The following is a 144,179-nucleotide window of genomic DNA, read 5'->3' as shown; positions in this document are numbered from 1 at the left end:
TGTTGGGAAAGACTTCTGGAATTTGGGAGTTCAGTGCTATGTCTCTTTTTCACTGAAAAGAAATGCCTGGTATAGTAATAAATTTAATGGGAGGAAAAAGGGAGAATGAGCTGAAGTATATGTTAAAAGTACCCACATTTGCTGAAAAATTTAAATGTGAGCTTGGCAATATGCAGAAAAAAATCTGAATTAAAATAAATATAGGAATAATAAAAGTAACATTGGTTTTGGAGGCTAATATCAAATACCAACCAAGGATAGGAGGTGAAATATATCTTCAAAAATAAATTACAGATCTTTCAAAGAAGCATAAATCAGAAATTATCCTGATATCTGTGCCAAGCAGTCTTACCAGGAAATTCCTGACAACTTTCTCCTTCAGAGGGTAAAGGAAGTGCAACATGATTATGTATCCTTAATACTAATGAATAAGGAAGGTTTACAGATACACCTGTCCTCATTGGGACTGAATCGCAGTCATTAACTGGACCATTATACAAGTCATATTTTCCTCTCTTACTACAGTATTGTGTAAAATCTATTGTTCTTCACCACCTACTCCTTTGGAAACTGTCAGATAAGGAGTTCAGGGTGTGATCAGAGGAATGTTTTGGGAGTGCCTGGCAATGTGGTATGTTGAGTTTATTACTCATTATATATTGTGTATTTGATTTAATTTTTTATTCTTGGCAACTGCCTAGACTAGTCCCGGCAGTTTTCTTGGCAAGGTTTTTTTGGAAATAGTTTGCCATTGTCTCCCTCCCATGGCTGAAAGCGACTGGCACAAGGTCACCTAGCTGGCTTTGTGCCTAAGGCAGAACTAGCACTTACACTCTCCTGGTTTCTAGACTGGCGCCTTAAACATTATGTCCAGTTGGCTCTCCTTACTTCAATGGGCTGTCTCAATATAACTCGCCCACTTTGCTTTTGACACCACCTCATCTCCAGGCTTCCAAGGTAGAGAGAAGGGAAGTAGACCTCAACGTTTGGGGAAGAAGGGCCAAACATTAGTCTGCTCTTTGCCACTTTCCCTGTATTTATCAGTTTCAAGCGCTTCCTTGGAATTTCTATTAAGAGGACAGGTGGTTCCTCAGCAGCTAATCGTGATTCAATTTCTAGTTTCAGTTCCCCCACTCAACAAGATCTAGGGAGTTGCAGAATTATGGTAAGGATTGCCTTCTCTTTGGGAACAAATGTCCCCTGGTGTCTTCCCATGTCTTTCTTTATTTTGCATTGTCTTTTGGATAATTTTTATTGAAAATAAATAAATAAATGAAAGAAACATGAAAACATTTTAAGAAAAAAAAAAAGAAAAAGAAAAGTGCATAAAAGGGAAAAGAGAAAAAAACAGAAAATATACCGTAAGCAACTTCTAATTCTCTTTACAAAGACATTTTTTCTCTTTCCTGATCTTTTAAAATTTCATTCATATTTCCCCTCTTTCCATACTCACCACTATTTAATTAACAAAAACCAGAATCACCCAGTTCATTTTTAACCATTTTCAGCAAAAAAAGTCCATAAAGGGTTTTCAGTCTTTTATGAAAATATTTATTATTTTACCCCCAATCAAACAAGTTTACTTTGTGTTATTTCCTACGCAATCTTCAAGTAGATGTTTTCTTTGGGCAAATTAACCTGGTGTCGAAGTATTATTGTATAACTTGATCTCCTGTCGTCTTCCTAATAGAGTGCACAGATATATCTCTTGAAGATATATCTCTTGTTGTTGTTGTTGTTAGCTGCGAAGTCGTGTCCGACCAATCGCGACCCTATGGACAACATTCCTCCAGGCCTTCCTGTCTTCTACCATCTTCTGGAGTCCATTTAAGCTCACGCCTACTGCTTCAGTGACTCCATCCAGCCACCTCATTCTCTGTCGTCCCCTTCTTCTATTGCCCTCGATCTTTCCCAGCATTAGGCTCTTCTCCAGTGAGTCCTTCCTTCTCATTAGGTGGCCAAAGTATTTGAGTTTTAGCTTCAGGATCTGGCCTTCTAAAGAGCAGTCGGGATTGATCTCCTCTAGGACTGACCGGTTTGATCGCCTTGCGGTCCAAGGGACTCGCAGGAGTCTTCTCCAGCACCATAGTTCAAAGGCCTCAATTCTTTGGCGCTCAGCCTTTCTTATGGTCCAACTTTCACTGCCATACATTGCAACTGGGAAGACCATAGCCTTGACTATACGCACTTTTGTTGACAGGGTGATGTCTCTGCTTTTTAGTGTGCTGTCTAGATTTGCCATGGCTTTCCTCCCCAGGAGCAAGCGTCTTTTAATTTCTTGGCTACAGTCCCCATCTGCAGTGATCTTGGAGCCCAGGAAAACAAAATCTGTCACTACCTCCATTTCTTCCCCATCTATTTGCCAGGAATTGAGAGGGCCAGATGCCATGATCTTGGTTTTCTTAATGTTAAGTTTCAACCCAAGTTTTGCACTCTCCTTCTTCACCCGCAACAAGAGGCTCTTTAGTTCTTCTTCACTTTCTGCCATTAGAGTGGTATCATCTGCGTATCTTAGGTTGTTGATATTTCTTCCGGCAATCTTAATTCCAACTTTTGATTCATCTAGCCCTGCCTTTCTCATGATGTGCTCTGCATATAAGTTAAATAGGCAGGGCGACAGTATACAGCCTTGCCGGACTCCTTTCCCAATTTTGAACCAATCAGTGGTTCCGTGTCCAGTTCTCACTGTTGCTTCTTGACCCGCATATAGGTTTCTCAAGAGACAAATAAGATGGTCTGGTACTCCCATCTCTTTAAGAACTTGCCACAGTTTGTTATGATCCACACAATCAAAGGCTTTAGCATAGTCAATGAAGCAGAAGTAGATGTTTTTCTGGAACTCCCTAGCTTTCTCCATGATCCAGCGTATGTTGGCAATTTGATCTCTAGTTCCTCTGCCTCTTCGAAATCCTGCCTGTACTTCTGGTAGTTCTCGATCCACATACTGCTGAAGTCTAGCTTGTAGGATTTTAAGCATGACTTTACTAGCATGAGAAATGAGTGCAATGGTGCGATAGTTTGAACATTCTTTGGCACTGCCTTTCTTTGGAATTGGAATGTAAACTGATCTTTTCCAATCCTGTGGCCACTGTTGAGTTTTCCAAATTTGCTGGCAAATTGAGTGTAGCACTTTTACTGCACTGTCTTTTAAGATTTTGAATAGCTCAGCTGGAATACTGTCACCTCCACTAGCTTTGTTGTTGCTCAGCTTTTCTAAGGCCCACTTCACCTCACATTCTAGGATGTCTGGCTCGAGGTCAGTGACCACCTCATTGTGATTATCTGGGACGTTAAGCTCATTCTTGTATAGTTCTTCTGTGTAATTTTGCCACCTCTTCTTAATCTCTTCTGCCTCTGTTAGGTCCCTGCCATTTTGGTCCTTTATCATGCCCATTTTTGCATGAAACGTTCCCTTCATCTCTCCAATTTTCTTGAAAAGATCTCTGGTCCTCCCTATTCTATTGTTTTCTTCTATTTCTTTGCACTGTTCATTTAAGAAGGCATTCTTATCTCTTCTAGCTATTCTCTGGAATTCTGCATTCAATTGGGCATATCTATGTTTTTCTCCCTTGCCTTTCGCTTCCCTCCTTTCCTCAGCTATTTGCAAAGCTTCCTCAGACAGCCATTTTGCTTTCTTGCATTTCTTTTTCTTTGGGATGGTTTTGGTTGCTACCTGTTGTACAATGTCGCGAACCTCTGTCCATAGTTCTTCAGGCACTCTGTCTATCAGATCTAATTCCTTAAATCTATTTGTCACCTCTACTGTATATTCAACAGGGATATGATTTAATTCATACCTGAGTGGCCTAGTGCTTTTCCCTACTTTCTTCAGTTTAAGCCTAAACTTTGCAAGGAGAAGCTCATGGTCTGAGCCACAGTCAGCTCCTGGTCTTGTTTTTACCGACTGTATAGAGCTTCTCCATCTTTGGCTGCAGAGCATATAGTCAATCTGATTTCTGTGTTGACCGTCTGGTGATGTCCATGTGTAGAGCCGTCTCTTGGGTTGTTGGAAAAGAGTGTTTGCTATGACCATCGTATTCTCTTGACAAAATTCTATCAGCCTGTGCCCTGCTTCATTTTGTACTCCAAGGCCAAACTTGCCTGTTATTCCAGTTATCTTTTGGCTTCCTACTTTAGCATTCCAATCCCCCATGATGATAAGGACATCATTTTTTGGTGTTACTTCTATAAGGTGCTGTAGGGCTTCATAGAACCGGTCAATTTCATCCTCTTCAGCACTGGTGGTTGGGGCATAGACTTGGACTACTGTGATATTGAATGGTTTGCCTTGGATTCGAACTGAGATCATTCTGTCATTTTGAGGATTGTATCCCAGTATTGATTTTCCTACTCTTTTATTGACTATGAAGGCTACTCCATTTCTTCTGAGGGATTCTTGCCCGCAGTAGTATACCTGATGGTCATCTGAATTAAATTCACCCATTCCTGTCCATTTTAGTTCGCTGATACCTAAGATGTCGATGTTCAGTCTTGTCATCTCTTGTTTGACCACGTCCAGCTTTCCTTGATTCATGGATCTTACATTCCAGGTTCCTATGGAGAAAAAATCTTTACAGCATCGGACTTTCCTTTCACCACCAGACATATCCACAGCTGAGCGTCCTTTCGGCTTTGGCCCAGTCGCTTCATTCTTTCTGGCGCTACTAGTACTAGCCCTCTGCTCTTCCCCAGTAGCATATTGGACGCCTTCCGACCTGAGGGGCTCATCTTCCAGCGTCATATCGTTTTGCCTTTTGGTACTGTCCATAGGGTTTTCATGGCAAAGATACTGGAGTGGGTTGCCATTTCCTTCTCCAGTGGATCACGTTTTGTCAGAACTCTCAGCTATGACCTGTCCGTCTTGGGTGGCCCTGCACGGCATAGCTCATAGCTTCATTGAATTACGCAAGCCCCTTCGCCACGACAAGGCAGTAATCCATGAAGGGGATATATCTCTTATCTTTACATATTTTGGTTTGATAGCTAAGGCACCAGGCTAGAAACTGGGAGGCTGTGAGGTCTACTCTTTAGGCATGAAAGATGACTAGGTGACCTTGGGCCAGTGTCTCTCTCAGCCCAACTCACCTCACAGGGTTATGTAAAAAAAAATAGGAGGAGGAAGGAGTATTAGGTATGTTTGTCATTTGGAGTTATTTATAAAAATAATAAAGGACAAGATATAAAATTAAAAAATAAAATCAATAATAGATGAATGCATATTCCCCATATTCCAGAATTACTCTCAGTCTGAGACTCCTGTACGCTCCCACAGAGAGGGCCTCCTCAGGGTGCCACCGATCAGAGAATGTCGGTTGGTGGCCCCCAGGGGGAGGTCCTTCTCTGTGGGCGCCCTGGAACTATGGAATCGGTTGCCGGTTGAGCTCCGGATGGCGCCCGACCTTCGCTCCTTCCGTCGCGAGCTGAAGACACATTTATTTGAACAAGCCGGCTTGGCCTGATGGGGGATGGGTTGGGTTTTTTATTGTCATTTTTAATATATGTATTTACTGTTTTTAGCTTGGGCATATGTTTAATATTTTTTAACTTTTGTATTTTTGTATTTTTTATATCTCTGCCCTGTTCACCGCCCTGAGTCCTTCGGGAGAAGGGCGGTATATAAATAAAATTAATAATAATAATAATAATTAAAATAATGTGAAATAATATTTCACATTATTTTAAACTTGAGAAATGCTCAAGTTGGAGTATGGGAGGAGGCAGATAAACCAACCTAGAGAGGAATGGCAAAGTCCTGAAGTCAGACTGATGCAGTGCTCTGATTGGTGGATGTTTTTTCTCTGCTTCTGAAGCAGGAAAGTCAAGGGAGAAGAATTATTCCCTTGCCTAGACAGAGGTAAAGGTAAAGGTAAAGGTTCCCCCGCACATGCGTGCTAGTCATTTCCAACTCTAGGGGCCAGTGCTCATCTCCGTTTCAAAGCCGAAGAGCCAGCGCTTGTCCGAGGATGTCTCCGTGGTCATGTGGCCGGCATGACTAGACACCAAAGGCGCACGGAACGCTGTTACCTTCCCACCGTAGTGGTCCCTATTTTTCTACTTGCATTTTTTACATGCTTTCGAACTGCTAGGTTGGCAGAAGCTGGGACGAGTAACAGGCGCTCACTCTGTTACGCAGCACTCGGGATTCGACCCGCCAAACTGCCGACCTTCTGATTGACAAGCTCAGCGTCCTAACCCACTGAGCCACCACGTCCCTTAGAAAGAGGTGCCCACTCACAAATTAGGACAATACCAGCTTGCAGTGATTCAGAACAGAACAGAGTGTCAGAATCCATGGAATAATGTTTTAAACATACATTTATGAATATGATATAAAACATTATGGATTCCATGGTTTAGTTCGTGGAATAATATTAAGTCCTGTCTCATTTCCTACAACCAAGCATGTCATAGTAAAGATTCTTTTTGGAATAGATTTGACTCCAAGAATTTTGTCTTCCTAAGACGTGGTTTGGGGTGGGTCCTGACACAGAGGCAGGATAGGATGGGCAACGGGAACAGCTAATTCATAGTAGCATTTCTTGCCATCTCAAGGATGGACTGACAGTAATTTAACTCACTACTGAGAAAAGCCCCTGAACTGAAAGAGACTGGGCAATGCTGAGTTGTTGTTTTTAAAGAAAGCTATAACTGAGACCAGTCAAAAACATTTTTTTTGCTTTATCGAAAATGTTAAAATGATGACAGGCAAGATTTCATGGCAGGAAAAGAAATGGAAATAACAACTCAAGATGGGTAGATGTTGCTCAGAAAGGAGCATCTGAACAAACATTGCAATTCCAGAGGAAAATGGCAGATCAGGAAAAAAACAATATAGCTATACAAAAAGCTGAGTAAAGGCCTGAAACAAAAGAATTGGACAGAACTATAGGGATAATGTCAGGAAAGTTGAAGCTCAGACTAAATTGAGGTTGGTGAACAATGCCAAAGGCTTCTGAATAAAAGGAAGAGAACAGAATCACCTCAACAGCTGCTCAGGCAAGACTGCAAAATTCTAACAAGTAACAAATGGGGCGGAGGGGGGAGAGCTATTCAACTCTTATTTTGGCTCTGTGTCCTCCAAGAATAGAATGTGTTTCTTCAGACAACTGTGGATACTACAGTTATTGTATTCTAAAGGAACTTGCAGGTGACCTAACTGAACGTTTATGTGTTATTTTGTGAGACATCCTGGAAAATGGGTAATATTCCAGACAGAGGAAGAATGAGTATTGTTCCTGCCTTCCAAGGGGGAGAAATGGGGGAATCTAGGAAACCTCAGATCAATTGGTCTGACATCAATACTTGGCAAGATTCCACAACGGAACAAAATAAAATTAATCTAAAACAATCTCAGAATGATCACAGCTCCACATTAAGAGGTCCAAAACTAATCATGCAGACTGACATTCTCTCATCTTTGACTGAGTAACTTCCTTAATATACTGTGGAATTCTGTGGAATATATTTTGATTACAGTAAAGATATATTGACAAAAAAGTCTTGAGGAAAAAAAATCTCATTTTGTTATGAACAAAGTTTGGACTAGGTATATACAGTGCTTTTTTTGTAAAATAAAAAGGTGCCGGAACTCACACGTTATACAACCTGCCTTGTCTACCCTACAAGGTTCCATCCAAAAAAGGTGCCGGAACTCCATTCTGAGCGTTCTATGAGAAAAAAAGCCCTGGGTATATAGATTACTTAAAATTATATTCAAGAGTATTCATCTATGGTTTCTCAACTAGAATGTGCTACCAAAGTTCATTCTGAACTCTGGACTTTTCAATGTATTTATTTATTATATTATTATTTATTATATTCCTCTACGGTGGAAGAAGGCTTAATACATTTGCAGGCAATGCAAAATTAGATGTGAGAGCTAATGTCCTAGAACAGGGATCCCCAACCCCTGGGCCATGGCCCACTATGGGACCGTGGCCTATTTGGAATTGGATTGTGTGAGCAGCAGCCCAGGACACATGCGTGCGTGTGCAGCTCAATTTGTGCATGTCGAACTGTGTGTGTGTGCATACTGGCCCACCACATGCACAAGTTGAGTAGTGTGTTCCCCTCTCCCCCCCTCCCCAGCCAGGCCGCCAAGCCACAAAGGTCGGGCACCGCTGTTCTAGAGGTAAAACAGAAAATTCAAAATGCTGTCTATGTGCCTCCCACCCTACTGGCATTGTGGAAAGACTATGATCTCAGCCCTTGGGCTAGGGTACTGGGGATCCTGATGGATTGTATGTAGGTGTGGTTAACCTGGTGTAAAAGATGGGCAGGATAAGGAATGCAAAATAATGGATTTAAGTTACAGGAAGGCAGATCATGACTGAAACTTCCTAATAAGAGCAGTGACTGTGGAACCAGTTACTCCAGAGAAATAATGGAGTCCCCATCACTACTCAGATGGTAATCAGGGGGTGCCTTAAATGATTCCCTCTAATTTCAAATTCTCTATGGTTCCACCAGGTAAAGTATCTGAAATTTAATCCTGAAAAAAATAGAGTTGCTTCTGGTCATTCGAAAGACAGAGCTAGCTATATAGAGCCAATCTTTGTTGAATAGGGGTTGTTAGAACACCCTAAAGGCTCTAGTTTCAGGTTTAACCACAGATGGATTAGTAGATGGAAGAATATTTAATTTAGTTCAACAATTTAATTCAATGATTGAATTTGAGTTCATTTAGATAGGTGAATATTATTATGGTCATAGATCAAGAGGAAAAAGACAAAAAGGAAAAAAAAGGCGGAAAAGATAATTCTAGGTCGGTAAATGTTGCTACATTTTATTATGTTCTCCGAAACCTTCACCCTACTGTAAATTGCAATTGGTAATCAATAAAGAATATTTGTAGCTCAGGGTTGAAATGGAGTGGGGGGTGTCTTTGGAAGGGTCCTTGGGCTAGCACTGATGATGCTACCTAGTTTGAGTAAGGAAACATTTGCAAGAAAACCACCAGGCTCAGAGAGCACCAAGCACCCCTCAGCTGGTAATCATTACCAATTGCAGTTCCACAGTAGGGTGAAGTTTTCAGACAGCATAACAAAATGTAGCAACACTTAAGACCTAGAATTGTCTTTGTTTTCTAATAAATATGTAAAAGAGTAGTAACCAATTGCTTTCAGACTTGATGCCCAAAGTCTATATAGTCTCCAGAGATGGAGCTTAACGTCAAACACTCTTTGTGTACAAAGCTCACACACAGCATTTTCCCAAAGTAAAGTTTCTCTTGAAAGGATATTATAGTATCGTTAAACCAGTACCTATCCTAGAAAGTTTCTATTACAGAAATGCAGTCTTCCCGCCCCCCCCCCCCAGATTGTATGGTTACAGACTCTAGCAACTAGTTGTGTGACTGTGTCTGCAGGCCACAGTATACACCACTGGGGCATTTATGTTTTAGTTTGAAGGTTTTGGAGGCTGGATGCATTGAACAGCTGCTGCCTGAGAGTAGAGTGTGGTCAGCAAAGCTAAGCCAGCCTCCCACACATACACATATACAAACATGCTAGTTATCCACCCTTTTGTGGAAGGCTTTTACTTTCATTCTGTAGGGGCTATTGGATCTTTCCTCACCTCTTGAAGAAGAATGTGCATCTGCTCAGACTGTTTTAAATGAAATGAATAGCAGCCACATCTTCCACTGACAGTCAAATTTCTACACCTAACTTTAGTAAGTCATCACAATATTTTATTTTATAAAAATCAAGCAAAATCTGGGACATACTTTAGCCATCTGACTAGCAGTACAAATTAATTTATTTATTTTATTTATTTATTATATTTTTATACTGCCCTTTTCCCGAAGGACTCAGGGCGGTGTACAGGGCAATAAATATAAAAACAGAATACAAAAGTTAAAAAACAATTAAATATAATGCCCAAGTTTAAAACAGTAATTAAAAACATATTAAAACCCCAACCCTAACCCATCAAACCAGGTCAGATTGCTCAAATAAATACGTTTTTAGATCGCGCCGGAAGGAGCGAAGGTCGGGGGCCATCCGGAGCTCAACCGGCAAGCGGTTCCACAGGTCTGGCGCGCCCACAGAGAACGCCCTCCCCTTGGGGGCCACCAATCGACATTCTTTGATCGGAGGCACCCTGAGGAGGCCCTCTCTGTGGGAGCGCACTGGACGGTGGGAAGTTGACGCCGGCCGCAGGTGTTGCCGTAGGTAATCCGGCAATTATCTAGATTGAGCCAGGGCTTCAGACTTACAGCACTTTAAACTTTAAAACCTGGATTAAAATGTGGAAGGGGTGAAATTAATAATTATTGAGATGTGAATTGTGGATTGGAGTTTTTCTCCTCAGTCAGCCCCAAAGAAAATCCTTCCTTTATTTGTATTGGGAGAAAATCCCTGACTGATCTCCAGTGCAACCCCCAGCTGATTTCAGTGGCACTATGTATCAGCTGTGTGTTAGATGGAGCTGAAGGATTTTCAACAGGAGCAGGGTGAGTAAGGAAAGGATTAAACTCTTTGTTTCAGCTGCTGAATATGACCAGTCCTATACTGGTGATATGCACATTTTCAAAAATCTGTATGTTGGTTGCAAAAATATAGTTAATGCCACTCAGTTTTGCTAGCCAAAGTGCCATCTGAGATATCTGGTTTGGATGCTATAATTTAGAATCAAAGAATTTTAAGTTTAAGGGCTGGAAATAAGATGGAAGAACTTATTTAGCCCAGCCCCATGCCCTGAGCAGGAATTTACTAAAGTATTAATGGCCGGTGGCTATCCAGTCTCTGTTTCTGATCATATTTTAACAATAGTTGAATTGCATTGAATAAGAAGTATCTAACTCTTTGATCATTTCAAACTCTGATCTTACTTTGGATGGGACCTTTTCAGCCTCTCTTTCAAAAGCCTGGGATAATGCTTATATACTGGCCTTATCAGAGGCAAGAATGGGCCAGGGAAAGCAGTGTTTACATTCAAACAATGACATGGGAAATCACCTTTTCTAAATCTAAGATCTGTAGAGGTCTCTGCCACCTCCTCATTTGGATTTATCTGCTGGGATTTGGAAGCTTCCCAGTCTCTTTGTGTGGGATCAAGCTCCCTGCTCCTTCCCAGTCTAGCCAGCCCCTTTGAGAGTTCCATTGTGAGCAGCTGTGGCAATGCCTTTATCTCCAGAGATTTGCAGCCTTACTCAAGTGCATTCATTCCCTGCCATCCCTCCCACTGGGAGCTGATCCTTTGATTAAGTGGAAAGTCAGGCTTTTGAGGAGGCCTCTGGTAAGGCTTGCTCTTGGGGGGAAAAGAGGAGGGGAGAGCAGAGTCCTTTGTTCTCCCTTTTCTGCTATCTTGCTGATCAGGCCTCTTGCAACCATTTTGAGGGCATCTAAACAACCCATCTGCTCTAATATCCTCTGCAATTTTGCCAATGGGGAGCAGTAGTTCTTGGTTTAGAATTTTTCAACACCACTAGAAACTTTCCCAACCAAGCCATAACGGTTTCTAGCCTATTTTCCCAAAGTATAGCTTTGCTATTTGAAAAAGAATAAAGTTCTTGCTCAGAGTATAACTGAGATTACGTTTTCAAGATGGATGCCTTCATTATGGCTCCACTATCCATTTACCCTCTTCTCAACTCGATGGGCTATGCAGCTCCCACTCAATCATTTTGTGCCTTCGGACTACATGTTTTGATAATTTTTGTTTCAAATTTGGACAGATAGATATGAATACAGTCTATCCACTGAACGTACTTCCTTTAGGCAGAAATAGGCTAGCCATAAACAGCCATGCTACCCATAGAACTATTGGCACTGCAGAACAAGAGTTCTCAGCTAGCAAAACTAAAATAATTCCAAAAGGGTTGTAGACTCAACATTTTTGCAGCATACCAGAGATTGGAGAAGCCTGACACAGGAAATGTTTAGATTATGATGGCCAGATTTTTGGAGCTGGAATAAAATTCCTCAAATTGAGATTCTGACTTTGACTGTAGTCATCAAAGAATGTTTTTTCCAGAGAAATCCAAAATTTGACATACATCCCTCCACAAAAATCACTATTCATACTTTACTGATACAAATAATCTTTTTGGAATAAATAAAAAACCTCAACACAGCAAATTTCAACATTACTTAAATTAGGTCAATGATTCTATCAATTATCTTGTAAATTGTGATTGCTCCCGTTGCACTGGAGGTTAGGTATGGTCTGCAGGGGTAGGCAACCTTGGCTCTTTTATGACTCATGTAAGAAACGTGAAGCTGGCTAACTATGGCTCACCAAGAAGCAATCAGGAGTAGGCAGGGGACAAGAGCGATGGTTCATGGTGCAACAAGAATGCCCTTCCGGAAGTCCTCCTGGCAGCTGCTCTAACGGATTCCTGAACATGCTGTTCTTCTGGGCAGGTACATTTTCCTTTCTGGGAGAGATCTGGTGATTTTTATGTCATTCTCCTGTCCTGCACATTGTCAACAATACTGCTGAGGCAGATTTCCACTAAAGCTAGAACTTTTGACGTATAAATTGATTCATTCCGAGGTAAGTCTTGGGTGGATCCTTTAAAATATGATGCCTAGGCAGAATAATTTCCTCTACAGGAAGGAAAGGAAAGTCCTTTGCACTGCTAATTGCTCAAAGTAAGATGTTTAAACTCTTTGCAATTGTATGAAGCTTAGAAAATGCCAAAAGGGGGAGAGGAAAAAAAAACTTTGGTTTTCTGAAATGCTACGCTTCCTTACCCACCCACATTCTCATGCACACAAAAATAAACTTGACTGAATGCCAGTCATGTTCCTCCCATGGAATATGGCCCCGTGCCTCAGCCAATCAAATGCCAAAGAGAATCTCAAAAGTTAATTAATTAAAAAAAAAACCTTCACAATAGTATGGACAGCATTTCCCAACCTGTCTGTGGAGATTCTCAGTCATCTAGGTCATGGCTGTCCCAAATGTGCTTTTTTCAAGCACCTTTGAGACTTTTCAAAGACTTTCTTTATTTTTCCTTGAAGATGTTTCGCTTCTCCAAAAAGCTTCTTCAGTTCCACAGTCAAAACTGAAGAAGCTTTTTGGATGAGAAGTGAAACATCTTCAAGGAAAAACAAAGTCCAGTTGCCTCTTGGAAAAAGCACCTTTCGGGATTTCCCAACCTGGTGCCTCCAGTTGTGTTTGATCAATTACCACAATCTCTAGTCTGCTCATAATCATGTTCCCATGCTTCCCAGCTGGAAGACACCAACTTGGGAAAACTTGGGAGATAAGGAAACACTGACTGAGTTACTCTGGAAACGGTGTCAAAACTAGTTTGGTCCTCTCTATTCATGCCGAGAAGATAATGGCACACCTGAGATTAATGTACAGCTTCCACTTGTTTTTCTATGTCAGATTAAAAGACAGAAATTGCAAGTAGCATTTTGGATGCCTAGGATGCTCTACAATGCAGTTGACATTTATCAAAGCAGGGATATGTCAATTTCTCAAGTTCCCATCAACTCCCAGAAAAGCTATTTAGTGATGTATGTTTATACAGCAGGATCCATGTGTAAAAGAGAAGCAAACAACAGTACTGAACCCTATTCAAGCACTGGGCATCTTGGCTGTCAGAAGCTATTTTTCTTCCTGATTTCTAGTGGCACTTTGGAAAATCTCCAGCTTGCTGGTTGGGCAGAATGTGTCAATTGTTTCAAGAGTAGAATCCTCCCGTTGCCAGGACATGGGAGAGCTCAACCAAAACCCACCCAGTCAGGCGGCTGGTGCATTGCTGGGAAAAAGACTCTCCTTTGCCAGACAATGGCCATTCAGTCAAAACTGCACTGCTCCTGTGGCAGCCATTTATCTGCAGTCTATAATCAATGAATACTCTGAGGGACTCCAGACTCTGGACATAGCAACTGCTTTGTGCCTTAATAATAGAGCCAGTGCTCCCAAGGTCATCCTTATACCAATTGCTACTGAGAGAGGCAGTTGGAAAAGAGGGTGGCCAGCCAATGGTCCTTCTTCCAGGCTTGTCATAGCTCTTCTTGCTACGTGTGGCTCAGAAAAACTAGCCAAAGCAGAAAGAGCAAAATGGTTTCGTTAGCCTCTCTTCTTCCCCAAAACCAAGACCTACCCACTCCTGCACTTCAGTAGGCTTTTCAAAACAGACTCTTGTCTGTTTACTCTCCTGGGTGCAAGCACTTTCTCAGTGAGTTGGCCTACAACGTTTAGCTCTGACAAAGAGAAGGGGGGGAGAGGACGAGAGTAAAATATGTCTATGAAGATTTTCAGTCATCCAGGTCATTGGTTGTCTCAAAGGCGCTTTTTCAAAAGGCAACTGGGCTTGGTTTTTCCTTGAAGACGTTTCACTTCTCATCCGAGAACTGAAGAAACTTCCTGAATGAGAAGCGAAACATTTTCAAGGAAAAACAAAATCCAGCCGTCTTTTGAAAAAGCACCTTTGGGTTAGTGCAATATACCAAGCAGATGCCAGGTTAGGGACAAATGATGCAGGTAGTCCTTGATTTACAACCATTCATTTAGTGTCCATTCAAAGTTACAGTGGCACTGAAAAAAATGACTTACGACCATTTTTCACACTTAATACAGTTGCAACATCCTCACTGACACCTGATCAAAGTTCAGACGCTTGGCAACTGACACATATTTAAGACAGTTGCAGTGTCCCAGGATCATGGGGATCCCCTTTTGCGACCCTCTGACAAGCAAAGTCAATGCGGAAGCCAGATTCATTTAACAACCGCTTAGCTGCAGTGATTCACTTTAACAACTGTGGCAAGAAAGGTCATAAAATGGACAAAACTCACTTAACAACTGTCTCATTTAGCAACAGAAATGGTGGACTCAATTGTGGATGTAAGTTGAGGACTACCTGTAATTATGAATCAGCAAGTCTGAGAACTTTCCTTTACCATAAATCCACAACCTGACCAGCACCTCTCATTGTGTTTGCGTAAGTCTCTATACCAGAAGGTATTTTTAGAAATTGGGTCAGATGAGAAAAAGTATTGCGGACCAAACGGTTATCTTCCAGTTCTAGCTACTTTCTTAACTGTGAATGGGAAGGACAGCAGTTTCAACCCAAGAACTTTTGGGGAAAGTAATTTTATAGGATTGCTAAACGGACATCCTTCTAAATCTTAAATGCCAACAGGGATTCTTTAAGCCCTATATGACATCCTGTGATCTGGAAGCCACTTTTCTAGTTGCAAATATGACTAAAAACTGCTCTGCTCATTCTTTTTGGAAGTGTACTTTGTATATGGAAGAGGCATTGTCAGCTGCCTGTCGTAACAATGACTTCCCCGATTCTATAGGGGGAAAAAAATCAATAGTAAGACCTAAAGTGCTACGGTTGCTCTTCTCATGAGTTGCTTATGGCTATATGCGACTACAAAATAATCCAGCTACTTCTTGTGCGCCAAGTGTGGTTCGCCTCCCCAACGAGCCACCCGGTCTAGGAAAAAATATTCTTGTTTCTTTAAGAGGCGAGCCACACTCGGCGCACAAGAAGTAGCTGGATTATACCAAGTGACCGCCGTAGGTGGGGAAGCATTCAGATCCAGCAGTCCTAGATGCATGCGTATATATCGCATTTATTGCTAACAGCGACAAATCAAGATGCCGAAAGGTGTGGCGTCTCCTTTTTCTCTCTCGGTTCCAATAACGCTCCCAGAGCAGTTTGCTGGAATGAGCTTTTTTCGTCGATGGGGGGGGGAACGACTCCCCCCGATCTTTAACTCAGCATCGTTCCGTCCGCCACCCCCGATCTTTTAAAGGCAAAGTGGAGGCGCCGGGGAAGAGAGTGGGAGGTACCGGGCTCATGGTCCCTTTAAGAGCCGAGCGCTCGGTGCCCGCGAGGATCTTGTACTTAAGCTGGCAAGGGGGTTGATGAGTTAAGTATTCAGGTGAGTTCTTAGCAGGAAAAGCCGGGGGTGGGTGGGGTGAAATTAGGGAGGGAGGGGGGGTGAAATTAGGGAGGGAGGGGGGGGGAAACTTATGGAGGAGCTACTTGGAAGCAGAGTTCCTGAGCTGGCTGACAATGTGATGGGCAAAGAATGGCTGGAGCTGGGAAGAAAGAGGTGGGTGTGGGTGTTTGAATGCGGGTTGTCCGAAATCACTTTGAAGGTGTTTGTTTATGCCAGGGGTCTTCAAACTTGGCCCTTTTATGACTTGTGGACTTCAACTCCCAGAATTCCTCAGCCAGCTTTGCTGGCTGAGGAATTCTGGGAGTTGAAGTCCACAAGTCATAAAAGGGCCAAGTTTGAAGACCCCTGGTTTTATGCAGAGCCGATCCCGATTCGGGAACCCTTCAGCTCGTCTGCGGAAGGCTCGAGTTTCCTACCGGGCTGCGGATCCCTTTCTCCGCTTGGCTTGGCAAATCTCCTAGCCCAGTTGGTGAAATGCCTGCTCGTTCCGAGAAAGCCGAGCCAGTGAATGGAAAAATCACTTCTCCGTGAACCTTCCTCTACCACCACCCCCCACCCTCCTATGAGTCCGGATTGAATCTGTGGGGTGAGGAATCTGGTTTATATCTTGGCTAAACTACCGGTTTCAAACTCCTGAATTTAGGGGCGAGTTAGATCGCTTTCGTTCGCTCGGGATTTAGAGTGTAGCCCTTTTAGTGGTTGTTGTAGCACGTGGGGATGCGCTTCCTCTGGTCCTGTTCACGCCGCGGTCTTATTTCCTTTCAGGCTGCGATTTTCCACACTCTGCTGGGGCTTCTGCCTCTTGTCTGCTTGCTTCAGGAGGATTCCTGAAGGCCAGCATTCTTCTGTGGCTTTGTTAGTTCAACAGTTGCTGACATCCACATTTTCCCCCTGCGCCTTCCTCTCGCCTGTTATTTGATAGGGGTTTCTTTCTTTTTAACCAAAGGAAGCAAACTTTCAGAGCTCCTTTGCTTGAAAACTTTAAAGCTTCTACTCCCGTTAACTAAGTAGCAGGCTAGGAGCTGAACTTCTTACAACTAGGAAGAGTTGTGGAAGCAGCTTTAGAGGGGGTTCTGTCAAGCTCACCTTTTTTCAAATTGAAGTTAAAGCATCTTTAACATTACAGAAATTTGAGGGGGAATTGTGTATGTTTTTCCAACCTGTTTCACAGAATCCCAAAAGTTCTTTGAGAGATGGGGTGTTTGTTTTTGTTTTTTTTTGCAAAATTCAGCGAATTTTCTGTCACCAGAGTTTTTGCTTTTTGATTGAGGTTCTAGATTTTGAAACCTAAAAGGCTCCTGAAAAAGTTTGAAAACTGTTTCAGAGAAACTATGCCTATTTTGGGAGAGATTCCACAGAATTCTTTAAGCCCCTCTGTCCAGATTCTATTGAAATAGAATAGAAATAGAATTTTGGGAGACTTCTGATAGCCATAGCACGCTGAAGGGAGCATTTCCTATACCAGAGTCAAATCAATTAACTTTGGGACAGGCAAAATAAGAATATGCCCTGAGAAGTATAATTGCATTACTGGTGGACCTAAAATTATTCAGGAGATATATTACACGCATGTCATATACTTTTGAGTCTTAAGGCTTTGAGGAAGAAAAATGAATACGACTGTAGTATTTACTGTTGTTTATTTGCTTTTGTTCATTTCTGTAGGCTATGTGGGAATTGCTCCAGTCTCGGGTGAAGAGCAAATAGATTTTGACAGGTCATACAAGGATTATAGCAGCTGTTTGAATTGTTGGCATTGCTGAAAAAGTAAAACAACATTGGCTATTGGATAGATGCAGTCCTGCAACATTAGACTTTGTAGTAGGAATTCTAAGAATAAATAATCATTGTCCAGCTCTGCTATAAACTTTGTAAATCTGAGTAAATCAAGAGAATTAGGTAGGTGTGTCCCGATATAAGGGTATTTCAAGTCTCCATTTTACACCCCAAATTAAGAAGTACTGGTTGAATACAATAAAAGGTTATTGTTGGCAGAAGAGATTCAAGTTAAATTTGAGAAATTCTTCAAAAAAGAAATAATAAACATTGCCTGGTTAATAGCACAGACTAGACATTCCATAACTCGAAAGGGCTGGAGTTTTTACTTTATTCCAGAACTACAGTATCTTGCCTACTCTCGAGCTCTCCAGATGTTTTAAGAATGCTGTTCCCATACTGCATGTTCAGAAAAGCTTGTAATAACACATCTTCTCTTTCTCTCAATCCTTTTTTTCTTTGCAGGCTTTAATCTGCCATCATTCTGTTTTTAAGTGACTTGGAGAGAATGCAGGGAGGCAATGCACTGGCAGTGCCATGGCTCATGTTCCTAGCTGTGGCTGGTGCTCCTGAGCAGTATGACAAACCTGCTTTCACCCCCATCTTCACCCGCAGGCCCTTTATTGTAGCTTGGAATGCACCAACCCAGGACTGTGAGCCTCGCTTCAAGGTTCAACTGGACTACTCTGTTTTTGATGTTCAGGCCTCGCCTAATGAAGGCTTTGTGGACCAGAACCTGACCATTTTTTATAAAGAACGCTTGGGCCTTTATCCCTATTACGATGCAAACAAAGTGGCTATTAACGGAGGCGTCCCGCAAAACAGCAGTTTGGAGAGGCATCTAATCCGCTTAACAGAGAGCATTAAAAAATACATCCGCTCTGATTCAAAGGAGGGATTGGCAGTCATTGACTGGGAAGAGTGGAGACCCATCTGGATCCGAAACTGGCAGCCCAAAGACATTTACCGGAATGCCTCTCGTAAGCTTGTGCTGTCTCGGCGTCCTAAATTGCAAGAAGATCAGTTGAAGAAGGAGGCCCAGTATGAATTTGAATCATCGGCTTGTGATTTTATGAGGGAGACTCTGCGATATGCCAAGAACTTTCGTCCACGGCAGCTCTGGGGTTACTACCTCTTCCCAAACTGCTATAACCATGACTATCGCAACAATCAGGACAGTTACACTGGTCATTGTCCTGATGTAGAGAAGACCCGGAACGATCACCTGGCCTGGCTATGGAAAGAGAGCACTGCTCTTTTTCCTTCCATTTATCTGGAACACGAATTGGCCAACACCATGAACGGCCGCAAGTTTGTGAGGTCTCGAGTAAAAGAAGGCCTTCGTATTTCTCAGCGACATCATGATAACTATGCTCTGCCTGTCTTTGTCTACACCAGGCCCACTTATAGCAATGGGAAGGATGTTTTCTTAAAAGAGGTGAGAATGCTTTCTTCTTGGAACTGAGAAACATTATTCAAGAAATTGTGGTCTTGAGCAGCAATCTAGTTCAGGGCTAGTCAACTCCTGATGCAACTGGAAGGTTACCCACTTGGTATAGAATGCACCCACATGCACTGTACTGCCTCTTTTAGTGCCATTCTGCACAGAAATGGGGAGTGGGTCCAGCACCTGGCCTGGCACAAAATCTAGCTAGTGGGCTGCTTTTGATTTGAAAAATTACACTGTGATTAGGTTGCTGCATCACTCTCAGTTGATTAATTTGTTTAACTATTGCTTGTTGAATAAGTTGTAATTCATTCCTACATCATGCTAAATTATAGGAGCCTTGGTGGTGCAATGGTTAGAATGCATTATTGCAGGCTAACTCCGCCCACATCCTGGAGTTTGATCCTGATGCACTCAAAGTTGATAGCCTTCCATTTTCCCCAAGGTCCGGTAACATGACCCATTTGTTGGTGACAATATGCTGACATTGTAAATCACTCAGAGAGTGCTGTAAAAAACTATGGAGCAGTAAATATTACTATTGCTATATATCAACCACAAGATAAAGTAAGTATGCTGAGTTTAAAAAAAATCAGCAAATCACATTATGGTTTAATGTGATGTATAAACCCAGTCTTTGTGCAGAACCTAGTCTAATAATTGAAAACTAGTTTCATACACAACACTAGAAATGGTAATTTGCAAAGTGTGTTAGTATGAGAAAGGCATCAAAGCATTAAAAGAGCCACATTCTCCAGCAGACTCCAAGCATTTGCTTTGAAGATTGTCCCTGGTTTTCTCCTCTCTCTCTCTCTCTCTCTCTCTCTCTCCCTCCCTCCCTCCCTCCCTCTCTCTCTCTCTCTCTCTCTCTCTCTCTCTCTCTCTCTCTCTCTCTCTCTCTCTCTCATGGTCTGGGACAACCACCAAGATGCTGTGCATACATAAACATGCACACACATAATTGAAATACGGTAGTCTTTGAAATAATCTTTCAAAGCAAGTGGATTAAGCTTTCTAGAGGATGTAGATATTTTAATATGTTCATACCCATGTGCTTTGTACAACACCCATTTTTAGTATCTTGGGAAGCCTTAAGTTCTTTTTAAACCTTGCAATTCTTGAAAAGTTAACATTTCAGAAGTTACTTTATTGGGAGGTGTAATACCACAGCTCAGTAAGATCCAGGTCTTTTTCCGCCAGATATATGTGTAATATATCTCCTGATGTTTTACTGTCTTATGAAAAATAAAACATCAGCACTTAAAAGCACTATTTTGGAAATAAATTGGCTTAATAGAATACTAAAAAGTTTGTGGAGCAATGTGAAGAGAACAGCTGCTTTGGTCTATCAGTTGGACCTCATTGTAACTGCACTGCTCTTATTTAGAAGAATTGTGTAATCCATTCAGGATAAAATACCTAGGCAGGAAGCATTCATTCTAATTAGTGGCTCTAAATGGGGTAATAAATATTCATATGCAGTAGGTATAATTGAGGTTTAATTAAACATCTAAAAGAATAGCTTACATTTCTTCCCAAAATTAGGGGAGCCAACTGCAACGGCAATTTGTTCCATACTCTATATCACTTCAGTAGACAGCAGAATTGGATGTTGATATTAATAGTAGAGTATTGCACACCTGCAAAAGATCTCCAATAGAAGTTCTAAGATTGTGGGGTGGGATGTACAGGCCTAAGAAGTCCTGCAAATAATGTGGATCAATTCTGGAGCCAACACCAAACTACAAATCTGGTCCTTCAAGGGTATGATTACTCTGCCCAAAATACGCATATGTCAAATCCAAACCCTAACATTGGCAACAACCCTGTCTTGTCCAAATTTCCTCTTTTCTGTCTGTACCCAATCCTTTATGGCTTGGAGACATGGAGATTTTCTATTGTGAGTTTGCAAGGAAGAAATGTAGCTGGCTGTTACCACATTATCCTTCCCATAAACTTTGTGTATTTATTTATTTATCAAATTTAGGTATTATCCATCTCTCAGAGTGAGTCAAAATATAGTGAACTCTCAGGTTCATCAAAATAGGAGGGTTCTTAGAGCTCCCTTCCCCAACAACTGGCCAATTCCCAAGGAGCGGAGAAGAATTTTCCTATGCTGTCTTCTGCTAGTGCCTGCAGAGATGAGGTCTCATTTTTTACGTATTTATATATATATATATATATAGTTCTCTGTATGTAATACACACAAACACACACACACCTATTTCACTTATGCATATGTTAAGCAATAAAGCTATGCAGCGCTCCAGATTGAAAGATAAGGTGATTTCTAAAATCTGCAAACTGCCCTCCATGTAATTCCTGCGAAAGCCATACATTTATGCATCAGGAGTTACAGAGATGCTTGCTGCACATACTCTCAAGCACACTTTTGCCTTCAAAACCGAAGCACTGTAAAGTGTAAAGCACTTTCCTAAAAGAGAAGGAAACCATTGAGTTGGATTCATATCCAACTAATTCAAACAGCACTGCAAAAAGAAGCTATTGTGGTCCAAATGGGTCTTTTAATTTGGATTCTTTTGGTTTTTGTTCCATACTGAACATTTGCAACTGAAGTAAACAGCCTCTTAATGGCCAGAAACTGGAGAGGATTTTCTTTTCTTTCTCTCCCTCTTAGGGTCTTTGGGACAGTTTTGAGAATTACTTTGTTTCTTCTCTTAAACCCCATTAAGTTTGTTTTAGGATTTCCAAATCTGAAGGAGGAAGTGGTTATTTCTGGAGATAAGCAGAGGTTGGGGGAAAATCTAGAAGTGCAATAATCGACCCCTGCACCTTGTGATTATGAGTAATGGAATCTGGGGTACTATAGAGAGCAGGGGGTGCTTTCCTTCCAGCCTTTCAAAAAGTATGAATGTATGAAGTTGTATGAATACATGTTTGCATATATGAAGTTTGTGGTAGAAGGTGCTGAAACAAAAGTGCAGCTTGGTAGATTTAAAAGAGCTGTGATTTCCTCTGTAAGTGGCTTGCATGATGGTTATTTTAAAATAAGAGGTATATGTAATGGTAACCTCAATGCACTTCTTTATTACTATAATTCATATTTCTCTCATGCTTAGCAACAGTACAATTTTGCACTGAAGTGTGCGGTGGGGGTCTCAAAACGCCATTCTGAGTTTTTATGGGGCTGATGCTTCTGGGATGTAAAAGCTTGTAAGAGGATGTTTTAATCCCTGTAACTAGAAAGTCATTGAGATGTACTAAGGAGTGCTCAGAAGATAAGCTGTGAAGCATCAAAATGAATAGACATGCCCAGACAAAGGCATAACTAGCAGCTCAGTCAGTTTTTCCCAATTTGCTTCCTTTTCAGTTAGGATAACAACCAACATTAGAAATATGAATCCATTGAATTCTGAGAAGTGCAGTTTCAGTATGTTGAGGGCGATCAGGCTGAACTAGTCTGATCTAAGGTCTAATTAGATGGGATGTTAGTGATAAAACTGGGGATTTAAGCATTTTGGGACTAAAGTGTTAGTACAGAAAGGACTTTATATCCACTATCCTATCCATAACCTAGAATCTTTTCTTTTATACTTCTACCAAAATACTGGACATTCAAGTTGTATACCTACAGTTTGAAACCTGCATCAGCAGTTAACCAGTGCTGAAATTCAAATGCATGGTTAAATTATTGATTTTGCTTCTACTTTTAAGCAGTGGCTTCTTCTCAGTTCCCAAGTTACGTCTCAAACTGCATTCATTCATTCATTCATTCATTCAAGAATGTTGTGTGGCCATTGTAACAGCAAAAGAATTTTTTTTGCTATAAGCTATTAGATCCATCCATGCTCTCTGCTCCACCTCATTTTCTGTGGATTGATCTGCATGGGTAATAAACTGTCATGGCAAAGCAGCACATATTACTTTCTAGTTTTCAGCCACTGGATAATTACTAACTGTTCACATTTAGATCAACATCTGTGCAAATATGGAGGTGGACAGATCTATCTATCTATCTATCATCTATCTATCTATCTATCTATCTATCTATCTATCTATCTATCTATCTATCTATCTATCTATCTATCTATCTATCCTCTAATTTCCAATTGTAGCTGGCCCTTCCATCAAAAAATTGATGAGTTCTGTTGTTAATGAGTAAAATGTTGAGCCTGAATCATACCATAGAATTATCCTTTGGCTTCTGAATCAATATGAGCACACCTAATATTAAAAAGTTGAATTTGACAAATCTAGTATGACCACTTCCTTCTTGGGAATAAAACTGGTTTCCTGTACCAATGAAAGTATCAGGGTACTTAGCTCAGCCCCTTGAAAAGTGACTTGATTATCTGGCTTAATAGAAGGATAAGTTATGACCTGGAAATAAGGAGGAAAGCAAAAGGTTGAAAGGGTGTCTGGTTAATGTATTCATTGGCATAAGACTGGAAAAAACGTTACTTTCATGTGGGTGAAGAAGTTCTCTTTGTTTGGCTTTGCTTCTGACCCCATCCTGCCATTAAGCTGCTGCTGGGCTTCTTTGATCTACTCTAAGTTGTCAGGCTAAAACTGTGAGCCTTTGCAGAGTGCTCACAGGATCTAAGTAGAGCCTGTTTTGCAGCCACTCGAGATCCTGTCACCCTATCTTGGCAAACCCAATGGGCCCAGAGTGCTGCTATTAGATCAAATGCCCTGGCAGTGAATTCCTGCTTGGGTGGAGGGTACCATGATGTTCACCAAGGATTTACCAGCCATGGGAGAGGTAGATGTGCTTCACGAAGTGAAGACATGGGAGACATGGAGGTGGGATAGTAAACAGTATTTCTCAGTAGTGCCCCCTATTTTAAAGAAGCCAATCAAAGCTCATCTTTTCTGGATGCCGAAGCAAACTGAACATTTCCAGTGTGCTTGAGGGATGCTGGGTTGATGCTATTCAGGGTTATAAAATATTACTTATGAGTTTAATATTGATATTTGTAATGTTCTGTTGAAGTTAATGATTGAGGGCCCCTGGCAGTTGTGTCAGAATACAAAATAAAACAAATTGCTTACCACAGCTAATGTAGAAAGCTACTTGCTAGATTATTATTTATTAGATTTTCCCCCCTCACTTTTATTTTTTTATAAGTAGCTCATAGTGACAAACATTGACAATACCCCTTCCTCCTATTTTCCTCACAACAGCCCTGTGTGATGGGTTGGGCTGAGAGAATGTGACTGGCCTAAAGTTACCAAGCTGGCTTTCATACCTAAGACATGACTACCACTCATAGTCTCTTGGTTTCTAGGCCAGCACCTTAACCACTACACCAAAATGTATTACTAAAAAATACAGGATGACTGACAAAGATATGGAGTAGCACTACAGTCTAGTAAAGCCATTTGGCCAGTGTCTTTATGAAGGGAAAAGGCACATTTTTTTCTATTTCCTGTTCAGGAGATGGGTTCATCTGTTATGATTTTGCCAGAAACATATTATTTCAATACCCAAAGGTTTTGAACGATAAATGGACCTGCTTAATTTGCTAAAAATTTAGATCTATGTTTACAGTATTTGTTTTTATATAATTAATAGTAATTGTTAGTAACTTACCTGCATCCATTCTAAGAGAAAACATTTTACTAATCATCTAATGTCCAATTTTAGTACTCATATACTGTACAGCTTGTCATCAATTTATAACCATTCATTTAGCGACTGTTCAAAGTTACAACGGCACTGAAAAAAATGACTTATGACCATTTTTCACACACTGATTGCCGTAGCATCCCACGGTCACATGATCAAAACTCAAGACACTTGGCAACTGACATGTATTTATGACAGTTACAGTGCCCTGGGTGTGCGTGTGTGTGTGTGTCATGTGATCAGCTTTACTTGTCTTAAGCAAAATCAATGGGAAAGCCAGATTCACTTAACAACTGCGGTGATTCACTTAGGAACTGTGACAAGAAAGGCCATAAAATGGGGCAAAACTCACTTAACAACTCTCTTGATTAGCAGTGGAAATTTTGGGCTCAATGGTGGTCATAAGCTGAGGACTACCTATAAAACTCTTTTCGGCCATTTCATTCCAGACAGATCTGATCTCTACCATAGGCGAGAGTGCTGCTTTGGGGGCAGCTGGTGCTATTTTCTGGGGAGATGCTGAGAACACTAGAAGTAAGGTATGTATTATTTTCCCTCCCTCTCCCTCATTCCTGCTTTATATGAGCTCACGCTAAGCCTAACACACACAGTAGTTTTCCCATGGATCTCTTGAACAAACCTTTTGATCTCTTTTCTGTTAGGAGCATGTCAGATCCTGTTCACTTCATCAAACGGCTGCCCCAGCAAGGCCGCCCAAACTGTTCTCAGTCTAATTGCTCTTAGGTAGAGCTGTTTGGACAGGTTGTAAGTGAGCTTACTAAGAGGTGGGCTTTGCACATTTCTGGAAGAATGTAAATATGTAAGAAAGGAATTATAATAGGTATTTTGAGTTACAGCAAAACAATATTTTACAATGAGCCTAGAGCTAATTTGCATTCTTCAAGCTGTTAATAAAGAATAAAGATACATGGCATGGGTCTGGATTATCTTAGGGAGCACCTGCTGCCGGCATCAACTTCCCATCATCCTGTGCGCTCCCATAGAGAGGCCCTCCTTAGGGTGCCGCCGGTTAGGGAGTGCCGGCGGGTGATCCCCAGAGGGAGGGCATTCTCTGTGGGCGCGCCTGCCCTTTGGAATGATTTACCTGTGGAACTCCAGACTGCCCCCGATCTGCGTTCATTTCGCCGGGACCTGAAAACCTGGCTTTTCGATTTATCAGGCCTGGACTGAAGGGGTTTTAGCTTTTTAAATATTGTTTTAATTGTTGGGCTTAATTAATTTAATTTATTTTAATTTTATATTATCTTTTATATTGTATTTTATGCTGCCCTGTAAACCGCCCTGAGTCCTTCGGGAATAGGGCGGTATAGAAATCAAAAACATCACATCACATCACAAAAAAGAGATGCTGAAACTAAGTTTAAAAAGTAATACAAAAAACATCATGAGGATGAACTTTCAATTACTGATTTTTTTTTCTTTCCCTTTCATACCCCTAACCACTAATCTCTACTTAAGTATTGATACTTTGCTTGGAATATTGGAGATTGTTGCTTATTATTTATTTGTTTAATTTCATCTGATATTTTAATGGATCTCTCCTTGAAAACCGTATTTCAAATGCCCAAGCCTGCCTTGCTTATATGATGTATCATATGGAAGAGGAGCTATTCCTGCTTGAACTGAGTTCAACTTCTGTTCAGAATTTCTACAGTTTTGTCATCATTGTGTATTTTCCAGTACTGGTCTCAATTCTTATATTGTTGGCAGAGTTTTATTTTGTCAGTGTTATGGATTTTCTTTGATGGCATTTGTGAAACAAATCCTTTTATCAATTGAACCTGTTTCCTGCCTTCTCATATCTCATTATTTGGGATTTTCTTTTTCTGCAGGAAAATTGCCAACTGATGAAAACGTACATAGAAGAGCCCCTTGGCCGTTACATCATCAACGTGACAACCGCAGCTGAGCTCTGTAGCCAGACTCTTTGCAAGGGCCATGGCCGGTGCCGGCGTCAAGAAAGTGATGCCAGCATCTTTCTGCATCTCAATCCAAACAGCTTCCAGATCTACCGGAATGAATCCAAGCATCCAAACCCACTCCTGGCAGCCAAAGGGAAGCTCTCTCAGGCAGACATTTCCTTCCTACAAACCCACTTCCAATGCCATTGTTACCAGGGGTGGCATGGAAAAGGGTGCGAGAAGCAGCTGAATCCACCTGGGGGTGGCCCCTCTACTTCCTACACACTTGGACTCCAGTTGCTGATGACTGTCTTCCTTCTGGTCTGTTTGCACTAGGCCACCTCTCCAGTGAAATCTGTGGGGTGCAAGGGAGTCCATGGTGCTTGGAACGATGGGAGAGGCAGTGCACTAGGCAAGGAAGGTAGGCAGCCAAGGAGAAGTAGGGGCCTCTCCCCTTATATCTTTATTTAGCAGTAATGTAGCAGACCTCCTCTTTAAGAGACGGCTCTACCTCTCCCCTCAGCTCTCCCAGCCCTTCACGAGGCAAAAGAGACAGGACCCTTCTAACCACTGAGCGTGCCTCTGTTCAGAGAGCTGGACAACTGGAAGAAAGGGTGCTTTAGAGACTGGCAAAGGAAGGATGCTTCACGAGGCATGGCCTCCACTGTGGCCCTTGCCTTGGTCTGTCTGGTAGCTTCTTTATCATGGGAACCCATTACAATGCTGTAGGTCAGCTACCCAAAAGAGAGGCTCACACAAGGGGCCTGGGGCCAGAGCACAGGGTCTGAATGCCTACATCCAGTCCTTTGTCCTTGCTCTGGATAAGGACTGGGAAGCGGGTGCTTGGCTCTTCTGTTTTAGGGAAGGGTGCCACAAGCAGCAGGGCCTTGAAGCACAGGTGTGGGAGGTTTCATGGAACTGCTGTGTAATGAAGAAAATTGCTGCTGTTACCCATCTCTTTAGGTAGGGAGCAGAGAAAGAGGTGAGTCCAGGGGGATTACCTGGGAGAGTAACATGGAAACATTCTTTGCTGACTGTGGGGTGGGCAACGCAGTTTTTAATGGCCCGGATAATGCCACTGACAGGGAAAAACATGCCTGGTTTGTCTGTGGCCACTGTCAGCCTGGAAGCCTGCACCTCTTACAGGAAAACCAAAAAGTTTTACCTCAGAATTAAAGAGAGACAGAGAAAATCATGTGCGTTTTGTATTGTGTGAAGAAATCTTGCTGCTTGCCCTGGCAGTCTTTCTTCCCTTTGCTCTTTGCCAAGAAGGAAATTCCAGCTGGAAGCAACCTCTAGTATGCAATAATGGATTTGGCCTGTTCTTTGCATGACTTCCCCAGGGCAAAATTTGGCTTTGACACAGAACATGGTCCTCAATGGTGCTGATTTCAAGTTAGGGAGAATACCATGCAGAGAAGGTCCTGGTCTCTGCTGTGACCAAAGGGATGAAGATCAGTTGCAACAATTGTCTCTTTCATACAGAGAGTGAGAAGGAGGCCCTCACCTGCCCTCTTCTGGAGCTAGCAAACCCTTTGCTCAGTTCTTCCTGTTCCCTGCCATGAAATCCGTGCATTCTCTTTAACAAGGCTAGGCTGCTCTCGTGGGTCTGTGGGTCTCATGCAGGAAAAGCGAGAGGGGACTCTCTAGATTTCCTTTTTTTCCCTTTCAACCTCAAGCCCAACTCATTTCTGCCTGGTGAAGAATAGCTGGCATTTTGTCACTGTTGTCTTTAAAATCAGCTCCAAAGCTGGGTCTACCATTGGACAATATAGAAACTCCCTCAACCAGTCCATAAGGAGGAACAAACCAAGACCTCCCGAGAGATTTTTTTCAGACTAAAGGATATGTGCAGACTCAACATAACCTGCCTTCTGCTTGAAGGTAGCCTGCTATTCCCCAGTGCAGCCCTGAAATAAGTTCCTAAATTATCCCAAAATGCATTTTTGTGCAGTTCTCCTTCCATTCTGTGTTACTCTTTAAATAATTTTATTATGCAAATTAAACTGCAAATTCTTACAACATTAAGAACTAAACTCCCAAAATAATAATCCTAGTAACAAAAGTAGTCAATTTTTTAACATGTTTTAATCTAATTGGGTCAGGATCACCTCATGCAAAATAGGATAAAGCAGCCTCCCTTCACTTTATTTAGGAGAGGTATCTCTCCCTTGAGGAGACAGAGACAGAAATCTTAATATTTAAAAATTCTCATTGGTTATATGGGTTTTTCTAGATAAAAGTGGGTTGAGGGTTTCTTATCCTGATATAAGTCAGGCTGATCTTTTAAATACCTAATCTACCAAAAATTAAAGTAGGGCAACTGAATATTTGACACAGAATGTGGTTGGGCCATGAGATACATGCCAGTCCATTGGCTTCTATTCATGGAACAAAGAAGATGAAGATGCTTTCAAATTGGGGTTGGCTCCTCTTGATGCCAACTTAGTGAGGCAACAATGCAGAATTACTTTGCCATTGGCTTCTTCCAGGGTATATTTTCCACTTGCCAGCTTAGTTTACAGCAGTGGTCTTCAAACTTGGCCCTTTTACGATTTGTGGACTTCAGCTCCCAGAATTCCTCAGCCAGGCATGCTGGCTGAGGAATTCTGGGAGTTGAAATCCACAAGTCGTAAAAGGGCCAAGTTTGAAGACCCCTGGTTTATAGCCTTGGGATTTCCCTGTGGGTTTTTTTAGTCATATATTAACAAGGTCCAATCCTACTTACTGTGTCTGAGATCAGCCACAGCAAGGTGCTGCTACCTCAGCTGGACAACAGATGGGATGAGATGAGGTATGTGGCTATGAGGACATTTCCTTCTGGAAGAAAACATCTTAACCTAATAATGTTCTCACATCTCTTGATCTTTGGCTGTAAGGTTTTTGTTGTTGTTAATGATTCTGCATTATTTATCTCTCACAATGATAAATAGGGCTATAGTAAATGTTCCAAGCTTGAAACATTTAAAGCAACATGGCCATTTTATTCCATAATATTTCTATTTTTCACTATAGATAATAGGGAGAATTCAAAATAAAAAACTTGCATAACACTTTGCAAAGAGACTTTTACAGATTATAATAATCACCCTGGCCAACCTTTCTGCAGGTTGGGTGTCATATAACAACAGGGACTATTTCCACATCATTTGGTAACTCAGATAAACAACTAGCGAATAAGGATATATTTCAAGTTCTTTATGGTGAAGACTTCAAATACTTTAAATTCTTTTTGTCTGGGGGAACAAACCCATTGAAAAATGTTTCCAATGAAACATTATGAGTTGGGTTTCGAAAAAAAACCTTTTTTTTAATTTTGTGCATACTTTACTGGTAAAACACATCCCAGTATTATAAAAAGGCTTCTTGGATCATGCTTGAGGAAATTCTGATACTTCATGAATTTTACCAGAGTGGAAAGTAGATATACTAGAAATTTAAAATGCTTAACTTGAACAACAAAAAGGCAGAGATATAAAAAGTTAACTTTTTCCCCCGTTCCACTGATTTTGCACAACAAAATAAAACCGCACTCAACTCCTTTGTCAAATTCTTGGCACCGGTAACCTTTTTTTTATCAGAACCATTTTTAACCTTCCAACTGGAGATGATCATCACACTGAGAATTTGAAGCCTTGTATACATGTGGCCATTTGTTTCATGAGGTTAGACTGCAAGGTGGGGAGCTGCCATTCTGCTGCTTTTATACTGAAATGGGATGTTGCTTATACCAATTCTTGCTACTCCCCCAGAATGATTCTGTCTAGTATATAACCTTGAAAGTATATTCTCTAGGCATGGCCCTAGTGTGACAGTGATCAAGGTGGTTAATGCCAAGTTCTTGTTTTAAATCATTGCTCAGGGACTTACTACTGTGATACTAATCCATTGCACATTTCTAAATTGTTCTCCTAAGAGCACTAGGAAAAGTGCTAACAAGTGAAAATCTCACTTAAGACCATTGATTTATAAATGATGTCACCTGTTCTCAAAAGCAAAATCTCTCAACCTCCTTATTAGAGAACATGGCTAAAATTCAGTGATGGGGGTCTGTTTATATCCCTTTGTTCTAATTCAAAAAGGTAGGTTCCCCCCCCCACTACTTATGCTCCCTTTTGCGAGGTCTTCTGCACAAAACATTTTACGCCCCTAATTTAAAGAAACACAGCTGCCGCTAGAGAGAATATAGTTGCTACTGCGCATTGTAGTTGGATGTAGTTGCATGGATAATTAAGAAAAACAGTGGGAAGAACATAAGGAGACTTAAGCCAGAACAAAAGGACTGTTCATGTAGCTGTTCTGTTGGAATTCTTCTGTCAGTGAAATTCAAAGATGACCGTAATGGCTGATCCTGAATCAAGGGATCTACACTAGTGGGAGGTGAAAAATACTTTTTTTTTTTGCTTCTCTACTTTTGCCCTTTGAGATGCAAATCCTATTGACATCTGGAGTCTGCTTAAACATGCCATGATTTTACTATTTGTCCTCACAATTCCAGCCTTTATTAAAAGCTCAAATAAAGTTTGAATACATGGATTAACTAGCAAGAAACTGTTTGATTAGGAAGGGTGAAAAAGACTGCTAAAAGTAGCTGTGTGCAAGGACACTTTCAATTAAACCAATGGATGAAATTCAGCTACTGTAATGATTTGCTCCCATACACTTGTCCCTGCTTTCTAATTCTGGTAGCAGATCCATTCTCCTTAATGCTCCATAAGGATACTCATTGGCTATTGACTTCTTTAAACAACATTATTATCCTCTCCTCCCTTAAAAAAAAATCTATTGCAGTTGGTAATTGTTGACCTTGGGAAGGGGAACAGCCTACTGTATTTCTCCATCTAGTAGAAGGGTACCCCCTGGTGCCACAAAAGAGCTAACAAATCCGTTGTTTCCTAGGCCAACAGAGTTTGTAGTTTATATTTACATGGGTAGTTAAGTCTCCTTTCCTTTAAAACAAAAATATCCGTGAGCCTCATCCAGTGATTTCTCTACGAATGTGCTTTGCAACACTGCCAATCAGATGGCAGGCAGGCTACAGTAAGGCCCACCAACATCAGTTTTCTCCTTAATAGGTATTATCCGCAAAACTAGGCCTGGGTGATTTCCCTGACAAAAGTTCATAGACTCATATGTATTTAAGACCCTAAATCAGAAAATGTTTTCCATATTTTATGATTTCACCGTATTTCATCATACAGATTGCATGGTTCCCTTGAGATCTGGAATACGCTTGAGGACCCTCAGATTTCTTATCTATTTTGTCACTGGTTCAATCATTGTCCTTGGTTTAAGGTAATTCCAAATTCAATAAGAAAATCACTTCAAAAATAGTACAATTTAAGAAAATCTTTTACCAGCTACGTGTAATGCTTGGATTTGTAGTAGAAGTTGCTTAAACATCTTATCAGAAACTGCCACCATTTATTAGTCTCTGGATTCTTGAAATTAAGTGTACATTCTCATTTAGTATTTAATCACTATACATGAGTTAGAATAAGGACATGAAGTGAGTAAAGAATATTAACTATAGCCTAAAACTTTATTTCACAAATTTGACAAATCTGTATTCTAGAACTAGAACATAGATGCTCAGTTTTACAGAACACAAACATATCTCATGCAAACCCATGATAATTTAAACTTAAAATATGAATTTGGTTTCTGAGAATGTTATTACTGATATCACAATTATAATTATGTCTTCTGCAGCTGTGTTGCTGATGGGATCATTCAGACATATTAACAAATAATGATTTCTGAATATCTCACAATTGGTGGGATCCATACAACACACAAAGCCAAAACCAAGTAAACCACTTGGCGCAGGTTGTGTAAACCAGTTCCATGTACTGCAGCATTCTCCAAAACTGATCTCTCCAGCATGGACTTAGGATATTGAAATTCATTGTGTCTGGACTACATTATAGCCGATTGCCTGAGGCAGATGTACTGCAACCTCAGACCAATTTTGCACAGGGAATGTTGAGAAATCGTTGCTCAGTAGGAGAACATAGAAAAAAGGTTTTGTTTGTTTTTTTAAAAAATATCCTGTTACCGCCTGTAATAGGGGCCTCCAATTAGGCTCAGAAAGTCAGAAAGAAAGAGAGACCAAGAGCCTAGCCATCCATTAGAATAGAGGGCACAAAATGAGATAGGACTATTAACCAAACCCAAAACATAAGGTGGTGAGGTGTAATGGTTAGCATGGTTTAACTAAAGCTTTGAGGGACCCAGGTTTTAATTCTTACTCAGCCATAAAGTTTGATAGGCTACTTTGGGTAATATGATAAAGTTGGGGAGATGTCAACTTGTACTAAGTGAAACATGCCAGCTCACATAGACAGATAAGAGTAAAGCCTTAATCATAACAACAATGTCAAGAGGAACTATATTCAGTAGATTTTTAAACATTAGCTTTATATTATTTTGTTCTTTTTGGTGCAGCAATATGTTTAAGCTACACACCTAGTCCAGTTCTAATTTGATAGAGAAGGAAGAAAGGAACATCTCATTCAGCAGCACTTATAATATCTATCAACGGAAAGGGATAAATTGATGTCATCATTATACTGTTTTAATGACAATCAACCCTCGCCAATGAGACGTATCGTAGGTGTCAATTTTTGCATTGTTGTTGGATAAAACAGTTATGGCACTAGCACTGCAAGATATTATTTATTTACGGCCCACCCACCTCCCTCGGAGAGGGACCCTGGGCAGTGTACAATGAAATATTAAAATATAAAAACAGCATATAAAAATTGAACATTTAGAAGGAGGCGAGGGTGATTAAACTGTTAAAAATTAGTTTTAAAAAGCTGAACGGAGGGGGTCTCAGGGCACCAACCAGCCCACAGCTGCGCACTCCTCTGGGCTCCCCACAGAAGGCTGCAGAGCTATGTTTTAACCCCTCTTGGGAAGGCCAGGAGAGTGGGGGCCTGTCTCAACTTGGGGGAACATTCCACGGAATACTGGCAGAGAAAGCTCTCTTCCTGGACCCCACCATAGGAGTTCTTTAAAGGACTGGGTCTCCAGCATAGCTATCCTGCCTGATCAGGTGGGATGGGCCAACGTAATGAGATGAAGAGATATTTTAAAAACCTTAAATGTTGCTTCTGGGCAATACAGCTTTCAAATATCAAAGAAATATCATTTCTTTGTGACATTTATTTATTTATTTTATTTATTTATTTATTGCATTTATATACCGCCCTTTCCCTGAGGACGGTATACAAAGAGAGATAAAGACTTCCACTACTTACGAAGACAGGCAACCTTGTGCTGTACACTTTTGGAGGCAGAGCGCACGGGTTCCTGTTCTTCACTGGAACACAAGGCCAAGCGGGGCGGGGTGGGGTCTTCTCTTTGTTCAGGAATTCTGCTCCAGATCCCAATTTTCCAGCTGCAGGGAACAGGGGAAAACAGTTGTTGCCTGTTGCTGAGCCAGGCTGCAGAAGAAAATGGACGGGGGCTTTGTGTGCCACCAGTAGAGGGGCAGAAGGTGGTATGTTGTCTTGATACAGTTCTGCAAACAATCAGGAATTCACTAATCTTACCTCCTCTGATGGATCTGACAGAAAGGAAACCCCGAAGATTTCTTCTAGTTCAGCCTAAGTCTCTCCAGACATGAGTCATATAAATCATTCCGAGTCCCTCCGTTTGAAAGGGGCCAGAAACCTTATTTTCAGCCCAACTCTGGCTATTCCTTGCTGATAATCAAGCTAAGTACTCCAGCCTGTAGGCAGATAGACAGACGGCTTTCCCAACTAAGATGCCAAAGATGGCTGGGCGAGCTACAAGACTGTTTACTTTAGAGAGATCAAATTTTCTGTAGCTACAAGAAAGAGCTCCAAAGAGGTAATTGTGAAGAAGAGAGACCCAAGAAAGTACACTTGCTGGCTTAAGCCATGAGGAAGAAGACGAGTTGCTAAAGCTTCTCCCACAAGTAAACATTACCCTGAAATCAGGCCTTGGGGGTAGAAATTGGGGCAAGTCAGCTTCTGGGAGCCTTGACTATTTCCCTGCTACATGAAGAATGAAGGCCAAGTATGCAGAAGGTGCTGGACACAGTAAGGAAGGAGAGTGTTGGAAACTGAGAAAGGAAAGGGATGAAATTAGTGGTTTCTATGACAGAAAATGTAGGAGAATCCCCTTCAGGTGACAGGAACCATATATTCACTTCCCAGTGGAGGGAGGAAGGGAGGGGGGGAGAGAGATGCATGAGAGATGCAATTGATCTGAGCTGACCCTGCCACTGTCTTCGTCTTCCTGCTGTAAAATGTATACCGCAACCCTGAGGAGAGGGTGTTTTTTTAAAGTGGGCAATAAATTGAGACTTGTCAGCCCAATGAGATACAGCAGACAAACAAACTAATACCATATAGTCAGGACTACTGTTCTTGTAACAGCTGTGGTAACAGAAGCTTGCAAGTGTGAATGTGCTGCTTCATGTGAACTAGGAAGGTGTTTACCTGGGATCTTTTCTTGGTCCAGGGTCAAATCCCTCACATTTGACCATTGCCTTGGTAGCAGCTGTTCCTCCTGTACTCCAAGGCTAATCCCCTTGCCTTCTACAAGGCACATCTGAAGGACAAGCAGGCAATCAGAAGATATGCTCTGTAGAAGGTGGAAGGTCTAGGGCAGACATGTCAAACACAAGGCCCGGGGGCCGGATCCGGCCCGCGAACCGCGAAGCCATCCTGGAAACAGTGAGGGAACGGCCCCCACTGCCTTGGCCCTGGCCCAGAGACCCTCCTTCCACCAGAGACCCTCAGATCTGTCCCACTCCTGCCCAGGCCCCCATAGGTACCCTTGATGTGAACGATGTAGAGCTGGCCATGCCCACCCAGTAGGCCATAGGCACTCTAGCCACGCCCACCCAGTAGGCCACGCCCACCCTGGCCATACCCACCCGGCCCCCTGAGGGCAACCGCAATGCTGATGCGGCCCTCAATGAAATTGAGTTTGACACCCCTGGTCTAGGGTTTTATTCCCTTTCAGAGTTTCGTTTCCCAAGGCCTGCTTTGTCCTTGTTCCTGTCCTCCCTTGATGGCCTCACCCTGCTACCTTTTCATTCCATGCTACTGGAGCTATCAGAGTTGCATTTCCTCTCTTGTCCTGCATTCTGCAACCTAGCGCAAAGGCATCTGACGGTTTGTTAACTCGCCTGAATACAGATTGGGTTAGATTTGATAATAATGTTAGGCTGATAACTGGGAGTCCAAGGCGTAGTATATAATATCTTTGCCTTATTCATTCTCCTTGTCCTAACCAAGGGAAACAAAAATAACTCATACTGAGCACAATCAGAAAAAGAAATGGATATGCTTGCATCTCTCTCTCTCTCTCTCTCTCTCTCTCTCCCCACCCTCTCCACCACCCCAATCTCATCTCTTCTCATCTGTCATCTCTTCAGCTACAGACTTCATAATCAGGAGAAGGTTTTAGAGATTGGCAAGCTTTTTGCAGCCAAGAGCCTCACTTCACTTCTTTTTAAAGAGATGAGAGTGGCAAAGGGGATGGAGAAACATCACATATGTGGTTGGGATGGATTTAAAAGAGCCTTTATTGCTTTGGGGTGGGGGGTGGGGATGTCATATGCCTCTTTCAGGACTTTACATTTCATTTTGTAAGTTTCCCACCTCAAGATGGTGAGAAACGGCATTGTCTGCTTTTAAGCCCCTGCTTCCAGAGGCCCCAGAAAGAAGAATGGGGCTTTAATAGGTTTTTTTTTTGGTGGGGGGAAAGGATTGAAATTCCTCCTCTTCTTCCATTTCCTTTTATTATGTTAATACAGTCACATATCTGCCAGCTTACCATTGATTGTCAACGTCTGCCAGGGCTGTGATTCTAACACGGAAAAAGGGGCCATGGGGGACTAATCCTAATAACTACAGAAATTAGGGCCAGCATTCATGGCCTAATGGATACCCTGTCTCTTATTTCAACATCAGGAGCTTTTGCCACAGATGAGAACAATGCTATCAATTTGTCTAGAGCCTCAAATAACATTTGTGTTGTCTCTCTGACTTGGCAGAAATCCAAGTTTCTGAAGTTTCCTTTCTTTTATATCACTGTGTATATAAGCCATGTCATCTCAGGAGACAGACTAAAAAATCTGTGTGACCCTGACTTTTCTGAAATATCCACTGCTTCAGTCATTCCTAGGAATCATCCAGCCGCACAACAGCACCAAGCTGCCAGCAAACCTCCAACACTTTATGTCTAAAGCCAATTCAATTTTCCAGGACCAGGAACTGGCCTTCTGCCCCAAACCTATGAAACCACCTAGGGAAAGAAAATGGCACAAGACGTTAAGAAATAACACGATCATTTCTTCCACGCTGTTTTGCAGTTTTACATTTCACCATGGATCTATGTTTTATCCTATTCTGGCCCATGCTTAGATAGAACATAATACAGGTAGTCCTCGACTTATGACCACAATTGAACCCAACATTTTTGTTGCTACCGTGTTTCCCCGAAAATAAAACCAGGTCTTATAGGACTTGGCTGCGGGGCTTCGGTTTGGCTAGTCTAAAGAAAAGAAGAAACAGGGGAGAGATGATAGCAGTATTCCAGTATTTGAGGGGCTGCCACAAAGAAGAGGGGGTCACGTCATTCTCCAAAGCACCAGAGGGCAGGACAAGAAACAACGGTTGGAAACTAACCAAAGAGAGAAGCAACCTGGAATTAAGGAGAAACTTCCTGACAGTTAGAACAATTAACCAGTGGAACAGCCTGCCTCCAGAAATCGTGGGCACTCCATCACTGGAGGTTTTTAAGAACAGACTAGACAGTCACTTGTCTGAGATAGTATAGATTTTCCTGCTTGAGAGGGGGGCTGGACTAGAAGACCTCCAAGGTCCCTTCCAACTCTAGTCTATTCTAAATTATTTTCCTCCAAAAGAGGCACTGTGTTTTATTTTTGGGTGGTCTTCTTACCTTAGGACCACCACAGCCAGGTCTCCCACACTCCGACTCCTGTTGTGCTGCTGCTTGATTTCTTCAGTGGCTGCTTGCCGCCACTTCTGTGAAGAGCCACTCAGCTGAGCGGTGGAAATGGCCCAAAGCACCATGCGGCGTCCTGCCGCAAGTGACAGCAATGGCCCAAAGATTTGCTCAGCTGAGCAGCGGAAACACCCTGAAGCGCCAAGTGTCAGGGTGTGGGAGGCCTGGTTGAAGCAGTCCTACCACTAAGGTAAGCGGGTGTAGGGTGCGTAGGGCAGCTTCACCTCACCCTACCCCCGCCCTCAAACTAGGGCTTACTTTCAGGGCGGGGCTTATATTAGGCCCACCCCCAAAAATCAAGCTGGGGCTTACTTTTGGGGGGGGCTTACTTTCGGGGAAACACGCTATGTGAAACATTTGATTAGTGAGTTTTGTCCCATTTTACAACCTTTCTTACTATAGCTGTTAAGTGAATCACTGCAGCTGTTAAGTTAGTAACACAGTTGTTAAGCGAAGATGACTTGCCCATTGGCTTTGCTTATCAAAAGGTCACAAAAGATGATTACATGGATGCAGGACACTGCAATCGTCACAAATATGAGTCAGTTGCCAAGCATCTGAATTTGGTCATGGGGATGCTGCAACTTTCACTAAGTGTTATAACTGCAAAGTCACTAAACAAACTGTTTTAAGTCAAGGACTACCTGAATGATATATGCACTACTGAAAAAATATTAACAGAATCCGTATTTTTTCTTTTCTCCTGCTATTACCATTGAGAGTCACTATATGTGGGTAGTAGATACATCCATATATATATATATAATCCTTGTACACATTATTGAATTCTAGAACTACCAAATCTGGACTGCAAAATTTCCAGAACTCAAAGAAGCCATTACTGGCATACAATCTTAGGAAACTGATGTCCCTTGGATCACAAGGAGTCAGAAGCAACTGAACAATTAAACTAGATGGCAGCAGTTAATATTTTCTTTACCTGTTTTCTGCCACCTAGTGGTCATCTATGTCTTTACAGCTCAGTTCCAGTAGCATTATGGAATGCAGCTACACATGATGGTTTGTAAAGAGAATTAATCAAACCATGGTAGTGGTTAAATAGAGAATTCAGACAAGAGCTATTTTGTTTGATAGTAGCAGTTGCTTAATAGAAAACTGTGCAGATGTATTATTTGCAATCCTACGTGAGATTGTCCTAAAGGCTTCTTCTACAATTTGAATAAATTGGCTGCAAATAGATCAGTACCCTCTTAAAAAAATGGTGTGAGCTGCTTTGAAAGAAAACAATTATCTCAAGTGTAGAATGTATGCCCCAAAGTTGGGTTCAAACTTCATGGTTATCAGGGAGCCTCTGTGACTTGAAAAACCATAGATTCCAGGATAGGAATTTTAGGATGATGCATGGATTGTGGTTTATCCAATGAACCACAGATACAGTATAATTTATATCAGTGCTTCAAACATAGCAACTTAAGATGCGTAAACTTCAATTTTCAGAATCTGAAGTCTCCACATACTAGATTTGCCAAGTTTGAAAAACACTGATTTAGATTATTTAAGTCCCAGCCAATCAACAAAAGAGTAAATCTAATGGGCCCCTTTTTATCTTCGATCTCACAGGCATCCTAAGATCGAGGGATTTTAAATATTGACCTAGTAAAAGAGTATACCGGTACTTCTGATACTCACAGTCCCCTGCTGGGAAGGACTGGAGCCTTTTGGTTTCTAAAGCATAACTCTCCTTGGATCCTCTTTGGTAGACTGGGAAGGGAGAGGTCATTTAAGAGCAATAAGAAATATCCTGTAGCTAGTTCTTAAATAGCAAGCAAAAAAAGAAACAATGGGTGAGGCAAGAGCAAACAATAAGATATTCAGCTAAAGCATTTGCCCAAATTCGTCCAAGTTCCAGGAATGGGTTACACCCACCTGCCTACATTTATAGGGAGAATTCCGATAGAAAACTCAGAAAAATGGCAAGATGCCATTTTTGGGGGAGAGCACTTTCAAGCCTTTTCCTCCCATCCACATGTATGGAAAGGTTATTATAAAATGGCCAGAAGGAGAGCAGATTGATGAGCTCAAGTTATATTGGGGGTGCTTTAATTATGACATTAAAGGTGCACAATGCTGCCTTGGATTTCTTTTGTCCTCCCCCACTGTCCCAAAACAATCTTGACTCTTTCCAAACTGCCATCCAATTACAATTTTTAATATGCAAAAAAAGGGAAAAAACTGCACCGGAAGCAACCACAATGAATTATCTAATGTAATCTGTTTAACTGGAATACTACTTTCCTTATTCAAAGATCTTAACTTGGGCCAATTCATCGTCCTCTTGTTGCCTATTTTTTGGAATAGGTCAGCTGTTGCTCTGTTGCCTTGAAAAAAACCAAACACCCATTTTAAAAAAATAATATATGAGATGTATGTGTTGCTTTCCTTGATGCACTGTATACAGTTTTCCCCCTTCCCATTTATCCCAACAACCCTGCAAAGTAGGTTGGAGGGGGAGAAAAGAAAGGGGCCTAAAGTCACCCAGGGAGACTCTCCAGTACTAATTCAACCCTCAACCCTCTTTCTGTTCCTATTATCACAACAATATTTTGAATGCTTGCCAGATACGCTTGGTCACTGAATCCCTATTCCCCCAATCCCTTGCCATCTGGATCCTATGCAGAGTCCTCTGCTGGAAGTGCAGAAAAGCGTCCACTGTGGGGGTTTTTTTTTAAAAAAATAGGGCAGCTTTAAGGGAATAGCATGCAAATTGGGGCTGAAAAAACAGTAGGGTTTACCATCTCCTCAGACGCGTCTGGTTAAAGTGAAATCTTCCCCCAAATCTAGAGGATGCCTGGGTAAATTAACCAGGAGAACTTTTGCTTTGAAAATAGCTACTTTGATACAAATAGTTTACCAGTCAAGCCAGGAATTAGATCCAGATTTTTTATGTGGTGCTGCCTAAATTGTCTTTTCTCTGAGTAAAGTAGTTTTATTTATAATCTTTTTATGGTCTCCAATATTAAATTACAACATCTTCCAACTATTGGAAAACATGACATATGTAAGCAGACCAGTAATCTTCCAGGAATTCTGTATATCCCTTTTTGATTTCCTTTTCATTTGCCAACTGCATCACTGAGAATTGAACAGTTATCTTTCCCAATTTGAGCTTAATTTTTAAAGTTAATGACATTTCTATTTTATCTGTTTAAATGAAGTTTGATTTTGTTTATCTCTGATGAGACTGGTCTGTCTGCCAAAGAGGGAGGAGCTGAATAATCTACTCCAGGGGTAGCAAACTCACAACATCAGGTGACGTGTTGCAACATATTGCGACTTTTTTTCCATTGCCAGCAATGAGGTGGGTGCGGTTTTACCATGACACATCCAGCCCACGGGACGGCAGTTTGACACCCCCGATCTACTCACTTGTCTCTATGCCATGTGGCCAAGAGCATGTAGAATATAGAATAGAGCTGGAAGGGACCTTGGAGGTCTTCTAGTCCAGGGCTTCTCAACCAGTGGTACGGGTACCACCTGTGGTACATTGGGACCCGGCAGGTGGTACGCAACCATCCTAGAAAAGTGGCAGCAGGGGAGGGGAATGAGCTGAACCGGTGGCAGCACCGCAGAAGCCTGAGCGAGAGATGGCTGGAGCTGCAGGGCTGTCAGGGCTCAGCAAAAGCACCAGGATCGGTGCTTCTTTGGGGCTGTCAGGGCTCAGTAGAAGTGCCAGGATCAGCGCCAGGCTCCAGCTGGAGCTCAGCACTGATCCTGGCACTTCTGCTGAGCCCAGAAGAAGCGCCAATCAGCTGGAATGTTGCAGCAACTCCAGGGTCTTGTGATTTACATTCATACACTTGGCAACCAATTCATATTTATGACGGTCAGTGTCCCAGGGTCATGTGAAGTGACCAAAACCTGCTGCAACCACCCAGCAGATGGGGAAAATAAAAAACAAACACCCCCAACCCCACCCCCGCTACCAATCCTCAACAGAAATGCTCACAATGAAAACCTTGGACAGAAGGAAGAGTGCCGCCGGGCAGGCAGGCAGGCAGGTGTCTTGCTCAGCTGTGACTTGGGGGGACACTTTTTTCAGTGCCATTGTAACTTTAAATAGTCACTAAGCGAACTGTTGTAAGTCAAGGACTACCTGTACCATCAAGTTTTTGACACCTTGCTAGGCGATTGGTGGTACTCGGATGTTGCCATATTCTAAAAGTGGTACAATGGGTGAAAAGGTTGAAAAGCCCTGTTCTAGTCCAGCCCCCTGCTCAAGCAGGAGAACCTATACCATCTCAGACAAGTGACTGTCTAGTCTCTTTTTAAAAATCTCCAGTGATGGAGCGCCCACAATTTCTGGAAGCAAGCTGCTCCAGTGGTTAATTGTCCTCACTGTCAGGCAGTTTCTCCTTAATTCCAGGTTGCTTCTCTCTTTGATGAGTTTCCAACCATTGTTTCTTGTCCTGCCCTCTGGTGCTTTGAATAACGTGACCCCCTCTTCTTTGTGGCAGCCCCTCAAATACTGGAATACTGCTATCATCTCTCCCCTACTGCTCTCATGTCTCTCCTATTCTCAATATGCGATTGAGAATATTTTTCTTTTTGTATTTTTACCCTTTAATCTTCAGAAAAGGCAACGCTGGGAGAGAACCCACACAGAAGCCAGGGGGGCAGGGTATGAAGACCAAAGGCTCCTGGAAATTGAGACCTTCAGTCTTAGAATAGCAATAGCAGTATAGGACTTAGGCCTATATACGGTTCCATAGAGCTTTACAGCACTCTCTGAGCAGTTACAACAATCTGGGTCTTCATTTTGGAATGATGGAAGGCTGAGTCAACCTTGAACCAGTGAGGATTGAACTCCTGGCTGTGGGCAGAGTTAGCCTGCAGTACTGCATTCTAATCACTGTGCCACCACCAGAGTAGCAGTGTTTTCCAAACTTGGCAGCTTTACGTTGTGCAGGCAGCATGCTCGTTGGAGAATTCTGGGAATTGAAATCTTAACATTGCCATTTCTGAAAAAACACATATAGTCTCAGGCATTCTACTACAAACAGTTTTTATCTAATTTTCAGTCATATTTCTTCCCAAGGAAAATAATCTAATAATGGGTTTGTAAATTCTCTTGTCTCTCATTAAAGTGTAGAACAGGGGTAGGCAACCTTGGTTCTTTTATGACTCGTGGACTTCAACTCCCAGAATTCCTAAGCCAGAATGGCTGGCTCAGGAATTCTGGGACTTGAAGTCCACGAGTCATAAAAGAGCCAAGGTTGCCTACCCCTGGTGTAGAATATAGATCAAAATATTATTCCTGGGTGTTTAAAAAGAATGATAGGGCAGTTGGATTTAGAGATGGTAGGATTTTTTTTCTGCAGGCAAATACCAGCTGGGAAACACTTCATCAACTGATTTCTTCTTATTTGGCAGCTCACAGAGGCAGAGAAGAAGCCATTCAGGAGAATTAAGGGACAAGATTCACAGGCATCTCTTTGGGGGGGGGGGAGATGCTAGAACAGTGATGCGAAACTTTTAGAGACTGAGTGCCCAAACTGCAACCCAAAATCCATTTATTTATCGCCGGGTGCCGGGTGGGCGTGGCCGCACTGGTCAAGGCAGATTGGGTGGGTGTGGCTATGGTGGGTGTGGTCACCTCGATGATGCTCGTGGGAAGGGACGCCTGTGGGGGCTGGGCAGGGTTGGGGGAGAACCAGGGGGTCTCTGGCGGGTGGGGTGGTGGGCCGGAGGCTCGTCCTGCGGGGTGAGGCGAGGCAGGGTGGGTGTGCCAATTGCCACAGAACAAGACAAGTCGAGGCAGGGGCTGGACCAGCTGCTGCCTGACACCATTGCCCCCCCCACACACACACACACAGAGGCCAGCAAGTGCATAGGGGCTGACAGTCTCTATCAGCAGTCACAGCCTGCTGGCTGTCCCGAATCATGGCAGTCCCATCGGCCTGGGCAGAGACGGCCCCGGGATGGCTGGAAAGAAGCTCTCACGAGCCTTGTCTACACGGTGGCTCTGATGGGGGCGGCGGCTGCTGCTCCTCCTGCTGCTCCTCGCCCCTTGACCAGCCAACCACACAGGGAAGCAGTAGGTTGGCGGCAGTGATCCCTGCATCGCTGAGCCTGGCTGGCAGCAATCTGGAAGCAAAGCTGTGCCACCCATCCTCGCACTGGTGGAGGCTGTGGTGCACGCTCACCCCTCCCTGCTGCCACCTCACATTGTCCCGCACGCATGTCCCGGAGGCGCATGCGAGACAATGTGGGGCAGCAGCGGCAAAGGGTGGGCACATGCCAGATCCCACCTTCCCCCGCCGCCCCCACCAGCGCGAGGATGGGTGGCACAGCTTCGGTTCTGGATCTGCTGCCTGACACCATTGGCCCCTGCACTAAGGCCAGCAAGCGATATGGGGGCCGACGGTGTCCGTCAGCAGCCACAGCATGCTGGTTGTCCTGCATAATGGCAAACTGGCCAGAGACCCATTGGCGCGGGCAGAGACAGCATGGTTCACCGGTCGAAGCAGCAGCAAAGCCACCCCGCCAGAGCTGTTGAGTGGATGGGCCCAGGTCGGGCAAGGCCTTTCTTCCGACCCCCTGAGCAGCCCAGCCGGACCAAGACGGAGGGAAGGCGAGGCAGAGAACCGGTTGTTAAATGATTTGAAACCCGCCACTGGTCGCTTCCAAAGGTCGCTCACTCACTCTCCGCCAAAACTGCTCCTTTTATAGGTTCCCTCACCCCACCCAGCTCTCGTAGCTGTTCCCAGACTCCGCATGTGTGGAGAGGGGGAGGGGAGGAGCCCAGCCCTGCGTCCCTCCGTCTGTGGCAATGGCACGCATGCCCACAGGGACGGCTCTGCGTGCCGCCTCTGGCACACGTGCCATAGGTTCTCCACCATGGTGCTAGAATCTTTAAAACTGGAATCTTTAGAACTAGAATACCAAAATGGGCAGCTTGTACTTGACTACCTAACAGCCATCCAGCTAGGGTGGCATATTCTAAATTTAATCTGGTGTGCTTTTGGAGAGCTGGACAGAAAAGAATCCCATTTGTAACAGCAGTAATTGTGGTAATTGAGGGCAGCTGTGCACAGTATAGTTGATCCAATTGAATGCTAGCTAGCTGGCTTGAATCAGCTATTCCCCTTTGCCTGCTTCTCAGCTTGTTTCTCATTAGCAAGACTTAAGAGCCTTCCCCAACCTGGTGCCCTCTAGATGTGTTGGATTACAACCTCCACATTCCTAGCCTGGATGACTTTTGTAACTCATAGATGATGATTGTTATGGAGATCTAACCTGCTCGGCAGAGTGTTTTTCCTTTGGAAGGCCCGAGAAGTATCCCTGCAGGAGTAGAGTTGATTTTACTCTGAAGGCAACCAGTTTCTTTTTCTAAAAGAAGTTGATGGGACTGTGCTTAAATCATCTCTCCTGAAAAGTCCATCTTTAGAATGGAGATTCAGGTCCTGAATTTCCTCTGTGTTATTGAAATTTAACTGTTGCTGAAAATATGGCCGACAAAAACCATATCCTGAATCTTGGACTCATGTCACTTCAGCTATTTGCACAAGAAATGGAAGAGCTAATGGATTTCTTTTTCAATGCAGATTCACAAAGTGGTACGCAAGTTGTTGTTTCTCTTGAACTATGGCTGTAATGTGTGTTCTTAAAAGCAACACAGGAACCCTTCCCACAAACAAACCATGAAGCCAAATATAAGTGGAACTTATATTCTGCAAAATTATTTTTAAACTGTTGTAACCCTCAATCAATGAGGCCAACCACGTTTAGTATTTGATGCTAAGTTAAACCCAAATAAAGCACTTTATAGGGGTTAGCATGTATCAACTTGTAATTTCAAGTGCAGCATAATCACTATCACAGGAATTCTGTCCATTGCTATGTTTTCGAAGAAGTAAAATATTGAAATGTTTATGCCTCTGAATGTTCACCAAATCTTCTTTCGGTGCTACAAAATCCAACCACCAAGGATAGTTTCTCCAGAAGACCACTGGAATCTTTTATTATTTTGACAAATTGCACAAGTTAGAATAATCTTTTAATAAGGACTGGATTCGAGAGATCTGCATCCCTTTCAGCAAGGCAATTTTATCTATTATTCAAAAATGATCCACATATTTGTGATATAGATTTTATGCTATTTTGTAAAGCTAGGCATTATTATACCCTCAAATAGGTGTAGGCATCTGACATTTGTTTAAAAGGGACATTTAATGATGGGTTTCCGCTTTTTATATATATATGATGAAAACTGATGAAAACTAATGACTGATGAAAACTAATAAGTTTGAAATGCATTTCAGTCTCCCTTAATTCGTTAGTAATTTACATATATCTATATCTATATCTATCTATCTATCTATCTATCTATCTATCATCTATCTATCTATCTATCTATCTATATCTATCTCTATCTATCTATCTATCTATCTATCTATCTATCTATCTATCTATCTATCTATCTATCTATCTATCTATCTATCTATCATCTATCTATCTATCTATCTATTCCTATTTCTTTCTGAAAAACCTGTTCATAAATTATGATCCAAGTTTAAAAAGGAACAGGCCCATTAGACCCGGGGGCGGGAGAATGGGGAACATCCCCCCCCCCAGTCCGCGGGATCCGAGGTCCCCCCAAGGCTGCCTCCGTTCCAGGGAAGGGTTAAACTCAGCCTCCCCATCTGTAGTTGACCCCCCACCCCCGTCTGTCTCCAGAAGCCGGGGGAACGTAATTGTTTCCTTGCGCAGAATCTCTCCTGCCCCCTCCTCTCCGCCAAAGCGGGCGGGGGGATTGTCGGTGCCTAATAGAAACCAGACTCCTAAGGAGAGCGAGATTTCTTCCCCGCCAGCGCCCAACTTTCCCCCTCCCCCTCGAAGTGCTTGGCCAGCTGTTTTTCCTCAGCCTGCGGGGAGCGGAGAGCTTTGTGCTGCCCTCTACCGATCAACGCCCTGGAAAGGCGAGCTCGTTTTCCCTTGCCCAGCCCGAAGAAGCGGGCGGGGCAAATTTCCCCGTAAGTGAAACCGGTCCCTCCTCTCTCCCCCCCCCCCCCACACACACACTCCTCGCTGCCGGCTTTTCCCTGCCGTAACTTTCTGAAAAGTTTCCTTGATGCAGAATGCGGATCCTTCCCGTTGGGGGGTCGAGATCTCGATTCCGCCCTGGGGGAAAGCGAACCGAAGGCTGACCGCCAGCAGCAGGGACTGCGGACCCGCGTCCTCGCTCTCGCGCCCTGCCCTGCCCTGCCCTAAGCCGGCATGGGATTTGAAGCGCCTCGAACGACCTCGCGGGCCTGCTCTCCGACGAACCACGATAGAGCCGATTGGAGTAACCTGGAACCTTTTTCAGGAGCCTCCAAAAAAAAGGGGCGCCTTTTTACGCACACCCCTTTTCTTTGAGACGCCAGACGACCTGCGTTCACGTGCCTCGTCCAACTCGCGTTGGAAGTGACGTCCCCTCTTAGCCCTTATAAATTTGGCAAGCTAGGAGGGTTGCGAGTTATTCCTCGGCTGCACGGCGCGCGAGCGGCTCGCGTGCACTCGAGGCATTTGCTAGCTGGAGGTGAGCTTTGCTTCCCTCCTTCCCCCGCCCGGGAGCCCCCCCTTCCTGCCCCCCCCGACGGCTGAGAAAACCAAGACCAGGTTATTCTGGATGGGGCCGAGCGATTACTAAGAATTTCGAAACTCTACGAGGCAGTTCGAGAGGGGGGTGGTTTATTGCGCGTACCCACACCCTATTCCACTTTTAAACTGTTGTATAAATGTTTGGGTTCCCAAACCACGGCTGCAGGAGCCGAACCTGAGAACCTTAGGAAGTAATTACCGCTTGTCTGTTACTAACTTACTAGAGGTTTAGATGTGTGTGTGTGTGTGTGTATAATGTATAGGTATATGTGTGTGTGTATATGTATACGTATATATGTATATGTATGTATGTATGATATATATATATATATATATATATATATATATATATATATATATATATATATATATATATATATATATATATATATACACACACACACACACATATGTATATGTGTGTGTATATATATATGTATGTATGTATGTAGGTCTTGGCGTATTCGAGCAAAGCACAAAGCCGAAGACACCAGCCTGAAGATGACAAGTGGGACCTCATCGAAATGTCACCAAGACACTCTCAATCTTACACGGGAAAAGACCCGAATACGCCAAGACCTACATACCTGTACCCATGAAAATCTACGAAAACATACACACACACACACACAATGTGTGTGTGTGTGTGTATATGTATATGTATATATATGATACACTATATAAAAACGAGACTTGGCATATAATTTAGGGTCTTTCAGAATGTGGGTGTTAATATACCTGATAACCATGGCCACAGCAATGATGGTTACATCAGTCTGTGGAGATCCAGGTCAAAATGTTTCCATAGGTGTCTTTATGAAAAGGGCTCTGATTAAAGGTGCATGAGGTTCTAGTTGATTTTGCTACTGTGCTCCAAAATATTTAAGGTTTAGCAAGACTGAAAATTAAAACCAACCTAAACCTCCTTGAAGGCTCATGCTTTCAGGGTTATCCTGATGAGCATTTCCTTCCATTCTAATAAGATGCAAGTGACTCATTATGTGACTCTCAGGAAAATAATCCAATGGTTTCCTGTAAATTGGGAAATCCTGCAAGATTGTTAATATGGGCAAATGAGTTTAAATATTATTTACGGTAAATATGTGAACGGTTTGCAAGGAAGAAAAAGTGGATTAAATTAGGAGGAAAGTTTGTTGCCCACAGAAGCTGTTGAACTCCCAACACTGATCAGCCCATTTTGAAATATGGACATTGTAGTCCTACAATAGCTATAGGTTAGACTTTAATGTAAATTAAACATATGAAAAACAAAATGGTCAGTTAATTCATATTTTTTATGGATGATTGGATCTCTTAGTACTAAAAGATCAGATGCTGAGAACACTTAGGCAACTCATTTTTGCTATGATTTGTTTTTGACATTTTATTTCTCAAGTGGCTCTAGTTTTCCTGTGTTAGATTCTCCCTTGGCACTATACTTTCCGAATAGGGGGTGGGGGGAGGGAAATGTCCACAATTGGTGGAAAATGTTATACAATAGATTTATTTATCCCTTATTTATTTATATCCCACTTTTATTATTTTTTATAAATATCTCAAGATGGCAAACATATCCAAGACACTGTCCTCTTCCTATTTTCTGTGCAACAATAACTCTGAGAGGTGAGTTGGGCTGAAAGAGTAAATGGCCCAAGGTCACCCAGCTGGCTTTCAAGGCTAAGGTGGGACTAGAACTCAGTCTTCTGTTTTCTAGCCTGTTGACTTAACCTCTAGACCACAGGTCTGCAACCCGCGGCTCCGGAGCCGCATGCGGCTCTTTCAGCCGTCTCCTGTGGCTCCCAGTCCTCTGCCATGTGCAGTCCCCCCCAAAAAAGTGGGACTAAAAAAGTTCAACCAATCAATTCAAATATGCAGGGTAGGTGCATATCTCGCCTTGGCTCCACTCTTCAGTCAAACCCTGTTCTGCGCATGCGCGCATGTACGCACATGCGCACACATTTTTTGCGGCTCCCAGTTTTTCCTTTTGTGAGGGAACTGGTTCCGAGTGGCTCTTTCACTGTTTCAGGTTGCTGACCCCTGCTCTAGACCAAACTGGTTCTCTATATTTGTACCAAAGTTTAAAGAAAAGTCATAGTATTGGGTTGTTGTTTTTTAAATTGCCTAGTCTGCAAGAATAATTTTGACTCTTTCCATCTCTTAGCCATTTATTTTAATAGAACAAATGTCTTTCAGAAAAGCCTTGCTCTGATTTGTTCTCCTGAATCTTAATATGAAATGCCTGGTCTTTCATAGCTCCTTAATAAATTCAGACAGAAGTGGTGTTGTGTTATAGGGATAATATCTGAAACCAAGGTGTGTTTGTTGCCTCTGGCCACTTGCAAATCCAGCCAGCTTTACTATTTGCCTACAGTACCTATGTTTCTCTAGTATTAATTAATTACAATATCTCCTAATGCCAGCCACTGCTTAGTGTCTTGTGTTTATTCACAGCAGTGTTATCTTTGTGTAAATATGTATTTTTAGGGCGAATCTCTTCCCTCTTGAACCTTACACATGCTGGCAAAATCAGATTTGTAATACTTTCAAAGTAACTACTGTAACTAAATTGTGACTACTAAGCCTAAGGAACAATAGGAAATTGAGAAATTGTAGGTCTGATTAATTGATCACTTAGGAACATCAGGCTTAGTTAGCTAAGGGTTATGTAAAGATTTTGGTTTGGCAAAACTTTAGTGGTATAGGTTTGTAAGGAGATGTGGAAACTTGGGGTAATTAAAAATCAGCAGCTGGGATCTATTTTATGCAATTCTTGTAACTGGATTCAGCTAGATATTCCATCCCATCTTATATTTTGGGCATTGGTTCTGCTGATTTAGCAAAATGGCTTTAAGAGATTGAATTAGGAAAGAGGGTGTAATTTATTCAAATTTGAGTTAGGTCACAAATGGGAGATAATTTGAACCAAGTCTCCTTTCCCCCCATGAAAATAGAAATATCCTTAAGGAGATATTGTAAGATTTGCCAAGGTGTGCCAGGTACATTCTTGGAACATTTGCTGCATCTTCTCCAATTTGATGCCGTCCAATTATTTTACACCACAACTCTGATAGTTCCTAGCCAGTTATAAAGCATGCTGTGACAAAATAGTAATTGAAATAATCTAATTCTTCTCCTGTTCTATGTTTTTAATTTAGCTCTTTCCTATTTTTCCCATAGGAGATAGATTTTGATAGAGATTCAGCTGATTTTAACCACTTCTTTGAACTGACCCCTTGCTATTATGACCTCTTCCTACTGGTGAACTCTCATAAGATGAGAAGAAGTGACTGCCTCCAGAAAGTCATTAATGACGCTTCATTTAGGAGAGAACATAAAAGCAAAGAGGGATATTATTTATTATTTTAGGAATAGTAAGCAGTACAGGTAGTTTTTGACTTACAGCAGTTTGTTTAGTGATGGTTCAAAGTTACAACAGCACTGAAAAATATAACTTGTGACCGTTTTTCACAGTTACGACCTTTCAGCATCCCCATGGTCATGTGATCAAAATTCAGATGCTTGGCAACTGACTCACATTTATGACCGTTGCTGTCTCCCGGGGTCATGTGAGTCCCTTTTACGACCTTCTCAGAAGCAAAGTCAATGGGGAAACCAAATTCACTTAATAACCGGGTTACTATCAACAGCAGTGATTCACTTAACAACTGTGGCAAGAAAGGCTGTAAAATGGGGCAAAATTCACTTAAGTGTCTCACTTAACAACAGAAAAATTGTGGTCGTAAGTCAAGGACTACCTGTAGCTGAACTGTTAACCATGGTTACTGGAAAACCAAAGATTAAAGAGTAACGTCGAATCCCAGTGACATTCAAGGTCCCAGAAGGACTTACTTTCTTTGCCACTTGATTTTGCTCTGCACGAACCTTGAAGGGTAGATAGAAAATAAAAGGACAGGTAGGAATTTATGGTTTCTTCTACTATTGTTTCCTCTGAGAGCTACCTACTCCTCTTGTTGCTAACATTAATTTCTCCGTTTACCAGAAAGAACTACAGTACAGTCATTCTTTTGCACAATTCTACCAGAAGCCTCTAGCACTGAAAAGCAGAAAAGACTTGAGCATTTTGCTCGAAAATAGGTTGCAAAATGGAGATGCGCATGAAACACTTGAATTCGTGGTTCGGCTTACTAAATATTTTCCTAATGGTCTGGAACCATAACGTGACTGAAGGATCCCAAGCAATATTGGGCCATCCATTCATCTCAGTCTGGAATGCACCAACTCAAATATGCCAAAAAACATACGGAATATCCCTTGACTTGAGAATTTTTGATGTAATTGTCAACCCGAATGACTCATTTATAGGGCAAGACATTACTCTCTTTTATAGTAATACATTCGGATACTATCCATATTACACCAAGGATGGAGTTGCCATCTATGGCGGTCTCCCTCAAAATGCTAGTCTAAAAGCTCATCTCCAGAAGACTGAACAAGACATTAAAAATACCATTTTGGATGTCGGCTTCAGAGGTCTGGCAGTTGTGGACTGGGAACACTGGCGTCCCTTATGGATTCGGAACTGGAGTTCTATGAAAATCTATCAGTATAAATCTATACAGTTAGTTAAAGAGCAGCATCCTGATTGGCCTGCTGACAAAGTGATCAAAGCGGCCCAGTTAGAATTTCAACAATCTGCTCAGGCATTCATGGAGCAGACATTGGCCCTTAGTGAAACCCTGAGACCAAAAGGCTTCTGGGGCTTTTATGGTTTCCCCAATTGCTATAACAATGAGTACCAATCTGTCAATTATACTGGAGAATGCCCAGAAATTGAGAAACAGAGGAACAACAAATTGTACTGGCTCTGGAAGCAAAGCCGGGCGCTCTATCCCAGCATTTACCTCCCCGAAATTCTCAGACTGACTCACAAAACTCTTGAATTTGCTCGTCATCGAATCCAGGAGGCCTTCAGGGTTTTGAAGTTGACACAGAATGACATCCCTGTCTTACCTTATACTGCCACTGTATATGACTCTACTCATAACTTCATCACACAGGTAAGCAATTGTTGTGTCTGCCCCAGTGCAGAATTTGATAAGCCTTGTGCAGTAGAAATTAGCTGGAAAACATGGCATGGAAATAATCGTAGACTTTAATAGAATATCCTTATCACTATCTTTAAAGTTTTTGGACTCAATATGGCATCACAATTAAATATCTGTTGTTGTAATTTTTACTGAAAATTAGACACAGCAAGCCTTTTCCCTTCCCACTTGCCCTGGTAAATACTTCCAACGTATCAATGTGAAAAATCAACATCTTTGTCACTATTTACCACGTCTGTCCATTGGAAAATAGACACTCCCGTTTAACAAGGCAATCTGGGAAAATGTCAATCAAATTATTTAATCAATTACTTATACATAATCCTGACACATATTACTATGCAAAATTCTCAAACAGCTGCTATTTGGAAGTAGGACTTAAAGTGTCTATTGTGTTCAGAGAAAGGGTGCTAGGTTCAGATCCTAAACATGAAACTCCCTTAATTTTGTTTTGCAGGAAGACCTGGTCCACACCATTGGTGAGAGTGCTTCTCAAGGTGCTGCTGGGGTTATCTTGTGGGGCAGTACAAATTTCAGTAAATCTCGGGTGAGTGTGGCAAAGAAGTCAGGACTGATCAGAGGGCCATGTGAGGCTAGATAGGGGAATTTCAAAGGTTTGAATTCTAGTAAGATATATTATTTGGGTGAAGGCCTTTCCAATATTTTTTCAACCCACACATTATGGACTTATAATATATTCAGTTTTGGGATAAAAAAGTGTGGTTGCTCTACTAGATAATCTTTGTCAGGACTTTGTACAAATATTTACCTCCAGTTCTGCTGGACTTCACAGCAGCATTTGATATGATCAGCTAAGGTATCCTTATGAATTGTGGTTACCTTGGCAGGATAATTGGGGGAACAAAAGAATGATTGGGCCCTTGTCTACTCCAGGGAGAGATGCTTCTGGGATCAGTCTCTCTAACTCCCCTGCCCCCACACACACCCATTATTCAACATATATATGAAACCACTGAAAAAATTTATATGTTGGTTTGGATGAGATGCCATCAAAATTATAATAACACCCAGCTGTGCATTGTCACGTCAGGCTGTATTGGAGATGCTATAAATTGTATTTGAGCTGCTGTCTGCAGGCTGTTAGGATCTGGATAGGCAGATCCAGCAAAATGGAGTTATTCTATGCCTGTAAACATCAGGGCTGTCTGATAATACTATCCCTCCTGTCTCTGAACGGTCACAATTTGGATCCATACGGCTTCTACTTGAGTGACAAGTGGAATTGTGGCCAGGAAGTGTATCTACTGGCTTCAGTTGATGCACCATTTGCAGATCTATCTGAATCAGTGGCATAATTTAGTTCCATAATAACCATGTTTGCTATTCATGTAAACCAGTTACATTAAGACAAGGCATAATAGCATTTGTGGTGGAATGCATTCTGGAGGAGCAAAAGACAGCAAAGCTGAAGTAGTTGGTGTGGAGAAGGAGAGTTAAGACAGCTCCTCCCCAGAAGTTCTCAGAATATGTTTAATGGTGCAAATCGTCTTCTTCAGTTTGGTAAGATTTCTGCCTATAGGTGAAGGCCAACAAAGGAAATTGCTTAGAAGAATCTCAGTGTGTATTTCTTGGGTTTTTGGAACTAATAGCATTTGAAATTGAATCTAGAGCCTTACTGATAGCTAATACAACTGGCTCAACATCATTATAATTATATAGTAAAAAAATTCCTTGAGAAAAGTCCAGTTGCCCCATTGCTCTTCTAAACCATCTTCAAAGGTGTCTCCCACCTGGTATCCAAGGAGTCCTGTTGTTTTAGCCTCTCAGAGGCTGTAAAGACCTGATCCTTTCTTTAAGCATTAAGCTAAAATGGGAATTGAACTGGGACTATGTTTAGTCTGGGGCCTGGGAGGAAGGCTACTTGTATTTTTAGCCTAGATTTAAGGGATTGTTGTGAGCATCTAGGATTATCCTATGTGATAATGGCCATATAAGTCCTGTAAATAAACAAAGCCTGCATAATGTTTGTCTTTATATCATCATGTCTACCACACTGATGATGACTAGAATGTAAGATGCAAAGGATCAGGACTATACGTTAAGTTGCAGCACAGAAGGTTTATTCAAGCAAAAATCTAGTTAACAAGTTCAATACTAAATTGGCGCCAGATAAGGGTCAACGGAATTTAAGAGGGGCTGGACTTAAATCATTTGTGGCAATGTAAGGACTCTGAGTGAATGACACATTTAACCGTTCTCCCCCCCCCACACACACACACTCTGTTAATATGTTTCCTTGGTGACCATGACATAAAGTTAAGGTAAAATATGTTTAGAACTCTTGTGAGAAGTGTGTTCTAAACTAATATGATCATTGCAGACAACTCTTTTAAACTCATTTTTTTTCTGGGCCTGCTTTTTTGTACCTCACAGGAAGCCTGCCTTGAAGTGAAGGAGTATGTGGACAAGCTCCTTGGCCCATACATTATGAATGTGACCAGCAGTACTAGGCTTTGTAGTGAAATACTTTGCTCGAACAATGGCCGCTGTGTGCGGCAGAAGAATCACCCAGAAGCCTTCCTGCATCTCAATTCTGCCAGCTTCACTATTAAGAAGCATAATGTTGCCCCAGGCTTTATTCTGATTGGCCAGGTGTCAATGGAAGATCAAATCAAGATGGCCCAAAAATTCACATGTCAATGCTACGATGGCTGGAAAGGATTGCATTGTGAGAAGAAGTCAATCCACAATGAGGTTTTCCGTCCTCAGTTTTATGATATATAATATGCGTCAACATGAAAAGTTCAACCTGCAGAATTAGTCTGTATAAAATTAATATCTGATCAATATCTGATTAATATTAAACTGGTGCTCTGAGAGATTATAGGCTACATTACCATCAGCCAAGCTGTTTCAGAATTCTGGTAGCTGCTGTCGCATTGCATATGAAGGGCAGAGGTGGCTGAAAATTGGGCTTCACCTTTTTGCAATGATAGTCAAAGGCAGTTTTTCCCCCCCTCTTCTGTCGAGTGCAAGCAGAAATCCTTCTAGAAATGGTTACCTGCCGTGTCTTTGCTTGTGTACTTAATACAGTTTTGCCTTGCAGCATAAAAAAGCTGGCATGCTTTTTCTTTTGATCATGGTATGAATACAGACAACAAACATGCTTTTCTTATGAATATATTTGCTTTCATTTCCATCTGAAGAAGTAACATCAGTTCAGTGACATCTTTGTGATGATGTGATGACGCACGCAGAGGGATGCATGCTCAGGAGAGAAGACATACTTCATTTCTTTGGGAGACCCATAATTTATTCTTATAGTTGTGTGATGAGCGTTTTGAAGGAAGGTGGCACTGTCACCCATCAATTGCCTTTAAAATAAGTGCTAATACTTCTGCATACTATTGTTGTGCTGGTGCTTTTCTAAGTTGTTGAATGACTGCTTATATGCAGAGACTTTGTGATTCAAGGAAAAGGCCTAATGGGTTACCAGATTTCTGTAATTGAACTGCATGCATGTATATGTACTGAGACTACTTCCAGTTAAAGTAGATAACCTATTTCAATTTTTTAATGCATTACATTGTTCTGCTACAGCTTAGACACTGACTTTGGGAAGAGGGAGCCAGGGCAATATCTGGCATGTTATTGTGGGACTGAGCTGATGCAGCAAAGGAAGTTATTTATTGAATAAATCACGATTGCTATTGTGCTAAATTATTAAATAAAGGAGAATTAAATTATTGAAGCATTATACATACATTGCGCTAAACCAAAAGCTAACATCACTATGCCAAGCAGGAGCTAATTAACATATTTTACATAATGAACTGCAAGATATCCAGTATCCCCAAATGTATAAATCCACACTTGCCAAATATGCCAGCTTAACAGGAAGAGATGGTTTCTTTATTTAGGAGAGGGGTAGGAAGAATCATTCTTTCAAGAAAAATTAACCCTAGGAAATTCCTTCGTTTTCTTCCACCTCAATGGGATAAGAATCAGACAGGAGGTTTGCCAATTGAGCAGCACAGAAGCAGACTGGAACCTGGGCTGGATGATCTCGACTGCCTTGTTTGGAGTGAGAGAATACACGTGGGTCAACCCCAGCTGGTTTGGCGTGCTGGGTTTCTTGGCACGCATGTGACAACTGAAGGAGTTCTCTTGTCATGGGATTCCTTGAGACAGAGTTGCAGAAAGAGTGATATATAGCAATAGCACCTAGATTTATATACCACTCCATAGTGCTTTATGGCATTCTGAGTGATTTACAGTGTTAGCAATTGGCCCCCAACAATCTGGGTCCTCATTTTATCAAGCTCAGAAGGATGGAAGGCTGAGTCAAACTTGAGCTCCGTCAGGATCGAACTCCAGGCTGTGGGCAGCGTTAGCTTGCAGTACTGCATTTTAACCACTGTGCCACCAGGGCAGCCGGCTTGATATAACAGAAAATGCTGGGCATAAGATATTTGGGGAGGTGAGTCTGCAGGATATGATCAAAAAAGTCAAGATGGCCACAGCTGTGTTTGAAGCTCTGCACTGTGCACACATGATGATACATATGTGCAAAAAACAAAACACACAGGAAAAGCTATTGCACCATGGTTGCCATTTTGACTTTTTAAAATCATACCTTGAGAAGTCGTCTCATGCTGGGATTTATAAGTTCTTGGTAGTATTAAGCATTGGGTAAATACACAAAAGTGGCAAGTATATAAAACACTCTTGAGCTCTGAAGAAACATGAATTCCATGGAAGGAGACTAGTGACCAACTGAATCCCTGTTAATTTTCATTCATGAATAGGATTCATTTTTTGATTTTGACACAATGCAAGATTATGCTTTCTGCTCTAAATGCTGCTTCAGCCCCCCCAAAAGGATGAAACTGGCAGCTGTGTGCCTCTGCATTTCAACTTGCCTTTAGATTAAAGGGGGGAGGTATACTTCCAAGGGGGTTAGATGGAGAAATGAAACTTCTACAATTCAGACGGTGAGAGCCTGAAACCTTGTCAAGGTACCAGAACCGGTGTGGATGTGAAGCAGCTGGTTCCCATAGCAAAGTGAACTTGTTTATATGGACTACATAAGACTTTGAAGGTTTGGTTGGGGAAATTATTAAGTTTATCAATTGGGGTTGGAACCTCAGAGTTAGTTTTACTTCGACATTACCATTCAGTGGATTCAATAAACTGAAGAATTTCACAGAAGAAATGAACCTGGAGTTTTATTTGGATTCTCAAATTGGATATTGACAGTTTGGTTTTCAATGATCTGGCTTTTAGAGATAAAATGAGAGCTGGGGAGAAGGGCATAAAGTCCACAGACAACACTATTGCGCTCTGCAACAACCATTCCCTTTTTCTGATACTGATAGGTTGACAAACTTTTTTAAAAATATATATGTATGTTTCATATTCCTAGGCTACCTTGTATGCTATGCTAGGAAAGAAAACAGAAATGCCTTAATTTGGGAAAGAAAATGATGTGCTCCAGCAGTGTATGCTTTGAAATGAGTGTTTTTGATGTCAAGCAGTCCCAGGGAATTAAGGGAATTCTTAATCTTGGCAACTTCAAAATTGACAGACTTCAACTCCCAGAATTCCCCAGCTATGTGCTGGAGAGAGGAGTTCTGGGAATTACAGTCCACACAAAGTTGTGAAAGTTGAGAAACCGAGCCTTAAAGCATTCCTTCCCAGTCGTATTTGAATCTTCACCATTAATAGCTCCAAGCAGCAAAGCTATTGGCAACGAATTGAGGATTACAGTATAATTCAAAACATCCGGAAAACAACGTGTTGTCAATGTGGTAGGTTTACTGAAGCTTAATTCCTGGTAAATGTGCAAAGGAAGGTCCCTTGGATATTTTATTATATTGTAAAAGAAAAAGGTGCTGGAACTCACACGTCATACAACCCGCCTTGCCTACCCTACAAGGTTCCATCCAGAAAAGCTGCCGGAACTCCGTTCTGAGCGTTCTATGACAAAAAAGCTCTGAGTATAATACAGCCCAGCTGTACTAATCTGAATTTAACCAGTCTTTCCAAGCAAAAATAGGTGCTCGCCTCCTTTCTCACGAAGTGTTTTTAAATTTTTAAAACAGTAGCTTTTTTTTTTGTTTGCCAATTTTTCAGCCCAGGAAAAGGACCCACACTTTCTTCTTCATCTGATCCTTTTTCCTCCTTCAATTCCCCTCCCCCCGCCCGCCACTTTCCAACACTTCGCGCGCGGGGAGCGCACAATCGTCTCTCATTCATTACACCGATCTGTCGCCTTCTAGCCCCACGTTCTCCATTCTGCACCCAGTAATGCACATCTTTTTTTTTTAATCCCATTTATATCCCGCCCTTCTCCGAAGACTCAGGGCGGCTTACAATCTAAAGATCAAATCAATGTGCTTAGCAATAGCCTTCATTCTATGTATATGCCTGCTTGTTAGGGCTTTCACACACACCCCAAGCGGCATTATTACAAAGTCAGCTTATTGCCCCCAACAATCTGGGTCCTCATTTTACCTACCTCGGAAGGATGGAAGGCTGAGTCAACCTTGAGCCTGGTGGGATGCGAACCTGCACTAATTGCAGGCAGCTGGTGTTACTTAAGGAGGCATTAGCTCACTGCTCCACCAAGGCTCTTACCTTCCTTTGTCGACCCCTATGTTTCTGCCCAGACGTTTACCTCCCCTCCCCCTCCCCTCCCTCCAAGATGAATTAACGGCTCCGTTTTCTTTCGTATGATGCAACGGAACTTCGAAAGGAGAACCGTAACGGAAACCAGGTCGCAGAAGTTTGCGAGAGAGGGACTAACGCAATTTTTAGAGAAGGAAACCTCCAAGCCGCTAGAGGGCAGCGTGGCTTCGGGACGAAAAGAGCGGAACTTTTCTTCCCTCGCCGCTTTTCGGCCGGTGGGGGGGGGACGGTGGGCAAGCTCGGGCGGCCGAGAAGGCGGAGCGCCCGAGCGGCAGTTCCTGCGGTTGCTAGCACGATGTTAGTATTTATTAAACCAGCTTTCGGGGATAAATGTTGGTTGGGGTCAGCAGGATGAGGGTTTGCAAGGGGCGTTCTTAGCTGAAACTCTGGCCAGGGAGAGGCAGGAATAGTTAAAAACGGAACCATCTCTCATTTGCGGGACGGGGGATGGGAAAAGCTTTGAGTATTAGAATTTCCCTTTTGGAGGAAAAAAAACGGGGATCGAGAGGGATGGCGGGGGTGGAGGGAAGGACGAATAGCTTTGGCTGGCTGCTTTTCGATACAGAAGAAGAGAGGGTGGTTGTGCCCATAAAAGGATACGAATCTCTGAAGCGGGGAGGGGGGGGAGAGGGGAGAAGCGCTAATGGTGAATGGTGCCATTGATCAAGTTTAAGGAGCGGTTCTCAAAAGTTATTAAACCCGTCGGAAGGAGGCAGAACGAACGGGGTTGGGAGATGAAACGTCCTAGGAATAAAATAGCTCCTTCCAAACGAAGCCTCTAGTGCAGGGGTCTTCAAACTTGGCCCTTTTATGACTTGTGGACTTCAACTCCCAGAATTCCTCAGCCAGCTTTGCTGGCTGAGGAATTCTGGGAGTTGAAGTCCACAAGTCATAAAAGGGCCAAGTTTGAAGACCCCTGCTCTAGTGAGGCAGCCGGGGGGGGGGGCTAAAGGGAACTTCAACCGCATTTCCTTCTAGCGCCTTGTGTGGTTTGGAGGAGACTTGGCTTGGTGGCTGGTTCTTGGCTGACACCTCGCGTCGTTTATTGGGAAACATTCGCAGCTGCCTTTTTCTAGGGTTTCTGGGAAAAGGGCAAAGAGTCCCGGGTGACTCTGCTGGCAGAAGTGAGTGGCGATTCATTGGAAGAAAGCCCCGAATTTGGATACGTGGCGCCGGGCACTTTCTCCGTTTATCCTTAGATAGCAGAGTCAGCGCCCCTGGACTAGAAGAATAACATGCTTAAGGGGTGGTTTTCCTCGTGGAATAGATAAAAAAGTAATGTTCTAGGCCAGGGGTAGGCAACCTCGGCTCTTTTATGACTCATGGACTTCAACTCCCAGAATTCCTGAGCCAGTCTGAGCTTGACTGGCTCAGGAATTCTGGGAGTTGAAGTCCATGAGTCATAAAAGAGCCGAGGTTGCCTACCCCTGTTCTAGGCTATAACGTATAAGGAGAGTAGAGCTCACTGTGTTATTGTACTGTTGGCCCTTTCAGGTAGTCCAGATTAGGCAATCAAACTCATGAATATTAGTTTTATTATAGTTTACCGTAACAGGTTTAGAAGTGCTTCCCCAATTCTCCTGCCTTTATTAGGGTGGGTCAATTCTGAAACACTTTCTAAAATTAAATTTCTGGTTTGGGCTCAGATTTTATTTATCAGACTATTGTCTAGGGCTGTGACTATCTCAGTGCTATTCTCAGAGCATATTACAGTAACAGAACACTTTGCTTTGGGGGAAGGGCGATAATGTATGGACAATGTAAGAGGACACTAGTGTTAGTCTACAGCAGTAATGAATTCAGGTAGCATCTTCTCTAATAATGTAAGTAAAAACATAAGTGTTTGGCTTTTAATAACATTTGCTAGTCACAAAAAGATCCTACCACTCCTAACATTAGTTTGTTTCATATTTTATTTTTCTGCGGTGAAACTGCCTTCAGGGTAAACTGGTATTTTAATTCAAAGTTCCTATGCATTTCTTAGGAAAAAGATTGAGGCTTTTCTGCAGTTTAGTTCTCTGTTGGCAAATGCAAAGTTGAGCTAGGAATCCTGGATATTTTTGCCTGGGTTGACTCCTAAATCAGCTAACTCCTGACTAGGCAATATGTGTGGAGTCCAGTTGTACATACTGCATACTTAATAAGATGGTTTTGTCTTCTTCGTAGAGATTGTTGACCTTAGAGAATATGAGAGATGCTTTTTTAAAAAATGAGCCCAGGTACAATATGCCATTGTCTTTAAAAAGACCAAGCACGTTTTTATGATGGTCAGGAGGAGAAGACCACTAATACACTTGTCATTCCTTAGCATTATGCTGTTTATAGAGGTGACGTTTGACCTTAGCCTAGCATACTTTTCCAGGGTTTCTGTGGACAGCAATAAATTAGCGAGATGGGTTATTGGCCATACCCCCTCTGGAGTCTAGACAAGGGTTTGTGCAGCATGATTCATGGGCAGAATCCCTTGGGGGGGATGGAAAACTTGCTTCCAGAAACAGCAGATCCCCCCAAGGATAGGATATGTTGATTAGCTGCCCTGGATTTTGTTGAGGAGCCAGTGCATCCTTGCAAGCAGTCCAGCTATATATTTTTAAATTTATAAATTTATAATATAAAGTTGGAAGGGACCTTGGAGGTCATCTAGTCCAACCCCCTGCTCGGGCAGGAAACCCTATACCATTTCAGGCAAATGGCTGTCCAGTCTCTTCTTAAAAACCTCCAGTGTTGGAGCATTCACCACCTCTGGAGGCAGGTTGTTCCACTGGTTAATTGTTCTAACTGTCAGGAAGTTTCTCCTTAGTTCTAGGTTGCTTCTCTCCTTGACTAGTTTCCATCCGTTGCTTCTTGTCCTGCTTTCAGGTGCTTTGGAGAATAGCTTGGCCAGATCCTGAAGCTAAAACTCAAATACTTTGGCCACCTAATGAGAAGGAAGGACTCACTGGAGAAGAGCCTAATGCTGGGAAAGATTGAGGGCAATAGAAGAAGGGGACGACAGAGAATGAGGTGGCTGGATGGAGTCACTGAAGCAGTAGGCGTGAGCTTAAATGGACTCCAGAAGATGGTAGAGGACAGGAAGGCCTGGAGGAATGTTGTCCATAGGGTCGCGATGGGTCGGACACGACTTTGCAGCTAACAACAACAACAATAAAATGCCAAAAGGGAAAAGTGTCTTAGTAAGATCCATTAAAACATGCAGTAGCTTTGTACACATCAAAGGATGTCAGCATTTGATACAAATAACTGTCATCACTCTGCTTTTCAAGCAAATGCAGCTACTGTTCTGTATTCTTTCAGCCAAACGGAAGGATGTGAGCAGGTGCAAGTTCAGAAAATAAAGTGTTTTTACAAATGTTAATTGACCTCCTGGTTTAACAGTCCATAATCTGCTTGAATTTCAACAATTCAACAATTCAACATCTGTATCCATTTTTCAATTTTCCAATTTTCAAGATTAAATCCAGTGATATATATGTGATATTTTAATCAAATCTGTGTAGTTTCAATATGTACATTTTATTTAAAGTACATATTAGGAAGTCCCTCTGGGTGGGGCTTATCAGTAGAGATATATAGGAATTTGCTGTAACCACCTTTGTTTTCAGTGGGCCGGAGTTTGGGTTACAGTCTTTGTATTTTCCTTCTAACAATAAGATGACATGGTTTTAGATCAGGCATGTCAAACTTGTGACATCACCTGACGTCGCACGACATATCATGCCAGCAATGGGGTGGGCGCGGTTTCGGTGTGACGCATCTGGCCCATGGAACGGCAATTTGACATACCTGTTCTAGATGGTTAGAATTTTGTAATCTGTATATGTTCTATATTTAACATGAATATGATGGTACATTCAGGGAGTCAGAGACTGGAAAGGAACCAAGCCTAAGTAATATTTTTAATTTCAGAGCTGTGGATAATGGACATTCCTGAAGATTTGTTATGTGGGCCAAGATGGCTAATGGTCCCCTCAAGGAATCTTCTCTTCCTTACTTTTTCAGTAGTTATTATAAAGAGAAAAAGAGTGCCAGTAGGTTTCAGCCTGAAGTCCAGGACCCAGCTCAGAGCACAATGGCTAAAGCAACCAGGTGGATAGATATTTAGTGACTACCTGCCATTCCTCCTTCGCTATGTGTTCTCCTGCTAATACCAGTGGATAGAATTCTTATGGGGGAAAGATGATAGAGGGAGAGGGAGGGGAAGAGAGAGAGAGAGAGAAGGTCTTAAATTGATGTGTGAGTTTAATTTGAGGTAATCACAACCCAGTGTTCTTTCACTCTCAAAATTGTTAGAAACGGCTAAGAGATACCGAATGGGACTGATGACTTTGAAAGGTAGCCATTAAAACAGTGTCTTCTGAGAGAAAAGTTGTTCTTTATGCCTCTCCTGCGTGTTCATTCAATTGGTCAATAAATATCTGAAACGTGGGTTAGCGATTGGCTTAATTTAACTAACAAGAGAATACTTTATCTTGAGGGATGGGATTTGGTATATGGATGGCATGCATATTTGCTTTACGATAAGAAGGTGGACAGGGCTTTTAAATCCCATATTCTTAGAAGTGCTTTATTGCGTGTCTGGAAAAAGTATTATTATAAGTTAAATTATACCGATTTGGGTAATTCCTGGACACGCGATAGAGGGCGTATCTATGGGAGTGAGTATGGATATGGTTTCTTATAAGGAACTACTTAGATTGCAAGGGACTGATTGGCAACTTAAATCATTAGAGGAGTTAAGACAAGAAAACATAAGTTACTCTTGGTTTCAATATACCCAATTGAAAGTTAGGTGGAAGTCAGATCAAAAGGTTGGCATCACAATTACAGATCAAAATTTAGTAAAACAAATTAGAGATTTGAATTGTGCACATATAAAGAGGATATATAATGCTTTAATTGAATTGGATTCGGAAACGGAACTGGTTAAAGACTGTATGATAAAGTGGTCACAAAATATTCAGGAACCAATTTCGTTGGACACCTGGGAGATAATTTGGGTTAGAAATGTTAAATTTACTCAGGCTCAAAATTTAAGAGAAAATTTTTATAATGTTTTATAGATGGCATCTGGATCCCAAGAAGTTGTCCAACATGTATCCTAATTTACAGTCTAAATGTTGGAGATGTGGTAGTTTAGAAGCTACCTATTTTCACATGTGGTGGACTTGTAGAATTATAAAAGCTTTTTGGATCAAAATTTGGTGGAACATTCAAAAGATTTTTAAGAGAAAGATAAAGTTTTCTCCGCAATTGTTTTTATTGGGTATTGTTGTAGATTGTGATGTTAAAGAAACTAACTTGATGTTGAACATGATAACAGCAGCACGGTTACTGGTGGGACAATATTGGAAGAAGGATAGTTTGCCCACTATAGAAGAATGGGTGTTTAAAGTTTCGAATCTTGCAGAAATGTCTAAGATTTCTGCTTATTTGAAAGATCATTCACAGGAAAGATATATTTCAGTTTGGAGGAGATGGATAAATTATATTCAGAACAAATATGGGACTAAAAAGTTCCATTTAGCTTATGAGTAGATTTTAGTGGGATATTGTTATTGGTACTTTGTTTGTAGTTATGTTAAAGGGGAGTTAAAGCACATTATGAATTTGGTTAATTGTATATTATGCATAATTTTTATTTAGAATATGATCATTGTAACTATAATCCTGTATTTAGCTCTGGGAAGTGGGGGGGGAAGTGGGTGGGTTTGGGGTGGGAGGCATTTGGGGATATATTGTAAAATTTTGTTTTTGTAAAACTCTTTAATAAAATAAATAAATAAATAAATAAATAAATATCTGAAACTGAGAGCATGCCTCTAATGCAACACTGGGTTAAAAACACTAACGAAGAGATGGCGGTGACAAGGCACTGTAAATCAAGCTAAGGACTCATTATAGAGTCAGCATTGTTTGTGTCCACGCTTTAATGCTATAGTCTGACTGAATGCAGAAATGTTGGGGAGGAATTAGGGCATGGTAAGCTGTCAGTCTAGTTTGCCTGTTCAACCTGCCCTACTTTGTCAGATGTTCCACGCTGGGTAACACTGATTGTTGTCCTTATAATAGGACCGGATGTTGCTAATGTATACTGGATGGTCATTTATTAGAGAACAGATTGTCAGAATGCTTTTGCCTGTATTTGGACTTGCCAACCAGGATAGTTTTAAAGGATTCAACTGAAAACCTCATAGACTATCCTGGCTGCTTTTGCTTGTTCAGCTGGGGAAAGGTGTCAGCCTTTGACTGTAAGGGCTGGGCAGTTCAACACTTAATTTACATTTCAGATACTTCCCCCTTTACCAGTATTCAAATTAGCAGCTTCTTCTTTCTTTAAAAGAAGTAATGGACAAGAAGAGAATGTTTAGTTCCTGCTGTGCTCTTGTGAAAGCAACTAAACAGTTTCTACTAGGCGTTAATTGGCAAGCAGAAATTTCTAAGGAGAAAGGTGCTACTTGAGGCAACTCCCATTCATTGAAGGTATGTGGTGGTGGGGTTTTCCATTTGCCCTTTTCTTATGCAATAATTCTTGGACAAGGATATTCTTGGCTTCCTTGATCAGACACTGTAGTAGAGGAATAGGCAGTCCTAAGTCTTGGAAAGGAGGGCTATGAACTAAATGCTCTTGATGTCTACAATATAAAGGAATAGGATTTATAGGGGCCACCTTGTCATATAGGTCTGGTTGCTTTTGAGAGTTATAACTGAGGAAGAAGTACCTTTTTCTAAGTAATGTTAAATCAGGGAACCCAAGAACAGAAATACGACTAGAACTTTCAAACTTGTTTTCCACAATTGAATGCTTTATTGTCATTTTAAAGCAAAGCAATTTGAGATTGGCACCAGGCTGAAATTAGGAAGAAGAGACCAAGCCACAGATGTTGATCACTGGAAGGAGTGAAAAGAAAGCCATTGCTATGCCTGATATTTTCTTCTATCTCAATATTGCTCTTTCTCTCTTCTCTCAATACCATTATCATAGTGTTACCTGTATTTTTTTAATCTAACTCCAGAATTCTGATAAAAATCAGTCCCATGCAATACGCCAAATGTTCTGGGTTTAAGCAAGGGACACCTGATTTACTATAGATTAGAATTGATGTGGTAGTTAGAAAAGGACAATTAATAAATTTACCTGGCATTATGCTTTCTTCTCAGTATTCTAATCTATATTAGGATAATTTTCCAAAACATTTGGGGTTCTGCCGTTATCATTAGGATTATGATATATTTTATTTCTCATTTTTTTGCCAAAGGGGATTTTTTTAACATGTATATAAGGCAAGTTACATATTCCTAAACATAACACATTGCTCAGTTATGATAACATTGCACAATTTCCATAGAATAATGGGCTTGGTATTTTTGTGCATGTTTTTGGGTAAGTGATAATATTCTTCAAACTTGTTTGCAACATACTTTACTGTCAATCAGTTGGTGAGGGGATTGGGAAATTCTCAATTTCTTCCCATAATAACAACATATATTTTTAATACAATATATTGTTGAAGACACTTAAAAATAAGTTTTTGATATATCTGGGTGGTATTTTAATACAAAGGGGCTTATCTGTTTGGTCTGCCAAAGAGACACCATCAATTACCAGTTTTATTAAAATGCTGTCTGTTATTTGCTTCCTACCAGATCTACTTACTTTTGCCCTTTCAGATCAGTTGAACATACTTTTGGATAAAAACTTGAACTGTACCCCCAGCAGGCACACGGGCCATTTGGGGCCAGAATGTGGACATTAAAGTGATATTGGTGTTTTGCTTTGGAGCATGACCACTTCAATTTATATAGTAATGTGAAAAGTCATGCCTGTGGACACACTGGCATCTCTTGTTCTAAGAGTACTAAGATATTGTGCAGCTAAGAAAATGAACTACAGTTAACTAACTTACAGTAGAGTAGACAATTGTCTCAAAATTCTGTGGCAAAAGTGGCTTATAAATTGCACTGTATTCTTGCAAGAACACAAATCAGGCATATAAACAACAGCATGTGAAGTAATTCAGTATTTTATATCAACCTTTGTTTCTGTTGGAGACTCAAATAGCACATTGTTGTCTCAGCCTTAAGATTTTACCCATCTTTAAGAAGAGATTATAAAGCTTTGGAGTTCTTTGTATTTTCTGACCTTGGTTGTTTGCTTCCAGACATTTCATTATTGAGCTAGGTTACATCATCAGTGCTATGGAGTGTAGAGCTTGCTCCCTGTTTTTATTCAGTAGCTTGCACGTCAGTGTTGGTGAGGATGTGGTTTTCTCCTTGGTAGCTCCTTAATTAGGGTTCTACTTGATTGGTGTTAATCCCTGCTTAGGACATGGGCATCTAGGAAAGAGAGGAGAAGTATCCTATCTAGAAGTTGTGAACGGTAGATGTCCTTTCTCTTTTTGATTTCCTTCAGACCATGCCTGATTAGGCAAGATGGAGAGAGAATCCCATGGAGTAACTCAGATGAGTTAGATGGCATCTGAGATGCAGTGACAGTGCTGGCTGAGTGTCTGGAGGCTGTAAGGGTGTGGATGGGGAAGAACCAACTTTGAATCAATCCTGGCAAGATGGCGTGCCTATGGGTTTTTGGTCCCCTAGGACCAGATACTTATTCATCTTTTGATTTTGGATGGGGTGATACTTCCCTGGACTGAACTGGTGCACAGTTCTGGGGTTCTGGGCTTACAACTCCTGCTGAAGGAGCAAGTGGCAGTTGTGGTTAGGAGGGCCTTTGCAGAGAGTTGTCTCTTGGCCCAACTGTGTCCTTTCCTGGACTGGGAGGCCTTGCTCATGGTCACTTATGCTTTGGTCTGTTTGGATTACTGGATTACATTCCACATGGTGTTGCCCTTGAATACCACCCAGAAACTTCAGCTGGTCCAGAATATAGCACCACACACAGTAATGAGACCCCTAGATTTGCCTGTGTAACACCTCTGTTGCACGAGCTGCGCTGGCTTCCAGTTTCTTTCTGGTGCAATTCAAGGTGCTGGTCCTCACCTTTAGAACTTGACAGCACAGGGACAGATATGCAGGACCACCTTTCCATAATGACATCTCTACCTGTCCTACCAGGCCAGATAGAATGGGCATATTCCTAGTCCCTTCCCCTAAAATTGTCATGGGATGAGAGCTAGGAAACGTTCTTTTTCCATGGCAGCCCCTGCCCTGTGGAACACACTTCCCCCCTGAAGTTTGGCAGGGCTTGTACCCATTTTAACCTTCTGTAAGACTTTAAAGACCTGGTATTCCTCCCAGACATTGGGAGATTAGATGATGGCACATTAGCACAGAGTGGTGCTGTATTATTAACAACTGCACGGTTATTTTAACATTTTATGTTTTAATTGATTGAATGTTATAGTTTTGAAAACAATTTTTTGTGCCTTTTGATTTTTAATTGGGAGCTGCCCAGAGTTGCTTGAGAGATGGGACAGTTACATAAATGTTTTCAATAAAATAAATGGGTTAGAGGGATTGAGTTCTTTTAAATAAGCTCCCTTTTTCTTTGTTACTGATGTATAATGGGGAGGTCCCCCATACCTCCCCAAGTGAGTGGACCAAGTGTACACAGTGATGCTGTCTTTCAAATCCTCAGGCTAAAATGCCTCCCTTCATCAAAACTGTGTTTTGCTCGATATTCACATTTGATTCACATATGTACAACTCTGTGGTCAAACCGGAAACATCAGTACTTCATTTCTGACTGGTTATGGGAATGTTTCAACATACTGCCTTCTTGCAATTTGCCACATCCATGGCTTCTGGGAGACATTGGAGGAAGTATTGCGTTGTGCTCTGGAGAAACATTCAAACAGTCCCACAACTTGCTTGAGCTGTTCCTTCCAGAGCTCAAATCATCACATAAGATTGTTCTATTATACTAATACTACGTGTTCTTGCCAAACAATGGTAGGAGACTGTCACTATTTCCAAACTATTGTGACTACACAAGAGCTGCTTGCAGCTCTGCCTGCCCTGGTTGCCTAGACTGTGATCTAGGCTATTGTGATGGAATGTACTCCCACAGCAGCAGAGGGGGATTTTTTTTGTTAATTTAGAGCCTTCCCAAAGAGGCCTGGATTAAGAGACTGCTTAGTCCTGAGCTGGACTAAATTCACTCTAGAATCTCTCAGGTTATATCTAGTAGGAGAGAAGGTTATAGTTTTAGCCTGGTAAGTTTCTGTCCATTAGGTGCAAGCAAATAAAGGATTGAATTCAATTGGATTTCATTGTCTCATCTCTGGGCTTGGGCCTGACAGTCATGGCAAGCAGAAATGAGAGGCATAGAGCTGTGTTCAGCTGGTATCTCCTGGTGAGAAGCAGAGATTTATTTATTTATTTATTTATTTATTTATTTATTTATTTATTTTAATCCCATTTATATCCCGCCCTTCTCCGAAGACTCAGGGCGGCTTACAATCTAAGCACAAATCAAATGTGCTTAGCAATAGCCTTCATTCTATGTATATGCCTGCTTATTAGGGCTTTGCCCCCCCCAGCGGCATTATTACAAAGTCAGCTTATTGCCCCCAACAATCTGGGTCCTCACTTTACCTACCTCGGAAGGATGGAAGGCTGAGTCAACCTTGAGCCTGGTGGGATGCGAACCTGCAATAATTGCAGGCAGCTGGTGTTACTTAAGGAGGCATTAGCCCACTGCTCCACCAAGGCTCTTGTGGAGATGTGAGGTCATTATGACATTACCCATCAGTGATGTCATATTACAGCATCTTAAATGCAAGGCTGCTTCCTACATAAAACTTAATTAGAGTCACCTAGACTGTTGAGTGAAAATAAAAGAGCAAACTGGATTTGGATATTCCTTTAGAGAAGATTGCTTTTTACATGTAGATTGCCTTTTGTGGCTTATACGGTAAGCAGATGATCCAGGTATCTAGATTTCAGTCTTATAGAGGGTAGAATATATTTATGAAAAATAATGATCTTGTATGAGTGAAGAAGAAACCTGAAAATCAGTTCCTCTTTTTGTTAAAGGTTTAAGACCAATAGAATTTATATATAATTTCCCAATGGAGAGAGGATGAGTTACCAACTGTTTTCACTTAATTTCATGCAACTATACGTAATAAGCATTTGCATAGCTTATTCAGGGTGTTATTCCATACAGACATTCTGCTTATTGGTTAACACATGGTAATTTAAATTTGGTCAGTAAAGAAAATGAAAAGAAAATTTCAAAGGAGCAGCTTGTAGGAATTCGTCTGTTTTCTACTTGAATGCCTATCATTTTCAGCTATCAGGCCCATGAATGGAAGCTGTACTCCAATCCCTCTTGAAACTACTGCAGCAGGTTTGGGAAATTGGTGGGATAATAGAATGGTGCTGGGGAATATAATGTTTGTTTTCATGTACAGTACTGTGGATTCAGTGGATTTCTTTATTAGGTCCTTTTGTTACTGTTTGGGCATATTTCAGAGAACGCTAATTTTTGCTTAACTTAAGCAAAGCTAGGAACTGCTGAAGTTTCCCTGTAGTGTCACTGAGAAGGTTAACCCTCTGGGAAGTAAGTATGCATTGCAAGCACATTTCGTTGTGTTTGTGCTTTCAGGAGTGCACCAAACTCTCTCTCTCTCTCTCTCTTGTAAAGTTTCACCACGGTGAGAAGAATGGGTTCGGTTTCAGAGATGCTCACAGCAGTCCCCCTTCACAAGAGGCCAGATCTCCTGGAGGCCTGTGCTGACCTCATCAATGAAGAATGGAGACGGAGCCGGACCTCCCGTATCCACTCCCTCCAAAAGTCTAGTGACAACTTTCCCATGTGCCTGGTACTGATCAGAACTTTGAGGCTAATGGAGGAAACTGCAGAAGGGAAGACGTCCAATACCCAGTGCCAACTTCTGGGACATGCCAGGTTGTCCCGTGTAGTTGGCCAATCTGACAGTTTATTTTTGGAGACTGTGGTGGTGGCCAAGGCCCTCCGTGGAAAGGGCTATGGCAGGAAGCTGATGGAAGCTGTTGAGAATTTTGCCAAGGCCCATGGCTATCACCATCTGTACCTCACCACACATGACAAGCAGCATTTTTATGCCCACCTGGGCTATAGCTTGTCCAAGCCTGTCCAGTGGGCTGGATTCATCAGTCCTCTGGTACCTATGGAATTTTTGGAGAACTTCTCTACCCCTCAATGGAAGGCAGAACTTCCTGCACAATCCGGGAAGCATAATACAAATACATCGTACCAAAGCAGATCCGGGGCAAAGCTCACTCCTTCACCATGTGCGGTACCTCTTTCCTCATCTCCTTTTTGCTCAGTAGCCCCCCACTCATTGCCTTCCCCTTGTTCTTATCATTCAGGGACAGCTACCGTTTCTCCCCGTCCTCCGTTGCCAGGTCCCCATCCATCCTCTGTCCAGTCCGCTAATGGTCTGGCTCCTTCTTCACCATCAGCCTCCCCATTTGCCTCTGCTGCCCCAGCTCTTCCACCCTCTCCTCCTCCTCCTCCTCCCCTTCCACTTCCAGTGCCTCCACCAAGAGCTTTTTTACTAGCCCAGTCAAGCTCTGGTAAACCTGCCTCTTCCAGGGTTTTGGAGAATACGGCTGAAGAACAGACGCTTTTAGAAACACCTTATCGGGATCTGAAAGGGCAGCCCATATTCTGGATGAAGAAGGATATCTAGCATTTCCAACTTGTGACTGTGCAATAAAGTTGAAATAAGTGAATAAGAGGGGAAAAAGGAAAGCTTTCCTGTTTTAAAAGGAAAGCCTGGCTTTGTGAGACAGAAGATCGCCATTTAAAGTGAATAAAACAATGTATTTGGTTTTCTGTTGTTCTTCCTTATCAGGTTCATTTTCGTTGAAAGTCCAAGATGCTAAGACTATATATGTTAGGTACACTTTGAAGGCCAGCACTTGATTCTGGTTGAATTTCAGTAATTATTGCCAAAGTTGTGCTGTTGAGGCTGTTCTGAGCTGCCCTATAGGTTCCCTTGCTTCTCCTGTAATGCATGTCCCCAATAAACAAAGCACCTTCAAAACTCTGGGTCGTCCCTTCTGACTCTGCAGGGAGCATTCAAACAAACACATGCATTGATTTGCAAGTCTGTGGTGCTGATGCATAAAGAGAATACCCCTCTGCTAGAAATTATGTATTATACTCATACATGGTTTAACTGTGGTTTATTGACTAAATTTGAGTTGGTTTGGTTTGTCAAACTTGCTAAGTGATAAACCTAGCTTTACAGCCATAGCAGTCAGCTACTCATAACTCAGCAGTTCAAACTCAAGCTATATTTATTTACATGTATGATAATGAACTCTGAGCACTATACAAGACCAGAACAAAAAACCCATAAAACAAAACCTAAATACATAGATATTTATCTAATATTTGACTTGGATGAGTCATTGCCTTCATGTGAATTGAACAGAACTGAGATGGTGCTGCTTTGGTGGGATAATAGTGGAGCAAGCTGCTTCACCATACGTTTGTCCCATTCTTACTTGGATATCAAGAACGGTATCTGTAATAAAAGCTCTTTCCTGTCAGCCATTGTACACTTATAAAATGATTGTGTTTAAGGTTTGGTTTGAGGAAAAGACAGCTCTTTAATTACATTGACTGTCATTATTTCTAATCCCCACAATCTAGAATTTTGGGTTTTGGAAGCTTTAACCTGGTGCCTTCCAAAGAGGTTAATGTATAGATTACTTAACACAAATAAGGTTTATGTCAAGCTAGCAAAGTTATTGGAATGCCCTTTCATGGACCTTTAAAAATATATATACAGTTCTATGAAAGCTGATTTGAACTCTTTTTAAATGAATGACCAGCTGTTGAAGATGTAACTTTTCATTCTTGGATTCATAGCATTAATATTCCATCTAAACTGTTGCCTCCATTGCTTGATAGTTTAATATTGGCTCCCTGATGAACCCATTTGCAAGATCATTGCATATTTTGAAACCAAGTGTTGAATATATTCAGACAGTTTATGACAGGGGTCTTCAAACTTGGCCCTTTTATGACTTGTGGACTTCAAATCCCAGAATTCTGGGAGTTGAAGTCCACAAGTCATAAAAGGGCCAAGTTTGAAGACCCCTGGTTTATGGATTCAAGTAATTTAAATACGCAATGCGATATTACTTTCACAGTATTTAGAATTAACACTAGGTTTGCGATTCCAAATTCTTTAAATTGCTTTTGTGAAAAGGAAGAGGCCAAGCCCCATCAGAATTTGTTCATGAAGCAGTAATGTTATTGACACAGCTGTAAAGGAACTATTGAAGAAAACAGCATGCACAGGCAATTTTTTGAGGGACGTATAGGAAATGTAAGGGACGCGGTGGCTCAGTGGGTTAGGACGCTGAGCTTGTCGTTCAGATGGTCGGCAGTTTGGTGGGTCGAATCCCGAGTGCCGCGTAACAGTGAGCGCCTGTTACTAGCCCCAGCTTCTGCCAACCTAGCAGTTCGAAAGCACGTAAAAATGGAAGGTAACAGCGTTCCGTGCGCCTTTGGTGTCTAGTGATGCCAGCCACATGACCACGGAGACGTCCTCGGACAAGCACTGGCTCTTCGGCTTTGAAACGGAGATGAGCACCGGCCCCTAGAGTTGGAAACGACTAGCACGCATGTGCGGGGGAACCTTTACCTTTATAGGAAATGTATTATTTCTTCATTGAATGTTGTACATTAATATTTCTTAATACTTGAAAGTCCTTGAAATGAAAATTTTCCTTTTCATATTAAAAGCTGCACAGGTGACATTGCAAATACAGAATACCATCTCTACTACTTAATTGGCAGACACCTACTGTATGCAGCACTTTGATCTAAAGCGGTATTTCTTGCCAACTTTAAAATGCCAACTTCAATTCCCAGAATTCCTCAGTCAGCATGCTGGCTAGGAAAATCTTGATGGCTCAAATCGATGCGTCTTAAAATTGCCAAGGCTGAGAAACAGCGGTCTAAAAAAATATTGTTTTCATTTTAAACAAGAGGAAAGTCATAGTTCTCAACCTATGGCCACAACTGAGTCCAAAATTCTGAGCCCAAAATTAAAACAGTGGCCGCCTTTCTGAGTTTTGATCATGTGACCACGGGAATGCTGCAACGGTTGCGTGACTTCAGTGCTGTAGTAACTTTGAACGGTCAATAAAAGAACTGTTGTAAGTTGAGGAGCACCTGTACTAGTAATTTTTCCAATATAAAGCTTGGGATGGCAAAAGTTGCTTGCTCCCTATTCTCTGGAAGAGACTAGAAGTTTCTTCCTCAACAGCTCAAATGGCTTTCCCCCCTGCCTGAGCTAGAAGGCCAGCTGGCCATCCGTTTGCTCTGCCCTTCTTGACAGCCCTAATTGTGATCTCTTCCGGCTTTTAGCTGGAGAATGCACTTCCCATTTTCAGCGCAGGGAAGCCTGTCTGTCTTCTCAACACCGCCAGCTGATGGAGAAACCAGTTTTCAGTCTAGGCACTGCTGTACTTGATTTTTACTCCTTAGCAGAGTGATGCCTGACAACATCCACAAGCTCAGCCATTGATCAGAAATTACACACCCTTTCAGAGGGGAACCTCTCCCAGTTTTTTTGGGGGGGGAGACCTAAATCAGCTGCCTGACTGAGTGATGGTAATAACAGGTGACTAATAGCCGATAGGGATAACAGGAAGAGGGGGCTTTTGATCTGTGATGTCGTCAAGCCAGCCCTGACATAGAGATCTGATTTAGCTCATAGCTATTAGCTTGAACAATGGTTGACAGATAACAAGAGGCTTCATAAACTGGCTCTTTTCTGCATCATTAGGCGCCCACCTTTTGGAAGAACACTAGCAATTATGTGCCTGACATAATCATAGAGTCTTCTAGTGCAATCCCCTGCTCAAGGCAGGGGACTTTATTATACCATCCCGGTGAGATCTTATACCCTCCTGGCCAAATGCTTGTCCAGTTTATATTTGAAAAGCTCCAGTGATGGGCCACCCATAACTCCAGGAGGCAAGTTGTTCCATTGATTAATTGTTCTCACTTGTCAGAAAACTTCTCTTTACTTCTAGATTTTTTAACAAGCTTCCACCTGTTACAAGTAGTCCTTCAGTTACAACCACAATTGAGCCACAACTTTCTGTTGCTAAGGGGGACATCTGTTAAATTTGCCCAATTTTATGACCTCTCTTGCCACAGTTTTTAAGTGAACCATTGTAGTTGTTAAGTCATTCAAATGGTTGTTAAGTGAATCTGGCTTCTCCATTGATTTTGCTCATGAGAAGATTACAAAAAAATGATCACATGACTCTGCGATACTGCCACCGTCATACATATGAGTCAGTTGCCAATAATCTGAATTTTGATCAAGGAGTACCTGTACTTCTTGCCCTGCTCTCTAGTGCCTTGGAGAATAAGTCCCCTCTTCTCCATGACAGCCTCTCAAGTAATGGAAAACAGTTAACATGTCGCCCCTAATCCTTTTCTTCGATAGGCTAGACCAGGGGTAGGCAACCTTGGCTCTTTTATGACTTGTGGACTTCAATACCCAGAATTCCTGAACTGGCCATACTGACTCAGGAATTCTGGGAGTTGAAGTCCACAAGTCGCAAAAGAGCCAAGGTTGCCTACCCCTGGCTAGACATACCTAGCTCGCTCAACTGTTCATCATATGATTTAGTGCCCAGGTCCTTTATCATCTTTGTTGCTCTTATCTGCATGTGCAGTACCTATTGCACTATGAAGTGGCAGAGAGAATGGTATCTTTAATACTTCACCACGTATCTCCAGTTATCCCCATCATGGTTAGGCAGCTGGAAGAATCAGACTTGCTGATCTAAGCCTAATGAAGTCTTGCAGAAGAGGGCCAAGAGTCAGAAGAGGAGGGGCATGGCATGGCTGCATTATTAACTTGGATAACATGATCAGGCCAGCAAGTGCCAGGATGATACCATCCCTTAGAGATCACCTGGCAGTGCCATTGACAAAATGTTGCAGAAGCACATCAGAAAAACTGCTGTCGCTTGGTGGCTACTGAAGGGAGAGAACACGGACACTGGAACATCTAAAGACTTCAAGATGCCTCAGCTATGGGTTGGAGACAAGAGGAAGCAAGATTATGGGAACATGGCCGTGGTTAACTGCAAGTGAGAAAAGACACAAGAAGTGTGGCTTGGAGAATTATCTGAATCTCGTGTTGTTTCCTTTTTGAGCAAATGGAAAATTCTCATCAAGAAAAGTTATTGTTTGAAGTTCCTTAAGTCCAAGCCTCAGATCACAGATAATCCCCCTTTATACATAGCATAAATATTTTTTTCCCATATGAGCATAGAGTTGAACCAGGAGTCCTCCACTCAGCTACCCTGGAACATAGATAGTACTTGAAAGAGAAACTCAGAACAGCATAGACTGTTGCTCCAGGAAGTAAAAAAAAAAACCTGGGTTAGTCCTGAAATAGTAGCATGGGGGAAAAATAGTTTCCCATTGATTGTTGCACTATTTTATTAAGGAATTAAAGAATAGTCTATTAAGACTATTAAGGAATAGTCAGGCAGTGATGCTTCATGATTATTCCTGGCGCTTTCTTTCAGATTAATATAGAACTGATGTTTTACTTGCTTTCAAGGTAAGCTTATCTAAGTTTTTGTAGGCAATTGAAAAGAAACAGAAGTCCTTATTAATAATAAAAGCTTAGTACTGCATTACAAAAGCTGGCATTGCCCTCGACATATAGTACCTCACGTTTGGTATAGTATATTCTCAATCTGGTGCCTTTCCCATCCAAGATTGCAACACTTATTATGCGTTTCCTCCTTTATGCATAAGTAGTTTGGTAAAAAAAGGGACGCGGTGGCTCAGTGGGTTAGGACGCTGAGCTTGTCGATCGGAAGGTCGGCAGTTTGGCGGGTCGAATCCCGAGTGCCGCGTAACAGAGTGAGCGCCTGTTACTCGTCCCAGCTTCTGCCAACCTAGCAGTTCGAAAGCACGTAAAAATGCAAGTAGAAAAATAGGGACCACTACGGTGGGAAGGTAACAGCGTTCCGTGCGCCTTTGGCGTCTAGTCATGCCGGCCACATGACCACGGAGATGTCCTCGGACAAGCGCTGGCTCTTCGGCTTTGAAACGGAGATGAGCACCGGCCCCTAGAGTCGGAAACGACTAGCACGCATGTGCGGGGGAAACTTTACCTTTACCTTTTTAGTTTGGTAAAAAGAAAATAAATAGAAGCTGTGAAAAGTGTGCCACGATTTGAAACTGTTTTGTATTACCCCATAAAATTTGTGAGCTGAGTTATTCCACATGAAAATATAAAAAGGATTCTTCTTCCCATTCCATTAAACTCTTTTCCCATCTCACTAAACATGGTAGATTTGCTTCTAAGAAACATTTGCTATACTGTCCAGCTGGTAGTGCTGTTTTTTTTCTCCAGAGGCAACTTGTCTGTTTCGTGTGATTAGTGTTTTTTCAGATTTAGGAACAGAACTACTTAAGTACTACAGTTTGCTGAACAGTGCAAATAATAATCTCTTCTGAAAAGTTGATTTATGTAAATGAATGCCTAAAGCATAGATTTTCATCGTTAGCTAAAACATTAGAAAATAATGTTTGTGTTTCAAAGTTCCTCAGGCCTTTCCATCAGACAGATGAGGCAACCACAAATGAAAGGAACTTATTTGGCTTAAGTAATATTTATTATGTGACTTACTGGATTTTGTACTTGGTCCTTGCTGAAACACCAGAGAAGCAAGTTGCAAATGGCCAGGTGAAATGGCCTTAAGGAAGGAGTCTTGAGCTAAAGGGTGTTGGGCCATAAATTAATGGTTATGTAGGCAGGATCTTTGCCCTCTGCCTTTTTTGTGCCAAACTTTTCTAAGAAGATGGTAAAGCCAAAGGGCAAGGGGAAGATGAGAAGTGGGGTTGCTGAAACTGGCATTTGCATTTAAAACAGTCCTAAGCTGAAATGTGAAAGCAGGCATTTGCATTAGGGACTGCTGGATGTGCTGTGATGGTATCTAGATGTCCAGCACATCCAGCACATTGAAAAGAACGATGGCTTAATATATAAAAACCAAATGTTCCTCTGAATTGTCCCCTCAGTGGAACACAAAGTTTTTTTGGCATGCAAAAGAAAGGAATGGAAAAAGTTATTTATGTGATAGGCACGTGAGCTTAAAAGAAGTCACATGGGTATGCATGTCGGGGAGAAGAATGAAAATTTAGCTTATGATAATTTTTTTAGATAATTTTTTTTCAGAAGATCATAGAACAGTGTAATTCTTTATAGTAAGAAACTCTTTAAAGCAGAGGTCCCCAGTCTTTGGGGTACCAGAGACTGGTTCCGTGAGGAGAGGTTTTTTCGTGGATTGGAGGGGGTGTGGTTTTGCGTGCTGCCTGCATCCTGCAAATGGGGGTTTGCTTGTTTGCACAGACTGGTTTCTGGCATGCTGCAGACCGGTGCCGGTCCACAGACCGGGGGCTGGGGACCCTGCTTTAAAGAGTGACTTCATACACTTCAGAACTTGGTTAAATAAAGCCAAACTTTTTGCTATGTAACCTCACTCTATGGCTGCTTCCTTTGAGTTTAAAAGACAGAATACAATTTGAGTGCTCAAAACTTATTTCCTAAGATTAGATCAAATTGTTTATTTAAGGGAATTATATGGTCACTCATCTTAACCATATAACTCTGGCCATCTAACAAAACTGATACTTAAATAACACAGTGTAGAAACCATAATTAAAAATGCCCAAATCTAACATCCTGGCCCCAATACCAAGGAAAAAGCAGGTCTTCAGATTTTGTGCAAAGCCAATAGAGTCCCCCCAAACTCAAGGGGGAGACTGTTCCAAAAGGCAGCTGTCACTGATCATAAGATGCAGCTACTCAGTACCACTAAACAATGTTGTTCATGAAAAGGAACCAGAACATGCCCACCCTGCTGGATCATGTCGCAGCAAGGTTACATGCGCACATACCATGGACCAACTGTAGCTTTTGCATGATTTTATTTATTACTTTATTCATTTGTATCCTGTTTTTATTACTTTTATAAATAACTCAAGGTGGTGAACATACCTAATACCACTTCTTCCTATTTTCCCCACAACAAGCTTGTGAGGTGGATTGGGCTGAGAGGCAGTGACTGTCCAAAAGCCAACCAGCTGGTTTTCATGCCTAAGGCAGGACTAGAATTCATGATCTGCTGTTTTTTAGCCTGGTGCTTTAACCACTAGACCTTTTCAAGGGCAGCCTGTAGTAGCAGTGCAGAAGGCCATTGTTATTTTGAGGAATTCAGTGACGTATTTTGATTTCTCCTTCATATTAAGAAAAGTTTAGAGGTTTAGAACTCTTCCAGAGATGACCTGCTTGGTTTGCACTCTTGTTTAATGAATAAAGGAGAAGGGGGTGGTGGTGGTGGCAAAGCTTCACATAGGTTCAAACTTTTACTCACTGTGAAAGTTCCAGACTTTCAACTCCCTTGCCAAAGTCATTTGCCAGCCAGTCAAGGCCAGGACTTGCAGTCTTATCATAGCGTGGCCATGACATCATGGTGCCAAATTTTAATAAAAACCTTGGGATTGCTGTGGCTTGTTGGGAGATTCTGCATGGAACCTAGCACTGAGTATTGCGGAAACGGGCTATCCTTGGGATATCTCTGCTGCTGTTATTAAGAAGCTCCTTACAGCTTGTAAGAAATTTGGGTATTATCTTGCTTGGTATGCATGCTTTTTATGTTATGCTTTTAACTCTGCTCAAGCTAATAATAAGGCTTAAAATCCCTTTACTTATTGGGATTTCTTTTACTGCTCATTGCCTCTGGATCCAAAAGAACCAATTGCCTGGGCACCTCATCATTACCCCGATACTTGGCAAAACATAATTGGCGACAAAGGTATGGTCCAATGACACTGCCCTTCTGAAAAAGAGAATCTGCTAAGCAAGGTGATAGTGGCCAGAATTGTATTCCTGGTTGCCCCAGCACAAAAGTCTGGGCCAGTGGCTCAATTATTAAACTGTCCCACCTGTGCCATGGCAGCATGAGTTGGCTCAGTTTGGAGATTCAATGCCAAATGTGGTGTTTTCGTTCATTTATTGGAAGTGGAGGACAAGAAGGGACAGAAGTAATTGGGTGGATTGGGATGGCTCTTTCACGTTGCCACTACATAGGGATTGAAAGGACCATTCTTGTAAGCTTGTAAAAGTATTGTTCTCATTACTGAATACTGAATCCAATCTATTTCCAACTTAGTGCTTTTCAAAATGTAAAGTTTTGTATTTGGTGGCTTTGAATTTATCCTGATTCTTGGACAAGTCTCTTCAGATTTATTGACTAGATTTTTGGAAGGGGCTTGTCCTTGCCTTCTTAGGGCTGAGAAAATGGCTGGCCCAAGATCACTCAGTTAGCCCTGTGCTAGAATTCTCAGTCTCCCTGTTTCTTGCCTGGTGCTTTAAACCACTTCATCAAGCTGGTTCTCAAAGATAATTTATCCTAAGCAAAATTACATTCAGTGCCTCTCATTTCAGATATTAACATGGTGCATCAAAGAGGACTTTTCAATTGCCCTATTATTCAGGGCACAATACTATTCTGTTTCTGCTCTTCAAGTACATTCCTTGAGCTATTTTTACCTTCCCCAGGATACAAGCTACACTCTTTCTTGTCTATTCACTTTCACACATAGTATTATGGATAGATGTTAAATGAGAGTATACTGTATTTTTCTAAAATAATCGCCATTAGCATATTTTTCATACAAAAACACAGAGCAAGCAAAACAGAAGCAAGATCATTATCTACAAGTGTTATACTATTACAGGCTTGGAGGTTGTATTGCACAACTTGTGAAAAAGCAGCTAGGAGAAAAGACTTATTGCCTTACCACTAACAGGAAATATTGTAAAAGGGTGAAGTGACTGTTGGCGTATTCCCAATGCTGATCAGGTTGCTAATTTTGACGTCCAAAATGTCAGCAAAACATTAGAGAATTAATTTTCTGATCTGCAATGAAGTTTGGATTTCAAGCCTGTCGCTTTTGCCACGATACAAGTGTGGAAAAGAGTTTGATACTGACTTATCAGCTACCTGTAGTTCTTATTTGAAGCTAGTTAAGATTAATCAGAAACTTTAAACTGGAAGAAATGCTCTGTTCTAGCCTGCCCCAATAGGGTACCTTCAAAGTGAAGGAGGGGATCAGTTTCCAAAATTTTCCTGACTGAGCTTTATGAGAGTTGGAATCTATTTGACAGCAGAATGGGAAGATTGCATTTTACCTTATCTTGGTTTCTTTCAGTGTAGGAGAAATCAAAAGCCTAGTGGTCAATGCAAACTAGCTATTAAAACTGTAGAAAGAGGTTGGTCTGCAGTTTCTTCAGGTAGATTGTATTAACAAAGCAAACAATCCAAACCACCAAGTGGAAGCTGCCCAGACAGGAGCTTGCACATCTTGGTCGGGAAGATGCATAACTGCCATAGAGTAATTCCTTCCAGCATTTTCTGTGTTGATCCAAACAACTCTTACTCACCAGGATTTAATTTGAGGTCACCTAGTTAACAGTTTTTGCTGGGCAGTTCACACTTAAACATTCTCACTACTTCCACCTTAAAAATTTCGTCCTCAGGATTGATCTTCTGAGGAGTTTCTTCATCTACTAGGATGTTCTCAGTCAGCTGTGGAGAATTTTGTTTTGTCTCCCTCTGTGTTTGCTTAGGAACCGCATATCAATAGTGGGCATTGCCAAAGCCAATCTATTTTATTCTTTTTATGATTTGAAGGCCACTTCTCATAATCAATCTCCTTAAGTTATTTATAGCAGCTACAAAACATGAAAAGCATCACGTAAAAAGACAAATATGAGGGACAGGTGCACCACAATGCATTTCTAACATGGTCTTCCACAGTGAAGCTGGCCTACTTAAAATGTAAACTATTGCCTAGATTTTCATCTTCTATTACCTTAAGCTCTGCTTTTTTTCCAGCTAGCTTGGGTCCTTTAATTATGATTGACAGCTTTCAGTCTTCTAGGTACCAGGGTGATACACGCTCATCAGGAATTGTTATATCCATTATTTATCCTGGTCTTTGTGACTTGTTTTATCTTAACTTGTTATTAGATCAATCTGATTTTATTTCCCTGACCACAGGTAAGTCCTGTTCAATAGTTTGTACAGCAATCCTCTTCAGATATTTTAGAACAATTATGTTTCCCTCTTTGTTCTAATTGTGATTTTTGTGTTTTATTTGCTGAATAAATATTGATTGATTGATTGATTGATTGATTGATTGGGACAGACAGTGGGTTGGGGAAGCTCAATGCAAAAGGTATATTTTTTGAAGATACTTAACACATACCTACTGTAAGACCTGGGTTGTTGCAAAGGGAAGATGGTTGGTCCACACAGGACATGCCGACTACAAGGAAAACAAAGCATTTCTATTATGAAGCTGGATTCTCAGATTAAAATATGGCTTGTACAATGAATGTGTCAGATAACTTGATTTGTTTGTCTGTTTTCCTTGATTGATTGATTATATTTCTATTCTGGTTTTCCACAAAGAATAGTTATGAGTGTCTCCATCCATCCCTTCACCATTGTGAGAGGGTGACAATTTGAGGAAATAATGACGATCTTGAAGCAAAGACAATGATTCATGAATAGTATGACTTCAAATCTGCCCTGCTGTCCATAGCACAACTCATTAGTTTTTCTGAGGGAAAAGGCAAACCCGGGTGTCCCCCAGTTCTATTCTGACATTTTAACTGCTACAGTTACAAGGTTCTCTATAGATAGTTGAAGGGACGCGGTGGCTCAGTGGGTTAGGACGCTGAACTTGTCGATCAGAAGGTCGGCAGTTTGGTGGGTTGAATCCCGAGTGCCGCGTAGCAGTGAGCGCCTGTTACTCATCCCAGCTTCTGCCAACCTAGCAGTTCGAAAGCATGTAAAAAATGCAAGTAGAAAAATAGGGACCACTATGGTGGGAAAGTAACAACGTTCCGTGGTCCTTTGGCATCTAGTCATGCCGGCCACATGACCACGGAGACCTCCTCGGACAAGTGCTGGCTCTTCGGCTTTGAAACAGAGATGAGCACCAGCCCCTAGAGTTGGAAGCGACTAGCACGCATGTGCGGGGGAACCTTTACGTTTACCTTTTACCTATAGATAGTGGTTTAATTAATTTTTTTAATTTTCTTTTTATTATATGCTATTGAGTTAGAAGTGATTCGTAAATGAGGAGCAGACAGATTTTATTTAAACCATCATCCCCTTTCTCTTTGTCAGGGGATGCATTTATGAACAAAGCTTGAGGAATTCCAGAACAGATACCAGCTTATTCCATCCGCCATGATTCTGGAGAGAACTATCTGGATCTGCATCACCTTCTGTACTGCATCTGTTATACCCCTGGCAGGGAATAGCTGGAAGCAGGCAGCTGCCAGTCCCATCATCCAGCATAAGCCATTTGTTGTGGTGTGGAATTTACCCACAACCAGATGTCAAGAGCATTTTGGGATCAGATTACCTCTGGACATCTATGGCATTGTGGAGAACAAAGGCAATGTGTTCCAAGGACAGAATATGACTATTTTTTACAAAAACAAATTTGGACTGTATCCTTACATATCTCTACAAGGTGACAGGTATAATGGGGGTATCCCTCAGAAGGTTAATCTGAAGAGACATCTAGAGAAGGCCACTAAGGAAATCACAGAACTCTTCAATAATGACTTCCAAGGTCTGGCAGTAGTAGACTGGGAGGAGTGGCGACCTCTCTGGAGACGAAACTGGGGGCCCAAAATGGTTTATAAGGAGGCCTCTAAACAATGGGTGAGGGAAAGATTTCCTAGATACTCTCCTGAGGAGCAAACCTACTTGGCTAAGGGAGAGTTTGAAAAGGCTGCACGGTTGCTGATGGAGACTACTCTAGCTCTGGGAAAGAAGCTGAGGCCACATGGTTTCTGGGGCTTCTACGGGTTTCCCAATTGCTTTAATGACAAATGGGGGAAAGAGGTAAACTATACAGGCCATTGTAATCCCAAGGAAGTCCAATGGAATGATCAGCTCATGTGGTTGTGGAAGATCTCCTCAGCCCTCTATCCCTGTATCTACCTTCCACCGAAAGTACCAGCTTGGTACCACCAGCATTATGTACATCACCATCTCAGAGAGGCATTCCGTCTGGCACAGTTTGGCACAGAGCATCCCCTTCCTGTGTTACCATATTCCAGGATTTCCTACAAGCATTCTTCAAGGTATCTAACTGAGGTAAGCACTTTGGGGCACTCAAAAAGGGGGTAATATTAGACCCAGGGATTGTAAATAATAGTTACATCTACTATTTGGCTGGAAAACATTTTTTGAGTTGTAGTCACTTCTGTTATACATCATTCCTTTGTTATATTTATCTCACTTTTTCTCCAAAGTAATTCTGAATGGCATACATGGTTCTCCCATCCACACACTCCACGGTCAGCACTGTACCTTTCCTGGAGTAGATTAAATGTGGGAGAAACGTCTTGCTTCATGGCCATGTAGGTATCTGACTTACTAGCATTTTCAGCTTGTTATAAGGGGGAAAGAAAGAGAGGATCCTATGGAAGAATTAGAAAAGCAAAAGCTTCATTTGCAGGAGAAATGAAATGAACCTTTATTGTCAAAGTACAACCATGTATACATTGAGATTGGCTGAGCCTCCCTTCGTGCCCCCACCCCCAACTCACAGTAACAACAAACCCTCCATCTTATCATACCATGTGAGCTAATTGCACAACACACCGGCCTCGCAAGTCAATCATACATAAAGTTTATAAAATTATTTCCCGTTCAAGAGCCTAACAGTCCATGGATGAAAGCTGTTCTTCAGCCTGTTGGTACGGCTGGCTATATTCCTATATCTCCTACCCGATGGTGGGAGAGTAAAGAGATACCGACCAGGGTGTGAGTCATCCCTGAGAATTTTCCTCACTCTTCCAAGGCAGCGAGCCCTGACGATGTCATCCAGTGGTGTCAGGGGACAGCCCACAATGTCTTGTGCTGTGCTCACCACCCTCTGTAATACTTTCCTATCCGCAGCTGTCAGACCAGCATACCAAACCACAATACAGTATGAAAGGACACTCTCTATAGTAGACCAGTAAAAGAGGGTCATTAGCCATTGTTCTACCCTGTTCTTCCACAAGACCCTGAGGAAGTGGAGTCTCTGTTGGGCCTTTCTGGCCACCTGGGTTGTATTAACTTTCCAGGTAAGATCTTCACAGAGGTAGACTCCCAGAAATTTAAAGGAGGAAACTCTCTCCACACAGCCCCCTCCCCCGATGTAAAGTGGGGCAAGTTCCTCTTTTTTCCTCTGGAAGTCTAGCACCATCTCTTTCATCTTGCCGATGTTCAGGTGCAAGTTGTTGTTGAAACACCATATGGATAGTTTTTGTACCTCCCCCCTGTATGCTGTTTCATTTCCACCTGTAATAAGACCCACTAGGGTGGTACTGAAAGGGACGCAGTGGCTCAATGGGTTAGGATGCTGAGCTTGTCAATCAGAAGGTCAGCAGTTTGGCGGGTCGAATCCCGAGTGCCGCGTAACAGAGTGAGCACCTGTTACTTGTCCCAGCTTCTGCCAAACTAGCAGTTCGAAAGCACGTAAAAATGCAAGTAGAAAAATAGGGACCACTACGGTGGGAAGGTAACAGCGTTCCATGCGCCTTTGGCGTCTAGTCATGCCGGCCACATGACCACGGAGACGTCCTCGGACAAGCGCTGGCTCTTCGGCTTTGAAACGGAGATGAGCACCGGCCCCTAGAGTCGGAAACGACTAGCACGCATGTGTGGGGGAACCTTTACCTTTTACCTTAGGGTGGTACCATCTGCGAACTTAATTATCGCAGTAGATGGGTCGGACGATACACAATCATATGTGTACAATGAGTACAGGTAGGGGCTACTTCGTGATTAGTGCTGGCTCTTCGGCTTTGAAACGGAGATGAGCACTGGCCCCTAGAGTCGGAAACGACTAGCACGCATGTGCGGGGGAACCGTTACCTTTTACCTTAGGGTGGTACCATCTGCGAACTTAATTATCGCAGTAGATGGGTCGGACGATACACAATCATATGTGTACAATGAGTACAGGTAGGGGCTAATCACAAAGCCCTGTGGCGAGCCGGTGCAAAGCTTCAGGGGGGTAGATAAAAGAGACCCAACCCTCACTGTTTGTAACCGGTCCCTGAGAAAGTCTTGAATCCAATCACAGATGGAGGGGGAAAATTTCAAGTTAGTCAGCTTTTCAATGAGAGTGCTTGGCAAAATGATGTTGAAAACCGAGCTGTAATCAACAAAAAGCATCTTGACATAGCTTCCAGGTTTCTCAAGATGGCTTGCTACAGAGTGTAGAGCAGTAGCTATGGCATCGTCTGTCGACCTGTTCCCCCTGTAGGCAAGTTGATGTTTGTCGAAATCCAGTGGGAGGCATGTCCTAAGATGTTGGAGAACCAGTCTTTCGAAGCATTTCATGACTACAGACGTTAATGCAACAGGTCTGTAGTCATTCAGGCACTCAACTGCAGTTTTCTTTGGGACTGGGACAATGGTAGCTGCTTTCAGGTATGATGGTACACATGCCGTTTGCAAGGAGATGTTAAAGATCCTTGTCAGGACCCCTGCTAATTGGTCAGCACGGTTCTTAACCACTATCCCCAGCACCCCATCTGGGCCTGCGGCTTTGCTGGAATTCACAGCCTTCAATACAGTTCTCACTTGGTCTTCAAACAGGGTGAGTGGCTGAGAATCAGAAGGCCAGCCAGCAGAGGCTACAGGGTCTGGTCTTTTCACCTCGTAGTGAGCGAAGAAGATATTCAGCTCCTCTGCCAACGAGGCATCGGTATTAACCGTGTTCCTTGTACTGCCCTTGTGGTTGGTTAGGTGCTGCAGTCCTTGCCACACTTGCTTCAGATTGTTGTCTGCTAGGTGGTTCTCCACCTTGTGTTTATATTGTTGTTTTGCCATCCTAATGCCTCTTCTGAGATTTGCCGTGGCCTCTCTGTGTGTGTCCCTGTCCCCTTAAAGGCAGAATCCCGGGCTCTCGGGAGTGTTCGTACCTCTGCACTCATCCAGGGTTTGCAATTCCCGTAAACTCTAATGCACTTTTCTGTTGTCACAGTATCAGTGCATGTTTTAATATAAGAGAGCACGGCATCCGTGTATACATTCAGGTCTTGATCTTCAAATCCACTCCAATCAGTGGTTTCAAAGCAGTCCTGCAATATTTGAGTCTGAGTAATCAATTGGATTAAAAATATTATGTTTAAAAATAGAACTGCAGTAAGTAAGGTCCATTCATGAATTTTTCAGATAAGAAGTTATTGTTTTAATAGAAAGAAAAAGCTACTAATTAACGGAACTTCTGTAGAGATAAATTACATCTTTTTGTGAGCAGGCTAAACTGCTAGGCTCTTGTAGTTAGATTTTTATTATGACTATAGTGCTATTCAGTGTTGTCGATTTTTCCTGAAAAATTTTAATTGGAATTGTTTCTTTAAAAAGAATTCTAAAAATTTCCATAGTTTGCACCAGAAAATGTTCAGTTTGCATTGAAAAAAATCTCATTTAACACTGATATAACTCGTATAACATAATGGGGAATTTTATATTCATAATAGGAGTTGGGAAAATTTTGCAGAACATATTTTTCCATACTGTTACTGTTATGTAAAGTATTAGTTTAATTTATTCTGGTGTTCCAAAAATATGTACACAGAATCAAAGAAATTATTATTTCTTGAATTATAGCTATTAAATCAGAGGTCCCCAACTTTTTGGGCACCAGGGACCGGTTCCGTGGAGAAAGGTTTTTCCACAGACTGGAGAGTGTGTGTTTTTGTGTGCTACCTGATCGTATGGATGGGGGCTTTGCTTGTTTATGTGGATCGGTTGCTGGCATGCCACGGCCCGGTACCAGTCCATGGACTGTGGGTTGGGGACCCCTGTATTAAATGGTCAAACAAATCTGTCAGGCTCTTCAGGCATGAGAAAACATGCAAGGTTTGTTTGACCATTGAATTCAATGGAACATCAGTGTCTGCCATGAATAATTAGTTTTTTGGTTAGGTATATCTAGGTATATCTCTTTTCTCAAGCTGGTGATCCTCCAGCTATTTTAGACTCCAATACCCAATTATGGTAGTTGAAGCCCAATTCATCTCATTAGTACTCTTCTTATTCATAAGTACCGATTTGGGGAATCTGTATGGGAAAAGATCAGGCCATACTGTACCTCTAGGTCTCTGGAAATAGTTCTTTGCACTCCATTGAAACCAGCTTAATAGAGAGTTTATATCATTAAAATTATAACGCGAACATATACTGAGCTACTCACTAGTAGAACTTCTCTTTTTTTCTTTTTTCTTTTATTCAGGCTGACCTGATAAATACTATTGGAGAAAGTGCAGCACTTGGCTCTGCTGGGGTTGTGCTCTGGGGTGACCTCTCCTACTCCAAGTCATTTGTGAGTATATGTGAAACACTTCTATGCTCCTTACTGTGAAAATGAACCTTGGGCAAGAAACAGGCTCATATCACCACCTCTGCCCCAGTGGCGTTCCTACAGCTATTGGGGAGATTCTATCCAGCTTAAAGCTCTGGCTTAGGCAAGATACTGTAGGTTCATGAAGTAATTTGTTTTCCCAACAGTGAAGTTTCACTAATTCTCTATCTACAGTTCTTTTATGGTTGAGTCTTCTTAGAGGACATTGTTACTATCAATGTGCAAATAGCCCAACGCTTGTAACATTTTCAGTCTGAAAAATGTTTGAGCAGACCTAATAAAGTATATAAAATTGATTTCTGTTTAGAGGGGAAAAAGGAAAACGTTGCCTTCTTCTATTATGGTATTATTAGAACCCACGAAGAGCAAACAAAAGGCAGTATTTTATGTATCACATAAATCAAATTATGGAATTTTCTATATTTTTCAACTGCATTATATGATGTTGATTGCCGAACTGGATGTTTTTAAATCAAATTCATGGAAGAAAAGACTGTCAAACTGTATTCACCTGTGTACTGCCTTCCAGTAATGGTGGCAGTGTACTTTTTCATGCTAATTGCTGAGAACGAGGCATGGAAAATGCTATTGTGGTCCATGTTCTGCTTATGAGTAGAATGGATGGTTTTCTTGGCTTGATCCGGCCTGGTGCTTCTTGAGTTCTTCAAAATCCAAATTCTAATTCTGATCTTATGTTCTCCAGGCGAGATGCAAGAGCCTTCACCATTATATCACCACCACACTGGGACCTTACGTTGCTAATGTGACTACAGCAGCACACAGATGTAGTCGCCAGCTATGTCATGGGAATGGACGTTGTGTGAGACACTACCTGAGTGAATTAGGAGCCTTCCTTCATCTGGATCATCATCTATGGGAAGGGGACCTTGGGATGACAGATTTTCAAGACCAAAATGTGTCAGCGCAGGATCATTTTCAGTGTCAATGCTATCCAAAGTGGACTGGCACCCACTGTGAGAGACCACAGAGGATCGAGCCTTTTAAGAAACCAAAACACAACCAAGCTTCACGGTATAACGGTGTATATGATGCAGTGCATAATGGTGACTTTGACTTGGGATCCAATATCTGTCCTACTTCTATTTATGGTAAAGAAACAGAAAGATAACCAGCACTTTAGGAATCTTGATAGGTTTTGTTCTAGGGAGTGCATGTTTCCTGATAACTTGAAGAAAATGACACAATTCCAGAATTATATTTAAATAATTACTTTCTTCTACCTCATATTTTCTCTCCATTCTCCCTACTACTTGCATCTAATCTTCGTGTGAGCATGTTCTGGCAATAGCTGTATCCCCATGAAAATGTCTTAATCTTGACCTCTTCTTAAGGGAGACAGGCTTAAGTTGTTTGCTGTACTTGTATTAGAATAAATTTAGCAGGGAATGTAGCTTAATTCTACTTTTCTGACATTACTTGACATGACAGAGAGAGGATGGGGAAATGAATTGCCCCGTAAGACTGGCATTCAGCCAGTCCATATTCTGTCTGTTCCCTTAATACATGACAGAGTTGATGGCTGGGTGGATCTCTGTGTCACATCTGCTCTCTCGTAATTATTTTTCTCTCTCTTTCACAAAAGCACACCTTGCAGTTGTATGCAAACAAAGTATAATATAATATAATAATATATATAAAGTTGGAAGGGACCTTGGAGGTCATCTAGTCCAACCCCCTGCTCAGGCAGGAAACCCTATACCATTTCAGGCAAGTGGCTGTCCAGTCTCTTCTTAAAAACCTCCAGTGTTGGAGCATTCACCACCTCTGGAGGCAGGTTGTTCCACCGGTTATTTGTTCTAACTGTCAGGAAGTTTCTCCTTAGTTCTAGGTTGCTTCTCTCCTTGACTAGTTTCCATCCATTGCTTCTTGTCCTGCTTTCAGGTGCTTTGGAGAATAGCTTGACTCCCTCTTCTTTGTGGTAGCCCCTGAGATATTGGAACACTGCTATCATGTCACCCCTCACCCTTCTCTTCATTAAACTACACATACCCAATTCCAGCAACCGTTCCCTATATGTTTTAGCCTCCAGCCCCCTAATCATCTTGGTTGCTCTTCTCTGTACCCTTTCTAGAGTCTCGACATCTTTTTTACATCGTGGTGACCAAAACTGGATGCAGTATTCCAGGTGTGGCCTTACCAAAGCATTGTAAAGTGGTATTAGTACTTCACTTGATCTTGATTCTATCCCTCTGTTAATGCAGCCTAGCACTGTGTTGGCTTTTTTGGCAGCTGCAGCACACTGCTGGCTCATATTGAAGTGATTGTCTACTAAGACTCCGAGATCCCTCTCACAGTTACTACTATTGAGCAAGGTACCACCTATACTATACCTATGCATTTGATTTTTCCTGCCTAAATGTAGAACCTTACTTTTTTCACCATTGAATTTCATTTTGTTAGATAGTGCCCAGTGTTCGAGTCTGTCCAGATCCTTCTGTATCTTAAGCCTATCTTCTGGAGTATTGGCTATTCCTGCCAGCTTGGTGTCGTCTGCAAATTTGATGAGTTCCCCATCTATCCCCTCATCCAAATCATTAATGAAGATATTGAAGAGCACTGGGCCCAGAACAGAGCCCTGGGGCACCCCACTACACACTTCCTTCCATGTAGATGCGGTTCCATTGAGGACCACACGCTGAGTACGGCCTGTCAGCCAGCTACGAATCCATCTGGTGGTAATGCTATCTAACCCACATTTTTCTATCTTATCAAGTAGTAGGTTGTGATCTACTTTATCAAATGCCTTACTGAAGTCCAAGTAAATTATATCTACAGCGTTCCTCTGGTCCACTAATTTTGTCACTTGGTCAAAGAATGTAATAAGATTTGTCTGGCATGATCTGTTTTTGACAAACCCATGTTGACTTTTAGTGATGACTTTGTTTGCATCAAGGTGTTCGCTGATTTGTTGTTTGATTATCTTTTCCAGAATCTTCCCAGGTATTGAGGTCAGGCTGATAGGTCTGTAGTTTCCTGGGTCTATTTTTTTTTCCTTTTTTGAAGATGGGAACTACATCAGCTCTCTTCCAGTCCTCTGGTAGTTCCCCAGTGCTCCAGGATCTTTGAAAAATATAGTTCAGTGGTTCTGAGATCACGTCTGCCAGTTCCTTAAGAACCTTGGGGTGTAATCCATCTGGTCCTGGTGATTTGAACTCGTCTAGGCTGGACAGGTGCTCACGTACCATTTTCTTCCCTATCTTAACTTGCGTTTCTATTCTGTTTTTTATGGCACTGGTTTGGGTAGGTTGGACTGTTTTTTCCCTTTGTGTAAAGAGAGATGCAAAAAACGAATTAAATAGTTCTGCTTTCTCCCTATTGCTTGTCACCTTCTTGCCACTTTCCCCCACTAATGGACCAATCAATTCCTTAACTTTTTTCTTGTTTTTTATATGTTGAAAGCACATCATCTCAGCCCATTGTCAGGTTGGATCTTTTCTTTTTCTCCCAAACTTTATTGCATTCACTTAACAGAGCACCTCATGCAAAACTCAAGTCCTTTCAGCTCCTCTGTAGTCGGTTAAAAGGACATTCTATTTTGTCAGCAAAAACGATAATAATGTGTGGCTAGAAACTGATCCTTCGCACCTAATGTCATGATGGGTGATTGAATATAGGATTGCATGAATTTGATCAGCAGTTACTGATGGTATCACCTTAGGATTCTCTCTTGCACTTTGTGTTTGTGAGGAAAGGAAGAATTAAGTCTAAATTAAATACAATTATTTCAAAGCTGAAACCAGCTATGTCAACCCTATTGATATGAAAACCTTATTGGTTTTTAAAGAAGAAACTAAGAACTGCAAGCACCAGTAAGGCTGCCGTACACCAACAAAGTAGTGTAACAGTTGGAAAAAAAGGCTCCCCAAAGTGAAAGGACACAGTCACCTCTATTTTCATCTGACCTGAAATAACTGCACGTGTTCTGTTTCCACACATGGTTTTACAACAAGAAATGAATCCCATGAATCTAAAATCTCCAGGCCTCTAAAGTAGATGCAGAAATCAATTTGATTCATCTGTACATTAATGGACATTCTAATGGTTGGAAGGACACCATTGAATATGACCCACTGTGATCTTGGATCATAATCTACTGTACTCTTGTAGTCATTGGTACTGATTTTGTATGACTCTGGCCCCTATTGAAAGATTTAAATACTTTCTCTAAAACAATACATTCCTTTCTAAATGACTGCAAGCTGCAGCCCCAAATAAGAATGCATTTCTTTGTAAGATGCAATGTGAGACCTAATATCCTGAATTCACATTTTTTTTATTTTAATTCCATTTATATCCCGCCCTTCTCCGAAGACTCAGGGCGGCTTACAAGCTTAGCAGTAGCCTTCATTCTATGTATATGCCTGCTTATGTATATGCCTCAGCTGTTCGTGGCCGCCTCCGGCGTTCCCTATTGTTCCCTGCTGTTCCGGACCGGTTTGGGCTGCTCGGTGTTCTCAGGCTGTTCCCGGTCGGCGAGGAGGACGCCTGCGGGTTCGTTCGGGCGGCGGCGATGGCGGCGGCGGCGTGGGCGGCGGCAGTTTCTCGGGCCGCGCTCGGTGGCGGCGTTTCTTGCTTCCCCGGGCCGTTTCAGGCCGCCTTTGACACCCTTGGGCTGCCTTTGGTCGCCAAGAGAGACGCCTGTGGGTCCGGCTTGGCGGCGGCGATGGCGATGGCGGCGATGGTGGCGACGGCGTGGGCGTCGGCGCTGGTGGCGTCGGCCCTTTGGGCCGCATCCGACGGCGGAGACGGCCTGCATCCGGCGACGACGACGACGGCAGCAGTGGGCTTTGGCCGTTCTCAGCGACCAGCACTAAGCGGTGGCATTCCTGGGGCCTTCTGGCCCGAGTGGCAACATTTGACCTGTTTTCGGGCCACTTCTGCGGCATCAACGTTTTCTGGCCTATTCGGGCCGTTTGTGGTGGCTGGTGATTGGCTGCGGCGTTTCTCGGGCTTTTGGCCCCTCTCGCCGGTGGTGGTGTTTCCATCTTACCCCAGACCGCATCAGGCTGCTTTTGGTGACGCTGTCGTCCTCGGGCCGTTTTGGTGGCGGAGAGGGCGACTGAGAGCTATCCCAGCGGCGATGATGTTTTCTGTGCTGCCTCGGACCGCTTGTGTTGGCAACGGCGTCTTCGGACCGCTTCAATGGAGCAACGGCGACAGGTGGTCCTTATACCGCTTTTGGACCGTTTTAGCGGCGGTGATGACGCTTTCAGACCATCTCTTCTATCTTGGCCCGTCTACCCTTCTGCCTGAATATATACATCTATTAACTTTGCCTACCTCCCCCTCTCCCCTTTGGATTCGGTCGGTCCTGGGTACCAGCCACGGTGGGAGAGTGGCTGACTTTTACATCTGCAGCCCCATAGAGGTGGGAGCTCTATGGGGCATGCCTACCCAGAGTATATCTTTGACCACCCCCAGGAACAGAGTTGCAACCTGCCGTGAGAGGGCGGGGGTGGCCTGTTTACTGGGGCACCCAACTGAGTGGCAGTGCAGTTGGGTGTGGATCCAGATATTTTCTTTTCCGGCCTTTGACCCTCCTATGGACATGATCACCTCCGGGACTGCCTATTCTGGTCTTGCTGGACTAACATGCAACAATATACTAGCACGGACTTGCTCGCCCTCAGGGGTGCCCCCCTCGCCTGGGTGCGACCCGCCTCTTTAAATCCTAACCTCGATGAAGGGCCCGAGTTTTGGGTCTCTGAGAGATGGCTGGGCAGGGGCAGGGGCCGTCAACATAAATTTAATAAGCGGCCCCTGATTACGTTTTTATCAAAAAATTTTACGGGGTTGGGGAGAGGGGTGGGAGATGGGGGTTGTCTGGCTATGGGGGGCGGCCAATCAACCATAGTTCAGGCCAGACTTGGGTCTGACCGCGCGGGGGGAGAACGGGGGGTCGTTGTCTCCGGGGCTCATGAGCGGGTCGTGGGATTACCAATTCCCACGACGGGGAATGGCAGCAGGCGGATAGACAGGGGGCCATATCGTTACCGGGAGGGCCGTCTCCGCTATTTACAAGCGGTGAGGCGCTCTGACCCTCTGCTTCTTTCCCGAGGTTCCGGGAGCGAGGATGTGCAGCCTCCTGAGCTCCGGCTGGTGTACCTGAATGCCAGGTCCGTGGTTAACAAAGCTCCCCTTGTTAGGGATTTAGTTGAGGGTGAGCATGCGGACCTGGCCTGCATCACGGAGACTTGGTTGGGCCCAGAGGGTGGGGTCCCTTTGGTTGACCTTTGCCCACCAGGCTTCCGGGTGCTACACCGGCCTCGAGCTCAAGGTAGGGGTGGGGGTGTGGCGGTGATCATTAGGGAGACCTTATGTCCGCGGGAGACCACCGTTCCTCAGATAGTCGGGTGTGAGTCTCTCTTTGTGAGATTTGGTTCTGGGGCGCAGTTGGGCTTGCTGCTCGTGTACATTTCACCTAGTCGCGCAGCGGCAGCCCTGCCCGAGCTGCTCGATATCCTCTCGGGGTTGGTGGTTGAGTTCCCCAAACTTATAGTTTTGGGAGACTTCAATCTACCATCCCTGGGAGGCTCATCTGAGCTCGCTCGGGAGTTCATGGCTTCCATGACGGCCATGGACCTGACGCAGGTAATTTCTGAACCAACTCATGAGGGAGGCCACACCCTTGACCTGATTTTTTTATCTGGACGGTGGTTGGATGATCTTGGTGGGGGCTTTCCATTTATTATGCCCCTGTCATGGACCGATCATCACCTCCTGCGGCTGGTCTTCCATTTTGCCACCCCCCGCCGTGGGGGTACGGAGCCAATTAGATGGTACCGCCCCAGACGCCTAATGGATCCTGATAGATTCCAAGCGGCGCTGGGGTCCCCACCTGCCTCCATTACTCACAACTCGGCGGATGCCTTAGTGGAAGCCTGGGAAAGGGCAGCCACTGAGGCACTTGACCGGGTTGTACCCTTGCGGCCCCTGACCCGGTGCAGATCCCAGCGAGCTCCATGGTTCTCCGCGGAGCTCCGGGAGATGAAGCGTCGGAAACGGGGCCTAGAGAGCTGCTGGAGGTCCAGCCGATCTGAACCCGACCGATTGCGGTTAAGAACCTACATTAGGTCTTATCTCGCTGCGATGAGGGAGGCGAGGTGTAATTACTTCTCCACCCTCATCGCGTCCGCAGATAATCGCCCGGCCGCCTTGTTTAGGGTGACTCGCTCCCTTCTTAATCAGGAGGTGAGGGAGGATCCCTTGCAGGGTCGTGCCGAGGAGTTTAGTCAACATCTGTCGGATAAAATCGCTCGGATTCGGACCGGTTTGGACTCCAGCTGGGCAGAGTCTGGTGATCAGGACACGGGCGGTCCTGTCAATGTTATCTGGGAGGAGTTTGATTCTGTGACCCCTGATGAAGTGGACAGGATTATGGGGAAGCTGAGTTCCACCACATGTTTATTGGATCCGTGCCCTTCTTGGCTGGTTTATGCAGCTAGGGAGAGGACACGAGGCTGGCTCCAGGCGGTTATATCTGCTTCTTTGAGCGAGGGTTATTTCCCCACCGTCTTGAAGGAGGCGGTGGTGAGACCTCTCCTCAAGAAGCCTGCCTTGGACCCAGCTGTATTGAACAACTTTCGTCCAGTCTCCAACCTTCGCTTTCTTGCGAAGGTTGTTGAGAGTGTGGTGGCGCATCAGCTCCCTCTGGTCCTGGATGAAGCGGATTATCTGGACCCTTACCAATCGGGTTTCAGGCCCGGGCACAGCACGGAGACGGCATTGGTCGCTCTGGTGAATGATCTCTGGAGGGCTCGGGATAGGGGATATTCCTCTGTCCTAGTCCTATTAGACCTCTCGGCGGCTTTCGATACCATCGACCATGGTATCCTGCTGCGGCGTCTCAGGGTACTGGGAGTGGGAGGCACGGTTTTTCAGTGGTTCTCCTCCTATCTCCTGGGACGCTCGCAGTCGGTGTTGGCAGGGGGGCAGAGGTCGACCCCTAGGACTCTCGCTTGTGGAGTTCCTCAGGGGTCGGTCCTCTCGCCTCTCCTGTTCAACATCTATATGAAACCGCTGGGTGAGATCATTCGTGGTTTTGGAGTTGGGTATCATCAATATGCCGATGATACCCAACTTTTTATTTCGACCCCAAACCACCCCAGTGATGCCCTCGCTGTGATGTCCCATTGCCTGGAGGCGGTTCGGGTCTGGATGGGGAGGAACAGACTTCAACTCAACCCTGACAAGACTGAGTGGCTGTACATTCTGGCTTCCCGGGACACCTGGGATGTTCCATCTCTTTCTATGGGGGGTGAGCTTTTACCCCCTGTGGATAGGGCTCGCAACTTGGGAGTCCTCCTAGATTCACGACTCACTTTGGAGGATCATATAGTGGCCGTGACTAGGGGGGCTTTTGCCCAGGTTCGCCTGGTGCGCCAGTTGCGGCCCTATCTAGACCGGGAGGCCTTATGTACGGTCACTCACGCGCTCGTGACCTCTCGCCTAGACTACTGTAATGCTCTCTACATGGGGCTTCCCTTGAAGACTACTCGGAGGCTCCAACTGGTACAGAATGCGGCCGCGAGAGTTGTCTTGGGAGTTTCCCGGTACTCCCATGTTACACCTTTGCTCCGTGAGCTGCATTGGTTACCAGTTGTCTTCCGGGTAAGGTTCAAGGTTTTGGTTATGATCTTTAAGTCCCTACATGGCATGGGTCCGCGATACCTCGAGGACCACCTGCTGCCGGCGTCGACTCCCCTCCGCCCTGTGCGTGCCCACAGAGAGGGCCTCCTCAGGGTGCCTCCGGTCAAGGAATGTCGACTGGTGGCCCCCAGGGGGAGGGCCTTCTCTGTGGGTGCTCCGGCATTATGGAACCAACTGCCGGTTGAGCTCCGGACGGCATCAGACCTCCGATCCTTCCGTCGCGGGTTGAAGACCCATTTATTTGAACTAGCGGGTCTGGCCTGATGGGGGTATATGGGTTTTTATAGGCTTGTTATTTTTTATCATTCTTGTTTTAACTTGGGCATTGATTTAATTGTTTTTTTAATTTTTGTATTGTTATTTATACAGGCCCTGTGAACCGCCCTGAGTCCCTTTGGGAGAAGGGCGGTATAGAAATCTCAATAAATTAAATTAAATTAAATTATTAGGGCTTTCACACACACCCCAAGCGGCATTATTACAAAGTCAGCTTATTGCCCCTAACAATCTGGGTCCTCATTTTACCTACCTCGGAAGGATGGAAGGCTGAGTCAACCTTGAACCTGGTGGGATGCGAACCTGCACTAATTGCAGGCAGCTGGTGTTACCTAAGGAGGCATTAGCCCACTGCTCCACCAAGGCTCTTATGTTAGGTTAAGCCATAATTTACCATAATCAATTAAATAAGCCACAATTGGCTGAGTTCACACATCACCTTAAACTAAGTTCCAATAAATTAAAGCAGTACATGAACTTGACCAAGTTGCCTTTGTCTCCAGCCCCAAGATAGTTAATATGATGTTAAAATTAATATTCAAAAGTGGAATAACTGGTATGCTTAAAATGGATCTAACATAAATAAACTGATATTCAAATAATTATTTCTATGAGAAACATTTTATTTATTTAAAACATTATTTAGCTGCACATTTTATACAGAACTCTGAATGACTCCTAAGCAAGAATTGTAACAACATGAAAACCATATGAAAACGATTAAAACCATAAGCACTAAAAACACAAGCCTGGTTCCAAGTCAGATGTCCAACATGCAGTCATCTTATCCTATCTCAGTGCTTTGTAGAAGCCAGGAGGTCCACAATCTGCTGAACTTTTAGGGTAAGAATATTTTGTATAGGCCAGGGGTTGCCATGGAAAAGCCAGGTTTTCTACCTTCTTCCCATAAGGCGGCTATGTTTAAAGGAAGGCACTAGGAGTGGGCCCACCTATCTAATGTGATTGGACGAGGAGATGTCTTTAGAGAAAGGGGGTTCCACAGATAACTTGGTGCTGTGCCATGTGGGGCCTTAAAGGTAATAACCATCACCTTAAATTGCCCCCAGAAGAAACTGGAAGCCAGTGCAGCTCATGCAACAGAAGCATTAAATGGGTAAGCTAGAGATACCCATAAGTACACATGCTGCTGCATTCTTTATCAATTGTAGCTTCCGAGTGGTCTTGAAGGACAGTCCCAATTACAGAACACTGCAATAATCTAAATGGGAAGTGACCAAGACATGAGTGACTGTGAGCAAGACTTCCTAGTCCAGGAAAGGGTGCAATTGGTGCACCAGATGAATATGTGCCCCTCCCCCTTGGCACAGCTACACCTGCTCCTCAAGTAGAAGCCATGAATGTAGGAGGACCCTGAAATTGTGCACCAACTAGGTCAGGGGTAGGCAACCTCAGCTCTTTTATGACTCATGGACTTCAGCTATGCTGACTCAGGAATTCTGGGAGTTGAAGTCCATGAGTCAGAGCCGAGGTTGCCTACCCCTGAACTAGGTCTAGGGGTGGGGTGCCTTCCCAACTACAGTCAAAAGATAAAATATCATTTGGGCCTGGGGAATGGGGCAAAACCTAGAGCCGTTCCATCTTGCCAGGGTTGAGTCAAAGCCAGCTTCTTGCCATCCAGATTATACATCATCACCTGTCTTGACAGGTGCAACAGATATGTAATTAGGTACTACTACAGTCATGTCAAGAGCATTGAAGCACTTCTGGGTTTAAGTAAGGAACTAAATTTCATTTTTAATGTGTGCCATTGTGCCCACAGTAAAAAATGACAATAAAGGTTTGTCTGTCTGTCTGTCTGTCTGTCTGTCTGTCTGTCTGTCTGTCTGTCTATCTATCTCCTTTCATGTCCCTGTTAAAGTATAGGTAGGTGCTATTCACATACTTATGATACTGGACCCCATACTGAGGGATGACCTCCCCCAGGGGTTTCACATATATTTTAAAAAGAAGAGGCACAAGGTTAAAGCCCTGGAGCACCCCACATTGTAGTGTCCTAGGGGTCAACCTTTCTTTTTGTATCAGCCCAGCTGGAACCAGTCACAGAGTGGGAAGAGAACCACCATATTCCAGTGCCTCCCACTCCCAATCCCTGAAGCTGGTCTCGAAGGATACCAAGGTCAATTGTATCAAAACCCTCTGAGATGACCAGGAAGGCCAGAGTGGTTTCATCACCCTATCCTAAGCCTTCCAAATGTCATCAATAAGTACAATCAATGCTGTTTCAGTGCTGTGTCTTGGCCTGAACCCAGACTGAAAAGGGTCCAGGTAATCAGCTTCATGCAGGGTTCTTTGTAGTTATGCACCAACCACTTTCTTAACAATCTTCCCTAAAAAGGGAAGACTGGAGACTGGATGAAATTTGTCTAATACTACAGTGGGTTAGGACGCTGAGCTTGTCGATCAGAAGGTCGGCAGTTTAGTGGGTTGAATCCCAAGTGCCGCGTAGCAGAGTGAGCGCCTGTTACTCGTCCCAGCTTCTGCCAACCTAGCAGTTCGAAAGCACATAAAAATGCAAGTAGAAAAATAGGGACCACTACGGTGGGAAGGTAACAGTGTTCCATGTGCCTTTGGCGTCTAGTCATGCCGGCCACATGACCACGGAGACGTCCTTGGATAAGCGCTGGCTCTTCGGTTTTGAAACAGAGATGAGCACCGGCCCCTAGAGTCGGAAATGACTAGCATGCATGTGCGGGGGAACCTTTACCTTTACCTTTTACTGAATACTAGGATAGCCTCTTGAGACGAGGGATGCACCACTGCCTCCTTCAGGACAGGTGGTGCTTCCCTCTCTTGCAAAGAGCATTAATCATTGCTTGGATGAAACCACATGCCACCCCCTTGGAGGCCTGGGTCAAAACGTAGGTGGCCGAGCGCACACTTCCTCAAGAAGTCCCCCAGAACCATACATCTGGGGAACTCCATTGCTAGCCCAGACATAGAATCAAAGAATGTGGGCAGGGATGCTGCAACTTTGCAGAGAATAAGGTAAATGAATAGTAATCCCCACTGATCCCTATGGACCAACCTCACCAAAAAAATAAAAAATAAAAATCTCATACTCGATGTCTGGGGCAGGGCCACTAATGTCCACCCACCAGAGACTCAGGGAAGACAATAGCTACACAACCACCCTTGGAATTCCAGTTGGCACCACACTCAAAATTCCAGTGGCATATTTCAAAGAGGGTAGCCCCCTCCCCCCACTCCACACCCAACTTAGTATGAATGATACAGGCTAGGCCATAAAATGAAGGTGTAATAGTATGTGGGAGACAGGAGAAGAACCACAGCCAGGGGAAATGGCCAGATAAGCAGTTTAGCCTTCAGAAGGAATGTGAGTGTGGCAAATATCTCAGAAGGGACCCTCCTTAGTTGCTTAGGCTGTAAAGGCAATGGGGGAGAAATGTACTTTCAGACTTGAAAGATCCTATTAATACTTTGCAATAAAGTAGAATCAGGTCATCTGGGTATGCTTCCTGTTTTGCAAGGCTGACACCATTGGGACTGAAAAAAGATAACACCACAGAACTACCTAGATCCCAGTATACGGCAACAGAGAAACTGGTGGAAATTCTTTTAAAAAAAGAAATAAGACTATGGAAGACCACAAGTTGAGACTAGTCTCCTACAAATGGTGTTCTCTCAGAGTCTAGAGGTGTGTGTGTGTGTGTGTGTGTGTGTGAAAAAGAGAAAATGTAAGAGAGAGAGATTTGGCTGGGGTAACTCAATACAACACAGTCGCCAAACTGATTCACTGGAACATCTGTAAAAATGATTATGGGTGAGTATTGAAAAATTGTTAGGGAACACAAATTTGGAAACAGTCAAAAATGAGAAGGCTAAAATATTGTGGGAATTACCAGATACAAAATGATAAAAGTTTTGGCTCATAACACAGCAGATTTAACTGTTGAAAAGAATAAAGCATGAATAATTGATGTAGCAATATCAGAGGATAGTAGAAGACAAAAAAATTGGAGAAGATCACAAAGTATCAAAGATCTGAAAATCAAAATTGAAAGATTGTGGCATAAACCGTTAGCGGTGGTCCGAGTGGCTATTGGCATGCCGAGTTCCATAGCAAAAAATCTTGAATGGCATTTTAAAAATATGCATTGAAAAAATTTCCATCTGTCAGTTGTAAAAGTGCACAATTCTTGGATCTGCACATATACTATGCCAATAGTATATGTGCCTTGGTGGAGCAGTGGGCTAATGCCTCGTTAAGTAACACCAGCTGCCTGCAATTAGTGCAGGTTCGCATCCCACCAGGCTCAAGGTTGACTCAGCCTTCCATCCTTCCGAGGTAGGTAAAATGAGGACCCAGATTGTTGGGGGCAATTAAGCTGACTTTGTAATAATGCCGCTTGGGGGTGTGTGTGAAAGCCCTAATAAGCAGGCATATACATAGAATGAAGGCTACTGCTAAGCTTGTAAGCTGCCCTGAGTCTTCGGAGAAGGGTGGGATATAAATGGAATTAATAAATAAATAAATAAATATATTAAGGCATTCCTGGAAATAACGATGTGTATTAAGGCTGACACAGGCTAAATACTGGCAGTTGTGATTTCTAAATCATCATCATCATCATCATCCCCTTGAAAGTGGACATGTTGCTATCACAAGTGAAAAATCTAACAAAGAAAATATCCTGAAATTTTGGAAAAACAAAAGCTGAATTGAGCTCACTGCTGAAAAGCACTCAGGAGTTTAGCAGAGACATTTAAATGCAATTTGGCATTGACAAATGTGCAACAATTGCTCTTAAGGTAGGAAAAAAATTGTTGAAGATGGTGGATTCGAAGTTGATAATGAAGAGTTGATAAAAGCAGTAACCCCAGAAGAAGCCACAATTAACACATCCACAATTCTATTTTTCTTCCTCTTCTTTTCTCCTTCTCCTTTCTATCTAATTTCCAATATTTGCTGTAGCCTTATATAGTTCATGGTCTCTCCACCCAGCGTCTCTTTTGTGGCTCTATCAATAGCTCCTCCTTGGGCTATCTTATTCCTATTTTAAGCCCAAGCAGCTGACCTGACAGGCAGAAGCCTATGTTTACTTCCCTATCTATTCCCAGAGGACCTGATAGGCCTCGCACTGCGGTTTCTGAAAACTTGCCCCCACTTTGAGCTACTTTCAGGACAGCCATAGAAAAAGAAGTTGGTCTATAGGATGTCCAGTGAAATTGGAGAAGGTATGGTCTGCGTGAGGTCTCCTTTGTAGAGCATATATATTTATCATGCCAAAGGGATGGCCTTTTTAGGTGGTGTGTGAAGCTATATAGCTTGAAGAGAAAGGCTCACTCACCTGTTGTCCTAGGAAGGGTGAAAAAAATGTTCTGGGGAGTAGCTTTTAATATTTTTCCTCAGTCAAAGTATAATGGTCAAACATCTTGTGTTGATTGTTAGTAGCCCAGAAACCTATGTATGCAGATAAATATGGGAAGGAAAGAGATCTTGGGCTAATTTATAGAATTTTGTTCAGATGAATGTGTAACGGTTTACTGTGCTAATAGATAGTTACCGTATTATATTGCATGGGCAGTTATTTCTTAAATATTTGTTTAAAGTTCCTGCAACTTGGTTATAGATATTGCATTGTTATAAATTTCTATGGAATAGCGTTGGGTGACTGAGAATCCTTATTTCCTTTTTTTGATATGTTGATATGTGTTATGTTTTATGCTACGGTATGTTATGTTACGTTACATTATGTTGTTCTGTTTGATTATAGATCCTGTGTTATTGCAAATTTCTATAGAATAGTAGCAGGCAACTGAAAATCCTGATACTTTTCTTTGTGGCTCTCCAGAGATCCTTTCAGTTGTTATTGCCAACAGTCATTGCTAGCATTGTCCCCTTCTGAAATAGAAGATACATAGATAGTTGCGTAAGTCCTAAAAAAAAAAAGCTTAGCGTGGTTTTTTTTAAAAGAATACCCTTTCCCTCAAAAAATCAGGACAATCATGAGAAAGTCTCAGGCTAACGCTTCTTACATTATTTTCCCTTCCCATTAGAGCTTTTACCTACCATGCAAAAAGTTACAAGGTGAAATGATGCTGACCATTATTTTGGGTAGAGGACAGGAACCTCTTGTATAAATTTAAGAAGAGGTTCCTGGTTTGTTTTTTATCGAAATATTTTATAGGGTTAGGGAGGGGGGAGGGTTTACGGTTTTGGTTGGATTCTGGGGGGTGTCCACCATCCGCAGGTCAGGCCAGGCCTGGAATAGATCACGGTCGGACGGGGCTTGGGCGGGTTGCCTCCGGGGCCCCGGAGCGGGGTGTGGGACTACCTATTCCCACGACGTTAGGGAATGGCAGCAGGTGTTCGAACAGAGGGCCGTATCAACATTCGGGAGTGCGTCCCCGCTGTCTCCAAGCGGTGATGCGCTCCGACCCTCTGGTTTCGTCCCGTGGTCCCGGGAACGGGGATGTGCAGCCACCTGAGCTCAGGCTGGTGTATTTTAATGGCAGGTCCGTAGTCAATAAGGCTCCTCTCATCCGTGATTTGGTTGAGGAGGAGCGTGCGGACCTGGCTTGCATTACGGAGACCTGGTTGGGCCCAGAGGGAGGTGTCCCTCTGGTTGACATTTGCCCTCTGGGTTTCCGGGTGCTTCACCGGCCTCGGGCTCAGGGTAGGGGCGGGGGTGTGGTGGTAGTTGTGAGGGAGACCTTATGTCCGCGGGAGGCCACCGTTGTCCAAATAGCCGGGTGTGAGTCTCTCCTCATGAGATGTGGCCCTAATGCTCAGTTGGGCTTGCTGCTGGTGTACCTTTTGCCTAGTCGCATAGCAGCAGCCCTGCCTGAGCTTCTCGACATCCTCTCGGGGCTGGTGATTGAGTTCCCCAGATTTATAATTTTGGGTGACTTTAATCTACCATCCCTGGGGGGATCATCTGAGTTAGCTCGGGAGTTCATGGCTTCTATGGCGGCCATGGACCTGACGCAAGTAATTCAGGACCCGACTCATGGGGGGGTCACACGCTCGATTTGATTTTTCTATCTGGCCGGTGGTTAGATGATCTGGGTGGGGGTTCTCCAACTGTTACGCCCCTGTCATGGACCGATCATCTCCTGCGGCTGCTCTTCCATTTTGCCAATCCCCGTCGTGGGGTTGTTGAACCAACTAGATGGTTCCATCCCAGGCGCTTAATGGACCCTGAGCGGTTCCAGGCGGCGCTTGGGTCCCCACCTGCCGCCCTAGTTCACAGCTTGGCTGAGGCCTTAGTGGAGGCCTGGGAAAAGGCTGCCACGGAGGCACTCGACCAAGTTGTACCCATGCGGCCCCTGACCCGGTGCAGATCCCAGTAGGCTCCGTGGTTTTCCGTGGAGCTCCGGGAAATGAAGCGTTGGAGATGGGGCCTAGAGAGCTGTTGGAGGTCCAGCCAGTCTGAATCTGACCAATTGCGATTAAGATCCTTCACGAGGTTTTATCTCGTGGCGATGAGGATGGCGAGGTCTAACTACTTTGCCACCCTCATCGCGTCCGCAGAGAATCGCCCAGCCGCCCTGTTCAGGGTGACTCGCTCCCTCCTGAATCGGGAGGTGAGGGAGGAGCCCTTGCAGGGTCATGCCGAGGAGTTTAGCCAGCATCTGTCGGACAAAATCACTCGGATCCGGACCGGTTTGGACTCCGACTGGGCAGAGTCTGACGGTGAGAACATGGGTGGTCTTGTCGATGTCATCTGGGAGGAGTTTGATCTTGTGACTCCAGAAGAGGTGGACAGGATTATGGGGAGGCTGAGCTCCACCACGTGTTTATTGGACCTGTGCCCCTCCTGGCTGGTATATTCGGCTCGGGAGGGGACACGAGGCTGGCTCCAGGCAGTGATAACTGCTTCTTTGAGCGAGGGTAGTTTTCCCGCCGCCTTGAAGGAGGCGGTGGTGAGACCCCTCCTCAAGAAGCCTGCCCTGGACCCAGCTGTGTTAAACAACTATCGTCCGGTCTCCAACCTTCAACCTTCGCTTTCTTGCGAAGGTTGTCGAGAGTGTGGTGGCGCAGCAGCTTCCTTTGTTCCTGGAGGAAGCTGATTATCTAGACCCGTACCAATCGGGCTTAAGGCCCGGGTACAGCACGGAGACGGCATTGGTCGCTCTGGTGAATGATCTCTGGCGGGCTCGGGACAGGGGTTGCTCCTCTGTCCTAGTCCTGTTAGACCTCTCAGCGGCTTTTGATACCATCGACCATGGTATCTTACTGCGGTGTCTTCGGGGATTGGGAGTGGGAGGCACCGTCTTACGGTGGTTCTCCTCCTACCTCCTGGGACGTTCGCAGTCGGTGTTGGCAGGAGGGCAGAGGTCGGCCTCGAGGCCTCCCATTTGTGGAGTCCCTCAGGGGTCGGTCCTCTCGCCTCTCCTGTTCAACATCTATATGAAGCCGCTGGGTGAGATCATTCGTGGTTTTGGGGTTGGGTATCATCAATATGCGGGTGATACCCAGCTTTTTATTTCTACCCCAAACCACCCCAGTGATGCCCTCGATGTGATGTCCCGATGCCTGGAGGCGGTTCGGGTCTGGATGGGGAGGAACAGGCTTCGGCTCAACCCTGACAAGACTGAGTGGCTGTGTGTGCCGGCGTCTCGGGAAATTCAGATTGTTCCACCGTTAACTATGGGGGGTGAGATATTACCCCCCGTAGATAGGGCTCGCAACTTGGGTGTCCTCCTAGACTCACAGCTCTCTTTGGAAGATCATATAGGAGCTGTGACTAGGGGGGCCTTCGCCCAGGTTCGCCTGGTGCGCCAGTTGCGGCCCTATCTGGACCGGGATGTCTTGCGCACAGTCACTCATGCACTCGTGACCTCCCGTTTGGACTACTGCAACGCTCTCTACATGGGGCTGCCCTTGAAGACTACTCGGAGGCTCCAACTGGTGCAGAATGTGGCAGTGCGAGTTGTGGTGGGGGTGTCCCGATACTCCCATGTAACACCTCTACTCCGCGAGCTGCATTGGCTTCCGGTTGTCCTCTGGGTAAGATTCAAGGTGCTGGTTACGACCTATAAAGCCCTAAATGGCATGGGTCCGGGTTACTTACGGGAGCACCTGCGGCCGGCATCAACTTCCCTTCATCCAGTGCGCTCCCACAGAGAGGGCCTCCTTAGGGTGCCGTCGGTCAAAGAGTGTTGACTGGCGGCCCCCAGGGGGAGGGCGTTCTCTGTGGGCGCGCCAGACCTGTGGAACCGTTTACCGGTGGAGCTCCGGATGGCTCCCGACCTTCGCTCCTTCCGACGTGACCTAAAAACATATTTATTTGAACAAGCCAGCCTGGTCTGATGGGTTTAGGGGTATTTTAATGTTACTGTATTAATGTATTGAATTGGGCTGTAATATTTAATATTTTTTTAATTTTTGTATGTTGTATTTTATTGTATTGCCCTGTACACCGCCCTGAGTCCTTCGGGAGAAGGGCGGTATAGAAATTAAATTATTATTGTTATTGTTATTGTTATTGTTATTGTTATTGTTATTGTTATTGTTATTGTTATTGTTATTGTTATTGTTATTGTTATTATTATTATTATTATTTAGGATGCAGGACCATTTCCAGACCCAGGGCTATATGCAGCCTCCCACTCATCTATCTAGGACAGGGGTGGGCAACCTTGGCTCTTTTATGACTCGAGGACTTCAACTTCGTGCTGGCTCAGGAATTCTGGGAGTTGAAGTCCACGAGTCATAAAAGAGCCAAGGTTGCCCACCCCTGATCTAGGATAACTGAAGATGACAGTTTCTCTTGATTCTGATACTCTGTGCCCTAAATAGACATGTCACCATCAAAATAAATACATAAATAAATCACATAAAAATTCACAGGCCACCTGTGATTCTCCCCACTTTTTGTGCCACTATTTGTGCCACTATTTGTGCCACTAAGAGCCTTGGTGGAGCAGTGGGCTAATGCCTCGTTAAGTAACACCAGCTGCCTGCAATTAGTGCAGGTTCGCATCCCACCAGGCTCAAGGTTGACTCAGCCTTCCATCCTTCCAAGGTAGGTAAAATGAGGACCCAGATTGTTGGGGGCAATTAAGCTGACTTTGTAATAATGCCGCTTGGGGTGTGTGTGAAAGCCCTAATAAGCAGGCATATACATAGAATGAAGGCTACTGCTAAGCTTGTAAGCCGCCCTGAGTCTTCGGAGAAGGGCGGGATATAAATGGAATTAAAAAATAAAAAAAATATTTAATTCAATTTGTGCCTCAAGTGAATATTTTTATTATTCATAGGAACATAAAATATGTCATGCTGGATTAGACTGAAGTCCTCTCTAGTCTAGCAGCCCATTTCCTACAGGAGCTACCTAAATGCCAGAAGGAATCCAACAATCCAATCCAACATATATTCTTAAACATTGCCAGTACATTTATATCATAAGCAAAACAACTGTTAAAAAATGTGATGAAGTTACTCAACAGTCTTGTTTCTTTTTGCCAAATGTCATATATCACCATTCCAATGCTGCAAACCAAGTAACATTATTTCATCAATCTTTATGATAATTTTTGGTTATCTTCTCAAACATCTAAGAAAATTAATACAACCTTTATGACTGGTACTCATTTATAGCCTTATCTGACATTAGCCTGTGAGACTAATCCTTGTTTAAAGGCATACAAGATGATGAAAATGACCACAAGCTGATGAAGTGAATTTCATAGGATTGTGCACTACAGAAAGAAGCATTTTCTCAATATATTCAAGCTTTATGAACTATTCCACTTCACAAAACTGTAACAGTTCTACAACTGTTCTTTTTCTCTGATCATTAATTTTGTGTGTTTTTAAGACATTTTGTTATTATAGTGAGAGCATTTCCTGCTCTCTTTTAAATCGTTCTTCATAATTACCTGTTTACTTAGCACTTATTGTACGTAGTTTGTCCCTTTTGGCTGCATATACTGGGCAAACATTCCTTATTGTCACTGTCCTAAGGTAATACAGTCCTGTAATTCTTTTTCACCATTTAAGAATTTTAAAAATTGTAAAACTCATTTTCTGTTCTCCTTTGTAAATTCCAACTGAAGGTGCTCATACCTTGCCAAGTTAACTTTGTGTAGAGCTGTGATAATATTCAAGGGGTGCTTTCACAAAAGATGTTTCTTTGTGACACGGCAGCAGGAAGCATCATGTTTCCACCCATCCTTTAGGCCCCAGAGATAGGAAGGTACCTTCGCCTTCTAGGTTGTTCTTTAAGGTGCAATTATGCTGTCAGTGTGTCCATTGTGCTCTTGAAAAACATGACCCCAAATTGGGAACCAAGATCTAGCTGCCAGGAAACTGTCCCGCTCAGGGATCAGTTGCCAGCTTGGCAGCGATTTGTTCTATTAACTGTCTCCCTGGCAGAGGTTCAGCAGGCAGAGCTTTCATTCAGACACCCTCACACCCCCTCCTGAAATTTATTGTTGTGACAACAATCACAACTTGATGTGTCGAAGTGCAAGGATTGTGCTAAGGAGAGAAAAACAGTTGTTCAGCTGAAAGCATCCAGTTGCATCTCTGTCAACAGTTTTGCAGTCTGACAGCCTTTCCCCAAATTACTCCATGGAGGAAAAGGGGGGACACTGTCATCACTGGCTGTCACTGCCAACAATAATGTGGTAATGAAAAGACAGAGGATTTAAGTCACTGTCTAGCTGGCTGCCTGCCTTCAGAGCTAAATCCACTGCAGTCTTCACCCTGCCCTATTGCACAGAGAGTTTGTTCCAATAAAATTGTATTCATCTTTTGCTCCATAGGGTAACATGAGGGACAAATACTATTTTGATGATTCTGATAACAGGAACCAGATTGTTGTTCTTTTCCTGGTGTGAAAGGAGACCTTACAGTACATGGGGTACAGTACAGAAAGGATATAGATTATGATAGGTGTTAGCATCAATAAAAGGGGCTAGGACTGAAGTGCTTTTAAGAAGGCAGAATTTAGGGCCATTGGCCAGTAAGGTCGTTCCACACAGAAGCACAGAGTTTCAGTTTAAATAAAATTGTATTACTGCATTTGCTTTATGATGTTGCATGCTGGCTGGCATATGCTGCCAGTTGTCTCCGTAATACTCTATTCCCAGGAAAGTTTATTTCTTTTTATCTAAAGGCGAAATAATTTTAGAAACATTAGCAATAATGGAACAAACAGATGAATTTGGTGTTTTTCGCACCTCTCAGTTGGTTAGAAGCTTGCAGGAAGCAAGTAGGAAAATAAAAAAAAGGATAAGGGCAGCAACCTTCTTTGGGCCCAGGGTAGAAAAATATCCATCAGACTTCAGAGCACAAGGAGACTGAATTTGAAGCCGGTTCTGGGAGTCTGGTTGCCAAACGCCTCCTTTTCTTTTTCCGCGCAGATACCCTGGTGAAGGAGTCTGCTTCCTCTGACAGGGAGCTCCTTGACCACAGTGAGATGGAAGACATCAACCTGCACACAGTGGAATCTATTAGTGATCTGCACTATGCCTCCATCAGAAATGAGGACACCAAGGTTTCTGACGGTATCTAAGGACATGCATGAATGTTTTCAAGAAGATTTGATGTTATTCTTTGCCCTTCATGGTTTGAACTGTTTCTGGCAAGCTTGTTTTGACTGAAGCAGATGGTCCAAGAGCCCTGGGATAGTCCCAGGACTTAAAAATCTATTACGGCTTCTTCCATTTCTGTTCATTTTTCTTTCCCCTTCTTCTGCAGGGAACAGCCTGTCACTGGCCACTACTCCAGGGCCTCCGCATACGGCTTCCTTCAAGCGTTTCTCTTTCCCAAATGAAGATAACTCAGCCTTTTCCCCAGCCCAGAATTTCCACCTTCTCCCTGCTTCCACCTGCTGCCCTTGCTTCAGACCTGCTTGTTGCCCCACTGCCTTCTTTGCCCTCCTTGGAGTGCTTGTTGTGACGAGTCTTGGCTTAGCAACACTGGCTGTGTACCTGAGTGGTAAGTTTGGAGTTTCGTGGGCTACACGTATCTAAGGAGACAATGAAAAGTTCAAGATACTACCTAACTTGTATTCGCCATTAGGGAAGAAAGCATTTTCGTTGAGTATTCCCTCTTGAAGTTTGACGAAGCTGAAGTTTTGATGGGAATTCATTATATGCCACAAAGGTTCTTCTGGATAAGTTAGAGAAAAACATAGGTTTTTAAATGCCCACTACTTCTAATCACTTTGCTTCTCGTTTAACTCTTTTTCCAAAATGTAGCTGCTGCCGTAACACTTATTCTTTCATATTCAATACATGAAAGCTGTATTTTAGCTTACGATGTTGTGGAATGATTTGATACTTATATAGTTATACTTTGGCTTGCCCATTACATAAATCACATGAAATACTCTTCCCAGTGTGAACACAAAATGGAGGCTCCTGCTGAATTTTAGCCAGGTGCCTCCTTTGCAAATGTAATAGGGTTGCAAGCTTTTGTAAGCCCCCTTCTACCACAAGGAAAGAAAGAAATCAAAACATAAAAAACCAGAGGTTCTGGGTTCTCTTAGCAGGGTCAGCCCTCAGGATTACACCAATTTAGGAAGGCTTTAGAATGCCAGCTTAAATAAGAATATATTTCTATAACACTTAAAGCAGTTTGCCAGCTTGCTTTTAATAATAATTGTCTAAACTGCAAAACCAGGTTCACATGACACAATAAACCCTAAGGTGATTTGTTTAGATCAGGGCTTTTCAACTTTTTCACCCATTGTACCACATTTAGGATATGGCAACTTCCGAGTACCACCAGTTGCCTAGCAAGGTGTCAAAAACTTGATGACCGAAAAAAAAGGAAAAAAGTGATGAAGTACAGGTAACCCTCAACTTACAACAGTTCGCCTAGTGACTGTTTGAAGTTACAATGGCACTGAAAAAAGTGCCCCCCAAGCCACAGCTAAGCAAGACACCTGCCTGCCTGCCCGGCAGCACTCTTCCTCCTGTCTGAGGTTTTCATTGTTGTGAGCATTTCTGTTGAGGATTGGCAGCGGGGGTGGGGTGGGGTGGGGTGTTTGGTTTTTATTCCCCCCCCTCTCTGCTGGGTGGTTGCAGCAGGTTTTGGTCACTTCACATGACTCTGGGACACTGTGACCGTCATAAATATGAATCAGTTGCCAAGCATCTGAATGTAAATCACAAGACCCTGGAGATGCTACAACATTCCAGCTGATCAGCGCTTCTTCTAGGCTCAGCAGAAGCGCCGGGATCAGCGCCGAGCTCCAGCTGGAGCCTGGCGCTGATCCTGGTGCTTCCGCTGAGCCGACAGCCCTGCAGCTCCAGCCGTCTCTCGCTCAGGCTTGTGTGGTGCTACCACCGGTTCAGCTCATTCCCCTCCCCCGCTACCACTTTTCTAGGATGGTTGCGTACCACTTGCTAAGTGCTAATGTACCACAGGTGGTACCCATACCACCGGTTGAAAAGCCCTGATTTAGATCTTGTGGTGCTCCCTGGTGGGGTCCTTTTGGGTTATTTTGAATGAAAATATCATCCTAGGGACCAATTACTTCTACTACTACCACCAAACCCTTTTCTGATTTGGAAATTTTTCCAAATTTTTCTCGTCTCTTTCTCCAGATATGCGGTTACACAATTTGTGGGATGTGGGGAAGGTACAGAACAGCAGTCACTTTTTAAAATAACAATTGAACAAAGAATTAAATTAACTTTTATTTAATTTTAAAAGAATGGTAAACAGGTCCCTTTAAATTACAGTTCAGGTTTAGTTCTTACAGCAAGGTTACAAAATAAATATAGTCTTCTAATCCTTTCCTTGCAATAAATATCCATTCCTAACCATGTTGCTTTGACAGAGGATTTCCCTGTGATCGGAATCCGAGCATCCCTCAGACCTGTCCTTCTACCTACGCTTCTCAAATCTTCCTTTGCCCTCCCTGAATATAACTGGGGAGGGAGTGTTACTATTTTTTTTTTGCACGAGTTCTAATAATCAGTCACAAGTTTACCTTAGCATGTTAATATAGCCAATGTGGTGTCCAAACCATAGTTCAAAGCTCTCCTTTGCCAATCCAAGCTCTTGCAAATGGGATAGGGATCTAAATGTAAAGATTGAGAAGTCTGGATATATCAGGGTGACCTGCGTTCATATTAAAATGGTGCAGAAAGGGAAGCTCTATAAACATCCCATGTTAGTCATGTGGTTTCTCTTTCTTTTTACAGTCTTACATCGGGAGTCACTTCGTAATCTTGCCCAGTGGCTGGAGTCCCAAGAGGAGACCATCCGGCAAATGAGAGCTGTGAGCTTACAGCTTTGGAGACAGCTAAATGCCAGTGAGGTTGAGGTCCAGACTTGACCTGAGCCAGAGAATCCCATCCTCTCTTTTGGAGAGGCTCAGCTCCAGAGCTGTGGAAGAGTGGAAGCCAACTCATTGCCTCGCCAGTTCTAAGGAAGTGGAGCACAATGGCTTGGTTGCTTTGATCTCTAAACCCAAAAGGGAGTCCTAGAGAAGCACTGAAGGGTCTTCCAACTGCTGCAATCTTTAGGACAAATATAGGGCCACTTGAGATTGTCCAGGGAGGAAACTGTGAGGCAGATACCTGACCCAGAATCCCATTAAGCAGGCTTCCAGCAGCATCACACATGCTTTGTTTCCCATTGACTAGTATTTTAAGAGCTACTGCGAGCACCTTTTTCAAAATGCACTGCTCAATTTGATATGTATTTTTTAAAAAAAATGTTGCACATGGGAGTGTGTTTCAAGAATTATAATAAAAATACCCTAAGCTTCTTTTTCAGGTTTTGCTGAAAAGCAGGTTCCATCTATAGAAAAGACATCATCAGTATGTAAAGAACAAGATTTGCGATATAGGATCCAGTTATTATCCTGGGCTAATAAAAAGAAAAAAAAAGCATTTGCTACCGGTCTTGAAAACCTTCTTCAGAAAATTTCCTGTTCTTTGTTTAGTGTAATAGAAATTAGACACGCAAGCAAAGCTATTCCCTAATTTACGCCTGGTTCTCCACAAGTAAAAAACTGATGGATAGGAATAATCCTGTAGTCCAAACCAAGAGAATGAATGTGTAGATTATAAATTTCCTGGTACCGGACTTAAAACCATTTTTTAAGATAGGAGAATGCCCAATGGAAAAACGCCTGCAGTCACGCTTTCGTCAAAGAATGCTAACATTTCTTTGGAAGCAGAGAAGATAGTGAGTGGCAAGCTATTCCTTTTCTGAAATTACTCTTAGGTTGATCCACACAGCAATATCTTCACTTTCCTGCTGTCCTTGAAACTGAAAGAAGGGATGGCAATGCAAAAATCACCCACCCACCCCCGCCACTGCGTACCTTCAGCAATGTTGTGGATTCCAGGACAGTGGTTGGAAGATTCCTTTTTTCCCCCTCCCCCAATTGCTCACCCGAGCATGCCAACCATGTAATTGGATACTAGACGTGGGAGGACCAGAGAAGCTGATGGAGTAATACTACATATCCTAAGAGCAATTTTTTCTGCGTGTTCCTGAAGCATGAAAGCATGCAGGCAACAGTAACATTGACCAGGCTGGCTAGTGATGAAATGTAGATAGAATTCTTTCACCAGCCAAACTGCAACCACTCTGTGGGTAGGGCTGACCTCTTTCACAATCTCTTTTCTTCACGCTGTCACACACCTACCCAAGCTGCCAGTAGTGGCATTAATGAGGAGGGACCCCAATTGCTGCGGGCTTCCATCTGATGGCTGCTGGTGGGGATGGCTTCTCAGCCAAACTCTCCGTGGCTACAGCACCCGTGGTATTGTGCTTTTTTCAACCTGTACCTCTTAAGAGAGAATGTAAAGGTGCGAAGAGCTGGAAGTGGCAGTGGAGGCAAAGCCGTGAGAGAGGGACAGAGGGCTCATCAGAAATGCTGCTTGTTGCTCTCACAGACAGTACCATACTTTAACAGGTAGAGCCCCTACGGTGTACCTTTGTCTTCTGCTGCAGGACCCAAAAGAAAAATAAGCCTTCCAGGCATTCTTCCCCACTGGGCAAAAGGTTGTGCTTTCTGCTTGCCAGTAAGTGTTCCCATTGGTAAGCAGTTTTTTGTTGATTTGTTCAATATTCTTCTGCTCAAATTAAGAAAAAAAAATCACAAAAGAGATGTCCAGTCTCTGGAGTCAGATTAGAAAAGGTCACAGAGACACAAGGCCCAGCAGTTACACAAGCAGTCTTGCAATGGGTCAATCAGTGACCATTGGATCTCCAACTTGCTGACTCTTCTCCCATGTGACCTAGAATGGCAGATTTCCAACCTTTGTTGACTTCCCTCCCCCATGACTTAGAATGGCTCCATGGCAGATCTCCTTGGAAAATATCCCCTTCCTTTGGGAACACCTTGGACTGACTTCAAACTGCTTCAGTGGTAGTCTGGTAAGAAGATGGAGACTCCACAATGGAGTCATGTGCTCAGCAAATGGCAATTTAGGCGACTTCGAGTTAGGATAAAGAGATTGTGTGGAAGTTCTGTTTCTGTAACCACCATTCAAAATGCACTGTGACATAAGAATAGGCAGACAACTGGTTAGAACGAGTGAGCAAATGCAAAGCCAGCAAGCAAATGCATTTGAAAGTGGATAGTCTCTTATTCTTGTTGAATATGAACCTCCAGCTGTAAAAGCCATTGTGAATGAGGTCCAGTTAAGGAGGGTATTTGCTAACACTTGGCAGAACCTGAAAGGCTACATCTTTGGATGGGATGCCATCAGGAAATCCCAGGGCTGTACATGGGACAGGAAAAAAGCAAGCCACGGGAGGCTATCATAAAGCGCTTGCCTGTTGCTGGAAAAATTCCATGGGGATAATTATGAAATCATCAAGAGCTGGCCTTGGCTCAGGGGAGGCTTTGCTTTAAGTGTTTTTTTCTTTGAGCCTATCCAGGACTAAACTGTTATTTTTGCTTCAAAATCAATCTCTCTCTCTTTCTCTCAGCCCAAACCACCTCACAGGGTCGTTGCTGTGAGGAAAATCAGAAGAAGGAGTATTAAGTATGTTTGCTGCCTTGAGTTACTTATAAAGTAATAAGGGATGAAAATTATCTAATAAATAAAAAAATAAAAGTTGATATTTATCAAGGATACATTGAGAATAAACAGGCATTTTTCTGACTGCCATCTTCCTGAAAAATACAATTTATTCCTACAGCTAATTGCTCCTCATAGTCTCAAGTCCAGCAGATCAACACAGTTTTCTCTTCCGAGAAAAACAGGCAAGGGAATCAGTATTTTAGACAAAAATCCAAATAGATTTTCTGAAAAAAGCTTTTTAACTTTGTTTTCTTAAATAAGCGCTACGTTTGTCTTCCTTTCAATCAAGTTTTCTGAGAAGCATGGAGGTTTAGCAGACTGTATATATATGCATGCTCTGTGCAAACTCAGTGCTTCCTAAAATATATGTTTGTCTCTAATTCAAATTGTGCAGTGCTTTAAAAAAAAAAGATGCATCTTAGTGCGACTCTACTAAGTCAGCTTCGCCTTAGACACAATGATTTCAACCGGGATAGGCTACCAAACTGGAAATGATCTAGGATAAAGAACTGGGTGCCTGGGGATTTAAAGTGTGCCTCAGACATCCCCTTCAGCACTCATAAAATTTCCTGTTCCATTTTATGTTGTTTAAAAGCATATTTTAAAAATTAAATAGAACGTGGGATGCCGTTGAACAAAGTTCTAGCACCATATTTATTTATAGGAAAACTTGTGAACTACACAATGACCCACTGGGGTGTCAGAGAAAATAGGTTGGGGAGGACAGAAGGTTCACTTTTGAGGAAATAAGTTTGGGTGACTGATCATGTTAAACAATGCAGCCATTTTGTAAACAATGTCCTAGGGCACGGGTGTCAAACTCGCCGCGGCACGTGAGGTGCTGCGATGTATCATGACTTTTTTTGCATTGCCAGAGCTGTGGTGGGTCCGGCCTCCATATGATGCAAGTGGCCTGCGAGCTGGCAGTTTGACACCCCTGTCCTAGGGTCACCGTTTTTCTCAGTATATACTTCAGACACTCAAAATTACAAATGTGCCCCTGACTCAGAAAGGTTGCCTAGCCTCATATTTGAACATTGTGTTCAATGGCAAAAATCAAAGTGACAAGTTAGCCAAAAACGAAATAGTCACAAGGTGAAGCACCACTGCCACAGCATTATGGATTGCTTCCCACTCCCACTCCAAAATGAACAATAAAGACAAAACTAAATCAATTGTGGTGTCAAAGGCCTGCTGCTTTTTTTTACCAGACCACAAACCAGAGAACTTCCTCATAATAGGGTCAATTCTTCGGTGTGGAGAAAAGAGGAATGCTCAACCCTACCAAAAAACCCAAAGACAAGGAAAGGACTGTTTTCAGCCTGAGGCCCAGCTTTGTTTGACTTCTCCTTTTGTCATCCAAATAGAGCAGTTTCCCATTAAAAATAAATAAATAAGTGAGGAACAAAGCTGACTCCCAAAGAGCAGGAAGAAAATGACAAGTGGTGATAAATAGGATATAAGAATTTGGCCAACAATGTTAACCAAAGGTGTCAATAGAGAAGAGGTGTAACTTCTTCATGTGCTATCAAGCCTAACTTTTAATCATCCACACTGATCTCTAAAGTACATTTCATCCTTCTCACAGCAAAATACCTTCAACACCAGAGGGGAAAATCCCAAGGCACCCAACCTCAAACCAGTCCTTTTCAGCCTCCATTTTGGACACTGCTGTTGATAACCTTATCCCAAAACCACCTTCTGCACCAAAGTCCTCACTGGGAAAATTCACAACTGCAGGAGGCAAAGGGAGAAGATTCAGTCTTTGATTAATACATTCAGTAATGGAGATAGGGGGAAAGGGGTTAAAAAATTACTGGCTTAAAAAAAGCAGCAGGGGTGAGAGAAGAATCTCCCTACCACCTAACCTCGCTTAAATTTTTGGTTAAAAAAATAAAATGGCGCCTGCCCATTGTCATCCCACCATAATTCAAACATCCAAGACATTTAAATATTATTCTGTACATATATAAAAGCCCCCAAAGAAAGTGTGTTTGTGTGTGTGGGGGCTGTTGAGGGGAACAGGGCCCAAGCCCAATTTTTCAATGGGTTGAGGCCATGTGGGGGCTTCTGCCTCAGGATCTCTCCACACTTGCAAAGTTCACAGTGGTCCAGGTCTGTCGTAGTTCATTGGCTTCTAAGGAAGGCAGGAAGAGGAGAAGGAAACAAGCCCTCAGAGGACGTCAGCTCGCTTATCTCGAACACGGCTCCTTGCTTTCGTTCGGGCTTTGAAGGCAGCAGAATTATACAGGTGCTGGGGCAGCCAGAGGGAGAAGAGACATAGGTCACAACGAGCTCAGAAAACTGCCAATTACAAATCATGGTCTAAGTCTACCAGGCCCAAAATAATTTCTCTTGTTGTAGTGACACTGAACTCCTTTACATCTTGCAGGATATCCCCCATTATTAACGTAATTCTGAACCAGAGAAAGAACAGGAAGTTCTGTAACAGTAAGGACAGAGTAACCCTGCTGGAACAGCACAAAAACATTTAGATCAAACAATTTCATTTATTTCTTCAACGGGTTACATGATGCCTAGTGATGGTGGTGGGGGCTTACAAACAAATTAAAAACCATCATAAAAAAGGCATATCAAGACACTCAAAACTAGTTGGCCGCTGAGGACACCAATCAAAATACTACTATGTGCCCTAAAGACAAACTCTGCCCTAAAGCCCAAGGGAACAGTCAGAATTGCCAAATCTTACAAAAGGGCAAGAGGACTGAATGATCCAAATGCTGGGGTGAAGCAATTCCAGAGGACTAGAAGCTTCTGGAACGTTCAGAAACAAGGCACAAAGGCAACAGTTCCTTCTCCATTTTACTCCTAGTGCCTGGTTTTTAAATATAGCCTGTGCATTGCTTGAAATGAGAAGTCTTTATTTTACACTACCATCTTTCCCTTTGAGGCAGGCTTCTTATTTCCCTGATATCAGAGAAAACCACACAGAGCTTGAACAAATTAAAGGAGAAACCTCTAGAAATATCAACAGCGTTGATGGCCTACCTTCTCAAAGCGTGAGATCTTACTGGCTTTAACAGTGGCTGCATCCAGGACTAGTGGCGGTCCCAGCTCAAATGTGTCCCGTAACAACTCATTGTTCTGGGGTGAGAAGTGCAAAGAGGAAGGAAGGCCATTAGGTGATATACTGGGAGAGGCTGCTAACATAAGGAGATCCCTGGAGCCGAAGATCACTTTTGCATCCCACTCTGGTGGTCCACTGCTGAAATCTTACGCTTGCTTCACTACCCATATTTAAACTGAGCAGCAATAATTAGACACCACTGAGTTAAGATTAGTACCTGGTGATTATATGGATCAATGCTTACCGTCTTGATTGGCTTCCCATAATTATCCAAAACTGTCCCAAGCTACTATCTCTCAGCAAAACCACACCACATTCCACCTCTGCTTACCTGCAGGTGGTGTCTGACACCAGAACCAAGAGCCTCTTTGAAGGCATTGTATGTTCTTCTCCTTGCCCAGCTGTCCACATACATGCACTCCAGTCCAAACTTGATGGTCTCCTCATGGCACTCCCCATTCTGGAGAAGAAGAAATGCTCTTGGGGATTCCAAAATAAGAGCTTTCATTAACTCTCTCCCCCCGCAACCTCACTACTGAAGGGTGACCCTCGGACTCTGTTACCTCCTCATATGCTGGGAAATGCCCTGAGGCTTCTTGGATGCCGAGTCCAGGGACAAACTACTTTAAGATTATAGGTTTTTTTTTAAAGCTACACAAGAACTTACCAAGGCACTGCCAACACAGGGCTCTGAACTGTCACAAAACAGCTTTATGATAATACCCTATAAACAGGATAGTACAGCCATCTACTTGGGATAGATATTATCATAAAGCTGTTTTGTGATTGAACTTTGCTTCTTTTATTGCAAGGGGCTGTGCAAGCACCCACACCTTTCCTCAGCTCTGGAGGGGAAGGGAGGAAATCTCTAACAGATGTCCGTCCGTTCCAGGACAAATAGGATTTTAAGGTAGAGACTGGAATCTATTTTCTATACTAAAATTCAGCCGTGGAACATTTAGGTAACATGTAAAAGGAGGGAATTTCTCCCAACATGCACAAAGTAGCTGTTCCTCAAAAGTGAACAGTCACCATCTGGACTACAGCTGGAAGAGACATGGAAGTCATTAGGTCTCCTCTTCACTGCAAATGGAGGCTTCATTCCTGATAAGATGATTCTCTAGCCTCCACTTGAATGCTTCTGACGTGTGGGATTATGAGAGGGTAAGGATCTGAAATAAAAGTGCCCGAGGATCTTTTGAAAACCAAACAGCCGTAAGCTCTGCTTAACAGAAGGGGGCCTCCCGAGCCACGTTTCCCATCCAACCTCCAAAATTCCAGTTAGCACAGCTTTTGTAGTGCCCGGTAAGCTCTGTTAGGAAGAAGCACCTCAATATAATGCAGGACATCGCGGAAGATGGAGCGTTGCTTGCGTCGGTCTGTTTTGGCTCGATACTTGTTGCTGTCAGTGGCCAAGGCTTTTAGTTTGGTGCACAGCAGGTCAGTATCCTCATAAAAGAAGTCCTCCTAAGGCCAAAATGAAGTCAGATCTTAAGCCTAAAGGTTAACTCTAGAGGGCACAGTTTAGGCAAAAGGCAGCCCGTCTTGCATGGGAAGCAAGGAATAAGTCAATCTCTTTCAAATGTTATTATTTTACTCTTCCCTATAAAAAATGAGAAGCCTACAGTGGATGCTGGGTTGGTTATCACTTTCCCAAAATACCACTTATAAAAAAAGGTAAAGGTTCCCCCGCACTTGCGTGCTAGTCGTTTCCAACTCTAGGGGCCGGTGCTCATCTCCGTTTCAAAGCCGAAGAGCCAGCGCTTGTCCGAGGACGTCTCCGTGGTCATGTGGCCGGCATGACTAGACGCCAAAGGCGCACGGAACGCTGTTACCTTCCCACCGGAGCGGTCCCTATTTTTCTACTTGCATTTTTACGTGCTTTTGAACTGCTAGGTTGGCAGAAGCTAGGACGAGTAACAGGCGCTCACTCTGTTACGCGGCACTCGGGATTCGACCCGCCAAACTGCCGACCTTCTGATCGACAAGCTCAGCATCCTAACCCACTGAGCCACCGCGTCCCTACCACTTATATCTACCCTAATTAAAATAGGTATTAATACTATGTACTTAAGCATGTCCAAAATCTGGGGAGATTATTAATCTTGCATGAAATCTCATACATCTTGAAGTGAGATAACTGAAATCTCATGACTTTTAGCTTGTTCACAAGATTTCAGCAATGCGGGAGGGGATGGGGCCTCACTCTAAGATCAGGTAAAAAGGAAGTATCACCAGCCTCGGTTCTGGCTCGTAGGATCTCCTGTGCAAACGAAGTGATCAGGCCCGCATTTAGTTACAAAAAGGAAATGGTATCTATTGATTTGACCCAGGCTGTTAATGGGAATACAGACTTACAAATATGGAGTGAGGGTTCTTTAAGCTCCAGCTTTGGCCAGGGATCATTCTGCTTAACTCAGTCAGAGCACAATGATATCAATTCCAAAGTTATGAGTTATCTACATTCATCATCCAAGCCACTAGAATGAGCCCAAGGGCCACAGTACTTCTGCTAGCCATCCTGGGGAGGGGGGTCATGGTCCAAGGGCCAGATTTCAAGTGTAGGTAGATTAGGCCCTGCTGGGTGCTGTGCCTGCAGATTCATCAGTGGCCAGCTCTTCCTCTACTAACCCCAAAGGCTTCCAGCCAAGTTGGGTGCAATGTGACTCCCTTGTTTTGCAGACCCTCTGCTCTGCAGAACCAAAGGGCCTCACGAGTTAAGTGGTAACCGATCAACTCTTCAAGCAAGCCAAGCGTCTCATTGTCAGCAACTGCTGAGCAGTCTGTGCATCGTAATGGGAAGAGGATTTAAACCTCACAGAAACTTCCTTTTGTTGCTGGAAGCAACTTTGGCATATATAGCCTCATGGTCTGGTTCTGTGCTTTCTCATTCCTGTCTCCTCCGTTCTCAACTTTGGCATGTTCCTGACCAAGTCTGTGGCTTTTCTCTCATCATTTTCAAGGCATTATATGTTTTGGGATTACGAGTGGTTTGATTACTAGCTTTGCACCTCCTCCTTAGACCCTGGTGAGCCTATTGAGCACACACGTGCTTTTTTGCTTCCCCTTCCTAATTCCACTCCTGTTTTCATGCCACATCTGCTTCCACTGCGCCTCTCGCTTGTTTCTCTGCCACTGCAACACTCTCCTAGTGTGGGCCCAGCAATAAACACCCCCTCAAGCCTCACCCACAAATACACCCTTCAAACGTCCTGCACTCAAGCTCTCCTTGTGTCTCTTCCTTGCCTCCCTCTTGCTACTTCACTCATTCCCTGCATGTGTTTGGCCCCTAGTGACTCCAAAATCTTGCACATAGTTGCATGCACCACACTTGCCTGCCTACTGCGTGGCTGTTGGTCTCCTCGCTGAAGTTAGGACACATAACTGGGAAGCCCAGAATGGGCCACAAGATGTGCTTGAGAAGGTAATGGGCCTCTCCCATAATTGCTCCCTCTCCACTAATACTTAATACTTCGTTATTCTAAACACAATGGACCTATAAGGCATCTTGACTGGAAAATGCTCAACACAGTATTATATGTCTTTGTGCATGTCTGCATATATAGCTGAAAGACTCAGAAGAGTAATTTCATACCTCTATGTCTCGGGCCAGTTCAAATAGAAGTGCAATTGTTTCACCTGCCACAATCCGCAGATTGACATTATCACTGGAGAGCATCAGAGGCAGTTTAGGTAAATGTCTGTGGAAGAAGATAGTTAAGGATAACTAACAAAACAATGAAGGGGAGAATCATCATAATCACCCAGCTATTTTGCAGAGAGGTTGCTGCTATATCTTTTTTTTTTGCAACAACCATCCTGTTCTCTGCATCTAAAAGATCTAGGGGCAAAACTAACTATGGATTCCCTACAGTGAAGCAGTAAATCATGGTTTCTATGTGTCAATTAGAATGAAGAAGGCTTTCCTCCATCTTAGAAGAAATACTGCCTGTTAAGATGAATCAACTCACTCATCCAGGATCTTCTTAATCTGGCTGCCTGGACAGATGGTGAGGAGCAGCGACCAAGACTGAAGTGCATTGCAATGCAAGATCTGGAGCAGAGGACTGTGGTGGGAGGGTGCCAAGCTGGCCTCTTTGCTGCATGAAGTGCCAAAGATACCTTCCAGGCAGACCAGACAGGATACCAGGTCCTGAAAAAAAAAGAGAACAAACCAGTCAGTTCTCATGCAATAAGCTAAACAAGTTCTAGTTACTCTTTTAGGGGTTCAGAGTGTGATGGCTTCCCGATCCTGACGACTATTGACCTGTAGGCCCTTGACCGTTCTAGATCTAATTCTGCTGTGCTTCAAGAATGGCTCACTTGCTAGAGCTACTCATATAGGTTTAGTCCACGGGGTAGGCAACCCCGGCTCTTTTATGACTCATGGACTTCAACTCCTGACTCAGGAATTCTGGGAGTTGAAGTCCATGAGTCATAAAAGAGCCGAGGTTGTCAAAGCTGTCCTATAGGAACATTTCCCATTTTTGCTCTTGAACTAAAGCACCCTATGGGCTAGGCTAGGAGAATACTATGAGAAGGAACGGAGGAGTGGGAAATACAGCCCTTCCTTCTACGGCTAATTTTCTCATTGCAGCTTCTTTGCCTCAACTTGAAAGGTTAGGCAGAGGAATAGTTTTAACTCGGGCTAACTCCTACTGCTGAACATGTTCGGTACAAGGAGGTCTGGCTGACTGCATTTTAGAAACTAAAGCACCAAAGCTCAGCAGACTGGAAGCTTGCTCTCTGCTTTTCTTTTATTCTAACAATAAGTGAGGGGTCCTTGATGCTCTCTGAGCTTTTTTTTCTTGCAGACGTTTCATTACCCTAACCAGGTAACATTTATCAGTGCTAGTAAGGAGTGCTCTTTGCTGTCAGTTTATATTCTGGTGTCTTGCCTGTCCGTGTGGCCGGGGGCGGTCAGGGATTCTTTGGTAACTGATGATGTTACCTGGTTAGGGTAATGAAACCTCTGCGAGAAAACAAGCGAGCTCGGAGAGCACCAAGGACCCCTCGTTTCAACCCTGAGCTACAAATGTTCTCCTTCATTGCTAACAATAAGTGCTTCCTATTTTTCCTTGGCTAGATTTACTGCACCTCCTGGCATTTGGATATGTGCATTTTAAAAGTTTGGTTTTACACAACTAGTGCGTGCTTGGCAATGGTTAAGCAGCGTTATCCGAAAACAGGAAAGAATAAAAACAAGAAGTTAAAAAAAAGAAACAAACAAAAAAAGAACAAGGGAACCAAGTAAAGTCTGCTTCCTTTTATAAGGTGAGCTACAAAAGATAATAGCAGACGTAGTAGATATGCGGCTTTCAGTGACATGTCGCAAGACTGACTCACATCCAAGATTAATAATTTTATCCCCAATCGGTTTCCAACTGAGATATAGTCGAGTTATAAAGTAGATTGGGAATGACTGCAGATCTCTGGATTACTTGGCAGAGTTTAGGAAAATGTTGGACTTCAGTGATTCAATGATACAACAATTTATACTTGGCAAAAATTTAGGGACAGGGATTCAACAAGCTCATTTTAAATCCCAACCACTATGCCATTCCAAATAGTCCATGTGGTATAATGGACACATACACTTCCTCAATCTAACGCCTATCGGATGTGGTGGACCTCAACTTTCATTTTCCCAGACAGCCCTGGGGTTAAAGAGGTGAAAACAGTGGTCTCCTACTACATCTTGAAACTCCAGGTACATGATGAATAGGTAGACAACATGTCCGTCTAGAATGAGGAACAGCTAATTCACATTATCCTGTGAATTTCATCAGGTAATTGATCTAATCTAGCCCAAAGAGTTGTTCTGAGGATAAAAACACTGTAATACATTAATTAAGTCACTGCAAGCTCCATAAAGGCAGGATAAAAAAAGGAACCAATAAACGAATATATACAAACCTTCTAATGTAGTATAGTAAGTCATCCAAGTAGGGAGATGGGCAGCATAAGCATTTAGTAAATAAATTTAAAAAAATATAGACATTCTTCTTAGAGCTCAGACTAAAATTCTTCGTAAAAACGATGCTTACTGCATGGACAGAATACCATTTGAAGTGTGACAGGAGTTAACAGAAAATGAAACACATCCTTCTCGAGGACCCCCTTAAGAGTTCTGCTGCTAATGAAAAGAGTCAGGACATTCCAAATTCCGTTTTTCTTTCGGAGACACCCCTGGACGAAGAACAACTCCGTCGTGTTCATATAATGCACCTGACAAGGAGAGAAATGCAGACAGCCACAAGGGAAAGTCTGCCGTTTATAGCTTTGTGGGGCTCTCTGAGCTTAGTTGTTTGCCAGACTAGGTCACCTTGTCAATGCTACAGCTTTCCGGCTAAAGCAGTCTTCCCCAGCTGCAGCACAAGGGAGCTCTCAGACTAACGCTCTGCTAATTCCAACCAGCCAGCCCAAACCCCAGCATACCTCCATATCCGCAGCAGCAACATAGCAGCACATCCCAAGAGCAGTTGCGCACTGTCAGTGGGGAGACAAAATAAGAGAAGGAAGGAAGGAAGGAAGGAAGGAAGGAAGGAAGGAAGGAAGGAAGGAAGGAAGGAAGGAAGGAAAAGATAAAATCATTCAGAGCAAGGATTCCGCTGCATCTCCCACCCGCATCACCCTTTGCTGCACACCAGAGGAAGAGATAATACTCACGCTCTGCCGAGCAATAGGGCTGGCCGAGGAGTCAGTCAGGATGGTGATGAGGAGCGGCTTCAGGCTGCGGAAGACCTCCTCCCCTTCTGGCCCTGAGCCCATCTGAAGGCACAGTAGTGTAAGAACGGTAGCAGCAAGGGCCTGCTCCTCCCCTTTACCTGGCAGGGGGAAGAGATACAGAACTATTCAGAGGCTCCACACCAGAGAAGGGAAAAGCAGACAACATCACAGACACTGGGAGCAAAAGGAGACTGGATAGAGTGGGGACACAGGACACACAATGTCGTCTCCTTTCCGTATAGGCCTACCATCAAATCTTTTTTTATTATTATTTTTTATTTTAAGACTTGCAGGACATAAAGGGAACGTCAAAAGTTAAACCAAGGCCACAGATACATGCGTGTCTGATGTAAGCGAATCCCAACATTAATACGGGAAATGTGTTTTATTCCTTGGTCATCAAAGACAAGAGACCCTATACACCTCTCTACTAATGCAGCACAGATGGAAGAAAACCAGTTTATGACTTTTGCAAGAGAGTTTGTGTTTCTAAAGATGCTTCATTCCCTTCTTAAGAGAATTCTTAAGCAGTTAAAAGCATGACTTGCCATTACTCTGTTATTATTAACTTCTGTTTTCAGTTTGATAATGGCAATTATATCTGTCTGCTTACGTGGCTATTATAAAGCTAACTGAGCCTTCCCAAAAGGATACCACCTCCCAAGTTCTCGGAGTAAGCAGGGGCACTTAAGAGAATGAATGTGCAAAAGACAGGAGGGTCTTTGCTGAACATTTCACTGGTGAACACGTCAGCCTCCTCTTCCTCATCTCCCACCCCTCCCAGCTTCAGAAACCAACTCGTCTTACAAGATCTTTGCAATGATTGGCGAGATCACATTTGATACGCTAATAAGTATTTTATTAGTCCAAGTGTCCAGTTGCAGTAAGGCGCAAGTTAAAAAGTGCCACAATGAAGAACTAGCAAAGCAATCAATTACAACTATTTCAAGCCCAAATGATTTCGGTGGGAGAAAAGTGAGGCAGATGCTTAATTCTGCCATTAGACAAAAGCATCTGAAGTCTTTTGACTGCAGTGATTCAAGTCCCAAAGGCTAAAATCTTGGGAAGCTCACCTTTCTTCAGGCACTTCTCTAAGGAATCCGTGAGGGTAAGCCTGCGTTCCAACAGGAAGTCAAAGAGCGTCTTGGAGGAGAATGCTAGCCTCAGGCTCTCTAGGGCAGCCTGCCGTGTCTTGGCACTAGAATGGCAAAAAAGTGGAGCGGAGGGGGAGAAGGAGAGAAAGAAAATGAGAGACGCGACACCAAACCATGCCTGAAACCACGTCCTCCCTCTCAATCACCATGAATGCCAATGATGCATCATACTCAAATTTAATGAATTATTTAACCCGCGATTTCTCAAAAAGCACCCACTGGGCAAAATTTGCCAACTTAAAAAATTCTGGGTATTGCATTTGCCCAACTGCTGTCTGCCAATCAGGCTGCAGTCAGAATTCCTTTTATATACACAAGACCAGCAGCCATGAAGATTGTCCATTTTTAGTTTCCCAAGATGAGCTCTGGATTTAGGCGTTGTTGTCCGGCTTGATTTGTTGTACCACAATGAGCAGTCAACAATAGAGAGCGCCCTAAATTTAAAAATCAGCAAAAACTAGCAAAATCCTCTTTGCTGTTTGTAGCTGTTCAATAAAAAGATTTGAGTAAGTCTACCTATTTAAGCTTAACATAATACTAGGTGACCAGGATCGCTACTACGGTACTGTATAGGCTTTGAGAAACTAGCCTAACTCTGCACTGTTCACTGCTTCCCAGCACTTCTCTTTTTTCCTACTTTCTTTAATACATATTATATTAGGGTCCAGATTGACTTTCTGCTTGTATCTTCAGTGCAATTTCCCAACCCCATTCCACCCCATAGATTGTTCATCCAAATTTTATATTGGAGTATTTCTCTTAAGTTATAAAGTAAAGGATAGAGAGGAGACACGATAGACCAATGCCAATTGCCTGCCTCTAATCCTTAGGAAAGAACCTACTTACCTCTTTTGTCTGGGTGATGAGAGCAAAATCCCTGCATAAATGGCAAAAAATGTATTTGCTAGAAGCCAGTCAGCAAGGTGTGCATGAAAAGGTTTATTTCATTGTACGTATAACCTGGTTATCCTACAGAAGCTCAGTGCAATGCATCTGCTCTTCTCTACCCTTATTTTATTCTCACAATAGTCTTGTAGAATACATTAATTCTTCTTACTACATTATAAGATAAATCCTGAGCAGAATATCACATTAAATTTTTCTTGCTGCTGAGAAAAAGTCTTGCTTAATAGCAGACAGGAGGCTTAAGACTATCCTTCTAAAAGGTTTCAAAGAAAAAAAAACAACCCTAAATCTAATGATAGCATCAGAGTTAAGCACTTAGCAATATTTAAGCAACCTTCTCACCTAAGCAAGGTAGAAACTGGTTAGTATTTGGATAGGAAATGATTAGGAGATCTCAGGGCTAGATTAGAAAGTTTTAAAAAAGAGAAAAAAAGTGAGAAGGCAATGATAAAACCCATGCTATATTGTAGAGAAGAAAACTACATGGATATGTAGTCACCAGAAGACAAGTTCAATTTGATGGAGTCTTTATGATGTAACCGCTACATTATGTATTCCTTAATATCTAATTTTTGGCAAAGGAGAGGTGGGAAGACCAATGCAGGTTCAAAGACATGTGCACATGATCACGTTTGCTTCATACATATATCATGTTGCATGTGTACAGGTAGATCACTTGTCCAGAGACTGTTTGAAGTTGCAACAACACTGAACAAGTGGTGCTTATGATTGGTTCTGGCTGTAGCAAGACTTCCACAATCCTGTGACTGGGACTTGGGCATTTAGCAACCGGCTCACACTTATAATGGTTGCAACATCCTGTGGTCATGTGATCATCACTTGTAACCTTGCTTGCTGGCTTCCCAGAAGCAAAGTCAATGGGAAAGCCATCGAGGAAGGTTGCAAGGTTGCTCTACTAAGTCCTCCTGACCTTCCTGTCCCAATGTGCCATCCATTCCCTGGCTCATGGCCTGCATTAAGCTTCTCAGGTCCTTCCCCAACACATTTGTGGCCTGCATTGGCCTTCACCTGGCCTTCCCCTACCTCCCCTCTCACTTCTTACCTGGGATCCCCATTTACAACCAGTGTGTCTTGGGATTATAACAGCAACTGGGATTGGCTATAATGCAATATGATCATGTAATGTCATGCTATAATAGCCACATCGCTCAGCAAAGGCAATCCCAGCCCCAATTCTCATTGTAACTTGAGGAGTACCTGTAATTCTTTATTCTATAATTCTATTATTCCAAAAACTGTGTAGATTGATATTTCTGGGAGCAAAATGCAATCCAAATGCACAGTTGGCAAACCCCAGGATCCAAAGTGTGAAGATATAATGATTTCCTCCAACATTCTTTATTTAAGCTCCAAGAGAAGATGAGCGAGGGAATGAAAAAGAATCACTGAAAGTTATCAGCATAGAGGATTAAATTGATTTTTTTTTTGTTAAAAGGAGAAGGGGAAGTGGGAAGTTATTGTCCAGTTATTGTCCTGCATAACTGAGAAGCCTGGCCATAAGGGTAGCAGTAATTTGTGCAATGCAGATCACTGTGCCAAGGGCTCAGTGAACTTTCGCCAAATCTTTTCAATGGATCTGCATCGAGCCAAGCTTGGCCAACGTGGTAACAATTTTGGCAAAGCTTCCAATTTTCTACGTGCTAATAGGGATGTCAGATCTCCAAGCTCAGGGTCTGATGTAAGCAAGTGCATCCTCTGTGGATGGAAAGGGGAGGACTAGTTCTTGGGTGGGATGGGTCAAAAGAACTGAAAACCAAGGGAAGAATCAGAAAGGATATAACTGACTAACACTCCAAGAAGGATCCAAGTTTTAATGTGGCGTTCTTGGTACTCTCTGAGCTCGGCTGTTTGCTTGCAGATGTTTCATTACCTGACTAAGTAACATCATCAGTGCTAGCGAGTATGGGGTTTGCTCCCTGTTTAAATTCAGCAGTTTCTCCTCCCAGTGTTGGAGGAGGTATGATTTTCTCCTAGGTATTTCCTCAATTAGGGTACTGTGTTCTGCTTGGTTGCCTAGAATCAATCCCTACTTATCTGGATGTTGGTTGCTAGAGAGGATATGTTCTGGTTATTTTTGTTTACTTCTCAAGATTTTTTTCACTCTCTCATTTGAAGGGTGTGCAAACATGGTTTAGCTCTATTTATTAATGGCTGATTAGTCTGAATGCCAGGCTTCAAGGAATTCCTTTGTCTTTTGTGATTTGGTTTGGTCTAGGATTTTCATTTTCCCAGTGGAAACTATGGCTGATTCTGTCTGTGAGTTTTCCATGTCAAAGTAGGTCCATGTGTTATGAAAAGAACTGAGTAAACTATTGTATAGAAAAAGGGAACAAACACCACACTTACCAGCACTGATAATGTCACCTAATCAGATAATAAAACATCTACAAGCAAACAACCAAGCTCTGAGAGCACCAAGGACCCCATAGTTTAATCCTGAGTTACATATATTCTCTTCTATTGGAACAAGCCTTAATTTCAGACATTTGCCAAAGGTAAAACTACTAAAAAACCTCTCAGAACTGGAAATGACAATAGAATTTCCTAAAGGTAAAACAAATGCACAGAACTTAATATCTCCCACGAGTAAGTGAATGGGCTGAAAAATATATCCAATTCTGCGTTAGTGTTCCCACTATTCTTTCTTCTATGCACCCACCTTATTGCAAGGAGAATTGTTCTTAGCATGCAGCCTGATGTTACTTCTGACTTTCAAGAAACACAGAGTTCCACACAGTCAAGACAATTCTTCTCAATTTAGACCCTGCCCCAAACCAATTTGTGCTAAACAAAATTAAAATCCATGCCACAGCTCAAATTTCCAAATGTGCAAGCAAATTGTGGGCAGAGTTGCCCATTTGTTTCTGATAAAATGTGTGATTGATGTTGCTTTGTCCAGTTTTATTTTCCACCAGTTATGAACTCCAGGCAGAAGGTATAGGAACCTGTGGAAGAAGAACTGATGTGTCGAATTCAGAGGTCACCTTATCAATCCACCAGCTGCTCGGTCTGCCTCATTGTCCAAGATGGAGCAGAAGGTGGAGCCATCAATAAACTGGCTATAGTGGTGCAACAACATCAAATAAAATGATGAAAAGGCTATTGGAAAATAATACATGTCACCTGTAATGTTGTTGTTAGCTGTGAAGTCATGTCCGACCCATCGTGACCCTATGGATAACGTTCCTCCAGGCCTTCCTGTCCTCTACCATCTTCTGGAGTACATTTAGGCTCACGCCTGCTGCTTCAGTGACTCCATCCAGCCACCTCATTCTCTGTCGTCCCCTTCTTCTATTGCCCTCAATCTGTCCCAGCATTAGGCTCTTCCCCAGTGAGTCCTTCCTTCTCATTAGGTGGCCAAAGTATTTGAGTTTTAGCTTCAGGATCTGGCCTTCTAAAGAGCAGTCAGGGTTGATCTCCTCTAGGACTGACCGGTTTGATCGCCTTGCAGTCCAAGGGACTCGCAGGACTCTTCTCCAGCACCATAGTTCAAAGGCCTCAATTCTTTGGCGCTCGGACTTTTTTATGATCCAACTTTCACTGCCATACATTGCAACTGGGAAGACCATAGCCTTGACTATACGCACTTTTGTTGACAGGGTGATGTCTCTGCTTTTTAGTGTGCTGTCTACATTTGCCATGGCTTTCCTCCCCAGGAGCAAGCGTCTTTTAATTTCTTGGCTACAGTCCCCATCTGCAGTGATCTTGGAGCCCAGGAAAATAAAATCTGTCACTACCTCCATTTCTTCCCCATCTATTTGCCAGGAATTGAGAGGGCCAGATGCCATGATCTTGGTTTTCTTAATGTTAAGTTTCAACCCAAGTTTTGCACTCTCCTTCTTCACTCGCAACAAGAGGCTCTTTAGTTCCTCTTCACTTTCTGCCATTAGAGTGGTATCATCTGCATATCTTAGGTTGTTGATGTTTCTTTCTGCAATCTTAATTCCAACTTTTGATTCATCTAGCCCTGCCTTTCTCATGATGTGTTCTGCATATAAGTTAAATAGGCAAGGCGATACAGCCTTGCTGGACTCCTTTCCCAATTTTGAACCAATCAGTGGTTCCGTGTCCAGTTCTCACTGTTGCTTCTTGGCCTGCATATAGGTTTCTCAAGAGACAAATAAGATGGTCTGGTATGCCCATCTCTTTAAGGACTTGCCACAGTTTGTTATGATCCACACAATCAAAGGCTTTAGCATAGTCAATGAAGCAGAAGTAGATGCTTTTCTGGAACTCTCTAGCTTTCTCCATGATCCAGCGTATGTTAGCAATTTGATCTCTAGTTCCTCTGAGAGGTCCGGATGCCATGATCTTGGTTTTCTTAATGTTAAGTTTCAACCCAAGTTTTGAACTCTCCTTCTTCACCCGCAACAAGAGGCTCTTTAGTTCTTCTTCACTTTCTGCCATATGCATATGTCTATTTACATCAAGGATTAGCAAGTTCATTTCAAAATAATAGCTTGGACATTTTGGACACAGTTTATAAAGTTTTGGCTTCAAAATTAAATACTAGTCTTGGGCACCCAAAAGTACACGTAACTCACCTTTTGTCCATCACATTGTCGATGCATTCTTTTAATTTATCTTCCATTTCCTCTTGCTGTGCTTGCTCATCTACTGCTTCCCCTCCTGAGAAAAGCAGCAGGAGAGGAAAAGAAAAAGAACAAAGCTATATCAGACCAGACAGACTCAAGACCTGGATTTCCTGCACTCCTAGAACAAGGAGGACAAGGGTGAGAAATCAGGTCTGAATGGTACTGGCAGAACTGCAAAAAAGTTTCTTTATCCTAGCAGTTCAACAAGCTTTTTGTTTCACGCATTTGTTCAACAGGCTCTTGGCAGTTCTTGAACTTGTTCATTGTTCTAGCAGTGCTCTAGTTTTAAAAGAATTAGCTCAGATGAAATTAGTAATGGCTGAGGTTGTAATACTAGCATAAAAATGCTTACAATTTTTTTAACCATTCAGCTGAAAGCCATTCAGGCCATCAGCTTGCTGCTAGTGTAAGACATTTTTAGAGCCCTGATTTTTACCTTTATCATTGCTACATACTAGGTTTTCTTTTTATCATCGTTCTGAATTATTCTGTTTTGTGATAATATTTTAGTAATTATTTACTATTTAGTAATTATTTTAGTATTTTTTTCCAAAAGTGGTAGCTTTTAATAAAACTCACTGTCTAGAGCAGGGGTGTGAAACTGCCGGCCCACGGGCCGGACATGTCATGCGGAAGCCGCACCCACCCCATTGCCGGCAATGGCAAAACAGTCCCAATATGTCACATGATGTCACGAGTTTGACATGCCTGGTCTAGGGAACCCCAAAACATAATAACAAAATAAGCAGAAGCTGCCAATAGCAAAAATACATTGTGTTGGAATTGTAGATTAAATAGATATTTATATAACCAAAGTATTTTCATTACGGAACTTTATTGAGAATTCAGCATTTGCAAGCCAATACTGTATATCTCTATCTAACAGATTAAAAAAAAGTCCGGTCTATGGCTTTTTTTTAGTAAACTGAACAATCGGGTTTTTCAAAACCATTTTTTGTCTCCACTCACCAGTCACTTCCTCAGCTATACTGGCACTTTCACTGGCACTGCTATAATGACTGAGCACTTCACTAGCTGCTTCATCATCACTTGCTGGAGACTCCATCTTGGGGTTGCTACGAGCACCTAAAGGAAGACATAAAGAAGATCACAACGGCGATCACCTACATTGGATTTAGAATTTGTCTAGCAAATGTTGTATCGGAAGAGTGTGAAGTGCATTATCTTTACTCCAGGGGAAAGACAACTTGCCAAGAAAATGATGTACATAGAATCACAACAAGCTGGTCACTATGCCACCACAAACATTACCACCCCTGATCAGAAATCTAAAAAACCAAGAGAGTAGTAATATTCTTTTCACTATTTCATAGGAGAACTCACTATCCTGATAAAAGATAACTAAAATATTACTATTGCAACATATATTTGTACCTGAAAAATCCTTTGGAGTTTTTGGGATGGAATAACTCAAAACAGAAATAACGTAGCTATTTGGATGCATACATTCTTAATAAAGCAGCATTCCTCAAGATGCCCATCATATGGAAAGGGAGACTGATGAAGGTTGAAGTATACAACTGTCAGATCTATCAGGCTTTATGTTTCCTTTCTACTCTTACTACTCTTATCTACAATGCATCTCTTCTTTTCATCAATAACATTAACAGTTATATTATGCTTTAGAACTAAATCAAGAAATAGCAATTACTGTACCTTAGAATACACAAAAATACAACATAGACAAAGATTATCAATCTAGGCAACTCCAAGCCTCAGGACAATAAAAACAGCTACCCACTTCACACACACACACAAAAATAAACTATAAAACCTACTGTCAATGATATTACAAGCAAAATTAAAAGTCAGAATACGGGCTACCAAGGCTAGTTCTGGAACCGCAAGTCCTTAAGATCTAGATCAGGATGCAGAACCTATGCTTTGAACTTTTTAAAAGTACATTTACCCAAATAATGTATCTCTTTCAATAATATTCCATAATATCCCCTTCTAAGCTATAACAGACCTTATAAAATATTCGTCCCAAAGGTTAACATAAGGCAGAACAATTAATGATCAATCAATCCACAGTCATTCTGGTGTAAAAGACTATAATCAGAAAAAGTTAAAAAAGGCAATGGTGGCAGAGAGAATTGTTGTTGTTTTTTCTACTCACCTAAAGCCAGAAGAAAAGCCATCCCATCCCTTTATATTGTCAGATAGCTCTGTTACAATGTACAGCAATAATCCTGATACTGGCCTTTGACTAAAGTTAGCCCTATCAGCTTTGGCACACTCTACTGATAAATACTGAAGGCCTGGACTAGGAGATAATTAGCACTAAGTGCAAAAATAAGGAAGAAACAGGGAGAAACCCAATCACCTCTCTCTGACTTTTAAGGGACCAGGCTTTGCTCAATACCTATAAAAGCCCTCATGGGGTAGATTTATGACGACAAATAATTTTGTTCAGAATCCAAGCTATGTGGTAAATATTTTCTAAGCGGACCACCGTGGATAACTGCTAAAAACAATAACAAAACAGGAATAAAACATTAGCCTTTAAAAGATAGTCCCAGTAAGCAAACAGGAGGCTTAACAGAGAAGAAAGCTCTTAATGCTTTCATACTTTAAGGACCAGCTATCCACAAATTGTCGAGTTTAGCCTCTGGATTTGGGGTGACCACTTACATAATTTCTATGAAGCCATCCTTTATGGCGGGAGAATCTCCATCGTTTGGGCACCCAGGTCAAAAAGCCATGCCTGCCTGCCCGCCTGCCGCAGTCGCTTCTATCAATTCTTTCTGAAACTGAAGCCGGCAGAAATGTAGACTAAAAGAGCTTCAACGTGCTTCGCTGCCTGAGAAAATGTATCGCCTCAGCGGGCCTCCTGGAAAGCTAAGTGAGTGAGGTAAGATCTCAACGGCCGATTTCTGAAGTAAAGACAGCACCTGCTTACAGCATACTTATTACAGCATCAGGTGCAGCATCAGGAATGTGTGACCTAGCTTTAAGCCAGGGGCGGTTAACCTCCTGGTGCATTATTTCTTTTTAAAAAAGTGCCAAAGGTATTTTAATATTAGTTGTCTGTCTGTATCACCGCTATGGCATCCATGTTCCAAGCAATGTGCTCTGATGCATCTCCAGTCTGCTTGGCTACTGTATTTGAAAGAGTGCTTCACCTTAGATAGCCTGATGGAGAAGTAAGGCTGGAGGCAGCTGGGAAGGCAGCCAACTCTTGTGCCTAGCCAGCTAGTCTTCCCTTGTTAGACCGGGATAAATCAAGCTACACCAGGCCCAGCACGCTGGTGGTGATTAGCCTGCAATAATTAAGATATTATTACTCTGTATCGTAACAACAAAGGATATGAAAGCATACTTAGATTCGACATTCTGCTTCATAAGCGAGCACGGAAAGGAAGACCAATGATCAAATGCTCCCCAAACTGAGAATATTGTTACACGTGTAACAATAGCTTTTGATTAAAATATTTAAATGGGGAGTTTCTTTTTTTTACATTTTTGGGGAGAACAGAGGCTATTCTACTAAATAGAAAAGGTGAACACAGCCTACAAACAAGTTCAGGATAAGACAACACAAATTCCATTTTTCAGTGTGATCAAGTAGCAGAGAAGCCCCCAAAGCATTCAAAAGACAGGAGGCCTCGGAACAGGAAATGTAATTTAACTCCTAACCCTAGCAACAGTGTAGCTGGGACACGAAACTACTCATCTCCATAAATAGAAGTCAGCACCAAGGGAGTGCCACGAAAGGGTTACTGGTCTCTAGCTTTCCAGCTGACACACCAGAAAGCTGACCAGTGGCAAAAGCCAGATGTGACTGAGCACACAGGTGGGCCCCAAAGCAAACAGGGCTGTTTGGTGCCACCTTGGGACAAAGGGAAGCTGGAGTCACCATGCTATACCAGCAGGGGCTGTCAATCACCAAGAGGTGATCTGGTATTTCTAACTCAGACAAAGAGCAAGAACTGATGCACATGTGCAATTGAAGCTGTATTTAATGTGAGTACTTGCAAACAGCGTGCTAACACATGCCAAAAGAAGCCAGCATCCTAAATTTGCAGTCGGTGGAAAGTCAGGTTTGGTCCCACGGGGTGGGGTGGGGGTGGGGGGATGGGGATCGGTGGCTAACTCTAATGCATATTAGAATGGTCCTCGCTGAAACCTACATCAGTGTTCCACTTCAAGGTGGATCCCCCACAGACCATGTATTTGGTTCTCCTCCAATGTCTTCATGAAGACCTTTTAAGTAGGGAACTGAAAAAAATGTCTACTGATTGAGAATCATTTCACTGGCTTTACAGCACCTTCACTGCTGTAGTGGTCTCTGCTAAGATTGTTAAGGCTGAAATCAGGGGAGATAAAGATTACTACAGAGCTGCAAAAATGCCTGTTTTATATATATATATATACCATATTTATCGGCGTATAACACGCACCGGCGTATAACACGCACCTCATTTTAAAAAGGAAATTTCAGGAAAAAAACTTAAATTTCGCGCTGCTGTGCGGTATTTACTATGGGTCATTAACATTATATCGGCGTATAACACGCACACATCATTTGCCCCCTATTTTCAGGAAGAAAAAGTGCGTGTTATACGCCGATAAATACGGTATATATGGGAGGACAGAGAGCTTAGAGAGGGAAGCTGAAAATAATACACTGCGAAAAAGTCACAACAGATGGAGAGTGGGAGAACTTTCAGAGCAGAGTTTTTAAGGCAATGCTAGCTTAAAAGACTCTGGCACTTCAGAAAAGAATGTGCCCACATTTTTTTTTAAAAGTAGCAATTTCCAAATACATCAGCAGAAAATAAAATGAACTATGAAGAAAATCCAGTGGACTATACAGGTAGCCCTCAACGTATGACCACAACTGAGCCCAAAATATCTGTTGTTAACTGAGACATTTGTTAAGTGAATTCTGCCCCGTTTACGATCTTTTCTTGCCGTAGTTGTTCAGTGAATCACTGCAGTTGACCAGTTAGGAACCTGGTTGTTAAATGAATCTGGCTTCCCCATTGATTTTGCTTGTGAGAAGGTCGCAAAAGGGGAGCACATGACCTTAGGGCACCGAAACGGTCGTAAATATGAACTAGTTGCCAAGCATCTGAATTTTGATCACATGACCATGGGGATGTTGCAAAGGGTTGTAACTTTGAAAAACTGTCATAAGTCACATTTTTCAGTGCTGTTGTAACTTTGAACAGTCACTAAACAAACTGTTGTAAGTTGAGGACTACCTGTACTGTTCAATGATCTGGCTAAAATCCTAAAAGACCAACTTAAAAATGCTAGCCACCCATTCCAAGGAGGATATTCGAGTTAGGATTCCACCAGAGAAGACGTCCCCATGCCCCTGATTCCATCCAGTGTGCAAGCCAAGGGTGGTATCAGGTAATTTCAAGGAACTGACAGGTTTCAAGGGAAGCAGCACCCATGGCACAATCATTGATAATTTTGAATTATACCTGGAAATATACAGGAAACCAATTAATCAAGTGTGCTTTGTCGTAGGCTTACAGCCTATCTGTTGTATATCAAACCCAAGTCCTCAAAAGCAGCCATATACCCAATGAAAATTAGGAGCTATTATTAGTTGATACTAGAGCATGGAGAACTGATTATTATGGCCTCTTGTGTTTTTAAGGAGTTTTTTAAATAATAAATCAGCTAGTTGAAAACTCAGTCTGTCAAAAGAAGTTCTACCAATAAAGGAGAATTATCTGTAGCTCAGGGTTGAAATGAGGGGTCCTTGGTGCTCTCTGAGCATGGTTGGTTTTTTTTTTTGCAGACGTTTCCTTACCCAAACATCATCAGTGCTAGTAAGGAGTGGGGTTTTCTCTCAGTTTATATTCTAGTGATCTGCCCTGTCATTGTTGGTGGGATGGTCTTGGAGGCTCTTTGGTTGGGCTATTAACAGTTAGCTTGCTGGCAGATCCTTGTTTGGGGTATTGTTTACTTGATTGTTGGTCTGATGTTAATCTTGGGAGTTAATCTATGCTCATTTGGGTGCTGATTGCTGGTGGGGAGGTGGTTTGTTCCCTTTTTGGCTTGTTGATTGCCTTTTTTTGCATAGTATATAGATTATGTCTATGGGTCTATTGATGGCTAATATGTCAGAGTGCCAGACTTCTAGAAATTCCCTAGCATTTTTGGACTTGGCTTTGTCTAGGATGGTCACAGATTCCAAACTGAAAATATGGTTAAGTCTGTCCATAGGCTGTGAAACCATCATGTCTTCCGACTGCTAGTTGGTGTGTAGTCATTACACTGAATGTTGCAGATGACTCCTGTTTTTTCTCCTGGGGCTGCTGGGTCCAAAGACTGCATGTCTTCTTCACTTCTTCTAACTGCAGAACACATCCATGAACACCCCTTAGCAAAGTTACTTAGCAAAGTAACGCATCCCAGGTTTTATGGAGGATATTACAAAATAATAATAAATAGAGAGGAGACTAACTAGCCAGTATTCAGCTGTCCAGCTGGAGTGTTCCATGACATATAGAGGGGGAACTCAGGTCTTCTTCCAGGGCTGACATCAAAAAATCATGCAAAGTGTTAAGGGCACCAGCAGCTGGGTGGCCTTGGAACCAGCTCGATTCATGTAGTTTAGCTGACTACGTCATGTTTACTTTCATGCATTACAGGAGGATTTTGTGACATTTCTATAGTAGATCAGCGTGCCACATTTCTTTTCTTTTTGAATTAGCACAATGAAAAGACACACACATGACAAGTGTCACTGCTTTCATGCAGTGTGTGGAGAATTTCACTTTTCTACAACGGGAGACTTCATAGATAAGAATCTGGCCTTCTGCAAGGTAACCTGGCCTGCTTAATTACAACACATGCTAGATTCGAATGTTTTTCACAATTCCGTAATTCAATATAAGATCCTTATTCTGTTTGCACAGAATAACCCACAGTCAGCTGAATCATAGTTTACCGAATTAACCATACTGAAAAATAAGCCAATCACAGTGGCTGCATTTATATATATATAAAAATTCAGCAGCATCTAGTCACATCTAGGTATAGATGTTGGATGAATCCAGCCAATGGACTAAACTAAAGCAAGTAATATTACTTTATATAAACAAGGGAAGCAAGGATGAATGAGATGTAGTCAATTAGGTTAAATCTAAGTGTTGAATAATAGGAAGGCTACCATCACATCTTCTATAATGGTACAGGTAGACCTCAACTTACAACCATTTGTTTAGTGACCATTTGAAGTCATAACAGCACTTTTTCCAAAAGTGACAACCCTTGCAGCATGCCCACAGTCACATAATAAAAATTCTGAGCTTGGCAACTGGCATGTACGAGGGCAATAAACCTCAATTTAGTTATCAATGCAGACACTCGCAGATATAGAACTTTTATTATACACATTAGAAAACTACAACCAACACCACACCAGCATGCCCAGATACTTATTATGGATGGCTTGTCTGAGGTTTTGTAACATTTCACAGTAGACTTCTGAATTGATGGTTGCTCCATGAACTTCACTAGCAGTACTCCTTTGGCATCTTCACATTTGGGAGGATTTTCTATGGCACCACTTCCGGTGTGGTGTTGGTTCACAATAATGCTTGCCCGCACACCGCTAGACACACCCAAGAACTTCTGAAGCAGTTCCATTGGGATATTTTTGATCACACACACACAAAACCATACTTAAGAATTTCAAACCTTGTAAGAGGTTATGACAAGTGCCTCAATTTGAATGGCAATTATGTCTAAAAGTAATGTAACACAGTTTTCTAATGTGTAAAATAAAAGTTCTGTATCTGCGAGTGTCTGTCATTGATAACCAAACAGAGGTTTATTTCTGAATTGCCCTCGTATTTATGATGGTTGCAGTGTTGAGGTCCTTTTGCAACCATTTGATAAGCAAAGTCCATAGGGAAGTCAGATTCACTTAACAAACTGTAATTTTAAAACTGAAGTGATTCACTTAACAATTGTGACCAGAAAGGTGTAAAATGGGGCAAAATTCACTTATAACTGTCTTGGTTAGCAACAGAAATTTTGGGCTCAATTGTGGTTGTAAGTCAAAGACTATATTTCCCCTCCATTTGATTCAAAGCCCTTTCATTTTAGAGTAAACCATGATTTGTTTTAACCATATTTTCTAGGACAAGCCATGGTTGTGTTCAAATGTTACACTAAATCAAAACCAAAGAGTATTATGGTTTAATGCAATGTGTGAAGCCAACTAGTCACTCATTTTTCACCCCATGGTGAAAGTTTCATCGTTCATATTGTCACTCTGGGTTTCTGTGCACAAAAGCTGCTTGTACTTGTGTACTATCACACAAGTTGTTCAATTTTGAACACAGCAATGCACAAAAACTACTTGAAATAATATAATGGTCATTTGGTCATATAAACATTTGATGACCATAGCAGAAATAGTATAGAGCTGGCAAATACTGCTTTCTCCGAGACATCTAGGCCGCAGAGAATTAAGTGTTAAACATTTAACTATGAAGCCAGCATGTAATCCTCTTTATACAACAGGAATACAAGCATTACTTCTTGACAACTGTGGATACAGCTACTTTCTCACTTACAAAAATCAAAGTACAAAACAGAGTGGTAAATCAGTGAGATGAAAAGTGAACACTGAAATTTATTTGTTCTCAGCAACCCACAGCAGATTCATCTAGATTATAGAGATAATATCAGCAGTTAGAATTCTATGCCTGTAACTACAAGTTTCAGCAGTGTTTTTCTGGTAGAAAGGCAGTTAGATGGGCACATGAACAGCACAAGAGCTGGTTGATAGGCAACCATGCAATGGCAACACATCCTGTTTCTCTTATTCTATCAACCCTACTTTATTTCACACAGCTTAGAACACCAATATACTTTATGCAGTCTGTCACATTATCCAGCTAGTTCGTGTCAGAGCATAATGGCAGAGTCCACCCTTCTTTTCTTGTTTTCAGATCTTAGACTTAGGCATTCTCACTCAGCACACCACATGCGAATGTGGCCTGCATAGCCCACCGCATAATACACTTTTTTAATGCATACAAACCAATGTGTATTCAACAAAGTAGAAACTCAGTTTATCTTCCCAACAAGGATCTCTATGTGGTCTTATATTCCGGAAACCATTTAGTCTCTCCTAAGAAGCAGGCAAAGAGAAGGCCAAAGCGGGGGAGGGATATTCAATCAGGGTCAAGAACTGGAAAACCAGAAAGTGGGATTTTCTTCTTTCATTTAAAAGACATTTGCTCGAATTTGGGGATTAACAACATTTCAGGTGAATGTACCGGGCAAGCGATGGACATATCATTTCAATATTTCCCCCCCCCCCAAAATTTACCACCCACACCACTGCTAAGCTTGTAAGCCGCCCTGAGTCTTCGGAGAAGGGCGGGATATAAATGGAATTAAAATAAAAATAAATTAAAAAATAAAAAAAATAAAAATAGACTTTCCACCCACGCTTCTCCACCCTGGGCGCCTGTAAGAGTCAAGGGAGCCGAGAAGAAGATCCGCTTTCCGGGCGCGCCGGTCCCTCCTGACACGCGGCATTCCAGCCTGGCTTGCCGCCGTGGCAGCTGCTACAGGTCCTCCAAGGCCACACCGGAGCTGAGCCGGCAGGCAGAGCGATTAAGGCTCGCCCTTCTCCTCCTCTTCCTTCTCGAGAGAGAGAGAAAGCTCCCGCCGGGCTTTCCACCCCAAAGAGGCGACGACGCAGGCGGTCGGTCGCCCAAAGCCGCTCGCTCTTGCCCGCGCTTACCTCGCCCGCCTCGGCGGGAACCTTCTCCCCGGCGTGATCGGGGCATGGCTAAATCGAGCGGTTATCAGGAGACGGTTTCTGACCGAGCGGCGCCTCTACGTTGTGGATCGACGGGTACGGTCGCTGCCTCACGGGGGAACCACGCCGTTCGCTCCACCACCATCTTCCTTTCCGTGATTGATCACTCGCTCTCTTCCCCCGCCAAGCGAGAGCTGCTGCCGCTGGTGCCGCCGTTCCCTCTGGGAGCTGGAGTCCTGACGAGCCAGGCTTGCCCAGCTAAGCTGCTTTGTGACAGCGGAGGGTTGAACTACGAGCCCCATGATGCTTCGCGCGCCTCCCTTTCAGGAACCTGCTGGGAAATAGAGTCTCCCGGATTAAGGCACGCTGGTAACATTGTGCGGGAGGCAAAAAAACTACGACTCCCGAAAGGCCAGAGCGGAAGATTCGCTTGCCCAAAAGGGAATCCGCGGACTTCGGTGCCGCTTGCTAACAATTCCCGCGAGTTTATCGAAGTTATCTCTGGCGCCCTCTGCTGAAGAAATGGGGAATTCCAAAGAGGCAACCTGCCTTCCACAGCTGGAGAGCGGGGGGAAAAGGCCTTAAAGAAATATTGAAAATTACTGAAATATATTTGGCCGGTGTGGAAAAAAAATATCAAACAATACTCTATGTCGTTATTTTGAATAAGTCGAACGCAAATCGAGACAGCATTTTAATGCCGTTCGCACCATTTAGACTTGTGGGACGAAATCATCACGCAGCCACGCTCTCCTTGAGTTTTACGCAGGAAAACGACCCGCCGGGAGGGCTGCAAATGATCTGGGCGCTAAGAGATGGAGGCCATGCTCTCACTTTTTGTCCTTGACTTACAACCTTTACGAACGGCCCTTCATTCCTACGCTTATGACTATTCTCTTTTCCTTTGGGCGGGGCATCGCTTCAGGATCAGCCCATTAAAAATGATTCACCTGCAGTCGGAATGGTACAGTCCATTGCTTTCACGCCTAAATTCAACGTGGCTTCTGCTTTCCCTTACGAGATTGAGTTTCATCTTTCATCTTATTTCAATTTAAACTTGAAGAAACTTTCATATGCTCAATGGAACTTTGACTTTTTCAACAAAATAGTTCTTTTAAGGTTTTTCCCCCTCCTCCCTCTTTTTATTACAATTTGAAGGTACCTTTGCCTAAATTAGGTTACCAGTGTGGGAAGAATCCGGAGAAAGTGTGCTGCAAAGCAAAGATCCAGCCTCAAGCAAATCTGTCTCTCACAATTTTCTATATAAACTCCATATAAACCACAGAGATGCAGTCCTCAATTTAGTGACTGATAGCAACTGTTCACAGGACTGATGAAAAAGCAATTCTGTGACTAGTCTATTTTTGCAGGTCTCCAAAGCAAAGGAAAGCTGATGTAAAATTGTGATGCTTTACTCAGTGACTGCTTTAGTTGAGAATCAGGTTGCCAGTCCTAATTGTGGTTGCTAAACAAGAACCACCTTGTTTAATAAAATGGTGGATGGTTGCAGGCCAGTTATCAGAGGGAAACACCAAGTATCTCATTAGAGAGTATTAGCGAATCAAATGCATATAATCATTAAGGTCACTGAGGCTGGAAGGGTCTCTGGCAATGAAAGGACCAAATAAAGCAATGTTTATTTCTTTGCTGGCATCTGATGGGTGATGAACTCTGAGCTAAGAAAGATCATGATGTGAGTAGTGCTCAATCATTACTTTATTCTCTGTTTTACTCAGTGCTTTTTTTGTAAAAGAAAAAGGTGCCGGAACTCACACGTCATACAACCCGCCTTGCCTGCCCTACAAGGTTCCATCCAAAAAAGGTGCCGGAACTCCGTTCTGAGCGTTCTATGAGGAAAAAAGCCCTGGTTTTACTTAATTTAATCTATCCAAGAATTGGCATACTATAACTGTCTGACATAATTAACAATTGTGTTTAAGCTTTCATGTAGAAGTACATTAATGAATTGATTAGGGGAATGCTATGCTAATCTACCTTTGTAAACTGAATGCCAGTCCAGCCTCGTTTAACGTGTTCCAGTAAAATGAAAGACATTTTTGTGTCATGCACAATTGTTATATATATATGCATAGGGTACTTAACCCCTTCATGGATTACTGCCTTGTCGTGGCGAAGGGGCTTGCGTAATTCAATGAAGCTATGAGCTATGCCGTGCAGGGCCACCCAAGACGGACAGGTCATAGCAGAGAGTTCTGACAAAACGTGATCCACTGGAGAAGGAAATGGCAACCCACTCCAGTATCTTTGCCATGAAAACCCTATGGACAGTACCAAAAGGCAAAACGATATGACGCTGGAAGATGAGCCCCTCAGGTCGGAAGGCGTCCAATATGCTACTGGGGAAGAGCAGAGGGCTAGTACTAGTAGCGCCAGAAAGAATGAAGCGACTGGGCCAAAGCCGAAAGGACGCTCAGCTGTGGATATGTCTGGTAGTGAAAGGAAAGTCCGATGCTGTAAAGATTTTTTCTCCATAGGAACCTGGAATGTAAGATCCATGAATCAAGGAAAGCTGGACGTGGTCAAACAAG

At 42.9% G+C, this 144,179-nt stretch overlaps 5 protein-coding genes across 10 annotated transcripts in view; 4 read left to right on the top strand and 1 right to left on the bottom strand.

Annotated features, from left to right (window-relative positions):
- The window catches only part of HYAL2 (hyaluronidase 2), an 87,841-nt gene extending 60,021 nt beyond the window's left edge, over positions 1-27,820 (top strand). The window contains exons 1-4 of one of the 3 annotated variants that reach the window (XM_081317395.1): positions 15,751-15,863; positions 18,126-19,098; positions 25,147-25,236; positions 26,551-27,820. In XM_081317395.1, coding sequence (XP_081173521.1) covers positions 18,169-19,098; positions 25,147-25,236; positions 26,551-26,955 — 1,425 coding nt within the window. In that variant the 5' untranslated portion in view covers positions 15,751-15,863; positions 18,126-18,168 and the 3' untranslated portion in view covers positions 26,956-27,820. Of the gene's footprint in view, positions 1-15,750; positions 15,864-16,395; positions 16,471-18,125; positions 19,099-25,146; positions 25,237-26,550 lie in introns of those variants that run through there. The other 2 variants (XM_081317397.1, XM_081317396.1) reach the window with 2 other exon arrangements.
- A 23,518-nt stretch (positions 27,821-51,338) lies between these two features.
- Positions 51,339-55,259, top strand: HYAL1 (hyaluronidase 1; the record flags this gene model as incomplete). The annotated part of the gene is made up of 3 exons (XM_081317398.1): positions 51,339-52,253; positions 52,759-52,848; positions 54,696-55,259. 3 exons carry the CDS (start codon positions 51,339-51,341, stop codon positions 55,044-55,046), a joined length of 1,356 nt encoding a protein of 451 aa, XP_081173524.1. The 3' UTR covers positions 55,047-55,259.
- A 3,925-nt stretch (positions 55,260-59,184) lies between these two features.
- NAA80 (N-alpha-acetyltransferase 80, NatH catalytic subunit) lies at positions 59,185-71,931 on the top strand. 2 transcript variants are annotated; one of them, XM_081317400.1, is made up of 2 exons: positions 59,185-59,249; positions 70,561-71,931. In XM_081317400.1, exon 2 carries the CDS (start codon positions 70,580-70,582, stop codon positions 71,588-71,590), a length of 1,011 nt encoding a protein of 336 aa, XP_081173526.1. In that variant the 5' UTR covers positions 59,185-59,249; positions 70,561-70,579; the 3' UTR covers positions 71,591-71,931. The 2 variants fall into 2 exon arrangements, with proteins under 2 accessions (XP_081173526.1, XP_081173527.1); XM_081317401.1 differs by lacking the exon at positions 59,185-59,249 and adding an exon at positions 70,389-70,476.
- Positions 71,932-83,068: 11,137 nt separating this feature from the next.
- HYAL3 (hyaluronidase 3) lies at positions 83,069-111,160 on the top strand. Of its 3 annotated transcripts, none has more exons than XM_081317393.1 (4): positions 89,247-89,454; positions 109,726-109,869; positions 110,063-110,302; positions 111,071-111,160. In XM_081317393.1, the coding sequence occupies exons 1-4, from the start codon at positions 89,337-89,339 to the stop codon at positions 111,103-111,105; spliced, it is 537 nt and encodes a 178-aa protein (XP_081173519.1). In that variant the 5' UTR covers positions 89,247-89,336; the 3' UTR covers positions 111,106-111,160. The 3 variants fall into 3 exon arrangements, with proteins under 3 accessions (XP_081173518.1, XP_081173519.1, XP_081173520.1); XM_081317394.1 differs by lacking the exon at positions 89,247-89,454 and adding an exon at positions 101,633-102,585; XM_081317392.1 differs by lacking the exons at positions 109,726-109,869; positions 110,063-110,302; positions 111,071-111,160 and adding exons at positions 83,069-84,152; positions 88,294-88,383 and having other exon boundaries at positions 89,126-89,796.
- An 826-nt stretch (positions 111,161-111,986) lies between these two features.
- On the bottom strand, positions 111,987-141,891 carry IFRD2 (interferon related developmental regulator 2). The gene is made up of 12 exons (XM_081317399.1): positions 141,613-141,891; positions 132,828-132,944; positions 131,808-131,892; positions 126,256-126,380; positions 125,123-125,280; positions 124,892-124,942; positions 122,425-122,606; positions 122,049-122,154; positions 119,783-119,920; positions 118,785-118,913; positions 118,375-118,470; positions 111,987-117,619 (listed from the first exon to the last, which is right to left on the bottom strand). The coding sequence occupies exons 1-12, from the start codon at positions 141,656-141,658 to the stop codon at positions 117,539-117,541; spliced, it is 1,314 nt and encodes a 437-aa protein (XP_081173525.1). The 5' UTR covers positions 141,659-141,891; the 3' UTR covers positions 111,987-117,538.
- Positions 141,892-144,179: the final 2,288 nt, after the last annotated feature.

The sequence above is a fragment of the Vipera berus genome (genome assembly GCF_964194415.1).
Source record: "Vipera berus genome assembly, chromosome: 2".
Taxonomy (NCBI): domain Eukaryota; kingdom Metazoa; phylum Chordata; class Lepidosauria; order Squamata; family Viperidae; genus Vipera; species Vipera berus.
Note: the sequence above shows the minus strand (reverse complement) of the source record. Positions and strands in the feature narration are given on the sequence as shown.

Excerpts from the sequence above, each read along its gene's own strand:
- IFRD2 (XM_081317399.1), bottom strand. The coding sequence starts at position 141,658 with ATGCCCCGATCACGCCGGGGAGAAGGTTCCCGCCGAGGCGGGCGAG. Across the intron at positions 132,945-141,612 it reads TTCCCGCCGAGGCGGGCGAG|GTGCTCGTAGCAACCCCAAG; the intron begins GTAAGCGCGGGC and ends GTCTTCCTTTAG. Across the intron at positions 124,943-125,122 it reads GCCCTATTGCTCGGCAGAGC|TGCGCAACTGCTCTTGGGAT; the intron begins GTGAGTATTATC and ends CCCCACTGACAG.
- NAA80 (XM_081317400.1), top strand. The coding sequence starts at position 70,580 with ATGGGTTCGGTTTCAGAGATGCTCACAGCAGTCCCCCTTCACAAGAGG.
- HYAL3 (XM_081317392.1), top strand. The coding sequence starts at position 83,232 with ATGATTCTGGAGAGAACTATCTGGATCTGCATCACCTTCTGTACTGCA. Across the intron at positions 84,153-88,293 it reads CTTCAAGGTATCTAACTGAG|GCTGACCTGATAAATACTAT; the intron begins GTAAGCACTTTG and ends TCTTTTATTCAG. Across the intron at positions 88,384-89,125 it reads TCTCCTACTCCAAGTCATTT|GCGAGATGCAAGAGCCTTCA; the intron begins GTGAGTATATGT and ends TATGTTCTCCAG.